Source organism: Motacilla alba, chromosome 9 (genome assembly GCF_015832195.1).
Source record: "Motacilla alba alba isolate MOTALB_02 chromosome 9, Motacilla_alba_V1.0_pri, whole genome shotgun sequence".
Lineage (NCBI taxonomy): Eukaryota > Metazoa > Chordata > Aves > Passeriformes > Motacillidae > Motacilla > Motacilla alba.
The window spans coordinates 24051811-24193452 of record NC_052024.1 but is presented as its reverse complement, the minus strand read 5'-3'; the positions used below and the strand labels follow the sequence as shown (position 1 = coordinate 24193452).

The 141642-nt window shown below is 47.3% G+C and overlaps 2 protein-coding genes across 5 annotated transcripts; one reads left to right on the top strand and one right to left on the bottom strand.

The window, feature by feature from the left end:
* Positions 1-29191: 29191 nt before the first annotated feature.
* Positions 29192-35051, bottom strand: SHOX2 (short stature homeobox 2). Of its 2 annotated transcripts, none has more exons than XM_038145827.1 (5): positions 34409-35051; positions 33282-33490; positions 30889-30946; positions 30721-30813; positions 29192-30643 (listed from the first exon to the last, which is right to left on the bottom strand). In XM_038145827.1, exons 1-5 carry the CDS (start codon positions 34671-34673, stop codon positions 30315-30317), a joined length of 954 nt encoding a protein of 317 aa, XP_038001755.1. In that variant the 5' UTR covers positions 34674-35051; the 3' UTR covers positions 29192-30314. The 2 variants fall into 2 exon arrangements, with proteins under 2 accessions (XP_038001755.1, XP_038001757.1); XM_038145829.1 differs by having other exon boundaries at positions 30725-30813.
* A 1389-nt stretch (positions 35052-36440) lies between these two features.
* RSRC1 (arginine and serine rich coiled-coil 1) lies at positions 36441-134951 on the top strand. 3 transcript variants are annotated; one of them, XM_038145687.1, is made up of 11 exons: positions 36441-36512; positions 36930-37119; positions 37729-37923; positions 40445-40564; positions 62785-62955; positions 85298-85334; positions 97662-97713; positions 120703-120771; positions 132725-132831; positions 133683-133829; positions 134594-134951. In XM_038145687.1, exons 3-11 carry the CDS (start codon positions 37736-37738, stop codon positions 134684-134686), a joined length of 984 nt encoding a protein of 327 aa, XP_038001615.1. In that variant the 5' UTR covers positions 36441-36512; positions 36930-37119; positions 37729-37735; the 3' UTR covers positions 134687-134951. The 3 variants fall into 3 exon arrangements, with proteins under 3 accessions (XP_038001615.1, XP_038001614.1, XP_038001616.1); XM_038145686.1 differs by having other exon boundaries at positions 36930-37178; XM_038145688.1 differs by having other exon boundaries at positions 36930-37178; positions 37651-37923.
* The last annotated feature ends 6691 nt before the right edge of the window (positions 134952-141642 follow it).

The window sequence follows — 141642 nt, the reverse complement described above, 5'->3', positions numbered from 1 at the left end:
GTTACACCGTGGAACAGAATGGAAGTGTCTGAATTTAATTGATGTAAAAATTTTTAATAAAGATGTTAATCACAGCCATTGGCTGGAAATCTGTTAAGGACTTTATACTAATTTAGATGACCAAACCTCTGCAGTCTAATAAAGCTTTAAAAGCCCAGTTCAAATTAATGTTCTTGTTAGAATTGATTGCAATGAGTAGGCCCCAGTTTTGGGCCGCCTCTCTAAGCCTGCTCTAGTGTTAAAACCAGGCTTGAAATCACAGAATGGTTTGGTTTGGGAGGGACTTCAAGCTCTTTTTATTCCACCCCCCGTGCCATGAGCAGGGACACCTTCCACTATCCCAGGTTTTTCCAAGCCCTGTCCAACCTGGCCTGGAACACTCCAATGTGCCATAAAAATTGTGTTTAATTCCAGCATTTCTGGAGGTGGAAGCTGAACACCAAAATCCCAATCCAAACGTTTGGCCAGCATCACAGGGGTTATTGTTAAATGGAGAAATTCAGGTTGCAAATGGGGCAAAAGCTCATGCAGGTTTTTATCCCAGTGCTACAAAAGGAGGTTTTGGGGAAGCTTTTCCCCTGCTATTCCCAGTTCTTGTCATTCCAGGTGTCAGGGGAGGCTGTGAGCACCTGTTGATGGAAGGATCAGGCAGAAAGCACCAAAATGCCTTTGCACAGGTGCAACCTGTACCTTTCCCAGGCAGCAATCTCAACTTTTATGCAAAAAACCCTCTTTCTGCATAAGAAACAAATCCTGTAAAGCTCCAAACAGCGTGCTGAGCTCCTGGGATCTCTCAGCTTCCCCTCATCAAGGAGCAGAGCTCTTCAGCCAGGCTCCAGGTCACTCCCTGCTCAGGGCACCTGACCCTCGGCCACCTCTCTAGAACAGCAACTCCATTAATTTGATTAAATTCCCAGTGTCCAGACCTTGTGGTGTTGTAATAACAATGGCATGGGAGGTGGCAGCACATCCCAAAAATCTCAGCCTTGTGAATTGCTGGGGTTTTGGGGCTTCTGATGCGTTGAGGACATAATTAATGGGATAACTTTGCGCTTTCCATCGCAGGGCTCTGTCCTGAAAGGAGGGCTTCTCACTAAATGATCTGTCAGGACCACTGCTGGGTGGGTATGAGCAGAATTTTTATGTCCCGCTCATTAAATTACCACGGGCTATGACTTCCTGGGCACTGAAAGTCAAGGGAAATCGTTGCTGACTGACAATCCAGGATTGCAGGTTACCAACAGCTGCCTCAAGTCGAGGAAAACTGACAAATGACTGCTCCTTTCACAGGCCTGTCATAAAATCACCCCGCGACGTGGGGCTGGCTGTGCAGGAGGGCGGTGACACCCACAGAAGGAAAAAAGAGTCGTTTATTCACAGGGGGGGAAAGGAGGAAGTTTCTGAAGTGTTCAGATTCAGCAGCAGCGCGTTGCTCTGTGGAGTTACAGGCAGGCAGTGAGACAGCTAAAATCCATTTGTCTCCAAAAATCCCTTTGATTTGTTTCAATTTATGAATGAGCTGCAGAGAGCAAGGCAAGTGCCCAAGGAATGTAAATGAAGTGGCTGTGCCATGCTCTGTGAAAAAGGCCCCCAGACATCTGATGAAGGAAATTTTCTGTGAGGAAAACCCGGTTTGTTGGCATTTTGTGAATCCTAAAAATACCCCAAGACAAATAGTCTAACTCACTACTGCTGAAATTTCATTTACTTACCAACCACACTAATGAGGCACTGCAGAGGGACTTCTAATTAGATCCACTTTATTCCTGTCACTGAAATTAATTTATTTGCCTCAGCTCCTAGAACTAGTTTGATATTATCCTGATTTTTAAGCTGGGCTGTACAAAGCTGGGGCTGGCTCTGATGTTCACACCCTCCTGACCCAAGGCTGGCAGTGCAGGTTTTGCTGCTGGGTTGGTCCCAAGCAGAAGCTCTTTCTCAGCAGGTTTGGAGCATCCCTGTGCTGAGCAGGAGCCAGGGGAGCTGCAGCCCTGGGCTGGCTGTCCCCAGAGCCCCGGGCAGGGCTCTAAGTAAGCACTAAAGCAGCAATATTGTGCCACTTGGCGATTTCCTGCCTCATGCATATTCAAAGAGGGAAGAGGCTGCATGCATAATTCATCAGCCATTACAATTGCATTATACTATTTATACTATTACTTCGGGAGCTGTTTAAATTAAGGGTTACAAATGGCTCGTTTGTTTTCCCCTGCTCCGGCAAGAGGGTTCAGCCCCTCCAAGCTGCTGGGAGGGCTCTGGCCAGGGCCGGGGGCACAGAGGGGTCCCCAGCCAGGGCACCCAGGAACTCTGCAAACTTTTGTCCCGCTGGGATTTGATTTTCCAATGAATAGAGCCCCCTGGGTGAAAGCCCAGCCCCAGGGTCCAGGAGAAGCTTGCTTGGGACTCTGGGGATGCTGAATAAATCACAGCTGTGACAGTGACATGGTTTGAAATCCTCTTCACACCCCAGTAAAACTCAGAGAAAACATGGGAAACCCTCAGCTGGTAACTAATTGTCAACTAACTGCTAAACCCCGGGTCTGGCTGCACAGATTATGACTCTTGGTGCCTTTCCAAACATTATTTTATTAATATGAATAATATATTAACTATTGAACAGTCTGGACTGCATCCAAACCACTCTGTTGTAAGTGCTTTGCTAAGACTTACCAAGGATATTTACTTCTCTAAACAGCAGGCAACATTTGTATCGGTTTTGGTTTTATTATTGTTTTACTAAATAGTTATGAGAGCACCAAGAGGGGGATCTGAAGATTTTTAAAACGATTTGAAAGATAGTCCATAAAGTGCTTTACATCTTGGTGAGTTTAAAAGGTGAATTACTGTTCTTTAATAATTTAAAGAAAACCCTCCAGAATGCATTTTTAAATGTATTTCCAGCTAAACACAGGATCCTGTCCTGGGCTCTCATCACCAGGGGATCACGTCAGGATGAATCACAGCAGTCGGGGCCGTGTAATTGAGAGCAAAGCTGCCAAGGGAAGAGCTGCTCCCCGGGGACACCCAGCAGATACCTCTGTTCATTACCCTGTGCCCAGGTCACAGGCCAGGGACAGATCTGATTTAGATATGACTTAAAATTCAATTTCTCAAAGTTTACTTAAAATTACTGAGTTCTGCAAACGCTTTTCGAGAGGGATGGGGCATTAAACGGAGAGGTTTAGATCAGATGTTGGGTTCGATACCCTTTGTGGTGGGAGCTCCCAGCTGGAGCTCAGGCAGCAGGAGTGGACTCGATGATCTTGGTGGCATCTTCAAACTCAGGTTTCTCTGTGATTCTCTGATTCTGTGAAGAGGAAGGAATTGCTGGCTGGGAGGGTGGGCAGGCCCTGGCACAGGGTGCCCAGAGAAGCTGTGGCTGCCCCTGGATCCCTGGCAGTGCCCAAGGCCAGGTTGGAGCAGCCTGGGATAGTGGGAGGTGTCCCTGCCCGAGTCAGGGGGTTGGAATGGGATGGTTTTCAAGCCCCTTCCAACCCAAACCATTCTGGGATTAACAGATCACCCCCACTCCTTGCAGAGCTGCAGGACTCGGGGATTGCACAGCAACAGGAGAATATTCCATGAAAACAGAACTGGCTGTGACAGGAGGCCCTCTCTGACTCTGCAGGGTCAGGAGAGACCCGGCCCTTCCCCCTTTCCCAGCCAACCTTGGCAATGGATGCCAGGAGCCCACAGAGCTCCTCAGACACCCCAGAGCTGTTCCCCACCCCGGCAGCATCCTCACCTCCCCCTGCTCCACTGAGGGGGTGGCTCCCACACCCGTCTGGGGCTGGTTCCCACATCACCTCGGGGGTGGCTCCCACGTCACTTTGGGGCTGGTTCCCACATCACCTCGGGGGTGGCTCCCACATCACTTTGGGGCTGGTTCCCACATCACCTCGGGGGTGGCTCCCACATCACTTTGGAGGTGGCTCCCACATCACTTTGGGGCTGGTTCCCACGTCACTTTGGGGCTGGTTCCCACGTCACTTTGGGGCTGGTTCCCACATCTCTTTGGAGGTGGCTCCCACATCACTTTGGGGATGGTTCTCACATCATTTTGGGGTTGATTCCCACATCACTTTGGGGGTGGCTCACACACCACCTCCCCTTCACAGCTGAAGCAGTTTTGCTGTCCAGCTCCTTCCCATTTCACTGCCCACCCCCAGACTGGCTGTGACACGGGTGTGCACAGCTCTGAGCGTCCCTCGGGGTGACCCCGGGTGTGCACAGCTCTGAGCATCCCTCGGGGTGACCCCGGGTGTGCTCCCTCAGGGTGAGAGGGTGTGCTCTGAGCTCCCTCGGGGTGACCCCGGGTGTGCACAGCTCTGAGCTCCCTCGGGGTGACCCCGGGTGTGCACAGCTCTGAGCTCCCTCGGGGTGACCCCGGGTGTGCACAGCTCTGAGCTCCCTGACCCCGGGGTGACAGCCTGAGCTCCCTCGGGTGTGCACAGCTCTGAGCTCCCTCGGGGTGACCCCGGGTGTGCACAGCTCTGAGCTCCCTCGGGGTGACCCCCAGCCCAGAGAGTTTAACCCTCGCTGAGCTGCGCAGACGTAAAAGACACCTCTCAGCCATAAACCCTCAAACTCTCTCAGACTTGCATTAACATATCCCTAAGTGTATTTTCTGCCCAGCAGACCCTTCAGGAAGGTGCGTGTTGCCTTCCAGCTGGAGTTCCTGCGTTTTTCTGCCTGGCTGGGAGATGCTGTTTCACCTTTCCCACACGCTGGGGGCTGGGCTGGGAGGGGACAGTCCCTGCACGGCGGGGTTAAGGCAGTGAGCTGCCTGCCCAGCAATGAGGATCCTCTTCCAGACAGCCCATCATCCACTAATGGGACTTAAGACAGTTGCTGCTTCATCGGCAGGAGCGTAATGATCGCTGGGCAGGGAGAGACCCATTATCCATCATCCATCCTTCTCCTCTGGCTGATGATAATGATTTCTTAGTTCAACAGTGGTGCACTGGGACCTCGGTGCTTTGTGCACGACTGGGGTTTAATATCCTGATCAAGACAAATACAGATCGTGGCCGGGCCATGGGGCCACTGCAGAGGACAAAGCCAAAAGGCTCCCTGGAAAACTCAGAGGAGACACAAGAGCCTAAGAAAACCTGAGAAGTGCCCGTGTTTCGTGCTGTGAGGAGAAAGTCACTCCCTTCCCCCCACAGTGCACAACTTTGAGATGAGGATTTGTGTGTAAAGAATCCAATCATCAGGCCAAAACCTAAAAGCTTTTGAAAATGTATTTTTACTTCCCATTTCATTCTCTCCAGCTGTTATTCTCCAACTCAAATCAATCTATTATTCCATCGATTGAATATCGTCATTTCAATAATTGCAACTCATGGATTTAAACTGAAAGAGTGTAGATTTAAATTGGATATTGGGAAGGAATTCCTGGCTGGCAGGGTGGGCAGGCCCTGGCACAGGGTGCCCAGAGCAGCTGGGGCTGCCCCTGGATCCCTGGCAGTGCCCAAGGCCAGGCTGGACAGGGCTTGGAGCACCTGGGACAGTGGGAGGTGTCTCTGCCCATGGCAGGGGTGGAATGAGATGATTTTAAGGTCCCTTCCCACCCAAACTGTGGCCACTGCACCACGGTGCTGCTGAGCGGTGTCACAGTGATGCTGAGCCACCAGGGCCGTTGTCCCCTGTCCCACCCCCAGCCACAGCAGCTGCACTCACGGCAGGGAGAGGGTGAAGCCATCTCACCACACCCTCCCTGCCACTCTCAGCAGCTTCAAGTCCAATAAAGGATGCTCAGAAGAAACACAATAGCGAGAGCGGAGCCGCCGCTGGAAATTAAATCTGAAAGACGAGTATTTATTCTTGTCGGGGCTCCTCGAGGAGCACGGGCACACAGGCAGCATGTTAAACACTGCTCAGGTTCAGCCAGACAAATGTCCAGGCAGCTCTGCTGCAATATCCATTTGAAAGGAGCTTAGTGCCACGAGCCTTTCATCTCAATATTCCTGAGGCCGGATTTGAAAGTGCTTAAGGTTAAATATTGCTCACTCTTGGAAAGAACAGCTCCATCTGTCTCGTAAAAAAAAAAAAAAGCTTTCAGTCTTGGAGGTGCTCAGGGAAACTCACCCATAAATACGGTCAGGAGAGGCTGCACAGGCAAAAAGACTCCTGTGGGCCCTGTCCCAGGAGTAATTAGCCCCTCAAATTGAGCAAGGATTAATCCAAAAAGCCTCATATACAAAATATAATCCATATTTTCTGTGAGGCGAGTGAGCACGACCCTGCCTGAGTCAGTGCTGCACAGCTGGATCCTCACATCTGGGCATCCTGAAGCGTGAGGCAAGGAGAAAAGTCCCATCTGACCCTGCAGGATCCCAGAAAGGCGCTCCTGACGTGGTCCCTGGCCTCAGGACAGAGCCTCTGGGTGCTCCTGGCTGTCTGGAAGCTGCCACAGCATCTCAGAGGCGCCAAGAGACTCTCGGGCTGCTAAATGCCCAATTCACTTTTGAAAACCGGATTTAAGCAGCTGGTTTTGAACATTTGTGGTAAAAGAGAGACCCGAAATAGCATTGTGTGATTTGGGGTGAAGTGCCCCGAGGCCTGGTGATAATAATTGTAGTGCTCTTTAAAAAGAAAAATGACATTTTTTTCAAGGCGGTGAAAGCCGCTGACGACATCCCCGGGGAGCTGGGGAAGCTTTGGAGAGGAGGAATTCTGTCTTTTCAGAGGCTGACAAATGACAGGCTCAGCAGCCTGGAACGTGTCTCCTGGAGTCCTGGATCAGACACAGGGTGATGCTGGCAGTGCCCTGGGCCCGTGGTGACACCGGCCAGAGGGACCACGAGAACCCTGTCCAGCAGCTGGAAAAGCCATCGGGTTTTCCAGGGGAGCTGGTGGGAAGCTCTGCTTTAGGAATCACTCCCTGCTCGTCCTCAGGGAGGGAGCTGAGGTGGGTCCTGCTGGCAGGCTGGGAAGTGTGGCTGCTTCTCCTCTCAGGTGTGAATCATCCTCAGGGTGTCCCAAGGCCAGGAGGGGAGGTCTGAAGGGTCCCAGTCCCTGCTGCTGAGCAGGTTTGTTGGAATAAAACTGATCCCAAGATTAAGCTGTGTTTAAACGGCTCCTCATTCTGTGAAAAACACTTTATTGTGCAGATTCTCCTTCAGTTTGAAACCTCTTGCCACCACCATCCTCACTCCTGCTGCATTTCCCCACTCTGCTCAGCCCTGTAAGGTCCCAACACGACCTGGGGTCTCTTTAACCCCCCCAAACTCCAGTTCAGTGATTGACTGGCAAGATGGTGCCGCACTGGTCACTCCACGTTGCCGGGAGGGGCTTCCAAGGAAAACTGACTTTTAATGTATTGATCGCTGCTATTTGATTACACTGGGAAAAAGGTCGGAGAGAAAATGCCAATAACGGTGCAAAACTTGAAAGCAAATGAATGCTTTGCCATCGTCACCCTCGTGCCTCCCGCCAGCGCCGCAGAGCAGCGGGAAGCAGAGCCTCGCACAAAGATTTTATGGTGAGGTCTTCTCCTTCCCGCTGCAGGGGAAGCAGAGATGTGTGGTCTTGTCCTGATTAAATGGCCCCAGTCTGGGCCCAAAGTCACACCACGGAGGTGTGGGTGCTGGAACAGCTCCTCAGTCCCATGGACACAGGAGAAAGGGTGCCAGGAACCCAAAACAGAGACACATTTTAAAAACCTGTTTTCAAAATAGGTTTGAAAGAAGGGCTCTGATATTTTAGGTGACTCAGTAAGAACAGAGAATTGCATAAAATCCAGAGGCACCTACACCATGGATATCCTTCAGCAGAAAGATTATCCTGGACATTGGGATGTTCATCTGGAGCCACTGCCAACCCACGCTCACCCAAAGGGGCTCTGTGGCCTCTGTGGGGGAAAAACAAACCCAGCCAGGAGGACCAATGAGACATCTCACAGAAACACACAAAAGGGACCCAATCAATACCAATAAACTCCTTCAGATGGTGATTAATTAATAGCAATTAATTTTGAAAAGAAGAGGATATTGACTTAAATTGACAGAGGGGCTAACCTTTGAGCAATTCAGAGAAAACATCTTTAAAGCACAGTGATTAAGTTGTAGAAAGTAATAAAAGGGCTACACTGCCTCCAGGACGAGCTGAACCCAGCTTGGGAGTGGTGTCAGGAGAGCTCTAATTAGACGTTGCAGCTTGATAAGGTAAATTGATTAGCTTGGCTCTGCCAGGTGGGATTTAACCAGGCATCTCGGTTTGGAATGTGCCCTTTGTACCAAGAGAGCCAGATTCTGGCAGATCATTAGAAAAATGCCAAAAGCTTTGCAGGCTGGATGTGCTGCAGCAAGGGAGGCTCCGTGGTGTCCCTGCCCGTGGCAGGGGTTGGAGTGAGATGGTCCCTTCCAGCCCAAACCATTCCATGGCTTTATGATTCCCTGACACCTCACCTCCCAAAACCTCCTTAGTCACGGGAGAACAAGTGTCCAAATGTCCCCATGTAATCCAGGCCCTGCTGCTGGGATGGGGTAGATGCTTCCCTGGAAGGCACTCCTGCAGCTTCCCTCACTCCTCAGAAGGTTTTGGCAGCCTTTCCTTCTGATCCAGGCACAGGGATTGATGTCTTTGAGTGAGCGAAGCTCCAGAGTCAAACCTGGGTTAGGCTGGGGGTGAATTAAATTAATTCTGAACTGGTCTTAGGGACATGAGACCTGAACTCTGCTCTGATTTGCTGATAATTAATTATGAGAATTGGTTGCTGCGGGGCTGCACGTGGTGATGGCCAAATAGGCAAAGCCCGTGGCCACAGCAAACGTGAGTCAGCCTTGGGTTTTGGGCTTTTAGTTTTCCTGGGAATGTAAATTACTGAAACCCCCCTGGAAAGGAGACAGGGACATCTGGTAGCTCTTTGTGGCGGGAGCAGGAGACACAACAGCTCAGCAGGTCAGAATTGTCTTCTAAAGGCCTTAATTTCTTCTCCCTTTTCTTCCTCGACATCCTGAAGTCCTGGCAGATCATTTGAAGGGAGTCCTAACCATAATCAAGCAAAACCAATTTCCCAACCTTCATAAAATGCATCCCCCAGAATGACCCTCCATCACAACAGGATGCTCAGAAATTCCTGAAATCTGCTCCTGCTGGGAGCTCCCCCCAGGCAGGAGAGCCCAGCTGCGGGTTTTCCAAGGAAGAGGCTGTTTCTTTTTTAAATAGCTTTGCTCTACCTTTATTCTTGAGTGGAACAACGATTCAGGAGCTGAAGGAAACGGTTAATCGCAGCCACGTTGTCTGGGATGCAGCACGTGGGCTTGAGCATTATCTGATCACTCTGTGGGCTTGGAAAAATCGTCTCCTTTCCCAAAATGTGCCATTTTTAGCTGGTTTTTACAGGTCTGGTGAGCTCCCTCGGAGCAGGCACGGAGCTGTTTACTAACAATTATTTCCAAACAGATAATTAAAAGCTGATTTCGATAAAACCTTAAAAATAGAGGCATTCTAGAAACCTTCTCAGCTTGTTTTGAAATAGCTCTTTTAAATGTCAGCGGATGAAAACATCATCCAGCAACAGGGAGCTGGGCCCTGTTTTGAAAAACAAATAGCAGTGATTGGATTCAGCTGTGCAACAATGGGAATGCTGGAAAAGCCCAGCCAGGGCTTCACCCCCACGGAGGAGCCCCGTCCTTCCCCCCAGCTCCGGGGCCACGGGCAGGAGGCAGAGCCCAAGAGGTGCCAGAGCCTCGTGGAGAACCCCTTGTCATCCTTGTTCTGGGCAGAATAGAGCCATTTCTGTTGGCAGAGATTTGGGAAGGATCCCGAGGAGTGATCGGGTTTCTCCCTCCGAGCTGAGAGGCTGAAGACAGCCCTGTCTACAACAGCTCATGGAGCAAATAATTATTGAGGCTGAGGACCTAAAATGACCTTGCAGAAAGAAAAAATTGTTATGGCAAGGGAGAAAAACCCACCCCAAGAGGGTCTATTGTTAATGGCTGGCACCATTATAAAGTTCACAATTGGTAACTCATTTAAAGATTATTTTTGCCCAGATTTTTTGTGCTTTGTGCAAATCTGACTTGAAAGGAATGCCATTCTCTCAGCCCTCTCCCAACGCTGGTGTTTGCAGCCATGAGCAGCCCCTAAACTTGTATTTCAGCACTAAAGACAATTGCAGAAGCAGATCCAGATTCTGATACGACTTTTTAAAAACAAATAAACATCCCCCAGTGGGATTTGCAGCCCGTGGCTGCAGGGCCACGCTGATGAGTGGGAGCTGGAAAAGCTCATTTCTGGGGCTCACTGAGGCACAGGAGGAACCAAACCAGTTCCTGGCTGTTCCGGCAGAGAGTGAGAGAAGAAAACCAAATGCAGGCTCCGAAAATGAGACGAGGTTTTCAGATTTCTCTCGATATTATTAATTACAATGCTGCCTTTTAGCACTGTTGACCAACATTTTCATACAATTTAAGCTGGCGCTGCTCCCGACGGCTCGGGAACGATCACGAGCTGATTTTGGTGTTGCATTTTGACACATTAACGGGTGAGGACAACACTGCATCCCACTGGAGCCAGCCAGGAGGTTTCTTCTTGCTTGTAGGGCTGGAGGAACGAGCGTGGGACCTCAGCCCCGGGGTCCCTGCAGGTCATGATCCAGCAGCAGACCCCCAGTGAGACACTTCCAATGTGGCGGAGCCTTGAGCCATGAAAAATGAAGAAAGAAAGAAAGGAAAAAAAAAAAAAGAAGCAAATTGAAACAACAGAATATTGGACTGTTCTAAATGTCAGTTTATCTCTGTTTTGAATATCAGTCTAATTCAATTTTAAATGTCAAGGCCTGATTCTCCTCCAGGTCACACAGGACTGGTGCGGGCTCTCCCTCCCTGCTGGGCTGCAGAGCCCAGGGATGGCTTTCCAAGGGGGCTGGGGGCTCAGAGCCTCCCAAAATCACCCAGCAGCAGCCTGGCTTCCCCAAAAAACTGGGAGGAAAAGGAGATGTGAGGGTCTCTGAGCAGAGTAAAGGATCTCGTGGATGGGACACCCCCTGAATTTGTGACCACGAAGGACAAAGCTGCTCCTGCCGTGGCCTTCCCGACCACGAGAGCTCTGCTGGCTCCCAGGAACCCTCAGGAATACTTTTGATAGAAAGCTGTGGATTTTTTGGTCAAGACTTGCAGCAAAAGGACTTTTATAATAATATTTTACTGGCTGTAGCATGCCTGGTATTACAGGGGAAAGAACAAGATAGGAAACACATGTGCAGATATTATTTGCTGCAGAAGTTAAATTCCATCAAAGACCACAGAAATATTTACGTTTCTAGTTTGTAATGAAAAACTGAGTTGTAATTATGGATTTGCAGAGGTGGGAGCACAATGTCAGCACGGCATTTATATAAAAAAAAAAAATTCATTCCCAATCCTGAAGCCCCCAGTCAGAGTGAATCTCGGAAATACAGGGACACCTCCCTTCATAAAGCTGCTACAGCATGTCCATAATCCCTTTTCTTTTATGATCCAACTCATGCACAGAATTTAATAAAATGGTATTTGCTTTACCAAAGGCACTGGGCGCACACATGTGGAAGGATAAAGAGAGAATGTCTCAGGAAGGGGGAAGATGTTCAGCTCCGTCGTGGAAAGGAGTGAGGTGGGAATGTGGCTGCCCAGCAAAGGCTGCAGCAGTAAATCCTTGTACCAGAGACACCATCCGAGGTTGAGGGAATCTTTGGAGCCCTTGACAGATGAAATCTTGTCTTGCTGAGGAGTCAGGGAAGGGTTTGTTGGGAGGGAGGCTGAGGACACAGCGAGAGCTCTGCCCAAGCTGCTCTGGAGGGGACCAAGGTGCATCCAAGGGATGTGTCCCAGCACAGTGACCATGATCCCGCTGTGTCCCCTTCCCGGGGGCATGCCAGGGGACACTGTGCTCCAGGCCACCAAAACACCTCCTAGAGGTCACCACCCCTGAGCCAGAGTGTCACCGAGGAGCAACTGTGTGCGGCTGTTTTGCCCAAATTCACCTCATTTTCAGTTGCTGACCAAATGTGATCCCTGCTGGACATCCTGTGGATTACCCTCACTCAGAACTGGATGTAGGACCAGGAATTTTTCACATTTTGCCTCCAAAAGCTCCAACAGAGCCAGATATTGCTTCTGCAAAGGCTCCTCCAAAGCCAGCAAGTACAGGGCCCAGGAAGGGGCTCCTGTGGCTGCCAGGCAGGAAGCTCCTGTTTGAAGGGATAACATTCATCCTTCAAACAGCATTTTGCACACGCTTAGGGATGGAGATATTTAGTGCAGGTGCTCTGGTGACCAAGGGAGCTCAGGAGCTTGCTTCTCCAGCACTTTGGTCCTTTCACCTGCAAGGTGCAAACGCCCTCCTGGGATCACCCAGGTGGGCTTGAGGTGTTCACACACCTTTCCCATCACCCATTTGGGAAAAATCCTTCTGCCTAGTGTGGGTTCTCCTGGGAGAACCTGGGGGCTGCACCTCCCAGCATTGCTGACCCTGTGGTGATGCCCAAACCCTGCATTTGAGACATTGTTAGAAACACTTCCAAAACCGGTTCAAATGAAGAGAGCTGATTTTTCAGTGCTCAGTCTGAGGCAGCAAAAATAAGAATAACTAAAATAAACTCTCCTAATGAGCAAAAAAATCCCTGGCTATGGATGTGTCCAGTGGTGGCGATGACGACTCCTTATTGATTAGGTTGAACAGGATTGCTCTCTAATTATGTGACCCACTGATGTCCTAAAAATGTTGGCGAAAACTCAAAGTTGGAGCTGGTTATTAAACAAGGTTTTAGCGCTGGGTTTCCCTTTAATCAATCATAACAATGTGGTTGAAAGGATTCATTGAGCACATTTGGTTTTCCCCCCATTTTGCAGGAGTTGGGTGGCAGAGGAGCTGGCACAGCCTGCAGACCACCACGGCTGCTCCATGAATTATAAGGAGCTAAATTTCCAACGCTCCAGCCACCTCCCTGAGCGGTGTCACCCTACAGGCGTTAGGGGAGAGCATTTTAATAATGAAAAGCTTAAAAATTATAGATCTGTAAGGGTCGAATAAGCTGTCACACCTTCAATGAAGATAACAGATCTGTACAAGCACCTAAAATATTCCTGCAGACTTTGGAATTTAGGCTTATGGCATAATAGCATTTGCACAATAATTCAATCTAATTGTGTAGGGGAGCTGTAAAACTGCTCCTGCTCTGATGCTTTACTGTGCAGGGGGGAAAAAAAAAGGATGCTGTTCCACCTTTTTCGCTGACATCTAATGTTTCAGGTTTTTAAAAATATTGTATAAAGACTGAGATTTATTTCCTAAGATGTTTCATTAATGGTTGTGGCAGGCAGCTGGCCTGAGGTTTGACACACAATAAAATCCATGTCAAGAATATTAAAGATAGTGCAAAAGATAACTATGAATTTACATTCAAACAGGCTTTTGACAAAGCCATTGCAACAGGCTCCTAATCAGGTCTTGAGACCCAGCCTGCCCTCTCTTTAAACCCGTGATCTTGAAAAGGAGCTTTAAATTGGAAATTATTACACATTAAAACCTCAACATGGAGCGGATCGAAGCGGATCGATATCTTGCCGAGCACAATAAATCAGCTGCTGCTCTGCGGTTACTGTTTGCTGAACATATTTAAATTTTCTTGTAACAAATTAATTCCAACATTTTCTCTTGATTGAATTAGGGCAAGTGTTGGAGCTGTCACAAGTATTTCACTGCTTCAGGGAGACAAATTGCTCGTCTGGACATGGGTAACAAGCCAAAGTGTTGAGTCCCTGATAATCTTTCCACTAATTCTCCATTACAGCAAAATGAAGCCATAAATCACCGTGACAGCTGATCGATGCAAACATTGTTTCCGCCATGATTGCCAGCGCTCCCCGCGGACCCACTGTCCGCTCACAATTCCCGGGAATTACTCCCCGGCCAGGCTCCCCGGCCTCGCTCCGCAGCCGCTCCCGTGCCACAAGTAACCATCTCATTTCGGGGCTCCCAGCCCTCCCCCAAAACTGCGGATATCCGTGGCGGTGCCCCGTTTGGGGCAATCTGGTAAAGCTCAGCACCCTCCCTCCCGCCAGCGCTCTTCCGGCCAAAAAAAATGGGATTTTAAACCTCCCGTTGGATAAAATGATTCTGCGGGGTTGTAACAACGTCAGGCTCCAGCCCTGTCGCTTCCCCTTAACTAACTGGTGGCAAGTTGGATGAAATTACTTGACCCTTTATCGAGTTCTGCTAATGCCTTCTAAAAAAGAAATTAAAGCCGCCCGCGGCGCGGCCCCCGGCAGCTCTCCGTGCACATTTAATTCCAGGGAAGATGGATTAAGTAGTTCCCAGGACTAATTCACACAGAGTTGGCTCCGTGGTGCTCCTGGCTCCGGACGAGGAACCCGGGAAGGAACCACAGAGCCTGGAAAGCTCTGCGTGGGTTCTCAGCCCCAATCCAGACTGGGAATTCCGGGTGGAGATGGGGCTGGAGCGGCGCTACGAGGGAGGAGGGCTTCAGCACCGAGTGGGGATGTGGCAAGGAGGACAGATGGGGTAAGTGCTCCTAGGAAAGCCCCAATGCCATGAAGGAGCTGTTTGCATGGCTGAGATAATGTCATAAAAGGCATGAAAACAATGGAGAAGTGGTTCCAGGAGAGCCTTGGATTGCTGAAGTGGTTCCAGGAGAGCCTTGGATTGCTGATGGAATGTTGTCCCCACGTGTGACTGAGAGCAGCATGAGGAGCTCACTCTGGGACAATTCGGTGGGGTAGGACCTCTGACCAGGCAGGGCGGGATGTCACAGCCCTAAACTGTCCCAGCCACCAGGGCACCTCAGCATCCTTGAGAATAATTAAGGCTGGAAAAGCCCTCTCAGACCACGGAGTCCAACCATCCCCAGCACTGCCAAGGCTGACCCACGTCCCCAAGTGCCACCTCCCCAGGGCTGTCAAACCCTTCCAGGAATGGGGCTCCGCCACTGCCCTGGCACAGGACAGCCCCTTTGGTGAAGAAATTTCCCAAATATCCAACCTGAAGCTCCCCTGGCGCAGCTTGAGGCCGGTTCCTTGGTCCTGAGCACAGCAAGCGTGTCGCACGTCACTGGGGAGGTGCCAGTGGAGAGGGGGAGCAACAAATGTGCACAGTGCAAATGCATCCTGCAGATCCCTGCCAGGGAATAACAAGACACTTCCTAATATTAGGTTTCCAGAGCTGGATCGTTTTAGATACCAAGGATGCAGTGATATCAGCTCTGGAACTCCCCTGTCAGGAGCAGAAGAGGCACCACCTTCCCTGGCTGGTGGTGGATGAGTGAAAACTGGGAAAGCAGCAGGAGGTGCCAACCTCCATTTCCTCCATCCTGCACGAGGTGCTCCATCCTGTCACAGCCTCTCCACTCTGCGGCAAATCCCAGCCCGTGCTCCGAGGAATTCCGTGGAGGAATTCCCTCTGTGACCTCTCCCGAGGAGCCAAAATCCACCCCCCTGTGCCTGCCTCGGCCTCAGCCCCCGATTTTTGCCGCACAGGACAGGTCCAGGGAGCTCCCCCCGGGATTGTGTGGGAAGGGTGAGGGGCTCCGGGGCATCCATCCCCATCCCCATCCCCATCCCCTGGAGCCGCTCCCAGCGATCCCAGCTGGATCGATGGGGATCGTTAGGGAGGAGGGACAGCGCTGGAGGTGACCAGAGACACAGGCAAGGGTAACAAACCCCGGGCTGGCGTGGGTCTGATGGATCAGGGAATTCAAGGAGAGCTTGAAAAAAATAAAAACAAAGTCCCCTCTGCATCACTTCTGCGCCCTTCCTTTCTTTTCCGTGCCGCAATTCCACTTTGGAAACTCTTATTATTATTGAAATACACTTAATTGAGGCACGTTCAACTGAGATTAATTGAAATTCCACTGCCACAGCAGTAAATCAAAAAAGAGGGGGAAAGATCAGAAAGGATCTTTTCTTGACTAAACTCCAGCTTGTTTTGCTGATCCAAACTGGAGCACTGCTAATAAAAAGCCTTGTTCTTTTGCAGTAATTGTGCATTTTCAAATATTGTTTCTAAGAAAAAGAATCTATTAAAACCAGAGAAACAATCCCAAAGAAATGCCAGTCAAAGCCATTAAGATGTTTTCACTGATGCACTGCATGTAAATCTGATTTATGTTGGTTTAAACAGTTAAGAAATCCCCGAAATAACTTCATTTATTATTTTATTGCCTGATTAATGGTTCAGAGGAACTGATTTGTAGCTGAAGTTTTACAGAACGCAAAATTAAAATAAGAGCCTTTTGTAGAAACGTCCCGTATTTGTTCAATTATGTGTTCAAAACCGAAACAAATATAAAAACTTCAATAAATATATTTTCTTCCAAGGAATGACATGCTGTGGGTTTGCTGTTATTGTTGGGTTTGATGTTTTTGCCTCTAAGGAGGTCAGCAATATGGAAACATAAAGGCCAATTTAATTTGTGCATCTGTGGCTGCCAAGTATTTTAATTCCGACAGCTGTGACTGAAGAGTTAATATTTTACTTGTCAAAATCCAAAAGGAGGCCAGTGAATCACTCTAATTCTCATTAAGAGGCTTCCCCCCAGTAGCACCCTAATTCAAAATAATGAAAGTAGAGACTGAGTGCGATTCTAATGCCAGTTGAGACCTATCTTTTAATATTTCTCTGGTGATGGATTAGGGATCGGGGAAATTCATCTCAGATCATAGAGCCTAATTTAATAAGGGATCATTCCAAGAGTATTGCATTTTATAATAATGTCATTTAATGTGTCGTCTTCCATTTTTACTGTCCCACATGGATGCTTACACGATGGTGCCACAGGGATAAACTTTTAAAGGACCAGGCTCGTTTTTTGTCCTGGGCTCCCCTTAACGAGGAAGTTTATCAAGGAGATGGTCTATTAGCCAGCTCTGGTAATTGCGGGGTGGGTAAAGGAACCTCTGGAAGGCACGGGAATGGTGGCAAAAGCCACGCTTTCAAACCCTGGAGTGGAGGGGAAGGGAGAGCATTTAAAAGCACGTTACAGTCTGATTTTAGTGCTAACGCAGTTGAGCCGTTGCGTGGAAAATGTGGGCACCTGCTTGTTTAAAACACGTGATAATAAAATCATTTTCCCTCTGTAACCACATCTCCGTACAACGTTCCCGCTTGCTTCCTCAGTGTATTCCTGGGATTATTTAGCTAATTGCTTCTTTGGGGGGTTTCCTGCCCGTTTCCCAACGTTCTTTTCCCCAAAAAAGACAAAGATTTGCCATGCTGTGAGGGCAGCGATTTTCAACAACCGTTACGGGATTAGATGGGATTATTCTGTCTAAATATTTGGGCTCTAATATTTAATTGAATTTGTGTTTCTTGGCATGGCACTGAAGGGGAGATCCTGGGTGATCGCCACCCCAAACCTGAGCTGCTCAAGGTCAAGGAACAAGCCAAGCCCCCAACCATCAATAGCTGGAGATTGCCAGAAGCTGTAAAGCTGCAGCCTGAGCTTTGGGTAATCACACAAAGCCTTTAGGAAAAATGGAGCCATAATGAGGATTTTTGTTCCAAATCCATTGGCGTGATTAAGTCTTTATTTTCAGGTAGCAACTCAAGGGCTGCACTGCAAGGTTTGACAGAATGAGATCAAACACAGGCAGGCTGAACAGGAAGCAGCTGAGGAATAAATAACCTGCTGTAAACAATAATCTCATTACAGCAGTTTTTTCCAGCCTTGGAATGTGGTGTCTGAAAGGGAACACAATTAATGCAAAATGAGGTTTTTCATATTTTCTCTTTCCTCCTGAGTGTTTTCACAGTTTTGTTGTCTTTAGAGCATTGTAACTCCTGGTATTTCTTGCACTTTTCCTCATCCAGCTCAATTTTTTATCCCTGCCTTGTTGAAATCCTTCTTCCTTGGCATTTCTTTTGATTTTCTGCTTTTCTCCTTTGACATTTTGCACTTCTTTTTCAAGACCCATTTGTTTAGTGTTTATTCTCTTCCTTTGCCTCTTCCTTCCATTTTTCTCCACTTCTCCCCAGTCCAGTTCTTTCCCTCTTTTTCAGGTTTCATTTTTGAGCCATGCCTTTGCCTAAACCAACGTTTGTAAAACTCTTTGTACGAATTGGAGAAGTTTCATTGAAATTTTATAGGCTGAACTTTTTTCTTCTCACCATGTTATCTCTTCGTGTGTCAGTGCCTTTTTGTTAAACTTGTTGCTTTGGATTCAATACCCAACGTTCTCCCCCCAGTAGGAATGTTACAAATGTCCATGTCTGGCATCTGGAACTGCTTTAGGGACTCTTTGGGTTTTCAGTGAGAAAATTATATTTATAACTGGTTTAAATCAGAAAAAAAAAGGGGCTCTGGTTGCATCTAAAATAATTAAAACTGACTAGTTTATATTAAAGAATTAAAAACAAGCAAACAAAAAGTTAAATAAACGGGTTGAGGGCTGGTTTTTAAATGAATGCTGCCTGTGTGAGTGACCATTTTCCACTTCCACTGCTTGTTTTTCCCGTGTCACCTGCATTCCCATCCTGGAGGTGCCCCAGGCCAGCTCGGACAGGGCTTGGAGCAAGCTGGGATGGTGGAAGGAGCCCATGGAATCAGGGTGAGGGGAGGAGGGGGACACCACAATCAACCCCTGGGCATTTTCAGAGCTCCCCTCTGGAAAGGAGGTTCCCAAAGGAGGAGGCCCCTCCTCGGGCAGCTGATTCCAGGGAAGTTAAGCTTGTCCCAGCTGAGCTGAGTCTCAGGGGTTGAGCTGGCCCAGCCCAGGCTGCAGGGGCAGCTCACCCATCCCAAAGGGCCATAAATAGAAACATCCCAGTGGGACAAACGGGACCAGCCAGGGGTCCTGGTCAGGGGAGAGGAGAGAGCAGCAGCAGAAAGTCCCCCCTGCCAAAGATCATAAACACAGCGTGTTTCCAAACTGACTCATGCCTGCCTTTTCACCCACAACTTCAGCTCCCTCTCCCCTCTCCCAGCCCCGTGTCCATCCAGGAGTGCCCGTCCCTCCCCCCACCTCCTCCTGGAGGTGTTAAATTTGGCATTTCTGCCCCCATCACAGAGCTGAGCTGCTGAACCCCCAGCTCCAGACGTGTGGACCCTCTGACAGCAGAAATGCCTTCAGGAGGACACTCCAGGAAGGAGCTCTCCACGATGCTCTCACTGCAAGTTTCCCTTCCTGCCCTGTCAGGCCCTGCCAGGGGATCCAGCTCAGCTCCACCACGGACCAGAGCTGCTTCCACCCCATCCCTGGAAGTGTCCAAGGCCAGGCTGGAAGGGGGTTGGAGCAGCCTGGGATGGTGGAAAGCATCCCGTGGCAGATGAGCTTTAAGATCCCTCCAACCCCCTCTGGGATTCCAGGATCTGTTCTCACATTTTCAGCCCTCCATCCACCCCAGACCATTCCCACCCGTGATGGCAGGTAGCAGCTCATGGCTTTCCTTTTGTTTCTTTCTGATCCTTAAATTAATTAGAATTCATTTTTAATCAGAAATTCACAGTCAGTTCACTACAGGAATCTGAGAGTCGATACTTAGGATAATAGAATTGTGCAGTTAAGTCTTAAGGCATTTTTCTTGAGCTGTCTGGACAGGTATAAATCAGTCTCCAGAAAAAAAAACCCAGGCTGCCACAGCAAATATTCTTTATTACAATACAAAACTGATTTTCAACAAATAAAATATGCTGCTGTGGTCAGGACTGCCCCAGATCTCTGCCTGCTAAAGGATTTGCAGACAGCAGGCACGGGGAAAGACAAACACTCCATGAATTGATGCTTTAAAGATCAACCCCCTCGCACACAGCAACTGCCAATAGTTTCACTGAGCAGAAACCAACATCAGCTAAAAGCCACCACGTCCTTGAGAAGGTTGGGCTCTTCCTGGAGCCCAGTTTAGGTTTTTTTTGGTTTTTTTTAGTATCCAAATAATCAAGCCTGAAATGTTGATAAAGGGGTGGTGGTAGAAATGGAACCAGACTGGCCGTGGCAATGTAGCCAGAGCACTCATCCTGTTCTCTCTGACACTGGACTGGTATTTTCCCTTTGCAGATACTTCATGAAATGCCATTAACTTTACATCTGCTCCTCCAAGCATCTGCCAGTGGGGAGTGTGTGAACACGAGCTAACTCTGATTCTGTTCAGAGGCTCTTGCAGTCCTTGATCCCCTGAATTCCAGCGCTGCCGGGATTTAGATGCACGATCATCGTTAACTTTTACTTCCCCGTGGATCTCGGGGCTGGTTCCCAAGGGATGGGCTGGGAAAAACGCTGTGGAAGGTCCCTTTGGACAGCTGGAGCTCCGCTCCCCTCCAGGAGAAGAAGGGGGAGATGCTGGGATTCATCTCCAGCAGCAAGGAGCCGCTCCAGCGTGAGGCTTAAGATCCCAACACGTCCTCCCAGCTGGAAACCTTTTCACATCACTTTGGCAGAGCTGTTTGCTGCCCTGTGCTTTGAGGGGGAGAGAAAGACGCTGGGAAGTGACTGATCCGGGGATGTTTTCCCCTCTGAAATCCCAAACGGAGCCTACAAAGGGCTCGTGGGTGCCCCCGGAGCCCAGGGCTCTGTGTGATTTTTTGGCTGCAGGGCTGTGTTTAAACGCACACTGCTCAAACACCCGGGGAGGGTTTCCACAGCTCTGCCACGGCCACAGCCTCGTCTGGAAACTGGAAACCCACTTTGATGTCTGCAAACAAATGTGTGTGGGTTTGTACACAAATAAATGTTAAACCAACAGTTTATTTTGGGGACCCGATGGCTCTGCTGAGAGCTTGGAGCATAAGTTGTTGCTTAAATTTGAATTTCCCTTAAAATGGATGTCGAAAATAAAAATTATCCTTTGTGAAGTTGCACTTCCACAGACACTCACAGCTCAGTGAGTGCTGCTCACGAGACTTCCCATGGAGTCCCACCCCACTGGAATATTATCCATGTGCTGCAAAGGAGGGAATTCAGTCAGAATGAAATGATATTTTGCATTAATTGCGTTTAAATGCTCGCAGTTTGCTGGTAGCCAGGGTGAGGCTGGCAGTCCCTGTGCCTCTCTGAACAAATCCCTGGGGAGGTGTTCTTGGGCTGTTTATTTCCAAGGAACACAGAATCCCAGAGCATTTGGGGTGGGAGAGACTTTAAAAACCATCTCCTTCCCCCCCTGCCGTGGCAGGGACACCTCCCACTGCCCCAGGTGCTCCAAGGCCCAGGGTCCAGCCGGCCTGGGACACGGCCAGGGATGCTCCAGGATGCTTCTCTGCAGGAGCTGCAGCTGCTTTTGACAATTTTACACCTTTTTCATGTGAGACTGATCCAAACACTGCCCACATTTTCTGCCTTCCTGGGTGTCCCCTGGGAATCTCAGAGTAGGAGAGCTGGGATGGACACTTGGCCTTAAACGAGTCCCCAGGACTTCAGCGATAAGAGCCACGCTCAGCCACCATCCAAGAGCCTTGGGCTGTCATTTTCTTAGATCTTTGAAGCTCAACAAGGTTGTGCCAATTGGAGAGCTGTACAGGAATCAGGGAAAATGCAATTTGTGGGCAATGCATTTCGTCTGTGCCCAAATCTGATTTTTTTGTTTGTTTGCTTGTTTGTTTTCATTTGAATTCTGCAGCTCCTTCTCTGGAAAGGCTGGCTGGAGGCCATCCTTCCATCCTCCTCCCCAGACCACAGGGCCAGGGGGGTGCTGCCCACAGAGGGACCCAGTGCAGCCTCAAGAACAACTTGCAGAATTCTCATGGTTTTCTTTAGATTTTTGCAATTCCAATTCCATGTTGAAGTTGTGACTATCCCCATTTTATAGGTGTTGAAATACAAAAGTCTGAGCATTCTTCAGGGCCAGGTTGGACTGGGCTTGGAGCACCCCGGGGTGGTGGAAGGTGTCCCTGTGCCCAGCAGGGAGTGGAGTGGGATGGGCTTTAAGGTCCTTCCAACCCAAAGCATTCTGTGATTCTCTGAATTTTAATTGCGAGTGGCAGAACCAAAGTTCTTCTTTCTGCTCCAGCTATTCTCTCGGCTACTTGAGCCTCCAGCATTAATCCACACCCCTGCTCCAAGTTCTCTGAACTTAGACAAGACCAAACTCCCCTCTCCCTCCTGGACAACATCTGAGTGCACGGAACCCCCAGAGATTTCCCCTCGTGAGTGACCCATGGTTGTACAAGCACACAGCAAACAGTTAAAAACAAACCCAAATCCTGCTCAGTGCTTGTTTTTATTTTCCTGGAAGCTAAGCAGGACACTTGAAGAACTTATGCACAACTTGAAACAAAATTTAAATAAATTCTTACATTTGAGAGATAAATTACTCACAGGAGTGCTTCACCCCGAGCTCAGCCCGGCCCAGGCCAGATCTTGGCTAATAACTATCAAAGTATATATGTTCCATTTCTGAGGGAAGGCTTAATTCATCTAAATTCATCTTCCTGCAGGCCCAGAGCAGAGCTGGCACCCTGTAAATCTGCCTCTCCATTGTTCCACAGACACAGCTCGGGGCACATGTTCTGCCAGAGAGCTCAGGGAGAAAATCCACAGGCACTTCCCCAGCCCAGGAAAAGTTCTTGATTTCCAGCAAAACGAGTTCATTAGAAATTAATCCGAATTAATTACAACTGAATGTAAAATAATGCATGAATTGCAAATGTTCCTGTTTCCTGTAGCAGTGTTAATGGGGCCAAATTAGTTTTGAAATTCATACAGAATCCTTTACCTGGGTAGGAAAGTATTGTAAACAGCTTGTGTAATTAAACTGATTACACATGTAAAAATTGTCATCTGCTTAACATTGCAAAGCTCTTTGCCAGCTGCATGGAACAGGGACAAAACCCACCCAGGGTCTGTCACCTCTTGTGCTGCTGCAGGGGGTGGAGGACAGAGCTGCCCCTGCTTCCACCAGGTCAGGAACTGGCCTGAAGCCATCAGATCCATCAGGAAATGCTGCCCTGCAGTTCCAGCCTGTGGGAATAACCCAAATCCCACTGCAAGGATTGCTCAAGGAGGAAAACCAGCTAAAAACGAGCAGGAGCCCTGTGGATGAGCTCACATCCCCGTGCAGAGGGAGGATGGATTGCAGCCGTGGTATCTCTGTAAATGAATGGCTCTTCAAGCAATTGGGATAATCTGAACCAGGTATGGGATGACAAAGGGAAAGATAGGGAAAGATGGGATATTGGGAAGGAATTCCTGTCTGGGAGGGTGGGCAGGCCCTGGCACAGGTGCCCAGAGCAGCTGGGGCTGCCCCTGCATCCCTGGCAGTGCCCAAGGCCAGGCTGGAGCAGCCTGGGACAGTGGAAGGTGTCCCTGCCTGGCAGGGGTGGGGTGGGATGAGCACTAAAATCCTTTCCAAACCAGTCTGGGATTCTGTGGTTCCAAATCCATCATGCCCAGTTAATTCCTTACCCCATTGTTTCCCTTTTCTTACAGGGTCAGGACTTTGCCCCAGCAGAGTTCCTGCTGCAGTCACCAAAGTCACTGGGAGCATCCCTGGGTTCCCTGCCAGGGGCAGCAGGAACATTTCCATGTGGTTCCCATTGTCCTGCATTTAACCTCTCTGAGATATTTTGGGGCAATTCTTTATTTACATTTTCTTTAACAAAGAATATGTTTACCTTCTTCCTTAAGGATTACCACATGGCCAAACACTTCCAAATCCAAACATTTCCTAAAGGAGAATCTGCATAATAATTAAAGTGTGTACATAAAGCAGAGGAGTGGTGAAAAAGATGTTCTGAGTGTTCACAGGGATTTTGCAAGGGGATCCAGGCGGGATCTCAGTTTCCAGCAGATTGCCAGTCTGGGGAAGTGCAAGCCAAGTTTCCACTGCTTAAATATTTACTCAAAGGACAATGAGAGGGTGGGAAGTGTGTTGCTGTTAATAGTGACAGTTTGCACACTGCTGTCTGTGCTGGGGTGCCAAACCCCCTCCCGCATCCTCTGGCACACCAGGAGGGGAGCCCACCTGGGCCAGCCCCAGCAGAATTCAGACACTGAACTAAAACCACCTTCAGGAAAAGCCTTGTGGCTGCTCCCAAAATTCAGATGTTTTTCTTAAGAGCGCATCGAGACAGGGCAAGGGGGGGATGGCTTCAGAGTGATGGAGGGCAGGGAGGGAAGGGATTTGGGCAGGAATTGTTCCTAGTGAGGGTGGGCAGGCCCTGGCACAGGTGCCCAGAGCAGCTGGGGCTGCCCCTGGATCCCTGGCAGTGCCCAAGGCCAGGCTGGACACTGGGGCTGGGAGCACCTGGGACAGTGGGAGGTGTCCCTGCCATGGCAGGGGTGGCACTGAAAAGAGATGACTTTTAAAGTCCCTTCCAACCCGATCCATCGCATGACTCCACGATTCTGTAGCACACAGACAATCCTTATTTCCCAAACACTCTCCCCAGCCTGAGCTGCTCCAGCAGGGGCAGCTCCAGCCCGTGTGGAGCTCTGCTCCAGCTGGAGCCCTCAGCAGTGGCTGCTGGGTCGTGCTCTCCTCCTGGAAGGAACAGAGCTCAGGGGTTTGGATTGCTGTGGAAGCAGGAATGGTGGCAGTGCCTAACGTGGGAGTGACGAGATGTTTCCCCTGGTACAGAGAGTGTGCAGCTTGTCAGCCTCTCCTGCAGGGGCTGGGGGAGGGAGGGTGACTGGAGGTTTAAAACAGCCGGGTGTCACAGAGAACAGGAACTGTGGGGTCAGTTCCCCACAGCCACCAAGTTCTGAGCACAATTCCCATTTCACAGTGACAGGAGAGCACTTCATGCACACCCAGGAAGGCAGCAGGCTCGAGTGACAGTTCTGGTGCAGGGGACACGTTGAGCTGGGCACCCCCAGCGGGATGTGAGCGGCTGCTGAGCAGTTCGGCAGCTGTGGGTGCTGCCTGCCTCGCCCAGGAGGTGCAGAAGCCAAGGCGGGAGCTGCAAAGAGCTGCCAGAGCGGGGGGACGTGCAGCAGCTGCTGCGGGGGCTGCACACACCTGGGGGTGCCCTGCAGGACCACAGGTGACCCCGGGTGACCCCACACAGCCAGGGCTGCAGCACCAGGGCCGTGTCACCCTCCACACGCGGGACCTCAGCCTGAAGGGAGCTGCAGCTGCGCTCCTGGAAGCATCACTCAGACTGTTCTCTGCTCCCCGAATGAGCTGGAGGAAGATGCCCATAAAGCTCTGGCACTGTTTTACCAACCCCAGCTCTGGATCCTCGGTGCTTTCAGGCTGCCTGGAGCTGCTGAGAAAGCCAAAATGCCCCTGGATCCTTTTGTGCATTTTTAACTGCCCATTTTGGAGCCCTCTCCCAGAATGTTTCCCTGGGTGATTTTTCCCTGGGTGTTTTTTCCCTGGGTGATTTTTCCCAGGGTGTTTTTTCCCTGGGTGTTTTTTTCCTGGGTGATTTTTCCCTGGGTGTTTTTTCCCTGAGTGATTTTTCCCTGGGTGATTTTTCCCTGGGTGTTTTTTCCCTGGGTGTTTTTTCCCTGGGTGATTTTTCCCTGCAGAAAAGGAGGCTGCTGGAAGCACGGGGGTGTTTGGTGAGCAGCGTGCCCGACCTGCAAAGGCCATAAACCCTTTGTTATGGAGGAAAACATCCCCAAACCTCTTTCCCTGATCAGAGAAAAGCTTCCCTTCCCTCTCTAGGGAAAGTTGAGGCTCTGGTGAGCACAGGGCAGCATCGCTGGAGGAGAGGCTGCCCCTGCAGCAGGCACAGCCTCGGGATGCACTCCCCGATGATTCGGCACATTCCGCGATCCTGCAGCCGGCACTCAGCGCCAAAATCAGCCTCGCAGGGGAAGGGAGGGCTTGGGGGGCTCTTCGGCACTCACAGCCCCAAAATCAGCCTCGCAGGGGAAGGGAGGGGTTGGGGGGCTCTTCGGCACTCACAGCCCCAAAATCAGCCTCGCAGGGGAAGGGAGGGGGTGTGTGGCTCTTCCCCGTGTCAAAGCAGCCCCGGCGTTAGCTCTGGGCTGAGGGAGGTGATGGGCATTGGTGGCTCTGCTGGTTCCACCCTTGGGAATTGGGGCAGGAGGAGCTGGCAAAGCAGCACAAACACATCCCAACCCCCCGAGCCTGCCGGCAGAGCCGGGAGACTCGGGGTGTCGAAAATGCTGAGGATTTCCTTCACTCACACCAACTTAATTGCCTAAAGAACACCTGGAGAGAAGGCTGAGTGCTGGTGTACAGTGTGAGTAGTGACAGCTCCCGTGGCTGGGAACACTCACTGGATCCTCCAGGAAAACCAGAGGCAGTCGCTGCTTGAATGCAGGGAAGTGAAATTTAAAAATGAGCGCAACTTTTCCAGGTCCCTGCAGAACTTTGCTGCCCACCTCAGAACCACCAAAGGGATCCAGATCTCCCGCTTTTATTCCCCAAACCAACGCAGGGGGTTCCCTTCAAGGTGCCCTTTCACCTGCTGGCACCTCACAGACAGGGAAATCAGGCTCAGAAATAGCCGGGAACCGAGGAGTCAAGGGCAAACAAAAATGGGAACAGCCACAAAATTGAACAAGTGTCAATATTTCCCGGGCAGGAAAGAGCACAGGCTGTACTGCTGGCACAACACATCATTTATTCCGCGGCTGGCCAGCCACAGCTCCCTCCACGGGCTGCATCCCTCAGAGGCTCGGGTGCTTTTCCCAGGCTGCTCCTCCGAAAGGCAGCTCTGGGAGCTTTGGCTGGAAGGAAACTGAGCTGTGACAGAGTTTGTGCCCAGCACTCAGCACGTTTTCGTGCACGCTGTTTCTTTCCCTGCTCCTTCCCAGCCTTGTGTGGAGAGCTGAGATCCAGGCAGGATCTGCGGGGCTGGAGCTCCCTGTCAGAGCTCTGGCTGCTCCCTGCCCCGCTCTCCTCGCTCCTGCTGCTGCAGAGAGACAACAAAATGTGGGAACTGCTCCTTCATCCCCGCATCGGGGCCTGCTGGGAGCACCCGCGGCTCTGCCAGGACAGGAACAGGTGTTTGCTCCTTCCTGCAGGATTTCTGGATCCCTGCTCCACCCCCCTGCTCGGGCCAGCACGTTCCCCTGTCAATCCCACACGGAAGTTTAATCTGCAGGAAGCTCAGATTGTGAGAGCTGGCCGGTTCGTGAAATACCCATCATTAAATCTGGGGAAATCTACGGGGTTTTATAGAGGTTCAGACACTCTAAGAAATAAAATAGAAACAGAAGAGTCCTGGCCAACTTCTGTTGGCCTGTAGACTTATTAGGAATTCCAGTCCAAGGAAACCAGGAATGTGAGTATTCCTGTCCAAAACCATCCCGTTAAGGCTATTTTATTTTAATCACAGCTGTGCTAAAACCCACACAGCTCTCTCACACCATCCAATCACCTTCCCTGATAGCATGAAAGCCCATTTTTCCTGACTTTTTATTACAACCATCTTGAAGACAGACGGGCCAAGAGCTGGGGGAAGGTTTGAGGTTCCCACCACGTTTGTGTTACACCCCCAAAAACCTGCACAAGGCTGTTGGGCAGCTCCACCTCCACCAGGTGTGCTTTAAGCAGAGCAGGTAGGACCTGGCAGGTTTATTTGGAGGAGGGAGAGGGTGGCTGAGGCCGGGGCTGAGCCTGCCATGCTCTCATGCACATATTAATGAACTGCTCTATTCGGGATCAATCGACAGCACCGGTACTTTTATTGACTTTATAATTAGCAGTATCTTACTTTTGCTGGAATAAAGCCGTTTTACCTAATGTAAAATCTATCATTCCCAGCCCGTTGTTAGCACAGGAAAGCCGAGCTGCTCTGGCTCTCGCTGCTGGGGGCCTCTCCGGGAGGGCTCCGACTGTCCCTGTCCTCATCCCTGTCCTTGTCCCTGTCCTCATCCGAGTCCTTATCCCTGCCCATCCCTGCCCCGGGCTGTCCCGTCGCTGCCCGCGGTGCCACAGCGGGCGCTGGGGACCCTTCCCAACCTTTCCCGACCCTTCCCAGCCCTTCCCCGGCGGGGGCTCGGGGGCTGCGCATTCGCCGCCAGCCCCGGAGCGGCTCCTCCCGCCGGGATTTCCCGGAGCTTCCCCGCGCCCCGGGAGGAGCGGGAGAGGAATCCCGGCGTGGGGGGAGCGGCCCGGGAGCGGCCGGCCGGGAGCGCTCGGCGGCAGCGGGAGGCTGCGGGCTGTGCCCGGGTGGCTGCGGGCTGTGCCCGGGTGGCTGCGGGCTGTGCCCGGGCTCGGTGCGGGCTCTGCCCGGGTGGCTGCGGGCTGTGCCCGGGCTCGGTGCGGGCTCTGCCCGGGCTCGGTGCGGATTCTGCCCGGGCTCGGTGGCAGCGGGCGGCTGCGGGCTCTACCCGGGCTCGGTGCGGGCTGTGCCCGGTTGGGTGCAGGTTCTGCCCGGGCTCGGTGCGGATTCCACCCGGGCTCGGTGCGGGCTGTGCCCGGGTGGGTGCAGGTTCTGCCCCAGTGGCTGCGAGCTCTGCCCGGGTGGCTGCGGGTTCTGCCCGAGTGGGTGCAGGCTCTGCCCGGGCTCGGTGCGGGTTCTGCCCCGGTGGCTGCGAGCTCTGCCCGGGTGGGTGCAGGTTCTGCCCCGGTGGCTGCGAGCTCTGCCCGGGTGGGTGCAGGTTCTGCCCGGGTGGGTGCAGGTTCTGCCCGGGCTCGGTGCGGGCTCTGCCCGGGTGGGTGCAGGTTCTGCCCGGGCTCGGTGCGGGCTCGTCCCAGGCTCGGGGGGTCCCGGTGCCCTCCGCTCCCGCCCTGGAAAAGATTCCGAGCCGTTCCGCTTTGCTCGCTTTTATTACCTGAGGGAACCTGACAGAACTCGTAAAGACACAATTGCTATAGAGCGTCCGCCGGCCGGCTCGGCTGCCACAGAAAAGCCCAACGCGAACGTCCCGGTTTGTGCAGCCGAAACTCGGGGAAAACTCACAGAAAGTGGAGGAAAAAAAATGTTTAAAGAAAGCCGCGGGAAGGCGAGCGGCGCTCCCTCGTCGTGCTGAGCGCTATCGGCGTGTCGCGACATCTACGGAGCGGAAAGAGACGTGCGAGATCTACAGGAGGTGAGAACACGGAAAGAAAGAACATCACCGCTGGCTGGACACCGGCAGTCCCGGCAGGCAGCGGGCACCGGCCCCCGAACCGTCCCCCCGTCAGTCGATAGGCAAAGTGTCTTAAATTCATTACTTGGCACTTATTGAAATTCGTGACGTCGAGAATGGATTAAAAAAGGTGAAGCAAACCTGAGTGAAACAAAATATATTGTACTGACAACAAATGCAATGAGATAACAGCATCTTGCTTTCTTTTTTTTTTCTTTTTTTTTTCCTCTTTTTTCTTTTTTAAATAACTTAAAATACACTAGAAAAAATATGGTCAATATAAATAATTTTGTTTTCATGGAGAACAAATAGATACAAAGCCCGTCCATACCAAAGTTCGCGTAGAAGAGCTTTCCCTCTGTCTTGGCAATAAGCATGAGGGTCAGATGGCAAAATCTGGGATAACAATCACTGACTGCAGGGTACCCCAGGTTAAATAGCTATACGTCTCTCAAATAATAATAATAACAACCAAAAAAATCACAAGGTTACGTGAATAGATACACCTTTATGAGATAAAATGTAAATGTTTGACAGTCAACTATCAATTCACAAGTTATAGCCAAAATAAACTTTGTTCGTGTGTATCAACATATTTTACATGTACCCAGTACCTCTTATTGGAATTTGCCGTGGTGTCAAGTGGTGGTTGGGAATTAAATATTATCTTTTTTTTTTTCCTTTTGTTTTTGTGTTTTTTTTTTTTCCATTTACTTTTGCCCTCAGGACAGGAGAGACCCGGCAAAGGGAGGCAAACTCCGCTCTCCTGGCGCTTTCCGCTCCCTTTCATTTCAGAGGTGGGACAGCAAACGACCAACAGAGATTCGAGAGTGGAAAAGGTAGCGCTTGATCTGCCTCTCTCTGCCTGCTTCCCTCCAAGATTAAAGGAGGAAGAACCCAGCCACGTTTGTTTGTTTGCTTTTGTGGTTGTCTCGGGTTTTTTTTTTCTACTAAAGATGAGGGTGAAGTGCAAGTGAATCAAAGGACTCCATCAATGAAATACAAATACATGCAACCCGGAATGCTGCTGGAGGAAGTATCCCGGACAGTTTCCCATTAGAAATTCGCAGAGAAATCATTGTCTTTTTTTTTTTCTTTTTTTTTTTTTTTTTTCTGTTCGTCGTAGTCTTTCTTTCTTCTCTTATTTTTCTTTTTATCTCTTTTTTTTTTGTCGCTATTCCAGACGTGGTTGTTAAACTCAAGTACCTGATGCAACGTGAAAGGAGGCCCGCCTCTCTTATCAAATTTCTTGTATTAAAGTGAACTTCGCAGAAAAAGGTCAGTTTCAAAACCTGTGAACTTCCCAGCTGCGCGTCCTCTAATTCCTTAAATAAGTATATATCTCCCGTCCGTTTCTCCTCTCCCTCGTTTCTTTCCTTTTTCCTTTTTTTTTTAACTCTTTTTTTTTTCCCTTTTTTTTTTTTTTTTTGGAGAAAAAAAATAATAAAGCAGCAGCGGCAGCAGCGCGGTCACAGCCCCAGGGCGGCGGCGTGCTTCTTGGCCTTCAGGCGGAGGTCGGCGATGCTGGAGTTCTTGCTGGTGGTCTTGGCGGCGGCGGCGGCGGCCACCACGGAGGCGGCGGAGGCGGACTCGGCCAGGGTGGCCAGCGGCAGCCCGAAGGGGGGCGCGGGGAACATCATGTAGGGGGCGTGGGCCAGGTGCGGGTGCAGGTGATGGTGAGCGTGGGCCACGGCGCTGTCCAGCTGCAGCTGCGCCTGCACCTGCGGGGACAAGCGGAGCGGCGGCCCGTGTCACCCCCCGGGGCCGCGCGGCCGCCTCGCCACCCGCCCGAGCGCACTTGCCTGCTGGAAGGGCATCCTCAGCGCGCCCACGTTCACGTAGGGAGCCACGCGGCAGGCCTCGAACTGCGTGGCGGCTCCGATCAGCACCCCTGGGTGGGGGGAAAGGAGCGGTCAGCTCGGCCCCGGCGCGCTCTCCCCCCGCTCTCCCCCGGCCCGGCCGCTACCTTTGTGCAGCTGGTTCTCCTGCTTGCGGCACTTGGCGCGGCGGTTCTGGAACCAAACCTGCGGGGAGCGGAGCGGGACACGCCGTCACGGCCGCGCCTGGCGCCGGCGGCCCGAGCGAGCCGCCCGGAGCGGCACGGGCAGGAACACAGATAACGGGAACGGCGATGGGAATGGCCCGAAGCCCGCGGACAAAGAGGCCGGGGTCCCCCCGCCCGGGCTGCCCCCGCTGCCCAGCCCCAGAGGCGGAAGGGAAGGAGCCCAAAGCACCCGAAAATGGCCGAGCACGGCCCGGGGAAACGAGCTGCCGAGCCCGGCATCCTCTTTCCGCACCGCACTCCCACAAGGCTGGAATCGCCCCCGACACCCGCGGCTGACGGGCGGTAATGGCCTGAGAAACTCGTGCTCATTAATAAATAAATTAATTAGCTCTATCTCACAGAAAAACTCAACAACAGCAGGGTTTTATGACTTTTTAGCCTCTTTTTTTTTTGGTGGTGGGTGGACGAGAATTACGGTTCTAAAAGCTTCGCTACAAAGAAGTTTCGAATTTCTCTGTTCACTGGAGTGTAGCACAGAAGCGGAATAATTATCTCATTATCATAATAATCTAATTTGCTTGCACCGAAGAGGCCGCCCCGTTAGACAAGAACGTACTTTTAATATTGGGAACGGAATCGTTAAAATAAATTCCCAGCCTGAAGTCTGCTGGCTTTGGGAAAGGAGGGAGGGAAAGGGGGAGAGCCGCTCTCTAAACATGCCCGTTTTAACCCAGGGCTCCGCAGCGCATCCCAGCAGCCACATCGGCCAAGGAATCCTTTCCCCGCGGCCAGAAAAAAAGAAAAAAAAAAAAAGATAAAAATTGCATTTTTTGAGGTCCTACTTTAAGAGACGAATATAAACGGGAATTCCTCCCGCCCTGTCATTTTCTCCAGCCGGGGAAAATCTGCCCAAGAGCCACGTTCGCCCTCAGCCTCCCGCGGAAACAAACGCGCCTTCCGTCATTTACAAATCAGAGCAGATACGAGGCAAAATATTATTGAAAAGCGGTTTTTTTTTTTTCCGGGAGGATTTCTAGGGAATGGGTTTAATCTATGTAAATCTCCAAAAGTTATTATGCACCCTGCGATTTGGCATCATGGGAGCGCGGATTATGCGCCGCCGCCGCCTCCTTTGTCGAGCACCTCCCTGCTCCATTTTCCACAGCCAGCAACTTTTTGCCTTGGTTTTGTTAGGGTTTGGTGAACAGAAATAAAAAATAAATTTTAAAACCGCGAAAAAAACCACAATTAAAAACCAACCAACCAAAAACCAACCGAGCAGCCAGAAAAAAAAAAAAAAAAAAAAAAAAAAAAAGAAAAAAAGAAAAAAAAAAAAGAGGGGGAGAAGAGAGGGAAAATGAAGACTTTTATTTTTTTATTCAATGGTTTTTTTTTTTTGGTGGTTCAGGCTCTGACAAAAGCTGCTCGTTTTGAGTTTTTCGGTTCCCCGTGCCGGCTCTGCCTCTGTCCTCACAAGCTTACACGCTGCAGGGAAACCCCCCAAGGACTGAGCGCATACTTGGGTGCAGATGGTGCCTGCGAGCACAAAGATTGAGGGGGAGTATCTGTTACAGCGATACTTTCCACCAGCTGCAGATGTTCGGGGCCTAAAACTTCTCCATGTGTTCCAGCAAATAATGACCATCATTTTCTCTTCTTTTATTTTCAGAACGGAAATACACCGGAGCAGCTACATTTGTTCTCATTTGAGGGATGCCCTTCCTCCCCGCTCCTCAGCTCATCCCGACAAAACTCGCGGAAAGCAGCCCAGGGACCCGTTTGGAAAAAACTTTGGGAGGGTGCGAAGCGCAGGTTAAACCCAGAGAAGCCGCGGCTTCCCGGGAGGACACAAAGCTCAAAATGTCTCGGGTTAACCCCAGACTTTCTGCATTTCGTAAACCCGAACAAAGCACCTCGCTCAATTTTCGTGCCGTTTCGACATTTAAGAGCTACGAGGCGAAACGGGCTGAAAATGCGCCTATCGTTGTTTCCCTTGGCGGTGTCTAATTCAGTTTACGGTCGCCACATCCGTGACGGGAATCGGTGTGTCCATGGATGAGCCGGGCAGCGGCACCGGGAGCGCAGCCCCGGGAGCGGCCGCCGAGGCGGGGACGGAACAACGGCGGAGCTGGGATAAACCACGGCAGAACGAAGGGACGGGAACACGAATCCCGGGCAGGCAAAACCCTGCGAGGCCGCCGGCAGATTTGCCGGAGGAAGTTGGGAGCCGGGGAGCTGCGGAGCCGCCTGCTCTCCCTGACAGAAGGATGGGGCTCGTCCCCATCCATCATCGCCCCGGCTCTTCCCGAGCTGCCCCTTCCCCCGAGCACACGCACCCGCGCGGCCCCGGCTACCTGCACCCTGGCCTCGGAGAGCCCCAGCCGCTGGCTCAGCTCCTCCCGCATGAACGCGTCCGGGTAGTGGGTCTCGTCGAAAAGCCTTTCCAGCTCGTTCAGCTGCTCCAGGGTGAAATTCGTCCGGCTCCTCCTCTGCTTGATTTTCGTCTGCCCTTCGTCTTCCATCGCTTTCGCATCCTCCTTGCGCTCCTTCAGCTCTGGGGACACTGGGCACGACACAGCAGTCAGAGCGGCGGGGCCGGGGGCGCCGGGGCTCGCCCCGCTCCCGCCGCTCCCGGCGGCCGGGGGGATGCGGGCGGGAGCCCCCCGGGGCCGGGGCAGCCGGGAGCGGGGCCTGCGCGCCCGGGCCGCGCTAGGCCGCCTCGGCCGCTGCCGTTCCGGGCTCCGCCGCCGCCTCCGGTAACCGCTGCCGGGGGAAACGGGGTCCGCACCGAGCCCTCCCCTCCGGCCCCGCCGCGCCCCCGGGGGATGCGCAGCAACAGGTCCCCGGAGCCTCCGCCGGCCGCCGCGGCCCCTCCGCGCCCCGCGCCCCCCGGGATGGGTTTCTCCTCGGTCAGTTCTCGGCCGGTAACGCGCCCCGGGCCGGAGCGCGGGGCCCGGGCACCGACCCCCCCCCGGGGCCGCCCGGCCCGGTCCCGCCGCACCGATCGCCTCACTGCGGGCATCCGAGCGGGGATGCTCCGGCCGCTCCGCCCGTCCGAACAAAAGGGCGGCAGCGACCCGCGGGTCCCCGCAGCCGCGGGCACGGGCCCGGCCGCTTCCCGCAGCGCCCGAGAGCGGCGGGCGGCCCCGGTGCCGGCCCCACGCGAGTCCGCGGAGCCGCGGGGGAACGAAAGGGCCCGCGGGGCCGGGCTTTCGTTGGCGGCGCGGCTTCCCGTGGGACGCCGAACGGGAACGAGATCGCGTTCCGAGCAAGTTAAAGCCGGGTTTAAATATTTTTATCTAAAAACTTCGAGGCCGGCCGCCGATCTCCCGCGGCTGCGAGAGCCCGGGCAGCCGCCCACCGCCGCCAGCCCCCGGCCAGCCGCGACCGCGGGCCGCTCCGCGCGTACCGACCCCGACGGGGGAAGGGGAGGAAGGGCAAAGGGAACGGGAGAAGGGGGAGCCCGCGGTGCCGCCGTTACCGTCGCTGAGCTTGGGGGTGGCCGCCTCGGCCGCTCTCTCGGCGGCGGCGTCGGGCTCCCGCGGCGGGGAGCGCCCGGCCGGCCGCGCCGCGGGGCTGCCCGCGTCCTCCCGGCCCGGCTCCGCCGCCGCCCCGCCGGGCTCCCGCGGGCCGCCGCCGCCGCGCAGGGGCCCGCTCTCCAGCACCTCGCGGTAGGTGATGAGCTCCTTCTTCTCCTTGGCTTTGGGATCAAACGACTTGGAGACAAACGCCGTCAGCTCCTCCATGGCTCAGGGGCGCGCTGCCCCGGCTCCCCGGGCGGGCATCCACGGGGCGGCGAGGCGGCGGCGGCGCCCCGGGCCGTGCCGAGCCGGGCCGGGCCGTGCCGCCCGACGTGCAGGGCTCCCGGGGTCTGATAGCGACGCCGCGATTGAAGTGGCACTATTTATACTTTGCAAAGCCGGCCCCTTGTTCCCGGCGAATTACCTCCCCTCGGAGCTCTGAATGGACCCCTTCCTTCCTCCCTTCCTTCCTCCCGTCCTCGCCGGTCGCCCGCCCGCCGCGGGGCACTGCGGCCACGGCACCGCCCGCCCGCCGCGCGCTGCGCCCTAATTAATTTAATTAGGCGCGGGACCGTGCGCGAGGTCCCGGGCGAGCGCGGCGCGGAGCGGGGCCGGGGCGGCGGGGGAGTGGCCACCGGGACGCGCGGGGGGGCGGCGGGGACGCGCAGGCTCCGCGCACCGCCCCGCGCCGCCCGGGTCAGCCCCGGGCCCCGGGCACGGCGGAACCGGAGCGGCCCCGGCCCCGCGGGAGCCGCAAAAGTTCCTCCGTGGGCGCCCGAGCGCCCCGAAACACCGAGGGGATAAATGACAGCGGGGGACGCGGGCGCGCAGCGAGGCACCGGCTCGGAGCCGAACGCGCCGGTATCGCCGATAGCGGCTTCCCTTTGTTTTTTTAAATCCCGCCGCGGAGCGCTTCTGTCGGCGGAACTCGCCTCCTTCCCACCTTGGCTAAATTCTAATAAATTATTCAGAATTGCTCAACTCTCGCCTGCGTATCGATTTTTCATTGACCTTTGGGGCGATGACCGCACACAACGGAGCGTTCATTTACCGGGGCGGGCTCGGTACCGGCGGTGGCAGCGGGGTTTATTCCGAGCCGGTCGCACGCGACCCTGTCGCGACAGGCGGCGCGTCCCGGTGCCCCCGCGCCGCCCGGGAGCCGCTCCCGCGGGGCGCTTTCGATCCCCGGGGCACCGGGCACCGCGGCGTTCGGTGTGAGGGACCCCGCCGCGGCTGCCGGCCGGCCGGGTGACCCTAACCGGCCGCTCCGCCCGGACATTTCGTTTATCCCCACGCGCGTTCCGCCGGTCCCGTGGCGGAGGGAGCGCGCACTCGGGAGCTGGCGTTGAACGAACCAAATTCGGTAGGAAAATGGAATTAAGCGAAGCGATTCCATCGTTCCCTTGCATTTCTGGTCCGTGCCCGGCGGCGGCTCCGCCCGGCCCGGTGGGTCCCGGCTCGATCCGTGCCCGCCCGCGCCCGGGCACGGCCGCGGTGCCCACGGCGCGCGTGGAGCGCTGCCCTCCGCCCGCGGGGGCGGCTCTCGGTGCCATAACCCCCCGACCCTCCTTTAACTCCCCGGGGCGGAACGAAAACCGCTCCGTGCCGCTGTGCCCGCGCCGTCCCGTCACCCGCGGCGGGACACGGGGCGGCCGGGACACGCCGTGCTGCCGCACGGTCGCCGTGCGGGGCACGGTGCGGACAGCGCTCCGTGGGCTCCGCACCCCCCGTGGGCAGCGCGACCGCGACCCCGGGACCACCCACGCTCCCTTCCTGCGCGTTACCCGCGGCGTGCCACGCCGTGCGCCCGTGGGTCACCGTGCGGGGCACGGTGCGGACAGCGCTCCGTGGGCTCTGCACCCCCGTGGGCAGCGGGACCCGGGCCCGACCCCGGCCCGACCCCGGCCCGGTCCCGCCCGTCCCGCGTGGGCGCTCGCCGGCGCGCCGCATCGATGGCTCGGCGCTCGCTGTGGCCGCCTGGCCGCGCTCGGCGGTGGATTGGCGCTGCCTGCCCGCCGCCCCGGAAGGCGCTGGGCTCGAACCGGGGCCCGGCGGCTCCGCCAGGTGCGGGGGACACGGGGGACTGTGGGGGACAGGAGGGGGCACGGGGGGCACAGAGACACGGGATACAGCCGCATTGGCCCCCGAGGGCACGGCAGGGCGATCGGCGGCCGCTGCGGGGCCGGGTGCGAGCAGCGGCCTCCGGTGCGGGGGCACGGCCCCGGCGGGGCCCACACGGGGATCCGCGGGCTGTGCCGGGCTTGGTCCCTGGGAAGGAGTCCCTGGAGCTGCTGGTGGCAGGGGGCAGCTCCGGGAACCCCCGGGGTTGTCCCGGTGCTGCCGGGGCCGCTCGGGAGCTGCCCTGGGGCCGATGCCGGGCCCAGCACGGGCCGCTCTCCGGGAGCGTGTTCCCTGCAGCCCTGCGGCTCCCGGCACTGCTCGGGAGGAGTCTCCGTGTCCTTAACGGTGGATTCCCTTCAGGTGCTCCCCGGTGCATCAGGAGCTGCTGCCCCGGTGAATTTCCCTGCGCTCCAGGCGCTCTCCGGTGCATCAGGAGGCGCTGCCCCGGTGAATTTCCCTTCAGGTGCTCTCCGGTGTATCAGGAGGGGCTGCCCCGGTGAATTTCCCTGTGCTCCAGGCGCTCTCCGGTGGGTCAGCAGGGGCTGCCCCGGTGAGTTTCCCGTTGCTGTGCTCCAGGCGCTCTCCGGTGGGTCAGCAGGAGCTGCCCCGGTGAGTTTCCCTGTGCTCCAGGCGCTCTCCGGTGGGTCAGCAGGAGCTGCCCCGGTGAATTTCCCTGTGCTCCAGGCGCTCTCCGGTGGGTCAGCAGGAGCTGCCCCGGTGAGTTTCCCCTTTCTCCAGGCGCTCCCCGGTGCACCAGGAGGAGCTGCTGGCCCGGTGGCCGGAGGTGTGAGGATGGGCGAAAGTTTGGACGGAGGAATTGAGCGAGTGTGACCCGTCTGTGCTGGGAAGAGGAGGAGCAGAGAAGGGATGGGAGCTGGGAAGGCTCTGGAGCCCCAGGAGGGGCTGAGGGAGCTGGGAAGGGGCTCAGCCTGGAGAAAAGGGGGATCGGGGGGCCCTTGTGGCTCTGCACAGCTCCTGCCAGGAGGGGACAGCCGGGGGGGTCGGGCTCTGCTCCCAGAGCACAGGAGAGGGAACTGCGTATTTTGACTTTTGTTTTTTTAATATTGGAAATACAAACCAGCGCAGGGCAGCCAGCAGCCCGTGTCACAGCCCGTGTCGCAGCCCGTGTCACAGCTGGGCGTGTCTGCGTTCCGTGCAGGTCGGAGATGGGCCGGCGCTCCTCGGACACGGAGGAGGAGGGCAGGAGCAGGAGGAAGAAGAAGCACCGCCGACGCTCCTCCTCCAGCAGCTCCTCGGACAGCCGCGCCTACAGCCGCAAGAAGTCGGGCCGGAAATCCAGGTCCCGGTCGCGCTCTCGGGATCTCCCGTCCTGGTCCCATTCCTATGAGAAAAGGTGCATTTGTAGGAAGTTTCTAGAAGCTCTTTCGTGTTACGGCAGGAAGCTGGAAGGGTTTGGATCCCACGGGTGGGGATTTTATGGCACAGATTGTTCTGAGCCTTAAGAGATGTGAAACTGTTTTCACTTTGGCAAAATAAAACCCCAAACCCACCACCATGACCAGAAGTACCCACACCTCCTTCCCCGCAGGAGACTAGAGCAGGGAGTGTGCAGATCCAAAGGGAAATTCTGCTTTACCCCAGGGAAACCCCAGGAGGTGAAATAACTCTTCCTTTTTTCTCCCAGCAGGGACTGCCCTGGGGTGTTCCAAGTTCTGTCCAACCTGGCCTGGGGCACTGCCAGGGATCCAGGGGCAGCCCCAGCTGCTCTGGGAATCCCATCCCAGCCAGGAATTCCCAATTCCCAATCTCCCATCCATGCCTGCCCTCTGGCAGTGGGAGCCATTCCCTGTGTCCTGTCCCTCCATCCTTGTCCCCAGTCCCTCTCAGCTCTCCTGGAGCCCCTTCAGGCCCTGGCAGGGCTCTGAGCTCTCCCTGGAGCTGCTCCTCCCCAGGTGAGCCCCCCCAGCTCTCCCAGCCTGGCTGCAGAGGGGCTCTGGAGCATTCCAGCTCCATCCTGGCTGTCCCAGTCTGGCTTGTGCTGGTGAATTTTCTGGGAGGAGGAGCTGGAGAGCTCTCCTGGTGTCCGGCTGGAAATGCTCCTGCCAGACCTTTCTGGAGTGGCTGCAGGGTGTGCTGAGGAGGCACCTCAGGGGTTCATCCCCAGCCCTTTCTCCTGCTCCTCTGGCATCTCCATCCTCCCCAGCCCTGAGCACCTTGGATATCCCATTGCTCCAGGGACCCCAGAGGGGCTGGGGCTGCGGGGACCCCAGGGCATCCAGGAATGATCCCGGGCTCTGCTTTGGGATCCTGCCTTTGCCCCGGGGGCAGGGCAGATGCTCCTGGCAGGTCAGGCCCTGCTCCGTGTGGGTTTATCCCTGACCCTCAGCAATCAAAGGCAGCAGTTTCTGGAATTCCTGTCCCTCATCCAGCAGGATCATCACCTTCCCTTTCCAGCAGCAGCCCTGTTCTTCAGCATTAACCTTTCCCTGTCCAGCATTCCAGCTCCTGCTGCCCCTTTGCCCATGCTGGACAATCACTGAGCACATCCTGAATTCCATTATTATTTGCATTTTATATATACAATTGCTATAATGTAATATATGATATGATATAATGTGATATAATATGATATAACAGAACATAATAGTATAATATAATATAGTATAATATAGTATAATATAATATAATATAATATAATATAATATAATATAATATAATATAATATAATATAATATAATATAATATAATATAATATAATATAATATAAATTCTGATGTTAATCACACATAAAGGCCAAAAACAGGGAGGACTGTAATTGCTAATCAGTTCACTATTACAGAGATGGGGTGGAAGTGTTAAGATTGGGATTTTGGGTATAATATCTTTTCTTTCACCTTTCTCCTCGATGTAGAAGAATTTATTCTTTGAAAAGGGGAAAAGGAAGAGACCCTTTTGATTCCTGATTGGGCTCAGGAGGGAACTGCCCTTAGATGAACTCAAATGAAATAAATTAACACAATTAACTGATTACTGCTAACAGTAGTTCAGGACCCCACCAAACCTCCTTTTTTGCTTGGGATGTGGATTTTGGAGGATCAGCTCTTTAGGGCAGCAGTGTCCCTGTGTGTGTGAGTTACTTGTTATGGGGGAATAGTGGGATTTGAGCCTTCTGGAGCACCCTATAAACCTCCTGGCTGTGTTTTCTGAGGACTCCTTGGGGTTTGTCCCTGTTTTGGGGGTTTTGGGCAGGGCCAGGCTCACCCCTGGCTGTGTTTTCTCAGTGATTGTTGGGGGTTTCCCTGTTTTTGGGGTTTTTGAGGCCAGGCTCACCCCTGACTCTGTTTTCTCAGTGATTGTTGGGGGTTTCCCTGTTTTTGGGGTTTTTGGGGCCAGGCTCACCCCTGGCTGTGTTTTCTCAGTGGTTGCTGGGGGTTTGTCCCTGTTTTTGGGGTGTTTGGGGCCAGGCTCACCCCTGGCTGTGTTTTCTCAGTGATTGTTGGGGGTTTCCCTGTTTTTGGGGTTTTTGGGGCCAGGCTCATCCCTGGCTGTGTTTTCTCAGTGGTTGCTGGGGTTTTGTCCCTGTTTTTTGGGGTTTTTGGCAGTGCCTTGCTCCCCCTGGCTGTGTTTTCTCAGTGGTTGCTGGTGTTTTGTCCCTGTTTTGGGGGTTTTTGGGGCCAGGCTCACCCCTGGCTGTGTTTTCTCAGTGATTGTTGGGGGTTTCCCTGTTTTTGGGGTTTTTGGGGCCAGGCTCACCCCTGGCTGTGTTTTCTCAGTGATTGTTGGGGGTTTCCCTGTTTTTGGGGTTTTTGGGGCCAGGCTCACCCCTGGCTGTGTTTTCTCAGTGATTGTTGGGGGTTTGTCCCTGTTTTTGGGGTGTTTTTGGCAGGGCCAGGCTCACCCCTGCTCTCTTGCAGGCGCAGACACAGATCCAGCAGCAGCTCTTCCTACGGCTCCAGGAGGAAGCGCAGCCGCTCCCGGGGCAGAGGCAAATCCTACAGGTCCCAAAGGTCCAGGTCAAAGAGCAGGACCAGGAGGTAAGAGTCTCCCCTAGGAGCAAACAAACAGTGGTATTTTACTGGAAAAACATTCCTGGAAAATCCTGCCAGAGTTACCGGGCTTGGGATAAATGGGAATAATGGCTGCGGGTGATGGTTTAAACCACACATCCCTGGAAATTCCTGATTTGGGGTCTCTGGAGTGCTTGCCACACACTAAATCTTTTGGTTACCCTGATGGAACAGTTTTGAAGAGAAGATATTTATTTGCATTTGATTCAAGTAAAAAACCCATAAATAGGGTCTGTCGGTGTCGTACAATTATTTGGAAATGTCTCACGTTGTTTTTTTTTTCCTTTGGTTCCTCCTTTCCATAATTCCCACACATAACACGGGCTCCCTGAAGTTCAGAATAAACTGTTTTTCTCACCTGTGTTTCTTTTGGAGCAGGATGAGTCTTTAGTTATGCTGGCTTTTATTAATGTTTAAGGATGTCTGCAGTGAACATTTGCATGCATTGGTTTGTGACAAACAAATATTTCACAATTTAAATATTTAAATCTTAACCAGAAGTTGCACAAGGTATTATAAAATCTGCTTTTCTTCTTTAATTAGAAGATGCTCAGGTTGTGTTTGTATGTGTTTTTCAATTAAGAGGTTTAGCTGAAGTTTATCCTGGGTACCAGGTTTCCCATTAGCATTTGCTATTGATTTTAAATTAATTATTGAGTGGATCAGGCAGATCAAAGCTGTTTGGGTCCATATGTAAAATCTTCAGCCAGGTGATTTTGTGTGCCTGCACTAAGAATTTGTTAAACCTTTGGTTTCCATGTCCAAACCAGGAGAGCTGTTGCCTCTAAATGTTGAAAAATTATTGTTGAAAAGTGTGACTATTCCCCTTTCTCTTTGTGCTGTGCCATGACTTATTCCCAGCTGTTCCCTGGAAGAGTTGCTTGGACCCTTTATTGCTGCACTGCCTTTGTAGCAGGAATTTGATTATTTTGAGTTAGAAATAGATTTAGAAATTAAACTGCCTGACCTCTCTTGGAGTATCCTCCCCATCAGAGCCGTGCAGGTATTCCTGTGAATATCCACCTTTTTTTTTTGCTAAGAAAATCAGTTTGAACCCACAGAAATGTCAGAAGAATGAGGTGAAAGGGAAGGCTTTTCACATGCTCAGTGTTAGGAAGTGTGATATAATAAAGACCATTTTAAATCAGTTTAATAAAACAATATATAATAAATTACAGACCCCATTAGCTATGGTTAAATGGTCATACAATAATATATAATAAATATCAATTGCAGATCTCACTAGCTGTGGGTTAGTGGTCATCTTTTCCACGGGGTTTGATTTTAATCATGGTTACAATATATGGAAATTAGGCACCTAAAAACTTGCAAAACCTGGCTACTGCTAGGAAACACTGTGTATGAAATAGTTGATGATCAGATCTTTAATGTATCAAACATTTGATGTATCAGGTGTTTTATATATTAAATATTTGATGTATCAAACACTTCACATACAGAGCGTGCAGCACTAGAGGGGCAGGGCTGCACATTCCTTTAAATGCTGGTCCTGTTCACACCCACAGAGGGAAAACATTGTTGAATAACATCCCAAATGATCCCACAAGAGTCCAAAAGCTTGAAGTTAAACCCAACAGGACACATCTCATCCTTTTTTGGAATTTTTTCCTGAGTCTGCTGTAGTGTGGCGCTGAGCAGCTGTGGATTAATCTGATTTTGGAGAGTTAAGTCTTGGTTTAGCACAAAGCTGCTACTCCAGGCCTGTGCTTGCCCTGCTTGTCAGTGATGCAAAAAATCCCTTTTCTGCCTCAAAATCACTCCTCCCAGGGGCTCACCAGCTTCCCAAGGAGTTCAGGATTCCTCAGGCTGGAAAAGAGATTGTGGGGGAGAGAGGGAATGTGATGGAGGGGTAGGAAAAATAAACCTAAAAATAAAAATGGTGGGAAAAGGTGGTTCAGGATTGAGGGCTCCCCATCTCTGCCCGTGCACCACCTGGGGCAGGTGGGACAATGTCCTGGAAAACGTGTGTGTTTGTAGTGCTGGCATGGAATTCTCGTGAATTCCAGCTGTCATTCCGAGTTTTTATTTGTTCAGGGTGGCACAACTTATTTTCCTATGGCTTTTCGAGGGAAATCCTGAAGAAACCACTTGTAAATAATTAATAAAAGGCCCCAGAGGAGCTCAGGCAGCCCCTCACGTTCCTGTGGTGAGGAATGGGTTAGCCAGGGGAATATTCCTGGGGATCTCCAGCTTCTGCATTGCCAGGGAGGCAGGAGAAGCTGCTCCCCACCTGGAAAGGGGAGATCAGCCTGGGTTTGTACCCTCCTGCTGCACCCTCAGAGGATTATCCCCTTTAGGAGCCCAGAAAATGCACATTTTACAATTTTATATGTAAATTTTATTTTATTTATTAGGAGTCTGCCTCTAGAAAATTACCCTCCTGTTGGAAGGTAAGCTCTGGTAGGTGGTCTCTTTAAATGCCTGGGATTGTTTTTGGTGTAAATCGTGCAGGTGGCACAGGTTCTGTATCCTGTAACATCTTTTCTCCCCACAATCCTCTTTTAATTTGTTTTTCAGGGTAGTGAAGGTGGTGTTAAAAGTAATGTAATTTTTAATAACTTCCTTAATACAGGTGTTTTATTGGAGCAGGTGATTTACAGATCTCCAGCAGTGCTAAACACTGAGAGAGATCAAGTTTTACTTTGAGAAGTTGGATTTTTGTAATGATACGTGTAAGATATTTTAAATAGGTGTTGTTTGCAACCTAAACTGATTTCTTGTACTTTGTTGGAGAAGAAAACTTGTGCATATTGTGGCTATTTTATTTTAGATGTATTTTTTGGGTGAAAAGAGTGGGACTTCCCAGTATTGCTTGTACTTTTTATGAGAAAATAAGAAAAATTGTGCATATTATAATTATTCTATTTTAGATACATTTTTAGAGTTAAAAAAGTGGAGCTTCCTAATAATACTTGTGTTTTGTTTGAGAAGATAGGAAAACTTGTGTGTGTGTTGGCTGTTTTATTTTAGATGCAGTTTTTAGGGTGAAAAAACTGGAGCTTCCTAATAAGAGTTGTGTTTTATTTGAGAAGATAAGAAAACTTGTGCATATTATAATTATCCTGTTTTAGATGCGTTTTTAGAGTCAAAAAAGTGGAGCTTCCCAGTAATGCTATAAATTCCAAGCTGTCCTACAGTGAGGGAGTACAATGCAAATACGACTTAATAAGATCACAAACTGAATTTCAGCAGAAACAACCAAGATTTACATTAAATTAGGAATTTTAAAACCGATTTAGTTTGTTTTACTGAGCATTTGCTTAATAACATTTCGCCTCCTCACAATCTTTTTAAAGCCAATAATTCGTCTGCGAAGCGCAGGCACATCCTCCCGTGGAAAAATTGGAAGCAACAGCTCCCTCTCTGCAGCCAGGCATCCAGAGCTGGGGAGGAATATTTCAGCTCCACGGAATTTAATAAATCATCCCATTTCCTAATTTGATCATATTAGATGCTGATGTGGAAGGAGCATTTCAAATAGCAGCTCCTCATTAATATACATCAGGCTGGGGAATAGCAGGGAATACTTATGGAGGGATGTCACAGTTCCTGTTCCTTAGTTTACTAAGTGGAACAGGTTGATGTGATCCTGGGTGTTATTTGTCACTGTCTTGCTAAAATGGTTTGGGTCGAGTTATGGAGTCCAGGAAGACGGCGGCTGATAAATCAAAAGTGGATTGAGTGGACAGCAGGCAGTGATTGATACCGTGACAGGATATGAAGAAAGGAATCTTGATAGGAGCATGCCTGATATTGAATATGAGAAGGAAAATGGCCCTGGAGTATGGATATTATTCAAGGAAATGAGAATAATAATATCATCTTGAAATTATTGCTGGGTGAAGATTAGGAGAGTTCTTATTAGAATATTCTGCTGCGGTGGCGTGCAGGAGCTGGGCTCCTGCAGGAGTCTGGGCTGGAGGGAGCCCTGGGAATACTGGCAGAGTTTTGTTCTGCCAGTTAATCACACAGAAAATACTCTGCAGCAGAACTCGCAGCACAAATCTTCTAATTCACGGAGCTTTAAATAGAATTAACCAAAAAATGATGACCTTTATTCCCTGATTTCAGCCAATCCTGGAACTGCCTGTGAACATGCAAGTTTGCTTTATTGTCTGCCAGATGTCTTTGGCTTCTCCCGTTATGTTAAACTGCAAACTGCTGCCTTAAAGTATCTTTAATGCACTTCAACTTAAAATCGACACAAAACCAGCAAGTGCACCTGTACGTGTTGAAGAAGAAAAAAAGATTATGTGGGAAGTAATCCTGCCTGGAGAGCTGATCCTTGGCAGTGGGGCTGAAGGAGGTGTTGCTTCAGGTTTTACATCTTTTTCTTTACCGTTGCTCCACTCTAATGATTCCATGTTGCAGAGTGTGCAGGTTATTGCATCCCGGGCAGGGGAGCTGCTGCTTGGGGCTGGCTCTGGCACAGCTTTGGGTTTGGGGATGCAAAAGCAGCTGCCTTTGTGGCAGCAGTGTGAGCTGGCCTTAGCCTGGGTCCAGCCCGGCAGAGTTCTGTGTGTTTAGCAGTTAATTTGTGCTGTTTAGCACCAGAGTGCTCAAGTGCAGTGTGAAAAGAGTCATTAAATAGCTGACAGTAAAACCCCACTGGTTATGGTTTTTTTGGGTCTTTGAGAGTTTCCCTTTTTAATCCCTTCTTTAAAAAATTGCTGTTACATATTTTATTGAAGGGTTGGTGCTGCACAGTTTGTAGGACTTTTTAAAGAGGGTTCACTGAATGCTTTTGTATTTGTGTTCCTGGTACCTGGCTCAGTTCATCTCCTTTTTCCCTGCAATTATTTTAGTGTGGGATTGAAGTGCTGCAGTCTTTCCACATTAAAACCTGGCCTATCAGACCTCAGAGCTGATAAGAACTAGTGGATCAAGACACAATTTGTAGTAATTTTGTGTCTGTCTGTCCTGCTCAGCACATGCTGGTGGAGAGCTTTTCATGGATTACAGAGCAGGGGCTTCATTATGAAAACTTCAGGAGGGATTTCCTCAAACAGCATTGGCCTGAAAGGAAAATAAAGCTTTTTAGGAGAGAGGGAATTAAAAGGGATGGATGTTTTGAGTGGGCAGCAGATAAATAAAGAGTCAAATTGTGATGGAGAGTTTATCGAGGAACAGGAGGATGTAGAGGAGAGATTGGTTAAAAAAAAAGGAAAAAGAATGGAATTTCTCCAGTGGTGGGCAAAGATCCACTGCAGTTGTGTGGAGTTAGAAGACTTTTAGGGGTGTTGAGGTGTGAATTTAAGGGTGTTGCAGCTGGGGGACTAAAGCTGGTGATGTTCCAGGTGAGAGCAGAGGTCTGGCCGTGGCACTGAGCGCTGGCACAGCTGATGGTGGCTCTTGGGGACAGAGGGAAGGTTTCTGGGCTGGCCATGCAGCATCTGTGTCTGCTGGGACTGGGGTGGGAGCCGCAGGAGTGGCTTGGAGTGATGGGGTTGGGATGGGACAGGGACAGCCAGGGCCCTTCTCCTGCTGCAGGACACCAGGAGTGAGCAGAGCTGTGCCCAGGAGGGCTGGGCACACCCAGGGCCAGAGCTGTGCCCTCTGCAGCTGGGCACACCCAGGGACAGTCAGAGCTGTGCCCTCTGCAGCTGGGCACCCCCAGGGCCAGAGCTGTGCCCTCTGCAGCTGGGCACCCGGGGACAGAGCTGTGCCCTCTGCAGCTGGGCACACCCAGGGCCAGAGCTGTGCCCTCTGCAGCTGGGCACACCCAGGGCCAGAGCTGTGCCCTCTGCAGCTGGGCACACCCAGGGCCAGAGCTGTGCCCTCTGCAGCTGGGCACACCCAGGGACAGAGCTGTGCCCTCTGCAGCTGGGCACCCCGGGGCAGAGAGAGCTGTGCCCTCTGCAGCTGGGCACCCCGGGGCAGAGAGAGCTGTGCCCTCTGCAGCTGGGCACACCCGGGGACAGAGCTGTGCCCTCTGCAGCTGGGCAAACCCTTTGGAAATGCCAAAGGAGGAATTTTCCAAAGGGAAGCAGACAGGAGTCCTGGCAGAAATCAAGCAGTGCTGCTTAATTAGAACATTGCTTTTGAAATTCCAGGCCATTCCATGCTTCTGTAATTTTATTCTTGTGATTAATTCTCAGGATTGCTTAATTTTTTGCCTGGTTGTAGCCACTGGAGTTACTAGTCCTTTCAAGTATTGATGTGCAGCTTAGGATATTTTTTTCCCTGTCCTTGCTGCTCAAGTTAACCCACTCAGGTGCAATTATGTGAGGAATCAGTGTAAATATTACATGTTCCTCTCTTTTTACTGCTGGGAAAGTTTTAAGCCTTTGGACCATTAGCAAATAGGCTGCAATATCTTAATTAAATCTTTCTTTCATGGAACTTCAAATAAAAGCTTGGGGCAGGAGGGTGGAATTGACATTACTGAGTGTGATCCTGCTGATGGTAATGTCAGCTCATGTTTATTTTCCCCCAATAAATCCAACCCTGCCGTTTTTATTTAGGATCTTGTTGCATTCCAGGTTGTATCAGTACCAGCCTCTAAAATATATATTTTTTTGGTTGCAATAAGTGACTTTTTCAAGAGGAATGATCGGTTTGTGTCTGTGGCTGTCCAGGAAAGGCCCAGAGGTGGAGCAGGAGCAGTGAGGATATCCTGGAGCAGCAGGCAGTGCTGAGCTCATTGCCCACCCTTAATTGACCACTTTGGGAAATTAAACTTCACAAGGCAACGCCGAGGGCCCTCCACTTATCAATAAAGCCACAGAGCTGCGAGTGACAGCTGCTTTGATGCTTTTCATTGGTACAAAACCAAAAAAAGGAGCCTTAAAAAAGCTCTGAATGCAAAAGTGCTGTTCATTTGGAGCTCAGGCTCGAGTCTGATTCCAGGGAAAGCTGGTTTTTGTGCAGCCCAGGTGTTGGGTGCACACAGTGTTTTATTGCTCCAGAACCTCTCATTCCTCCCTTTGGGAAAAGGTGTCTTTGCAGGTTGTTGGGGTTTTTTTAGTGCTTCAGTTTTCTGTTTGGAAAAGGAGCTCCACTTAGTGAGGAATTGCCTTTTTGATTTCAGTGTGTCTACATTCAAAACCACTCTGTATTTTAACTTTTTTTTTTTAATTCTCTTTTTTCTCTGCTACCAAAGCTCTGGCCATGAAATAGAATCTGGTTGTTTGTTTTTTTTTTTGCTGCAGAGCTCGTGTTTCTTGAGGCAGCCCTGCAAAAGCAGATGTCTTGAGGATGCCCTGGTAATCCAAGACCCTCGTTGCTCTGTACATTGTTGCTCTTTCCAGGGTTCTTTTCTAGGAGTGATTTTCCCCACTGTGAACTACAAAATAGTAGAATTTAGTAGTAAAAATTTATTCTTTATTTCCATCTTTGACTCTTTCTAATTCTGATAATGGATGGCAGGAACAGAATCTGGTTAAAAGGCAAAGAAAGGTGAAGGCAAAAAATGGGGATTTCTGCCAAAAAAGTGCAATGGAGAGGTTATGTTGGGTGTGGAGTGATAGAGCAAGGGGGAATGCGTTCCCACTGTCAGAGGGCAGGGCTGGATGGGATTTTGAGAAGGAATTGTTCCTTGTGGGGGTGGGCAGGGGCTGGGATGGGATTCCCAGAGCAGCTGGGGCTGCCCCTGCATCCCTGGCAGTGCCCAAGGCCAGGCTGGACCCTGGGGCTGGGAGCACCTGGGACAGTGGGAGGTGTCCCTGCCATGGATGTGGATGAGCTTTAGGGTCCCTCCCAACCCAGAGCATCCCATGCTTGTCTGTAAGCCAGCATCCATGCCCTGGAATCCTTTGCTGTCAGGTTTTTCTGGGATTGCAGGCATTGCTCCTTAGCAGTGTGTGGGCAGGGCAGTCACAGCTGCAGGCAGGGTTTGGGGACCTTTGTAACAAACCTTATCCCATAAAAATCCACTTTCCTGTGGGATCCAGGCTGTGCCATTCCCAAAGTGTGCTCCGGGAGTGAGTCCATGATTAGTCTGATTGAAACCCTGCTATCCTGCCACTCCCTGGCTGTCCTTCCATCCTTTGTGCTGCTGCTTCTCCTCCCACATCTGAACTCCCCAGCTTTACATTTTCCCAGTCTCCAACACCCAAAAATTCCAGAGCAAGCTGCAGAGCTGATAATTCATCTGCTCCTAGTGCAGCTTTATTGGCATCACACCTCAGCCCTGGCAGAGCCACGGCAAAGCTGCACCTGTCTTCAGTGAGTCCAGATTTTCCCAAGCTGGGACGTTCTAGGAAGAAAAGGTTCCCAAAAGAAATGGGATAATTGCAGGCATGTGCAGAGCTTTTGTCCTTTTGCTGTTGAAATAGAGTATGAACAATTCTCTGAAGAAAGTATTTAATGTTAAATGTGTGGTGAGAGCGATAAAAAGATGGGAAAACTTGGATTTGTTTTTGCATAGTGTAACTGAAGACAGGTGTATTGGATATATAATGTATATTGAAAAACTGAAATCCAGAAAGATATGGGAATTTAGTATCTATACCATAATTATAACTAAAATATTTTGATTGTGCTCTTGTAGAATTTTATTTTGAGTCAAAGCTTTCTGCAAAATTCCTACACGCAAAGGCCCAAAATCCTGGGAAAGGTGTTTCAATGAGGGATTTCCTTATCCATAGGTGTTATTGTAAGATATTCTCCAGTTGTGTTTTTTACTGGATCATATCCATCTCTCTTAGGAAGGCAACCTCTCAATGAATTTCAAGGGTCAGGTCATGCTCAGCTCAAACAACTGATGTAAATTCTGGTTGTAATTCTGTGCCATGGATTTATATCCTAGAAATGAAGGCAAGGCCAGCAGTATGGGTTTATTATTTGGAATTCTGTGTAAACTCTTAGGTATTTATTTTTTTCCGTGGTTTTTGGTTCTCCTCTATGGAAGCATGCAGAGATAAACTGAATTGTGATAGAATTTAAATGAATCTGTGGCACAGCACTGAAAATCTGTTCCCAGTCTATATCAAAAAGAGATGCTAAAAGTTTTCCTGTTAAAGCTCTGAGCTTCTTGATTGGAGAACGGGTGGGAAAAAAAAGCAAAGCCTTTTCCTATTTTTCTCCTATATAGTCTTCTTGAAGTTCTTCCAAATTAGATTTTAAATGCCAATTAGGAGGTTGAATATACTAAAATAAAAGCAAATACAACCAAAATGGCCTCACCTTATGGCTAGTTAGGCTTTTTCTCTCAAAAGCAGAACCTTTGCTCTGAGCATGGCTTTGAGAAAGATATTCAGCTTAATGAACACATTAATTAGAACCATAACTATTTATAAGATAATTAGAAACGAAGCACGGTAAACTGGGCTTTTCCTGCAATTAATGGAGGATTAATTACTGGAGGTAATGAAGTGGATTTTTAAATGCATTAAGGTGAAGTACAGAGATGTGCAAGGCTTTGTGATAGTTGCATAATTATTCCAGGCTGTTTGAGCAGAGCTCGTATGAGCTCGCTAATAAGCATCATTGCATCATTATGTATGCACTTAAAAAGACTTACCACCAAAATGACTGCCTAATTATTTCTAATTGGCAGGACTCTGTGTAGTCATTGAGCTGTTTGTAGCCATTTTAAGGTTCATTTAACTATCCTCGGGGCCATGTGATAGATGGAAAAAAGCTCCTGCTCCGCGCTGGCCTTGGCTGGCGCCGTTAATCAGTTTTGGTGGGCTCCGGTTTGAAATGCATTTGCTCCTGCAGAGGTCAAAACCTGAAGTAGTCCAAGCAAAGTTTGGCTTTTTGAAGCCACTTGACTGTATTCATTAGCAATTAGTAAAATAATTGTGTCTGTGGCTGTGTTTGGATTTCTGTCGGGCCGGGTGTGCTTTCATCGCCGGCCCTTCTCACGGCACATTAGCTTCCCAGGAATCCAAACCTTCTTCCCAGAGCCCCTTTCAGCAGCTTCAGTGCAGTGCCATATGTTCAGCTGCAGCGCCTTTCTTCAGTCACTTGTTCCCTGAAGCAGCTCCCAGCCTTTCACCACCAGCAGCTCCCGATTCCCAGGTGGAAGCTTGTACCCTGGGACACCGCAGGGAACCTCCGAGGAGCCGGGGCTGAGCGCTGGGAGAGGAAGCCAGGAGCAGGAAAACCCTGCTGTTCCCAGGCTTTGGCAGTCTGGGGCATCCATTCCCAAGCTGCTGACAGCTCTGATATCCAAGCACATCTCCCAGCAGCAGGAATAATCCCAGATCTGCGTTGGGTCAGCGCAGCACGGGCAGCAGTAATTCCATTGGAAACGTGGCTTGGAAACCTCTCCTGTTTGGAGAGGGTGGAATCGGTCTGGAGGGGTTTTATCTCCCCAGCTCTGTGGGGCTGAGCGTGAGACCCTGTTAGGAGAGTGCCTGGGAAGGTCCTGGGTGTAATCACAACCATCTGCAGGGCACTGTGAGCTGCAGGAGCAGCTCAGGGAACACTGGCAGCAAACTGCAGCCCGAGAAAAGAAAGGTCAGCAGTGGCCATTTGGGCCACAAAAAAATGGGCTTTGGGGAATTTAATATCAATGCAGAACCCAAACAATTATTATGGTTAAAGTGTAAGGTTGATTAAGAAGAGTTATGAATTAGAAAACAACCAAAATGTCATTTATTCATGAGATATTGGTTCAAATACCAGATATTGGTTCAAATACCAGATAAAGGATTAAAGCAAGTGAATTGTGGCAGTGTAAATGAAAATAAAAACAAATCATTGAGGAAAACTGCAGAATTGTTTAATTTTTAAAAAAACTGGTTTAATTGTGAGACTTCTCTAAGGGTAATATTTTGGTTACTCTGTAAGCAAATACTCAGTACAGAAAAAGGATGTAAAATAGAAATAGCCTTTCTTATTTATTAGGAATTTATTTTACGGAGTCCCATCAAATATGTGGTGTTGGAAATTGCTGTGTAGATGATCAGAACTAAGAAATGCATTTTGGAGTGAAACTACAGCTTTAGTTACATCCATATAATATGGGAACTGGGAAATTAAGTTCAATTAGACTTTCAGTGAAAATGGTACCCACTTCCTCAGAGGGCGATGGGGCTGTTCCTCACCCCTTGGCTGAAAGGAGCACTGGAAATGTGAATGTTGTGGGTCAGGCACAGGACAAAGCCAGAGCGGGAGCATTCTGGTGCCTCTAAAACACCTGAGTTCTGGGCTGTTCCCTCACTTCAGCCACGTGAGAAGATGGAATTCTCTGAATAATCCACTGAAGTCTTGGCCTTGCTCAGAGCCTCACTCCTGGAGGGTGGGAAGCAAAGCCATGGGCTTTGTGCTGGGTCCCAGCTCTGGGGTTGAGGGATTGTTGGGATGGTTTCAGCTCACCCAGGGAGTGGTTTCAGCTCACCCAGGGAATGGTGGCACCCCTGTGGTCACTCAGTGACCCTCAGGTGATGGGGACAGGGAAGGGCTGGCTGGGATGGAGCTCTTTGCCCTCTGCAGCATCCAGGAGTGTCCAGAACAGAAATGCCAGAGACTTGGTCAGCAGCAGGGACCAGTAGGTGAGGGAGAAAAAGCTGGAGAAAATGAAAAATACATCAGTGAAAAACCCCAAAATACACAGCAGTAACACCTGGGGGGACACCAGTGACTCCCAGAGGGGTGTCAGACACATTTCCCTTGGTCAGTACATAAACTCAATAAAAGTTACACATTTCAGTTCTAAAATCCCATTGTATTCCCCTTCCCTCCTCTGCAGCTCCCCAGGATGGTGTTAATGGTGTTATTACACCATGGTGGTGTGCCTCTTCCCAGAGTTGTGGGGACAAATTGTGGGGGGTTTTGAGTGACACAACAGGTCCTGGTTTGTTTTTGGAATTTGTTTTTGGAATTCCTCGGCTGCGTGGTTTGGGTAATATTCTCAGTGATGGAAATAATTCAGTTTTCATTTTAATTCTTGCCCTGAGGTCTGGAAATGCAGTGAGTGTGGTCCATAAGAGCTGCTGCTGCAGGAACCTGTGATTCTTTCCTGGGTTAGCTGTGGCTTTGTCAGCTTCTTTTGTGTTTTAAACAAAAAGCAGAGCTTAGGAGAAAGTTTCATGAGACCCTTTTTTAAACAAAGCCTGGCTATGTAGAAATCACATCATAATTCACCTTTATTCCCCATTTAAATTAGCACTGACACCAACCAGCTTGTGCTCAGCATCATCAGCTGATCAGAACAGTCAGAACTCATTTTGAAATATAATAATTGAGTACTTCTGTTGCTTTATGTATTTTTTAAAAACCATCCAGATTTTGTTGTTTCTCTCTTTCTGGTGTGATTTATTTGACAATATTTTATGTAAATGTTGCACATTCCATGAGGAAAACCTTAATTTTTAGAATAGTAAATGAAATATTTAGAGTTCCTTCCCTGGAGTTTATAATTAGCCATAAGAATTGGGCTTTGGCAGGGACAGGACAGGGTTAGAGGTGATAACTCCCAGCAAAAGAGATTTTTGGGGCTGATAAAGGTGGCAGCTCCGTGCTCTTCAGCAGTCTGCAGGAGTGGAGCTGTTCAGTTTTTATCCAGGCGAATATTGAAAACAGCCCCTGCCTTTCTCTGTCTGCTCTGTGTTTGTTACGTGCAAAATATTTAAAGGGAGATGCATCCAACGTGCTTGGAAATTAGAAAATTATCCCTGTGTTTATGGAGTGTGCACTGGAAAATTGACACAAATATCCAAACTCTTTGTGTTATGTTGTCCCTCCAGGAGATTTTGAGTGGATGGTGTGAAATATTTTTGTTTTTCCTTGTGTGTTTCTAAAGCCTTTTCATTTCTTAATTTTGGGAGTCCAGGTATAGCAATTTTCATTAAAAATGTTAAGTTTATTTTGGTTTTGTTTTGGGAAAACGAGAGATATTCTAAAAATCCATGTGTATTCTTCATAAACGTGTGGTAAAAAGTACAGGTGGAAAACCTTAGATTTTTTTACATCTCATAAAATTTAAACCTGAACCTGTCTGGTTATCACTGAGTTAAAGAAAAAAATTGCCTTTTTTAAAAGCTGTGAGCACAGAGAATGGGCTCATTTGTTTCACTCAGGAAAAGGTGGAGACACAGCTTTTCATCCAGGTGTTATTATTTGTGTTGTTTGTGGTCATTATGAATCCAGTCAGTCTCAATATTCCCAGTCTTCCAAAGTAGGTATTTATTTCTAGGAAATGCCTTAATCCTGTCTTTAGGCAGATTCTTTTCTTTGCCTTTTAAACGGCGTTGCAGTGTTGAAGAATGAGGAATATTCAGGTTTTTTCCCCTGTTGTTTCAATTTTGGCTCCGTGCTGGTGGCGCTTTGAGATCTCAGTTGCCAGTGCTGGTGCTGCATGACCTAAATTGGGATTTTTTGGGGTTTTCTGCCGTTTCCGAGAGCAGGTGGTGTCCTGGTGTGTAAGCTGATTTCAAATATCTGTTTAGGTAATTCCCTTCAACTGTCTAGTATCAATTTGGGGATGTAAGGACACACAAATATTACAGAGTCTTTAAGCTCAGCCCATCACTGGGGCCTCAGTCTTGGAGGTTTTATGATCCCAAACCCTGAACTATTGGGTTTGTCCCAGCCAGACAGAGGAGCAGTGTTTACCTGTAATTAATCTGAGCTGAGGCACAGGGGAAGTGGAAAATCTCAACCTGAAAATCTCTCCTGTCTGTCCCTTAACATTTTACCATAATATCAGAGGTGTTGTCAAATTTACAACAAATAATTGCCTGGGTCGTGATTCCATCTGGAGAATGAATTGGGGCCTTTCCACGGCTCTGGGATCCATCCAGGGCAGATGCAGAGGCACTAATGCCTGCACGAGGCAGGGAGGGATAATCTGGGCTGTTTGTCCAGGGTCCTGCAGGAAAGCTGCACCTTTGTTTGTTCAAATAGATTCCAGCTGCTTGGAGAAGGGAATAACGCCACGTGCTGTAAGAATTAATTACAGGGGCTGATGGATCTGCTTGCTAATAGAATATGGGGCTCGTTGGTTCCTGTAGAATTCGAGTTTTCCCTTCTTGTGAGAAAATGTGAAATGTCTTTCCTGCAGGATTGCAGCATTTAAACTTTCATTCAGCCCATTTTTCCCTGGTTGCTTTTCCTCAGCCTAAGCTGGGGCGGCTCTGGGGTTTGGTTGGGAGAGGAAGGAGTTTCCTTGCTGGTGTCTTTGTGTGGAAATGAGCAGCTGTTGTGCTTTTGCTCACCTGGTGCTTTAAACTTTTTGTATGACCAGAAGACAGGTTGGGTATTCTCAATTGAGCCTTCTTTTGTTTTGTTTTCAGATTATTGCAATAATATTTACTTCCCTTATCAGCATTAACTTTGGTTTTATAGGGAAGTTTTAATCTAATGTACCTGCAAGGGTATTGCACCCTTTTTTTTTAGGTGTATTTGGGGTTTTTGCCCTTGAATTCCAAGACTGCTTTGAATGAGAAAGGAGAAGGAATGTGAGGGACTTTCGGCTGTTTGTTTAATAGGACAATGTACCAGTTTTTGTATTAACTTTGGTTTCTTTATTATTTTATTCCCTAAAGATTATTAGAATTAGATTCCAGATTTTTCTGCTCAGTCATGACATGGCTAGAGGAATATAGGGTTAGAAAAATGTCCTGCTCATGGACACGCTCTGAGAAGAGGTGAGGGAATTCCTGTCAGGTAAAACCAGATGAGTTCTTATCTGGTGATTTGAGGCTGAATTTTGGGAAGGAGTCTTTAAGCAGATTGACAAGGGAAATAAATGGTTTATCTCCCTGCTTGGGCAGCAGCAGTTTAATCCGTGGTTTATCTCTCAGATAACACCCAGTAAAGTCTATTTTTGGTTTTAGTTTGGCATTGGAGGGTTCATTGAGGTGCTCCTGCAGCTGGCAGGGCCTGGTGGGCTTCTCTCCCATGGCCCATTCCTCAGGCAGGGAGCCGGGCCTGGATCCCAGGGGATGGATGGAGCCGGGCCTGGATCCCAGGGGATGGATGGAGCCGGGCCTGGATCCCAGGGGATGGATGGAGCCGGGCCTGGATCCCAGGGGATGGATGGAGCCGGGCCTGGATCCCATGGGATGGATGGAGCCGGGCCTGGATCCCAGGGGATGTGCATGGAGCTGGGCCTGGATCCCATGGGATGGATGGAGCCGGGCCTGGATCCCATGGGATGGATGGAGCCGGGCCTGGATCCCATGGGATGGATGGAGCCGGGCCTGGATCCCATGGGATGGATGGAGCCGGGCCTGGATCCCATGGGATGGATGGAGCCGGGCCTGGATCCCATGGGAAGGATGGAGCTGGGCCTGGATCCCATGGGAAGGATGGAGCCGGGCCTGGATCCCAGGGGATGGATGGAGCCGGGCCTGGATCCCAGGGGATGGATGGAGCCGGGCCTGAATCCCATGGGATGGATGGAGCCGGGCCTGGATCCCAGGGGATGTGCAGGGAGCCGGGCCTGGATCCCATGGGATGGATGGAGCCGGGCCTGGATCCCATGGGATGGATGGAGCCGGGCCTGGATCCCAGGGGATGTGCATGGAGCTGGGCCTGGATCCCAGGGGATGTGCAGGGAGCCGGGCCTGGATCCCAGGGGATGTGCAGGGAGCTGTGCCTGGATCCCAGGGGATGGATGGAGCTGGGCCTGGATCCCATGGGATGTGCAGGGAGTTGTTCCTGGGTCCCAGGGGATGCAGGTTCTGGGCACAGCACTGTGGCCCCAAGGCTCATTTAGGGAACTCGATGTGTTTGGGGTTCTCCTCCTCCCAGCTGATCTCCTGTGGGTTTTCCAGCACCTCACCCGTGACCAGACCATGCTGGATGTCCTTCCCAAGGACTCCTTAAGGATAACCAAGGCTTTGTGGCAGAAGAGGCACCTTCATCCCCCTTGGAATCCAGAGCAGGAGGTTCTCCAAGAGTCTGGAGAACTCAAGTTGTGCCAAACCAGCTGCTTTAGAATTCCAGGAGTGTCCCAGCCCTGGGTTCTTCTCTCCAGCTGCATTCCTGTCCTCTCCATGCTGCCTTTCCATCTTTTTCAAAATCACAGTTGTGGGAATTTTACCTCCTCAGATGTTTGATATTGTAGTTACCATGACTGAAAAGTGCAGAGTTGCTGGGCTGACTTGTTGCTGGTGTTTGGTGAATGCATCTCCTCAGCTCTGCTTTTGGCACAATTTGGCACACAAAGACACCAGCATGGAAATTCTTCCTCTCCCAGCCAAATCCCAGAGTTGTCACTGCATAGGCTGAGGAAAAAGCAACCAGGGAAAAATGGGCTGAAGGAAAGTTGAAATGTTGCAGTCCTGGATGAAGACATTTTACATCAGCGCCAAAAAAGTTCATGGTTGTCCCAGTTCTTGTTTTTATTTCATCCTGCTTTTCTCTGGCACTGTGGATGATAATTTTTAAAACCTTAAATATTCCCTTATTCTGAAATATGTTTTGTCACTTTCCAACTGCCCAAACTGCTGGTTTGAAACAACTTTTTCCTCTGAGCATTGGTCTCCTTTCAGGTTGAAAGTGACTCTGCTGCTGCCTGCTTTTGTTACCACTCGCCTTATATTGAGCAGTAAATTTTAAAAAATTACTATTATCATACATTTTATCTGTATTTAACTTCCTCAAAGACATGCATTTTAAAAGTGCAGGCTAATAACTACCTGCAGTGTTTCATAGAGGCAGCTCCACTTGCATTATATATACATCTTTAATAATTTCTGCAGTCTGAATGCCTGCAATTGATACCTGAAATTATTTTACCTTTCCAACAGCTCTTACCATGATTTTTTTTTTCCTGGTGGTGAAGTTGAGTTAAACAAGGGACTTTCTCTTAATATGCTTTGAAAGAGAACATGGCATTTTGCTGCAATTACTTGTGTGTTTGCACTCTGGCTTTATTAGCAGTCTGAGCACCCAGGCTTGATGCTGAGCAGTTGTTCCATTGTTCTGGCCTAGCCCTTGGATTTATGGCTGAAGTATTAAAGAGCCCTGAATTTGTTGCCTTTTGTTTGTGGCCATTGAGCTAAAAATAATCTAATAAGGCTTGTGTCAGGTGAGAGATGCTGAGAAGAATTCCAGGGGAGAAGTTGACATCTCAGCACTGTTCTTTGGAGTGGGGGCTGCTGTTTGCCAAGAAAACAGATAATTTTTGCAAAAATGGATCTTTCCTGGAAGAGCTCAAAGAGAAGAAAACAAACCCTGTCTTGGTTTTGGGCTCTAATTCCTCTTTCCATTTAAAAAAGTCTCTCTTTTGCAGTTGTAACCTTTTGAAGAGATTAGATTGGACCTCTAAGATAGAGTTCAGTGCTTTAGTGCAATATAATTGGGGAAATACTAAACGCCACTGACCTCATTTCCTTTAGAACAATGAGAATTAATAGTTGCACGTTTTATTAGGCTGATATTCCAGATGTAGTGTACATTTAATTAAGTGTAGTTTCCTTTTGGTTATGGTATGTGGCTCTGCTTTTTGTCGCAAATTCTTTCTAGTTTTACAGTTTTCCACATGTTTTCTTTCACCATTTATGATTTTTTCAAAGCGGGGCTATAAGGATTTAAATCACTTTAGCATGCAGCAAAACAGTTCCCATTCAAACAATAAACGCCATTTTAAAAAGCCTTTAGATCTTCTGTCACTTCATAAATATAAATGTATAAAAACATTATGCAGTTGTAGTGCCCACCTGCTAATTAAATGCAGATTTCCTCAAACTTGTTTTAAAATCCGCTTATTTGTTTCAACTCGGTCTCTGCTCGGAATACATATGGCCCTTGTGAAACTAATTATGCTTATGGAGCAGCTGTTAAATTTAGTGCAACTAATTTTATCCAATATTTTACATTTTAATTGATTACCTGTGAAGAAATTAGCAAATTAACACTTATTGTGCAGTAACTGAATGGGCTTTTATGGAGACTTTCAATTTTTACAAGCGGCCCGAGTGCTGATGGAATAAAGCCATTTCTTAGGGTTGGAGATAGGCAAGTTATTGGTGAGCCTTGATTATCTGGTGTGAGAATTTAGGGATCCCGAGTGATGCCAAGCATCTGTGTGTTCTGCAACTTAGACATGAAAAGCAGATTGGGAAGTAATGGCTTTTCACAGAATTTTGGGAACATATGGGCTTATCTGGATCTAAGAACCCTTTGAAGATCTTTGAACTTGACTAAATGACTTAACCTTTGGCATGGTGGGTGGGTGTTTTGGGTGTCGTTGGGGGGGAAGGGGATCCATGCTGGAAATCTCCTCTACGGCTTCATTTTTTTGATTGGTTTTTTTCTCCCCCCCCCTCTGGTAGTTCCATAATTTGAACATTTGGGGTCTTGCTTTAATAGGACTAATTGTGATTCTTGTTATTTTTCAACAGCAGATAAAATAGGAAATCTGTCTTCTCTGCCAGATCTGTGGACTTTTGTTGTGGTTTGGTGATGAGCTGGGGACACAGATGACTTCTGGGAGCTCCATTTCAGGAAGTTTTATCTTGATTTCCTGTCCTGTAGATCTTGCAAGATACTTTAATAGGAATTAAGGAACAGTAGAGAGACTCTTCCCAAGGCCATGGAGTGATGGGACAAATGGGAATGGCTGAAGCTGGTGGAGGGGAGGTTTAGATCATATTTGGGAGAAATTCATCCTTGTGAGGGTGGTGGGACACTGGGGGCACAGGGAAGCTGTGCCATGGCAGGGACACCCTCCACTGTCCCAGGAAGCTCCAATCCCTGCCGGGACACTGCCAGGGATGGGGAAAATTGATGCAATAACTCTTTTAATGTTTAAAAGCTGTTTCCTGTATATAAATGTCACCAGTTCTGCACAGCCATGGGAATGAGCAGAGATCCAGGAGCTGAGCACCCAGCCTGCCTGAGCTGAACTTCTTATTTGCACCTGCAGAAGGTAGAACTGAACTCCAGTTCAGATTTGAGCTGAGAGGCTGGGGCTCTTTAGCAATAAAGATTGTAGATTCCTGCTATTCCTGGTGGGAGGACTGTGCCATTAAGTGAGGAGAGGCCCTGCATCAATTAAGGGTGATTTGTGTCATTACAGGTCTTTGTTTTGGTTTTTTTTGTTGTTTGGGGTTTATTTTCTGTTTTGAACTTACAGTGTTCTGAGAAGCCAGGGTTACCTGGGACTAGTGGATTTGAGTGCTGCCTCATCATGATTTTGTAAAAACAGTGTCTCTGTGCCAAACAAAAATTAGATTTAATATCCAGAATTCTCTTTTGAGTCAAAACTTCCTCTGCCTGAGGAGAAAGGATGGATGGATGGACACTTTTACATTTGTGATGACACACTAAAGGTGCATTTTGAGCCAGCAAATGCTCTCCATTTAAGAAGACAGCAGTGCAGTGGTAATTTGATCTATTTATTAGTGCTAATAGAGTGACCAGGATGGGAGAGCTGCTGTTGGAAGGTACCAGCTGCTGAAACAGGAACCCAGCCCTGACCTCTGGAGCTGCTCCTGCCAGGAATAGGGACCTGAACTCCCATGTGCTGGACGAATTCCAGAAATGTAATTTATAGCCTCATCTGGATGGAGGATTTTCTTTTGCTTAGTCTATTGTTGAGTTTTATTAAGCAGTTGTTGTTTCATAAAAGGAGGGGTTTTGTCTGTGTGATTTGGCTTTTAAAGGCCTTGGGAGTTTCGCACTCCAAGAGGTGCTAAAGAAACTTTTTATACTGTTTTAAAAATCTCCCCATTTCCCTCAGTACTTAATGGAACTTTTCCATGAGGTGCCATCAGAACTTTCATGGGAATCATGGAATTGTAGAGTCGTGGGATGGGTTGGGAGGGACCTTAAAGCCCACCTCATTCATCCCCTGCCCTGGGAGGGGAAGAATTCCAAGGGTCAGGTGCTCAGGTGAGAGGAACCAAGGAAAACTTGACCTGATTTTTTCCTAAATATCCCTTGTCCACTCAGGTAGCGTTGATCCATTATAAATTATTAAGTAAAACTTAGGAAATCCTCTACAAGAAATCCAGGAATAATGAAATCATTTTGGACACACAAAGAACCAGCCCTAATACTTCTGGATCTTTTTTTTTCCATTTTTTAATGGATGAAACATTGTTTCTTTCAAGTTATTTTGAATCTCTTTTCAGAGCAGGAGCAATGTTTTCTTTTTCACTTCTTTTGCTAAATTGTCAGTTTAAAGGTATTAAGTAGTGAAATGTGCTACATTATTAGATGTATCTATTAAATGTATTGAAATTAAATAATAAAATATAACTATAACAAGGCTGAGGAGCCGTGCTGGTGAGAAATGGCTGATGGGTTATTCTGATGATGAAATTTTGTAACTCTGAAAGTCAGGCAGTAAGATCTCTGTGATTTTCTCTCTAGACCTTTATAGCTTTTTAAAAAGTGTTTGTATTCAGGGCTGAGTAGCCAAAAGCTTCCAAAACCTGGAGATGAAACCCTTGGTAGCAAACTAGGCCTGCTCATGTCTGAGGTCTGACTTCACTCACTGTGGTTTTTGGAGAAAAATGTCACCTAGATGTCTCTGTAGAGGAGGGCAGAGGAATTGGTGGTACTTTGTTAGACTAATTTGGTGTTTTACACTTTGGGGATCCTTTTTGTCTGCCTAGAAGCAGCCTCTTCTTTCTCTAGTGAAGGAGAACCTTCCTTCACTATCTGGGTGCTTCTCACAAGAATTTTGGTGACTCCTCTGCTCGTTTAGATAATCCAATAGATCCTGTAAAAGACTGAACCTGTTTTAATCAGAATCTCTTCCCCAGTTGCTTGGGGTAATTTTTTCCTGTCTACCTGATGCCTTCAGTTTAGCTTTTATATTTCCCAGATTCTGCACTGCATTTTGACAGTTTGAACTCCACGTGAAGTGTCAGCAGCTCTCCTCACAGCTCAGCCCCACAGAACAATCCTTTTCCAGCCCCAGAACCAAGGACACCGCTGCAGCTTCAGCCCCAAAAGTGCAAACAGCAGGGAAGGGAGGAGAGCAGCCTGGGAGGGTGGGACTGCAGAACCTGAGCTGGAACTGGACAATGACCCCAACATGGAAAGGGACCAAAACTTATAAAGTGTGAAAACTCGTGGCTCAGGGTCCATCTTGGAGTCCATCATCTTGAGTGTAGCCTGGGTCAGGTTCTTGCGCTGCCCAAGGTGTGTCCTTTGAGGTATTTTAATAAATCCCTGCTTTATTCCTTTATCATTTCCAGCCTCTGTTCCAGGTGGCCTCTTTCGGCATCAGTCACCATCCCTGGATGTGTTTAAAGCAGACTGGATGTGGCACTCAGTGCCAGGTTTAGTTGGGGTGTTAGGGCTGGGCTGGACTCCATGATCGTGGCGTGTTGGAGTTCTGGATGCTGAGAATCTCAGCCTTTCTGTGCTGACAGACTCTGACCCCCAGGAGAGCACTGCAGTGACCTGAGGCCGTGGAGAAGCTTCCAAAATGGAATGATGGAACTGGGATTGTGGGTGTGGAGTTTGAATAGAGGTGTGTGGTGTCACAGGGTGGGAAACTCAGAGTTTGGGGTTTTGGAAAATAGTCATATATATATAAAGCAAGATGGAGGTTTTAGGGTAGAGGCTGGTCCTTCTCCTTCATGGGTTTGGGTGGTATTTTGTAATTGGACAGAAAAATCCGCATTGTGGACTTTTAACCCAATAACTGATCGTTCAGAGTTAAAATAATTTAGGTGTCATTTCTTAGTTGGATAGTTTAGCCTTGAAAGACCTTGTACAGTAAGATAGTTGGCCGTTTTGTAGCGTGTTACTAGGATGTTGTAGTGTGGAGGAGCTTGACAGCTGGCTTGCAAGCAAAGCTGAGTTAAGAAATAACAACTGATGATGGGAGTGTATCCATAGCAAGGAAGAGGAACAAGGCCGTCAGCATGGGGACAGATTAGAAAAGATCCATGAAAATACATGAAAATTTTTGTAAACTGGACTGCGTGCATAAGTAGATGTGTATGCATGCCTTATTAGATTTCTGTAACACTTTTGCTAATTATATTGAGGTTAATTGCTTTGCACCAATGAATATAATAAGTTATTGTGATGTAGTTGATGACTTCAGAGTTACAGTTGTTAGGAGTGTATAAGCTGGAGAAGACGCAGAATAAAAACCCTGACACGTGTGTGTGTTTATGTCACACCTGACCTAACGGTGACACTGTGGAACTCACAACTTTAATATAGATAATAATAAGTACCCGAGTCTGAGCATGAAATGCTGTCTGCAGCCCTTCAACCCCGACCTGGACGGAGGCAGGAGAGGGAAGGCGCGCGCGGGCGGCGAGCGCGTTCCAACGCGGTGTCTGTCTGGGCAGGTCGCGGTCGCGGGGCCGGCAGCGCTCCTACAGCCGCAGCAGCGAGAGGTCCGGCCACAGGAGAACCCCCGGCGGCTCCCGGGAGCGCCGCAAGGCCAAGGACAGGGACAAGGGCAAGGACAAGGACAAGGGCAAAGCGAAGGAGAAGGAGATCCACGGCGCCAAGGCTGGGTGAGTGACACGGCAAGCGATGCAGCTGGAGCGAAACCGGGCAGCAACGCGGTGCCTTTTACTCGTGGCATGATTTCCCTTTACCTTAAGTTGTATTTTATATAAAGTAAGTTCATGTAAATTCAGAATATTTGAAAGGTGGGGAATTATATATTAATATGATTAATATATATATATATCAATATATAATATATAGTATACATATTATAATATATAATATAATATATATTATGTATTATATAATATATAGTATATATTATAATATATAATATAATATATATTATGTATTATATAGTATATAGTATCTATTATAATATATAATATAATATGTATTATATAGTATAATATATAATATAATATATAGTATATAGTATATAATATATAATATAATATGTATTATATAGTATATAGTATATAGTATAATATATAATATATAGTACATATATTATATAATATAATATATAGTACATATACTATATATAATATAATATATATGATATACTATATAGTATAATATATACTATATATAATATTATATACTAATATAACATGTAATATAATATATAAGATATAATATATAATATAAATAATATAATATGTAATTTATATAATATATAATTATATAATACATAATTGATATTATATAGTATGTAATTTATGTAGTATATAATGTATATAATATGATATAATAGTGTATATAATGTTATATATGATAAATTTTATAATGTAATGTATATGATATATACTATATAACATATAGTATATTAAAGATTATATATGTTATATATAATATATGTTAAAATATATATTTATAATATATATAATTAGTGTTTGGAGGGTGGGGTTTGTAGGGTTTTCCAGTTCTGCAATGTGGCAGTGTTTCACACTAAGCGTGTTAAATTTTCTACCCTTTTCCTCCTCACTTGGTTCAGGTGGGTTAAAGAGCTTTCTGCAATTTGTTAATTTAAACATTCTTCCCATATGTAGTAGCCATAATTTAGTGCAGTTCCAGCACAAGCCTTGCCTGGGTGAGCGATGGGAGCCCTTGAGAACCTGCTGTCCGTCCAGTTTCTGCTTGGAATAACTTGGGTTGTTGATGACAGATTGCAGGAAAGGCAATATAGTTTTTTGCATTTTATGTAATTTGTGTAATTCCCTCTCCTTTATACATCATGCTCTTGTGCAGCCTTTCCTGGGCTGTTCATCTTTTCCCTCTTTGATCCCTTCCAAAAAAAATCTACTGAGTTGTCACCTCATGACCTTCCCTTGGGTGGATTCCCACTGAAAAATGCTCCTGGGGAATTTCTGGAGCAGCATCTTTCACCCACATGTGGGCTTCTGTTGGCTTCTGGAATTTTCCCTTTGTTCCCTGTGGCAGCAGGAAAATTCCTGGTTGAGTTGGATCCAGTTTGGACTCTCCAAGCAGATTGGTTTCTAGGCCCAGAGTCTGCAAAGTCTCATTATTCTACAGAGCCCTTCCAGAACCTCCAGCATCAGGGGGTCCGTAGTGGAAACAATCCTGTGGCCTCAGTATTTGAGCAGATCCTTCCTCAAAGGCACCTCAAGGACCAGGTCTGGTTCCCAGTTTAAATTCATGGCTGTTTGCAATGTATTTATTCAAAATAGCTGCTTTGGAGCTGTAATGAAGATCAGCCTGAAGCCAGACTGTGGGAAGAAGGGACATAAATTCTCAGGTGCTGCTTGACTTTATAGTTTAACTTTGCATAAAAGGAGGTATTTCAGCTTGGCAGCACTGCAGCTTTTCTGAGAGATGATGTATATTTGGGGCTTTACTGTTCCTCTAAAGCACAGAATCCAAATGCTTTTTTTCACTAATTAAGCAGCAAATTTGTTTGTGGCTCCTGTGAACCCTAATGATGATTTTCTGTCCTTGGCTTGGCTGTGTTTGTAGATGTGAGGGGGAAAGGTCTGGGGGCAGCTTTAGGTTCTTTCAAGGGAGATCTTGTCAAAGAAAACATCTCAAGAGAAATTTCAAAAGCAAAAAACTAAAATTATTTTTAAAAATAGTATTCTGGGCATTGTCCTTCAGCATTCCCCATTTCAGTGATGATTCTCTAACGTTGAGCACTGAATTCTGGAGTGCTGGAGAAGCACCAGCTGCTCATGAGATGGGCAGTGAAGCAGCTCAGCTCTTCTCCTCTGAAATGCTTTAAGGGATGTTCCACTTGTCCAGCCATTACGGAGGGAAATCCTGCAGCACCTGCTGGGAATGTGGCTTGGGAGCTCCAGGGAGTTCCCTCCACCCCCCAATCCCACATTTAGACCAACAGCATCTACATGCAGGGAGCCTTCAGCTGTCCAAGTCTGCACAAGTGAGGGGTTTTACAGTACTACAGTGTTTTCCCACTATTTGTTGTACTAATCAAAGCATTACATTCATCTTTTATTTATGCTTTTTGAAATTCCCTTGTTTTAAAACAACCTGCATGCATGTCTTCATTGACCTGGTTGGGTGTGCTGTTGAATTTTGATGTTTTGAGTCTTGATCAGCTTCAAAACATGCAAATTCTGTTGTTCTGAGATGTGTTTTTCATAAGGCTCCTTGCTCATTGTTAAACTGGGGGGGAAAGCTACTAAAAGCTTGTTAGTTTCAAATAACTTCTCCTAGATTTATGGGTCTCATTGTTGCTTGTGTACTGGTGCAATTTGGGATTGCTTCTCCAAGTGATTTTGACAATTTTTAATGGAATAAATTAGGAGCAGCTCCTCAGTTGTTAAGAGAAAAGAAGTGGTGAACCATTAATCAAACCTGACCACTGGTTTAATTGCTGATCCTCAGTAAGGTTACTGGTACATTTGGGCATTAATGGCTTCACAGCTTCCTAAATACTTTGACAGATCCCAGAATCCTGGAATGGTTCGGGCTGGACAGACCTTAAATCCCATCTCATTCCAGCTCCTGCCATGGGCAGGGCCACCTCCCAGGTGCTCCAGGTGGCCTTGGGCACTGCCAGGGATCCAGGGACAGCCCCAGCTGCTCTGGGCACCTGTGCCAGCCCCTTCCCACTCTCCCAGGGAACAATTCCTTCCCAGAATCCCATCCATCCCTTCCCCCTGGCAGTGGAAGCCATTCCCAGTGTCCTGTCAGTATTACAGAGCTGAGGAGCTCGTTGTTCAAACCCAATCTCCATTTTTCCTTCCAGTTCCACACTTCAGGGCTTTGAGGTTTTGCTGAGGTGCCCCTGTGCAGGGCCATTTTCCAGTGGCATTTCCCCAGATCCCTTGGAGCTGGATCCATGCCCAGTGCCCCATGGATGGCACGGGGGTGATTCGTTGATGAAATTTTTGCTGTTTGATGAAAGGTCAGGAGTAAAGTGGCAATATTGGACTTTCCCGAGTCAGACTCTCCTGGAGCTTGGCACACGATTATTTTTCCCTTCCTTCTTCCCAGCCAGTGCAGTAGGAAGTCATTTATGGTAATTGGCCCTGATTTGCATATAGGTGATGGAGTTGTGTGGGGCAGAGCCCCCCAGAACTGCTGGGAAGCTGTGCTGGGATCAAAGGGGGCCGAGCGGGAGCTGTTGTCTGACACCAGGCTGGGGGTGTTGTTTGCATTAAACATTCATCACCCTCCCAGCCTGCCAGCAGGAATTCTGGGCTGGGCTGACATGTTTTCATGCAAAATTTATTGGGCAAGACGAGGGTTGTAAAGAGAGATCTCGTTGCCTTTCACCAGCGGCGGAGGGGGAATGTTTGATTGGGAGGGAGGATTCCTCTGGCGCGTTTGGGCCCTGTGTTACACCAGGAGTTGAAGGGTTGGGAAGGCTGATTCTGTCTCTCCAAGACCTTTTCCTCAGAATCTTACCTGCCAAAATCCATTTCTCGAGGAGCAGAAATGTGCAAACACACATTGATGTTCAGGGTGCTGCAACGCTTGTTTAATTTGCACTGCTCAGGTCTCACATTCAGGAGTTCTTGTTGGTTATCTCAATTCTCTTTGCAGTTTATTTCAAAGAGGCTTAGGAGGAAAATATAAAGTACATTGTGTTTAGTTTGTGGCTCAGGAGTCCAAAAGGAAAATACATTCATTTTGGAAGTTTTGATCCCAAATATAATAAATAAGGATTGCTGCTGAGCTGGAGCCTTGCATGCCGTGATTCAGCCCTGATCCAATTCTTGTTGTTGAGTTGTAAACGTCCTAGAGGAGGTGCTTCCAGGAAAATGGAAATGGGCTGGTGGGAATTGTAGAATCTGGCCAAAAAAATCCATCTTAAACATGGACTTTCCTAGAAAAACTGGAGAACGTCTTTAAAATCTGTTTAAAATTAGCAACTGCATTTTGAATGCTGAAACCAAACTACTCCATCCTGTGGTGGAAAGTAGTTTGAATGCTTATAGGAGAAATACTTTCTGTCAGAGGGGAAAACCCTTTCCTTAATCCAGGCAGGTTTGTTTTCAGTGTCTGGGCTAAATTACGAGGACTTTGACAAGTGCTTGCAGTAAAGCTTTAAGATGCTTGGTAGGACCTCTTGGCTCCAGTGATTTCTTTTGGTAGCTTCTTGAAGAACAGCTTCTAAAATTGAATGTCAGCTTGAGCCCCTTTGTCCCTTTGGGATACTCCAGTGACTGCCAGGCACTTGCTTGGGCTCCAAGTGGGTTTTCCAGGATCTTTAGGATGTATTGCCATGGCAAGGGAGTCACCCACAGTAAAACCAAAATGCCTCTTCTATCGATTAATTAATTTATTCATTCTTCCTCCTTTTGCCTTCCTTTCCACCTCCAGCCTGCAGGCAGAACCCAAGCATGAGGTGACTGCAGCAGGTAACGAAGTCGTCAGAAGTGGGTCTCTGGGTGACCTCAGTGCAGACAGATTGAATCCCTTGCCCTGTCAGGATCCGTGTTTGCTGATGGCAAAGGAGCTGAGCAGCTTGGGTGGGTTCCCCTGCAGAGCTCAGGGGAAGGATCCCGGGAGCACCCAGGGAGCACCTGGGCGTGTTTGGGGTGATGGGTGAGGAGTCTGAGCTCTGCTGGCAGAGCTGCTGGTGCTGGGAGGCAGAAGGAAGCAGCTGAGAGGCCAAACCAGGACAGTTTCCTCCCAGTAAGTCAGCCAAAGGCTAATGGGAAGCAGAGGAAGGGTTTTTTCTGAAAAGGACTGAGACCTCCATATGCCCAGAGCAGCTCGAGGGTCACTTGCCTTTGACCGAGATTTGTTGCTATTGTTGTCTAAGCTGTGTTGGCCTTGTTTTTCTTTTTGTTTGCTAAAAATCCCCTTTTAGGACTCAAAAGACTGGCCATTTATTTAATGTGCAGCAGCATATGGGATGATTTCTTTTCCTTTCACTCCCAGACAGCTGGAAAAGCCAGCGTGGATGGGACACGTGTGTAAGCTGTGGAGCAAAACTGTGCAGGAGGTGCTGGGGAACCACTGGCTCTGGAAAATAAACAGCTTTTAGTTCAGAGTAACCATTTCATTTTCATTCATTAAGTACTTTTTGTGCTAAGTACAAAAATCCAAGTTTTGTGTTCAAATTCTGTAGTTCAGACTGTCAGTTAGTGATGGCTGTCAAATGAGCTTCCCTGCTAAATTCATGGACTATGGTGAGGGAATTATATTTCTCCCTATTTCCAGAAATAGGTTTTGGAATGCATTTGAAGGCAGTATCTTCAAAGACACACATTCTTTTAAGCTGTTTAAAATTTTCCAAACTATCCGCCCCTTAAAACTGCCAGCCACCATGATTGTCCTTTTATAACTATATAATTTGCATTATCCTGGGTTTTGGGTGGAATCATTCCTCGAACGTGGAGTGTTCCTGCTGAAGGAGGGTTTTGTTTGCCCACATGTCCAAACACACACACGCTCTGAATGTAAACATGGAGTTTTGGGGTTGTTTTTTTTTCCCTGGGACACCTTGTGCTGGGAGAGCAGCTGACTATTGTTTTAATGGCCTCCCTTAATCTGGGCAGGAGGAATCCAAACTGAATGATCCAGAGCTGTGCAAATCCAGTTAGTGTGAGCTGTAATCTCTTTACTGGGTTTAAGGAGTTGGAGTGGCACTGAGACACCCTGCAGATACTGAACAGCAGAGATACAGTAATCACCTCACCCTGCACCCTGCTCCTGCATCCTGCTACTAAAACCACCAGTCCCCAGCAAGGATTTAGGGAAAAGCCAGCCCCAAACCAGCAAACTGCTCCTCAGAGGAGGGGCAGGTCACAAACAGCCCATCTGAAAGATGATGCTGAGGTAAAGTGAAATTGAAATTCACATTAAAATATTAAACTCGCTGTTGCACCTCGTATTTTGGATTGGGAGTGCTTTTTCTGGAATGAGCTTACCTGCTATGGAGATTATGAACCCTCCATGGCTTTGGTTAGGAAGGGAAGGAGAATCTTTGTTTGGAGGAAGCATTTCTAATCCTGGTCTAATTTTGGACCTTTCTGTTGTTTGGAATTATAAAATAATGTGACAAAGTTAGATGAAATAATGTAAATTGTGGATCAGCGATAGGACACGAGGGAATAGTTTGAAATTAAGAGAAGAGGGATGTAGATTGGATATTGGGAAGGAATGCTGGCTGGGAGGGTGGGCAGGCCCTGGCACAGGTGCCCAGAGCAGCTGGGGCTGCCCCTGGATCCCTGGCAGTGCCCAAGGCCAGGCTGGACACTGGGGCTGGAGCAGCCTGGGACAGTGGGAGGTGTCCCTGCCATGGCACGGGGTGGCACTGGGTGGGATTTAAGGTCCCTTCCAGCTCAAATCTCTCTGTGATTCCATGATTCACTTCCAGGCTCTGGTTTCATCCTTGGCACCTCCTGGTTCTGTGCAGGGCAGGTTGTTCCTTCTCAGCAGGAATGAAACCCTACAGCTGACCTGTGCTTCCATTTTTCTGCTTCCACACCCTTTCATTGGAGTGATTTTCCATTGAAGAGGGAAAGCTCCTGGATCTGCCCATGGAGAAGGGACTGGCCAACCCACATTTTCCATTCTGGAATTTCTGGGTCTGGTTCCCATGGGAGATTTCCAGATGCAGAGGCTGCTCTTGGCCTCCATGTCCTTCTCTGTTCATGGAGAATCCCCTGATCCCTTCTTGGGATGGAGCTGCTTCAGTTCCCCAGCAGGATGGGATGATGTTCCCCATCAGCCCCTGGAGCACAGTGGTCCTTGTGACAATAATTCAGCATTGTGTTGGGTTTATTCCCTTTTTTAAGGGCTTTTCTTTAGGTTATGGCAGCCTGATGCGCTGCACTTTTTCTGGGGAAAAACCCTGGGAATGGCTTCCACTCCAGCCATGGATTTTTACATTATTTACTGTAAAAACCAACACCTTCAAATATCCATGAAAGACAGGGCTGGGAAATGCTTTGGGTGCCTTCCAGGGTAGGAATGAGGAGACCCAGAGGGAACATCTTGGATTCTCCTGGATCCTGCCTCGCTCCTCAGCTGCTCCCAGCAGCTGAAGTTCTTGTAATACAAGGCCCATGAAATGGTGAATTATGTTGGGAATGATTTTTCCTGGGCTGCAATCGAAGCAGCAGGATCAGTCCATTCTCTCCAAATGGATTAAGGAATTGATCAGGAAGGTCTGCCTTGGCTGCTCAGATCAGAATCTTTTGAGGCTGCTTAATGGGATCATGCTGTGTCCGAGAGGGAAAAGGGGGTTTTCCATTGATTGTTGTCAGGTGGCCATTGCTTGTGCTTTGGGAAATATCAGGGAAATCCAGACAATGGATTTGTGGAGAGTGTTCAGCACAGGAATGGGGAAGGCAGGGCCAGGGGTGAGAAGGCTTCATGTGCCTGCCTCTGCCACCTCCCTTTTTCCTTTTTATTTCCTCCTTTGCTCTGCCTTTATTTCCTAACCACATTAAACAGTGTTAAAAAAAAACCTGGGTGAAGTTTTGGATGATGCTGCAGTGGGAGTTTCTGCTGGGAGTTAATTTCCAGGTCCCCTGTGAGTCAGGAGCATGGAGAGGGAAGAGAAGGAAGGGGTTTATATGGAGTGAGAGCCTCTAAATCTGATTTAAAGGGTCACAATGCGCTTTTTATTGAGGAGGACAAAAGATTAAAGTCCATCAATTAATTTATTTTAAAAAACAAAGCAAGCTTTAGGCCCCAGAGCTTGTTGGAAACTCTTAGCATGAGCTTCAAAGATAATTTTAATAATTCTGCTGCTTTTTTCCTTTTTTAAACATTCAGGCTACAATAACTCAGTAAATTGATAGTAGATAATTAGGTCTTGATGTTACAGGCTCAAAATTTTATCTGCTGTAGGTTTTAGGTATACTTTTTGAGAATTCTGCTCTGCCCTGTAATATATTCTGACTCGTGCCTTATTTTTAGGTTGTGCTTCTCACATTGTTATGGGGGAGGAATTTTTTTCTGATAAGTTTCCTAGGGTTTGAAAATTTATTTTCTCCAAGCTCCAGTGTCCAGCCTGGCCTTGGGCACTGCCAGGGATCCAGGGGCAGCCCCAGCTGCTCTGGGAATCCCAGCCCAGGAATTCCCAGTTCCCAATCTCCCACCCATCCCTGCCCCTGGCAGTGGGAGCCATTCCCTGTGTCCTGTCCCTCCATCCTTGTCCCCAGCCCCTCTCAGCTCTCCTGGAGCCCCTTCAGGCCCTGGCAGGGCTCTGAGCTCTCCCTGGAGCTTCTCCTCTCCATGGGTGGTTGATTCTCTTCCTTCTCTGCAAGTTTTGGAGCCAATTTTGGGGCAGGGCCCAGTGGTGGCACCAGAGGAAGGGGCAGGGACCGATCCCAGGAGTTCCCCTGGAGCAGAGGGGCTGTGGAGCCTCCCAGGGAAAATTCCAGTGCCCTGCCCTGGGATGGCCCTGCTGGAGCAGGGGGTGGCACCAGGGGAGCCCTGTGTCCCTCCCTGGGCTGGGCATGGAGCGGGAGTCTGGGAAGAGCTGCAGGGATTCCCCCATGGAAACGCAGCCCCAGTGCAGGGCTTGCCCTGGAGCTGCTTTGAGCATTGCTGGTAAGGGGTTCATCACCACTTAAGCAATATTTTTAAAATATATTCCCCTTCAGTGCTTTTCAAAGCTCTGTCCAAAGGGTTTTTGTAGGAATTCTGAAAATTTTACTGGTCTTGGATAGATGATCCTTCCAGTAAGAGCCAGGACTTGTCTTCTGCTCCAAAACACCTTCCCATATGGAGAATGTGTGGTGAAATCCCTTTTTTATGGAGAATATGTGGCGAAATCCCTTTTTCAGCCAGTCTGGGAAGGGCCATTTTGGGAGCCCAGGATCCAATTTCAGCGTGGCACTTTTCACACACGGTCCCAGTGCTGTTCCTGTCTGCCAGCAGGAACCCAGGGCTCGGTTTTCCAGGCACTGCCTTCCCCCTGCTCTGCCTTTAATCTCGTGCTGTGTTTATGTAATGCAATAGAAATGTTGCTAACGTGATTATACTTTTCTATCTTATTAGCTTCAATACTGAGCACAATAAAATGGAAAACTGTTTAAATGTTATGTTTAAGTGCTTGAGATAAGAGTTCTTGTAAATGAAATGTGATTACATTTCTGTAATAGATCTTCTCTGTCTGCTCGGACTTTGTTGAGCAATGTAATTCTTTTGGGATTGCTGTTTCGAAGTTTGATTTCTTTTTTTTTTTTTTCTTTAATTTTGATAGAAACAGCCATGTAAAATGTTACACACCACCAGACAATGCCCAGAAATCTCTTGAAAAGGCAGGGTTTCCTGCGTGGGGCACAAAACCACGGCTCCGTAGTTCTCTTTGTGATAACCAATTTGAATTAAACATAATTCCCCAACATCACCTTGAATTTCCATCTGTGTCACCCCGATGTTCTTAGGGGTTTTGCATTTACCTAATGCTCTGGGCTATTTTCCCTCAGCACGGATGGCAAACTGTGACTATCTCCAAACTGGAGATGATATGAATAACAATTGTTTGCTGATCTTCCCCTGTATCTCCCTGCATAACCTGCAGCCTGCAAAGGCTGAGGAAGTGGCAGATAGCTTTTGTCATCCCTTATCCGGGCTGTACACTTGTAAGGAAGAGCAGGGATAATCGCCTAAATCTAATTAGGGGTTAAAAGAGGCCATGACTGTGATGTGGCAGTGAGACACCTTACTGTAGCAATCCTGTTTGCATTAGAAAAATAAGGTTGTCATATTGATTATTCAAATGAGCTTCTATTGGCCATGGCTCAATGGCTGTGTTGCAGCTGAAGCTCTGGAAGGTCCCAGCTTTGGAGCATACATTATGTGATGTCTTGTTTGCTAATTTCAGGGCTTTAAACCTGAGGCTGGGGGAGTTTTGTCGTGAGAATTAAGGGTTTAAGTGACCACTGGAAAATGAAGTTGAGCTTGCCTGGGTGATGGTTGTGATTGCTCAAAGCCATTCAGTGGAGGCCAATGAATTTGCTTCACGTCTTTTATGGAAAAATCAGTATTGGAGTTAACAGATCTTGTTTGTGCATTAATTGATGTTTAGTTCAAAGTCAAGCAGAGCTGAAAAGAATAAAGTAATTGCATTCAGATCAATTCCACGTCCAAGAGATAGTGAATTCCCCCGGCTCTGACTCTGGGGGCTGCCTTTTAATTTTTAAAAAAATGTTTATCTGGTGCTGGGCTATTACAGCTTCTCAAATATTTCTCAGCACTTGGCTTTTTGTCACTCCCCAGTCAGGTCCGTGACATCCTGCAAGTGCAGGAGATGCTCCAGGATGTGCTGATTGCAGCCTTCCTTGTTACCTGGTGACATAAATGCAGATGCAGAACGGGGAAAAGTGTTTAAAAAGACCAATTTATTAATTTTTAAAATTACTTTTGGTCCTTCTGTAGTACACAAAGTACCACGTGCTAGGCTGTGCTGTATGTACAAAGAGTGGACATTTTTCTGCTGTTCCTGCCATTGGTTTGTGCAGCTTCTGTCATCACAGAGTCAAAGGAAGAGCCCACCTTGAATCCCAGACATGAAGAAGAGTTTGCAAATTTTACCCCATAGCTGAAGTTATTCCTTTGTTTCTCCTGCAGTTGGAACATTGTTCACTCCAGCTGTTGGCTGGGCTGGATTTCTGCTGCTGGGCAAAAAAAATACATCTAGAGACAGCTAAACTGTTTTATCCTCTTGTATGTAGGTACAAAGTTTTCAAAACTATTATTTATTATTACTATTTAGGAATGCTAATTTATTGTTATTGATTATTATTATTATTTTAAACTGAAGTTTTTCAATTTCTTCACTTGATTCTTCCAGTTTCTTCCATTCTCTGCTTTTGGTACTGGGTGAGTAAAATTTTACTCACTTAGTAAAAAGTAAAATAAAATTTTACTCACTCTGTAAAAAACAAATGGTAACATTTACTTATACAGTAAAAAAATTAACTGTAAAAGTTATTCACCCAATGGCTGACCTGGTTGACTGAAGCCATGATGACCAGAGGAAGGGGATTTTAAAAATATCTATATTTTTATACAGATATTGCATATTTATATTTACAAATATGTTATATATTTATATTATATCTTTATGTTGCTGGAACATCCTGACCTGTTTGAAAGGCCTGACAATGATCAAGAGCTGTTGATGTAGCTTTGCAGCATCTCGCTTGGACGGGAAGTTAAGCAGTGGCCTGTCCTGTGCTGCCTTTGTGTGAAAGTCCTGAGCTTTGTGCTGAACCCATGGATGTGTTTGACTGCTTGGAATGGTTCCAGTTCCACCTTCTGGGGACACCCCTTTGTGGCACTTCTTTGCAAGACACAGTAATTTTGTCCATTGAAATTGTGACTTGCAGCCCAAACTGAGAACGGGGGAAAGGGCAGTATATGAGGCTTCTTCTTTCCAGCACCATCAAGGTGCTGTTTGTGGAGATCAGTCCCTTGTTTTGCACATTCATTCTAAGTTATCAATTTATTTATTAAATTTTTATTTTCTCCTAATCCCTTTTGGCCACAGATACTGCAGTGTTCTCTACCCCATTCTTCTTCCACCAGCAGCTAGCAAAAAATGGAGTTTGTTCTGACTGGCATCAGTGGGACTGTCTGGATGCATTCCTGAGAGAGGGAAAGAAGACAAATGTGAGGAGTGTTGTAATTGGGAAAATCCTTCATCCTGGGAGCATCAGAGAGAGGCAGAATTTTCAGAGGTTTTTGGCTACTCCTCCTTTCAGAAATTATGAAAGCTCAATTCACCCACGAGCTCAGCTGACTCTGGGCTGGCTGAGTTCACCACCTTGAAATTTGGGGTAAAAATAAGCATTTTAATGTAAAGCAGCCCCACTTTGGGCTTGTCTTGCAGCATCAGTCTGCAGTGGCTCAGGAACGGTTGGCTCAGTGATTTTTGGAGATCTTTTCCAGCCTTAGTGAGGGCCAGGGGAGGTTCAGGTTGGACTTTGGTTGGAATTTCCTCCTGAAGGATTGGTTCAGCACTGGCAGGGCAGCCCCGGAGTGGTCAGAAAATTGGATCATACATTTCATAACCCGATTTAATTGCAGGATTCGGTCAAAGGCTGGACTTGGAGGTCTTTTCCAACCTCAGTGATTCCAGGAGGAGGACACAGGACACAAAAATTTGGCTGCAGTTCACTGGGTGGGTTTGCAGCTCGAGGTGTTTGGGGGTATTCCTCTGGTCATTGAACATTTGGGATTCTTCCCACCAGTGTCAGCTGGGTCATCCACATTTCCAGGTCTTTTGTATGAGTTGGGAATCCTCTGGGAAGTGCTGCCCTGGGAGGCTCTGGCCACTTACTTGGCCTTTTATTTAAAGCAGAATATTTCACTTCACCTCCAGGATTTGCAGGTACAACAGGAGGTGCTGGTTTTAACCATCAGCCTCCAAATTCCTTTAGATCCAAGTTTCCTTGGAGCCTGCCATGTTTATGGTGCTCAATTCCTTCAGGAATCTCTTCTCTCTATACTAAATAAACAAGCTTTGAAGGAAATCTTGGCTGTAGAACGAGACATGTCTTACATTTTTGTCTTTTTTTGGTCTCATTCTGGTGGTAAGTCAATAATGTGCAACACTAATTATTTTGATTTCATTGAAGAAATGCCAGAACACAGAATTCTTTTGGGAGATTCTGGGGAAGGTGTCTCTGCCTGTGGTGGGGAGCTGGAACGGGATGGGTTTAAGGTCCCTTCCAACCCAAACCATTCTGGGATTTTGGGATTCCTGGTCTAGACGTTGGCTGGCACTTTTTGGGGAGTTAGTTCCACCCTGCAAAGCCACTCCTGCTCTGTTTCCACTGGACACTCTCTGGGAAGTGCTGGGAATGAGAGATGCCAAAGCAAACAGATGGTGTTGGTTTTTCGTGGCAGCAGAAGGCTGAAAGCAAATTCCTGAGAGGAGAGAGTGAAGTGAGTAAGGCCAGTGTGGTGTGTGAGAAGTGCAGATTTAACAATTGGTGAAATGGGAAGCCTGAAGGAGGTTCTGGTGCAACTCAGGGAGAATTAAGAGCTCAGGCAGCTTTGCTTGGTGCTTTTGGGGATTTTTTAGGCTGTCAAATGTTCCACCAAAAATTCAAGTTGTGATTTAGGGGAGCTTGCAGATCTTTCCTTGTTCTCACCACGCTGTTGCACATCAGACTCCAGCCTGTGTTTCCAGCCCTGTCCCAAAGGTGCCCAGCCTTGTTTTGGGCTGAATCCTGTGAAAACCAAGGTGACAACTTTAGTGATCCCTGTCCCTCTCCCCTCCTTCATGAGCTCCAAGGAGCTGGTTTTAATTTGATTTGATTTTTCCCCCTCATGTTTTTATTAATTTCAAAGCATTTCCAGGTTATTTTTATCACTGTCTGTTGGGCTTGGGTTTGGTCAGATGTGCTTGAGACTTGCCATCAGTTTCTGGTTTTATTTCATTTTGATGAAATATTATTTCTTCCTCTTCATTTGTGGCCAGGGAACTTGAGGAATTCCCCCTCAAGCTCAAACAGCTTCAGCTCTCCCTTTTAAAATTCTATAAATTTGTCTTGCAACGCAGCCCAGCACGGGAGTTGTTGGAAAATACAACTTCCTTCCTTACTGCAAGTTAGACTGAGCTGCAATGAGCATCTTGGAGAGACCAAGAGACTTCCAAGGGTTTTCCTTAGAGCTACATCAAGTTGAGATTAAAAAAAAAAAATTATTGTGGAGGAAAGCCTGAAACTCAAATCTCTTCTGACCACAAAAGCTGAGGTAGGTGAGGAGATGAAATATTCTCAGAACAAGTGGATTTGCTCTGTTCAGGAGTGGGGAAATTCTTGTCTTGTGCAGGAGTGGAAAGCTGGGCCTGTGTGACAAATCTGAGACATTCTGAGGATATTCTGAGATCAGCCCAGGCTGGGTGGAAGGAGGGAGAGGAATTAAACCCAGGTCACCAGCTCAGCTCAGGGCAGCTCTGCGGCTGCATTTCCAGACTGGGTTTCTGTCCCTCCCAGCAGGGATGCCTAAAACCCCACGAGGGTTCAGGCTGCTGAAATGGGACCGAGTGCAGTCCCAGGAGCTGCAATTCCAGCCCAGTGGGAATTTGTGGGGCTCAGCTGGACTTGACCATGACTCCCAAAGGGCCACACTCCTCTCAGGGATGTTGGAAACCTCTTTTTAGTCTTTGGTTGTAAAACCTGTGCCTCCCAGGATTGCTGGCTGCTCCTGGTCCTTCCTGGAGCTGTGGACATGAGTTGGTTGTTGGTTCTTGGTTGCTTTTTCATCAGTTGTTTGTTTTCCAGCAGTGTTGCTGCCATCCTGCTGCTGGCTAGAGAGGAAGGGAGCACATCCCAAACTTCTCCTGGGTTTTTTTGGGCTTTATAGATCTCCCCTAAAGTCCTGGCCTGCTGTTTTAAATCCGTCACTTCCTCTTAATTCCTATTCTAAGTGCAACATCTTGTGCTCTTTCAAAGTTCTTTAAAATTGTGTGAATTTTAAATTAATTTTTATTTGAGTTTCTTTCTTTTTAGGACGGAGGTGCAGTAGGGCAACAAAACCAGCTGTGTCCTAGTACTTCATAGATAGAGGCATTTGGTCTTTGGGTTTGTTAAAGTATTTTTTTAATTATAAGAACAACTCTGTGTTAGAAGCTTTGAAGAACTTGTGAAGTGCCAAGAACAAAAATGAAGCTGTAACTTGTGGTGTTTAGATTTTCCATAAAAGAAAGCTTGAATAGAAAGGAACATTTGCATGAGAAGGGTGGGGAAGAAGTTGTGTGACTTCTAATGATGGGCTAGAAAAACAATCAAAAATCTGAGTTGTGCAGATAGAATAAGAAGTGATGGGTGAGGTGGGTCCCTGGGTTTCAGGAAAGGGATTTTTAGATTAATAAAATAAATACAGAATATGTACTCTGTGTTGGTTGCAGGTTGGATAAACTGATCTCAGTTCAGATATTAAATATAAATTTAGCTTTGTTCTCTGAACTGAGATCTGTGGGAATTAAAGAAAGAAGGGAAAAATTGGAAAAAAAATAGAATAATTTGTTTCTAAAGTCAGTATAGAAGCTTTAAATTGCCACTGTAGAATCCTTGAGGTCAGAAAAAACCTCTAAGATCATAAATCCCAGCCTTTAAATATGAATATGCAGTAATAGAATGAGATCTGTGCAAGGGAACCAAGGCTGTGGCTTGTAATGTGAATTTTAAGCAGTGAGCAAAAGCTTGAAGAGTTTTATTCACAGGTCTTAGTGGAAAGTTGTGTGCCAGCAAATAAGTTGAAAATACTTAATAAACTTCTACAAGATTTTCTCTTCTTGGGAAGAATTCATGGCACAGAGTCTTAGAAAAGAATTACAAATAATTAATTCAGATAAATTGGAGGTTGCCTGGTTTCCTAGGCAGACAGCCTTTAATTGGTAACTTTATTTTTACTGAATATTTAATGAGCAACTGGCAAATGTTTCCCTAAGCACAATTTTCATGAGCGTTTACTATTTTTTGAGCAGTTTATAATGAATTTAGACAAAGATGGAGCCGTTCAAACACGATGTCATTTCAGTGTGGTGTGAAGCATTTACCAAAGATTATTGCAGAACTTGTTTAATGTGCATAGAGAGTTTCAAAAAAAACCAACCCCAAACTAAACAGGCTTGAGGTTTCCTTGTGGGATTTTTTTTTTTTATCACCAGACTGAGGGCCTGAAGGAATAGAGGAAGTGAATGGACACCAATGTATCCAAATATCTCATTTTGCCTAAAAGCAAGTGCCGGCAGATAAATGCCCATAAAGGGATTTCTTTCTTAAGCCCCATGGATTTTTTTTTTTTCTGCAACTTTTTGTGTGAGTTCGAAATGAAAACCATTCATCCAGTGCCCCAAAGAAGGGCCTTATTGAATGGAATAACAGTGTAATGTACCATTGAAGGCAGGATTGAAAGTGATTATCTTGTTAACTCTTGACAGTTACCGCCAGCTTGAAATAGAACTGGCAGGCTTGATTTGCAAATGAATTAGAGCTTTTTCATTTGGTGCCAGGATCATCTTTTTATATTCTGATATGACAGATGCTATGTTCCATGCTTTTGTTTCTCTTCACTCTTCTACTTGCAAATAAAAAACAAAAGATTATGATAGTAATTTTATTTGCATCTTTTCTCTAGGAGTTTATTCTTTGTCTCGAAGTTTTTAATCTTACATTTTTTTCAAGAATTTGTTTAAGAATAGCATTGTTCCCGCAGAATAAAATTTCATTAGGTTAAGTACAGTAGTAATTGGGTGAATGAGGGGGATTTAGAAGCTTTCAGCAAATGGAAAATTGATTGTACTTAAATTGTTTTAGTGCTTAGAACATTTAAATTTCCTCCCTGACTTACAGTTGCATTTGCTATTCCTCAGTACCGGGAGCAGAGGAGAAGCTCACACAGTTTCCAGTGTTTGTGCTAATGGCAGCCCACGTGTAATTAGTGGCAGCCTCAGCGCTGCGTTTATATTCTGCAGCCATCCCAGCCCAGATGGGGAGGTGTTGGGTATGATAATTATTGTGCTCTCCCTCTATGTTCCTCATTAACCTGTAACACTCTCTACCAGTCCGGAGAGTTTTTTCTCATAGTTGTGCTTCCCAGGACTGGAACTTGCTGGGCTTTGTTTAATATTCAGCCCAGCCTTGTGGGCATTTCCAGTGCCGGGCTCGCTGCTCCTCCTGTAATCTGGTTTGTTCTTTGGGGCTAATTAGCAGCACTTCCGAGTGCCACTGATGTCCATTATGGAAATGTTTTCCTACACTTTCACCTACAGGATGTGTTTTAATTGAGTATCTACTAAATAATATTACAGAGAAGGTAAACCAGGCCAAAGTTGTCTAATTTATTTAAGGCTGGTTAACAGAGACGGTGACATTCCAGAGCCTGATGTTTAATTGCCTGTGTTTGCTGGGAATGCAGACAGGGAGGAGCAAGACTTCATTCCTGGTGAAGGAACAGGAGGACAAATCCCAGCCTGAACCAGGGGAAAAATCCAGCCTGAACCAGGGAAGAACCAACCAAACCAAAACCAAACCAAAACCAAACCAAAACCAGGGAAGAACGAGCCAAAACCAAACCAAAACCAGGGAAGAGCCTAGCAAACCAAAACCAGGGAAGAGCCTAGCAAACCAAAACCAAACCAAAACCAGGGAAGAACCAACCGAGCCAAAACCAAACCAAAACCAGGGGAGAATGAGCCAAAACCAAACCAAAACCAGGGGAGAATGAGCCAAAACCAAACCAAAACCAGGGAAGAACGAGCCAAAACCAAACCAAAACCAGGGAAGAACGAGCCAAAACCAAACCAAAACCAGGGAAGAGCCTAGCAAACCAAAACCAAACCAAAACCAGGGAAGAACCAACCGAGCCAAAACCAAACCAAAACCAGGGGAGAATGAGCCAAAACCAAACCAAAACCAGGGGAGAATGAGCCAAAACCAAACCAAAACCAGGGGAGAATGAGCCAAAACCAAACCAAAACCAGGGGAGAACCAAGCAAACGCCATTCCAAGGACTTGCACTTTGTGATGTCCTTGGAATCACCAGGTTGAGCTGAGGAGTGGCTTTAAGGCACATAGGACAGAGGAATCAGCTTTGGTCATTTAGGGGATTTCCATACCCAGCCTGAGGCTATCTCCTCCCTGATATCAAAACCAGGAGATTTTGGGTGGTTATTTTGTCTCTTGTGATTTATGGGATTTTTATACCTGACTTGAAGCCTCTGTAAAGCAAAACCAGGAGATTTTGGGTGGTTGTTTTGTCTCTTGTTTACCTGAGAAATGCATGCAAAGAAGTGCAATATTTTTGTAGGGTCTGTTTGAAAATACTGCTTTTATCAACACTCTATTTTGGAGTTTTCCCTCTCTGTTTAGTTTCAGTATTGATATTGCATAAAATCTTGGATTTTACTCTCTGAGCCAGGGTTATTATATATTTCTCCCTGTTGAATATTTGATAAGGTCTCTTGGGTACTGATTTTCCTTCTTTCTAGGATAACATGTTATGGAAATTGTTTCACCTTGCGTCCTGTTTAAAGTCCTGGTTTTAGCATGATTCAATTTGGTTTGCATTGTATTCCACAGAGTTCCTTGGCAGTTCCAAGTTATTCCAGAGTGTTTGTGTGGGGGCTGACTTTGGCTTTCCCTCCTGCTTTTGCTAAGTGACCTTCATAGGATCATCTTGGGGTCTTTGTTGCATTTAAATTTATTAGTAATTGGCCAAACTTCCTACTGGTTTTTCCTGAGATAAATTATTTGGATGATGGGAGGGATCCACTGGGGCCAAGACCACCAGGTTTGGAGTCTTCACACTCTAGGATCAGCTCCAGATCATTTGAACTTGGTGCTTGGTAAGAACAAAACAACATTGCACACTTAAGAAAATACATAACGGGTGCTTTTCCTTATCAGGATGTGAGATTCCCAAACCATTTGCTCTTCTTGATGAGTTTTTTGTGCAGGAAAGATTGGAAAGAGCAGCAAAAAATGACAAGTTCAGCAATGTCTCATCTTGGGATATCCTGAGGTAGAAATAAAGTTGTATGATCACATGGAAATCTAATTCTCAGGAGCTCTGCACCTTCCAAAAGCCCCTTTGACCTGAATTTTCCTGCAATGTCCGTGTGGGTATAAACAACCCATAGGATTATCCTGCAGCCTGTGGCTTCTCACCCAAAATCTGTGGCAAAGACTATTATTAGCTGTTAATTAACTGTGTATTAGTTCTCCAGTTCTTGGGTGGAGCTGCTGCAAATTCACTGTACGTGATATGTGAAATCTGAAGCTGTTTTATGGTACCTACACGGGGTATTTTGAGGATAATGCACATTTTTCAGCTCCCTTGATTCATGATTAGTTTGATACAGGGAGTATTTTCAGAACATGAATGTGTTCCAGGTTAAAGTCATGATTTCAGCACGTTCCTGGGAGTATTTTTAATTTAATTTACTGGCAAAGGAAGTTCACACCACCTCAGTTAGTTACTGTGGGTTTAATTAATCCCAAACCTGGCAAGACCTGGAGAATCCCATAATGGTTTGGGTTGGAAGGGACCTTAAAATTCCTCCAGTTCCATCCCCCCATGGGCAGGGATGGAACTTCCTTCATTGAATTCCCAGCTTCTTGTACAGGTCCCTGATGACCAGGATTCAGATGGAGCTGGAATTGTTTCCCGTGGCATTGCTGAAACGTTTGGATGAGCCTGAGTGTGATATTTCCTGGGTTTAATGCATGACTTCAAATATATATGCATGTCGAGTGGTGTTTCACTGCAAATCCTTGGCTACAGTGGGGAAAAATTCCAGAGCTTCTCTGTGGAGAAAAGGAGATCTCAGGAATAAAATCAAACTTGCCTAATGAACCAAAGCAATGAAGGTGCTGCCCTGGAGATGGTATGAAAAGCAAATATGTTGGGAAATGTGGGGTATAAAATGGAGTAAAACAGAATTACCTGGTAATGATACCAATTAATGCAACCTGAGGGGTTCTTTTATGTTGTGGGCATTGGAATGTTGGATGTGCATAAAGCTGCTCTGGGCTTTTATTGGTGGTGTTCAAGGGTTTAAAATTCTGCAGGCACTCAAGGCTGTGTGGGAGGCTGAGCTGTGGCCACAGGTCTGATTTTGCCTAAAACAACATGTGAAATAAAGTATTAATGGGAGCCTTATTTGTATAATTTACGGTACAAATAACATAATTTAAATATGTGATTATTTCCCATAATTACACAAACACAACAGATGTTATATTATAATTTATAGTATGTATTTTAAATATATAATTATTAGATATAATTATATAAATATAAGGGTAATCATGTAATAGAATTTAGAGTATATATGATGCAATATAGAATAGGATGCAGGATATAACTGTATAGGATCTCTACTATAATCTATTGGCTAACTAAAAGGTAAAGCCCTGCCACAGCCTGGCTGATTGATGCCCAGCAGCCTCAGGCTGGGAAGAGGTTTTCATTGGAAGTGACAGGTGCCCCAAGGTTTATTTAGGACAAGCTCAGCCTTGTCCTGGTTAGTTTGATAATGTTTTCCTTATGGATGTTCCAGCAGTGCATTTCCTGCGTTAGGGCCTTGTGTTACACCAATATTCCTGTCTGGGCTGCCTCAACTACAAATTGGCTGAACAGCCCGTGACACTTTTTCAATATTATTACATTAAACCAAGTGGATTTTGATTGATAACCTAATATTCAACTAATGCAAAACATCAATCATGGCAAGTATATTAATTATTTAATATTGCAGCCTAATTCAGGAATCGATGTGCTGCAGGAGGGGAAGGGAAACTCGCTGTTCCCAGAAGGTTTGAGACAGGGCATGATTAAAAAACAGCCCCACCAAGCCCTGCTCTGCTCCCGTGTGTTGGTTCGATACAAATCTTTATTCATTTGCCAATAATCTCCTCACATTTTCCACTTCAGGACCTTTTTTATCAGTTTTGAGGCCTGGAATTGAATTAGGGCTGCTTTCAGCACAGGCTGAGGGAGGTGCACAGATATTGATGGGGCTGGCCTGGGAGCTCCTCCAGCCCTGCCTGCATCCTCCCCCAAAGCAACTCCACCTGCAAGGGCCAGGTGGAACCTCCAGGAGGGATCACGGAACCATGGAATGCTTGGGGTGGGAAGGGAGATTCAATCCCATTCATCCCACCCTGCCATGGCAGGGACACCTCCCACTGCCCCAGGGGCTCCAAGCCCAGTGTCCAGCCTGGCCTTGGGCACTGCCAGGGATCCAGGGGCAGCCCCAGCTGCTCTGGGAATCCCATCCCATCCCAGCCAGGAATTCCCAATTCCTAGTCTCCCATCCATGCCTGCCCTCTGGCAGTGGGAGCCATTCCCTGTGTCCTGTCCCTCCATCCTTGTCCCCAGTCCCTCTCAGCTCTCCTGGAGCCCCTTCAGGCCCTGGCAGGCTCTGAGCTCTCCCTGGAGCTGCTCCTCTCCATGGTTGGTTGGTTGCTCCTCTTCCTTCTCTGTACTGCAACTTTTGTAGGGCTGAGAAAATCAAATTCTTCTTTCAAAGTCAAACTTTTTTTTTTTTTTCTTTTCTCACTTCGTTAATGACATTTAAATAGAAATAAAAGCTGCATGGCAGATTTCTGGAGAAGGTGTAGGAAATGATGGATAATTACCAGTTTTAGTACTAGTGATCAGTGATACTGTAGTGTTGAGTGGTTCCCTGCAGACCTCACGGGCTGGTTTCTCCTTGTTTGCTGTGGGAATGACCCACCTTCCAGGAGGGGATTTTGGAATTAGGTGGAACCTGGAGCTGGTGGGAGCAGGAGCCATCTCCATGTCTGGTGGGTTGGGAATTGGGGAATTTTTAATTTTTCTATTGGATTTCATCCTTTTTTTCCATAGCAGGGTATGTTAAAGATAAATTTTCCCTCTGAATTTTTGATTTTTAGAGGATACTTTGGTCCATTTTTTGGATACTTTTTTGGATACTTTGGTCCATTTTTTTGCAGCTGCCTTTATGTAAAACTCTTCCATTTTCTCTCTGTACATTTTTGCAGCTCTCAGGGACTGGATGCCCAGCTCCAGCATGGCTGCCATGGAATTAATCACAATTCCTTCTCTCCGTCCCCTTGGCAAGGGGCAGGAATTTCATTGTGGGAGTGGTGGCAGGGCAGAACCAGGAGGCACCAAACGTGGTTTGATAAACAGCCCCGTGCCCTGGCCTGGCTGATTCTTTCCAGTGTGAATAGTGGGATAATTAGATTAAAAATGTTGATTTAAATGTGTATCCTGAGGCATTGCTACAGCTTGTAGCAGTTTCAGGGCAGGTGTTCTCTGAGGGTTGAATTCTGTCATTGAGCATTAGGATAATCAATATTTTTTAGGTGTTACAGGTAAATATATGTATTAAAATTAAAAATGTGACACACTGGAGAAATTACCCAGCTTTGCCATCTCAGAGTTAAACAGAAATCGTTGCAGACAAGGGTTTAGCAACTATTTAGAACTTTTGTTCTTCTCTTACAGGGACTCTGCAAACATCAAAGCTGGATTAGAACATCTGGTAAGTTTTAATTTTCTCTTGAACATTTGCATCATCTTTGATATCTGCATTCCAAATGAACACTTTTGAATGAGCTTTGAATACCTTGAATTGAGAAAGTCAACCATTTCCCAGAGGGTCAGGCTACTGTTATTATGTGAAGGCACTCACATTTTCATTTATCTCCCCATTTCAAGGGAATTTTAATTTTTTTAAATTACTTTTTTTTGATGTCGAGATGAAATAAACTGGACTACAATCCTTGGATTGATGATTGCCTTAATTATAAACAAAAATTGTTTGGTGTTGGATTTTTGGCATATCCTGATCTGAAAACAACTAACTTGTGATTAAAAAAAAAAAAAAAAAAGTTAAAAAAAAAAAAAAAGAGCCAGGGACACAATCAAATATTGCATGCATAAATATGGTGTGTTTGAGTCATTTGGAGGCTTTGAAAGAAGTGCACAGCTTTGTGTTTTCTCTTGTCTTTGCTTTATGAATAATGGATTGACTTAAATTCCATTCAGGGCTGCACTAGCAAATGATAATTGAGGTGCAAAATATTTCTGCTTTAAGTAAACATATTAAACCCACAAGTGATGGCAAGCCAGGTTTAGCATTAAAAACTCGTCAGTTGATCAAAACTGGGAAGAATAAAATCTTGTCACAAGTCAGAAGCTGGTTGAGCCTCGCATGTTGGTACCAGCAGTCAGTGAACATTAAATAGTTGATGTAAAGGGATTATTAAATCCCATTAAATGAAAATACTCACTATTAATGGCACATCCATCCTGAGAAGGGTTTACTTTTTTCATGGAATGTCTAAATAATCCGTGCTGTGAAAAACATCGTGTGTCTCATTGGACAGAACTGCTTTCCTCCTGTTGCTTCCCGTTCTGGGAGTCACTTGGGAAGGATTTGGAGGAGCTTGGGCACCAGTATCTCCTTGGAGAGCGTGGTGGGGTGGAGAGCGTGGTGGGAAGGAGAGGATGGAGATTGTGATGGGAAGGAGATCCTGGTGGGGTGGAGAGGATGGAGATCCTGGTGGGATAGAGATCCTGGTGGGGTGAAGATCCTGATGGGATGGAAAGGATGGAGATTGTGGTGGGAGGGAGGTTGTGGTGGGATGGAAAGGAGATCCTAGTGGGAAGGAGATCCTGATGGGATGGAGAGCATGGTGGGGTGGAAAGGATGGAGATTGTGATGTGAAGGAAATCCTGGTGGGATGGAAAGGGTGGAGATTGTGGTGGGATGGAGATCCTGGTGGGATGGAAAGGCTGGAGAGTGTGGTGGGATGGAAAGGCTGGAGAGTGTGGTGGGGTGGAAAGGATGAAGATTGTGATGGGAAGGAGATCCTGGTGGGATGGAAAGGATGGCAGTCCTGGTGGGATGGAGATCATGGTAGGGATGGAGATCATGGTGGGATGGAGAGGATGGAGAGCGTAGTGGGATGGGAAGGATGGCAGTCCTGCTGGGATGGAGATCCTGGCACAGTTCTCAGGAGCTCCTCCTTTCTAAAGATGCCCTGTGAAATGTGTTGGGAATCGTCAGATGCAGTGAAGAGCAGAGTTCTCAGAGCAGTTGGAAAATCCATCTTGTTTGCTGCTTGCAGGGGTGTCTCACTTGTGAGTTAAATCCCTTAAATAAATTTTAGGAAGGTGTTGTTGCCCTGCTGGTGGCAGGGAGTTGTAATCCAGCAGATTCCTGGGATTTTTCTCATGTGTTGTAGAGCTGCTCCCCTCCTGACAGAGTGACCATGGCTGGGGCTTGTTCTAAATCAGGGTTTCTGCCACAGCAGGAGCTGCAGGGCTGATGTATAACAACAAAGATTCCCAAAAAGTGGGAAGGAAGAGGCTCTGTGGGCTTGGAGGGGTCTGGGGAGGTGGGAAGCAGGAAATGAGTTCAGTGGTGCTCAGGGTTTCTCTGGGATTGCGGCAAAAGGTGCTGGGAATATTCCCTGTGGAAGGATGATACCTGAGGTGCTTTATGGGTTAACTCACAATAATTTAGAATGAAATTGTCTTTGTTAAATTAATTGGCTGCTTTGTATTCAGAATCTCAGACCTGGGCAGGAAGGGACCTTAAAGATCTTTTGCAAGAGATCTTAAAGATCTCATTCCACCACCTACAGTGGGCAGGGAGCATTTCCCTGAAAGATCTGTCAAAAACCTCTGGATTTGAGACTTCTTTTCTGTTTTCCCTTTGATCTTACAAAATCTGTCCTGGGAATGGCTGCTCAAGGAAACAAACTGTTTCCCGAGGCACCCACAGGTAGGAATATTTGTGCTGGAAACTGTTCCATACCTCAACATTTTGTTCATAAAGACTTTCTAGACTCAAATAAATTGTAGGGGTAATCCTCCAAAGATTTAAGCCACGTGATTCCAGCTCTACTGCTTTAATTTCTGCATCTCCAAATGCTTGTAAGGAGGTTTTCCCCACCTTAAGAGTCTTTATCTTGATTTGATAATCTGTTATTGGATAAAAAAGGGGTGGTTTGCAATTTGGGATTTACAAGGGTCTGAACTGACAGACACAGGGAGTGGCTTCAAACTGGAAGGAGTAGGGTCAGATGGAATACTGGGAAGGAATTCCTGGCTGGGAGGGTGGGCAGCCCTGGCACAGGGCAGCTGGGGCTGCCCCTGCATCCCTGGCAGTGCCCAAGGCCAGGCTGGCAGCCCCTGGGATAGTGGGAGGTGTCCCTGCCAAGGCAGGGGTGGCACTGGGTGGGCTTTAAGGTCCACATCCTTCTTTGATCTGATCAGCCAAAAAAAACCCAAACCCCAGCCAAGAGCCCTTCTTCTCCTTTATTGGGTGTTAACATTTGATCAAGCATTGATTTTAATTAAATGTCAGTATTTATTTCCTGGCTGGCACTGGGTTTTCCAGGGGGTTTGGTTGCAGTGCTGGCCCCTCACTGCTCGTGGCTCTCTGAGTTTCTCACCCGTGGTGTCACAGCTCCGTGGCCCTCGGGTGGCCACCAGACAGCGACGTCTGGCTGAGTCCTTGACTTCCTAACGAGCTGTAAACCAAGCAGCCAATTATTTGTGTTCACAAACAATTAATTAGCACTCTTAATAGGAGTAATTACGTTTATCTTGCTGTCCTGGCAAAATTCCATGCTGGTCAATTATGCTCTGCAGGCTTGAATTGTCTCTTGTCTCTCTTGAATTGTGTCTGTTCCATTCTGAGAGGAAGGGAGTGAAGGTGGGAGTGGAGAGGTTTTCCTCCTATGGCCAGAGTGACATTTGTGTCCAGGGACATTCCAAATTTCCCTTTGGACAGGCTGGAGAGTCACTGAGTGTCCAGCTGGATGCACCAGTTTGGAAGGTGCTCTTTGAGGAGCAGTGCTGGCTCTGGCTGTGTCCCCCACTGAGAAGGGATCCCTGGTGTCCCCAGCCCATCAGGTGTCAGTGGCTGATGGACCCTTTGGCTGTGCCAGGGTCAGCATCCCAAACATTCCCCTGGCTCAGCAGCAGCCTGGCCCTTGGAACTCTTTCCAGCTCCTTCAGGAGCTCTGGACCAGGTTCACGCCAGGTAATCGCACTGCAGGAGATCAGTGGCTGATGAATATCCATGGGGAGAGCAGCTTGCTTGGCTCTGTCTGCCTACGGGGATGAAACCCAGGCTGTTCCTGCAGAGGGGCTCCGTGGACCCGGGGATTTGAGGAGAGCTCGCCGCAGTGAGTGCGTGTTAAATTCGCGTGCTCGCGCCGCTTTATTTGTGCCAAGGTTTTGCTGCTGTTGGTTGCAGATGTGAATCGAGCGGCAGCGCGATCAAACCGTCAGAGGCAGAGCGTTCTCGTGGCAGAATATTCAAAGGCTTGCAGCAGTTTGTTCTTCCAACAGCGACAAATTTTGTGGAAACTTTGTAAGAGAAGCAGGTTTTACCCTGTCACTTCCCATTACCGGCGGGCTCTGAAACCAGAGCCGCTCCACATAAAACAACACTTTAATGTCTGTGTCTTTATTAAAAAGTAAACTTTGATCACTCTCGTTTACCACCGAGGCTGAGGCGCCTCCCCCACCCCTGGCTGCGGTGGGGACCCCGTGACCCTCCATCCCCGTGACCTCTGTGCCTTTATTTTGCTTTCCCTTTGTCACCCCGCTCATATTTACCCCATAAATTCGTTTGACTGCCGTTGCGCGCCGTAAATTCGGGAAGGCCGACGGGAGCGTCCCCGGTTCCCGCTCCGCAGGCGGAGGAGAGCAGCGATCAGCTGAAGTAAATAAGGCTGTAAAATATAAAGAGTGTGATTTTCCCTGGCATCTGCATAAAACCCCCGGCACGTGCGGGTGTTGTTTCCAATCGCGCCGGCGGTTTGTTCGCAATTCCCGTAATTTGATCGTGGCTGATGAAAAGCTGACAAGATTTCCACAGCGCCCCATTAGATGAAAGCAGCATGAAACCAGAGGTTAATCTGCAAACAGATTTTCCTGCTTATTACTCTAATGATTCCATCAGATTTGATGTAGCAGGCTGCGAGGCGTCTCTCGGCAGCAACAGTGTGCTGGGGTTTGATCTCGGTGCTCATTAAATGATGGAGTAATTTGGGTGACCTCTGCCCAGGTGCACATCTCCTCATAATTGCACGGCATTCTGATGGGGAAATTACTGGCGAGAACCCCGAGTATTCATCCCGCTTTCCGAGTGGAAAAACTAACAAAAGAAATATTGCATTAATTTTCAAATGATGATATTACATTTAGTGCCTGGGCCCCATATATCAAAATCTGAGAACTGCTCAGTTACTCGCTGCTCTTAATCTTAATGGTATCTGTGGATGTCAAGGGCATGGAGGAAATTAAATCGGAAAGTGCAGATAGACCTAAGAAGACATTATCTCTTGATGATTGCAGTTTTGATAGGTATTTCAGTGAATTTCATTTTCGCAGAATGGTGGAAGATGAGTTAGCCACCAGATTTTCTCATTTTTCTTCCCCGTGATTTATGTGAGTTGAGTATAAAACTTTTTATGGGAGTGCAGTTACGGCGGATGAGAGGTAAATTAATGCACTGGGTTTCCATCTCGGCCCCGCGCGCGATTGTCAGAGCTGTACATACGTAATGGGGCCCATCATTATTCAGGGTTGTTTACATTCAAAATATGTAATGAAATCTGTTCAGAATAATGAGGGAAATAAAAGTTTAGAAAATTGTAAAGGTCATGAAGTTTGAGAAATGATGCAATGCTCCCAAAATAACATTTAGGCAATATAAATTACATTATTATGCACCAACTCTGCCTTATAGAGACATGAAGATAAAGTGCTTTCGACGAGTAAAATGCTGTTAGTGCTCTCTGAAGTATGAGAATGTGTAAAATGTTTCTGATTTCATATTCTGGTTTTGTGCATATTGTGGAAAAATATATAAAGGAACTTTATGGAGGGCAGTGGCTGCTTCTCTCTCCCCAAGTTTAAGTGCATTTCCTGGGAGGGTTTTCTCCAGCAAACAAACACTTTGGCAGAAGTGTAATTGATTTTTAATCTAATTATTGAGGCCACCAGCGAATTCATCTTTTTAGGGAGCTCTCGCTCCTCTTCTTTTGGGGATTTTGTGTGGAGATCTTTGCTCTGAATGTATTTTATTGCAGATACTGAAGGGGGATCTTGGCACAATATTGAGATGAAGCATAAATTTGCCCAGCTATCTGTGGTCTGCACCTAAAATACAAATCCCTGCACCCTGGTTTTATGCAGGTGTGCCTCAGAATAATTATGTTTTGCCCTGCACATTTTATATTGTACTTATTTGTCAGAAGAAGCAGCCAAAGGCGTGAAACACAACTCGTTTTTGGAAAAGTTAAACCTGCAGATCTGTGCCAGCCCAAAAAACGGTGCAGTGGGGGTGAGTTGATCACTGAATCCGAGAGCAAAGAGAAAATGCACTTTTATTCAAAATATATAATCTTGATTGAGTTCAGGTTAATTCCTGTGTAGTTAGGCATGATTTGGGGTCGATTATCAGCTTATTTTGAAACTGAGTGCTGATTTAGAACCCACTGGATCCTTGTGATGTTTGAAATGCTTTTCATTTTCTAAATGTTTTTTTTCCTATTATTTTTCAACTGCTGCATTTCAATGCAAAGGTTCCAAAGGGGATGGGATTCCCTTTTTCTGAAAAATTCTAATTTATTTAGAGGAAATTCCTCTCTTAGTGCAAAAAGTAAAGCAGTAATTCAAGTATTAACTGCTCCTTTTGTTAATTAATCCCAGTTACCTGTTGGTTGTGCTCCTGCTTTTCCAGCCAGTCCAGCCTTGGCTGGAGCTGTTTCCAGAGCAGTTTATGATGTGTTAATTAAAAATCTTCATTTCAGAACCTGCATTTATCTGCTGCTATTTTTATGTTCTCCCACGTTTTTGTTGCAACATAATGCAGCAGAAATTTGAAACAGTGATAAAAGATAAAAAGCCATATTTTAGAGTTAAATATTAATAATTTTATAAATTTTGTAAGCTGTGGGGATCATTCTACCTTTAATTTTTAAAGGTTCAGTTAGGAAATAGATTAATTTCTAGAATAATGACTGGATGATGTTGATGCAGAAATCTCTGTTCTGTCAGCTCTTTATCAGAATGTTGAATTTTTTGGTGATTGTGGCTGCATTTCCATGCAAATGTAAATCTGAGGGACGATATTCCAGGCTGCAAGGAAATAAATAGGGGGAGGTAAGTTTTTAGCCTTTAGTGCAATATTATCCATATTTCCTCTCTTTTTAAAGAACCCACACAGAGTTTTATGGCTGTGTAAGTTTAACACTTCCAGGAATTTTTTCCTTTTAAAAAGACCTGGATTTACAGATTAAATTTTTAAAATCTTATTTACAGCTCTCCCTCTTTCTGCCGAGTGTTTAATCCATTTTGCTGTACCCACTCCCAGCAGGAAGGCCTTTTTCCTTGCTTTTTCTCAGGAATATTCGCTGAAATGAGTGCGTTGTTGTTTTCTGGTCCTTTTAAAGGAGCCCTTGCTGCAAAAACTGCTTTGAATCCCAGAATTCCCGTCCGTGTGCCCGAGCCACCCGGGCCGTTTGCCACAGCCGTTCCCTCCTGCCTTTGATTTGCTTCCCGCAATCCATTGTTGCCTATTCCTGACATTTTGGGTTGGTTTTAGAGGAAACACGATGGGATTTTTCCCCCCAGCTGGTGTTGCAGGGTTCCTGGAGATCTGGGTTAAACCCGCCTGGCTCTGGGAAGTGGCTCCTGCTGGAGTGGAGTGAAATGGAAAATCCACAATTCAAGTCAAAAATCCAAATGTTTTAGTGGCCACGTGTGTGCTGGATGAGGGGAGGGAGAGGATTTGGGGAATCCTCAGCTCTCAGGTCACAGGGCTGCTGGTGTTTGGGGTGAGTTTCAGGTGTTCTCCCTCTGATCCCAAATTCGAGTGAGAACTCCCTGGGATGGAAAGCTCGGAGTCGGAATATCCTGTGGTGCTTTAGCAGGACATTTGGGCATTCCGTTCAGAGCTGGGATTTCATCGTTCTGCCTCGTTCAGTTCCTCGCTGGGCTCTGAATGTCAGGATTGGGCCTTGTCATTCTTGGCTCCGTCCTTCCCAGTTTTGGTGAATTGGCAGTCTTGGAGGAGCAGAGCTCTGGGAAGGTTTGCTGTCCTTTCTGTCAATATTCCCATGTTCTTTCCTGGCTCTGGCTGGAGGAGCCACATTCCATACCCAGGCTTTCCCTTCCCTGTGGTGTTGGTGTCTAATTAAGCTGGACTCTTCCCTTCATCACTGGTCATATTTTCTGTGGCCTTTACATAAATTAAAATTTCATGTTTTCTGCCCATTGTTTTGGTTAATGATTTCCCTTTTCTAATTAGTCCACCCTGATGCTGGATTCTTTATTTCTCTGGAAACACCAAGAGCACCTGTGAATTCCATGGACAGAAATTGCCATTATTCCATGTTTTACATGATTTTTCTCCACTTATAGTTCACTTTGATAAACTTTAGGTGATGCTTTTGGGAGCAGGTGGATCTGTATCCAGTCAGGACACTCCTACCATAGCCTGTTTCTGAGTAGTGTTGCTGATTAATTGTATCAGAGGAAAAACTCAGACATAAATATAATTTTACCATCCAATCTTTTCAACAGATTTACGTCTGAAAATGCAGGGGTTTAATTCAAATAGTGCCAGATGTGCTTATTATATTTCTGTGCTATTAATTCAGATTAGGGATTCTTCTGTGGGATTTTATTTTTATGTTTTTAATGTGAAAACTGTTCCTCTGTCAATCTGGAATTTGCCACCCTCAAAGACTTATTTAAGGAAAAGATGACAACTGCAAATTCTCAATCTCCTTTGGTTTTATTTTTATTTTAGTATTTATTCTCCTGTGAAGTGTCTTCTTATACAAATAAGTATTTTCAGTTTCTTTGGTAATTATTTTTTTTTAATTACCCAAAGAAAAGTAAATGGCAGGAAGGAAATCCAGCATTCCTATGATAAACCTGTCCCACAATCTTTTCCATAATTTGATCAAAATCTGTTTAGAAGCTGGCTGGGCTTAGGCTCCTTTGTTGCTCTCTCCTGTTGGGATTTGCTGGAAGTGGGATGGATAGTATTGCAGGTGGAGGCAGGCCCCTGACTTACAGAATAAACTCAAATATCATTTTAAGTGCATTCCCTCTGTTTGATTTCTTCCTTGGCTCTTCCCTCACTGCCACTTGAGGTCTCTTCCTGCTGCCCACAGCCCCGGGCTGGGGATTTCTCTGCCAGTCAAACATGGAATTACGGTTTCAGGTAGCAGGTTTTCCTGGGAATGGTGAGGGCTGGATTTGTCTTTATCAAATACAAAGAGAAAATATTTGTGTAAAAACCCCCCGGAACTGATCACCATCACCAGAAGTTTGTTGGGCTTTTATCCAGATGTTTTGAGACAGAAAAGTCCTGCAGTAAATTTTACCCCAGCAGTGTCAGGGGTGAGCAGGAGGAGTGGAACCTGTCCAGCTTGAGCAAATATCAGCCATTGTCCATCTGAAATTCCATGATGGTAAAAATTCAGAAAGGCAGCATTGCAACTGAAAATGCTGCAGCCTCATGAGCTGCTGGAATCCTGGGATAAAAGTTTTCCAGGGCTGCCAAGAGCCACGTGCTCTGCTCCACAATATTCCCAGCAGAAACTTGGACTCTCTTTATAACCTTCATGTTTATAATTTTTTTTTCCTCGGTGTTCTCAAGTTTTCACTTTAATATTGTTTCCTCTGTCAAGAACATTTACCATTCATCCCAAATAGCAGGAATAATTTTAAAAATACATTCTAAAGCTCAATTAAAGTGTTCTAATCTATTAATTAATTGAGAAGCTGCATCTCCCTTGAAATGGAATATTTGGGAAGCCAACCATGGCTCTCCTGCCCATCACACTCAGCACTAGTTTCCTGTGAGTGACGAGCAACTTTTGTGGGGATTTTTACACAAAACCCACCAAATTTCAAGTTGTGAGGCTGGTTTAGTGTGGTTTTACTAAAATAACTATTTATGAAAGGAGTAGTGATGGAGTGCAGTGGATGACCTGCCAAGAAAGACAAGTTGAGGGTTGTGCTGCGTCTTCATAAATCAGCTGCCATTAAAAATTGAATGCTCTAATCCAATTTTTGCTTGAAATAATAAAAGCTGTTATTAATCACGGGGGTGTTGGTGGTGTCCCATGGAATCCCATCCTTTTCTGAGCTGGGATTCCAGTGTCTCACCAGACACTTTTGGACACGTGTAAAATGCATTGCTGGGGATGACCTCGTGTCATTTTACAGTGTGCTTGGTGAGGAATTTTAGGGAATTCCTCTCCTGCTTTTACAGCTAGTGGGCTCCTCCACCAGCTGGCACTAGAAATACTTTTGTTTTTCTTTTAACTCTCTTTGAATTCTTTTCCTTCTGTGCTGTGCTTAAGACCATAAGGAAAGTACAAGGGTTTATTTTGCTCGACATCACTCTTGGTAATGTTTCCTCCACCAATCATTTCACCATTTTGAAGTTTCCTGAGGCTCTTGCTGAATTTTTTCACTTAATGGTCCCCTAAATCAATACTGACCTCGGGTAGCTGCTTGCTCTCACGCGTTGCTCCCGGCTTGTTTGAGGCTCTAATTGTGGTTTTCAGCTGAAATCCCCTCTGTCCTTTTTTCTCCGAGTGCTGGCCTCATCCACCAGTTGGAGAGATGTTTTCTGGGGCCAAGCCAGTCACCTTTATTCAGAATCCTCCTTTCACTTCTTGGTTAGGGCTTATTGATTGATGAAAAGGTGTCTGTGCCAAGTTCTCCCACGGAGTAATTAACACCTGGGGCCAGGGCAAAGGGGAAGATGCCTCCAGAGCAGCTGCCTGGGCTGCTCCCAGTGGGATACTGCTGAGTCAAATAAGAACTTGAGTCTTCCCTCCCTCACACCAAGACACATCCATAACTCCGTGGGAGGAGTGGGAAAAGGTGTTTGGAGCTCCTCAGAGCAGCAGGATCAGTTGTGGAACTCTGTGTTTAGTGCTGGGAGTGACATCTGTGCAGCTGCTGTTGCTTCCCTTCTCCTCCTCTGGAGCCTGCTGGGTGTTTGCTCTTCCATGGAACTCTTGTGAGCATGGTGGTGCTGGGCGTGGATATCCTAAAGCTGCCAGTGGAACATTTTTCTCCAGGCACTGGTGCTGTGTGCCCAGCAGGAAGGGATCCAGGGGTTTGGGAGATCCAGGGTTTTTTGGGTAAATACCTGAACGAGGTAACAGCTGTAGGAATAGGAAATGGTGTTTTGGGATGCCAGAGCCCACCTGATGCATGAGGTGCACGAAGACTTGGGCTGTTCACGTGCAGACGTGAGCACAGGTGGTGTTTGACACCAAATGCTTTTCCTTCCCTGCTTGTCCAGCAAAATTTTGCCAAACTCGACTAATCCTGGTGGGATTTTCTAAATTTACAGTTGTCATGGAATGGAGAAACCACAAACCCAAGTAAAGCTGCTCTGAAACTGAAGCTGGGCAAGTTGGTTCTGGATAAAAAGCAGATCTTTCCCTTGCTCTCCTGCCTTTCCTCCCGTGACATACTAAACATGCCAGAACAGATTGCAGTGATTACTTCATGGCAAGAATAAGAGATGGGAAGATAATTTATGATAAATTTCAAGATGTTTCTTGCTGCCACCAGGATTAGTGGTCAGGTCTGATGGTAGGATCCATATTGCAGCTCTAATAATAAATTCTGCCCAGTAATTCTGGAGTTATGCAAACAGCAAAAATCTGAACTAAAATAATTGATCTCTGTACAATCAAATCTGGATCTTCATTTAAATTTCATTTTAATGCAGCATCTTTCCCGTTGGAAGGAGCGGTCTGTAAATTCTTGGAGTAGAAATGGAATTGTTCTGTCACTGTCAGCCTCTCCTTGTGGGTGTAGATTGAGGGTGGTGAGGCCATGCAGAGCATCACCTGTTGGGACATTCATGGCAAAGAGCTCTGCCTAATTAAAATCATGGAATCATGGAATGGTTTGGGTTGGAAGAGATCTTAAATACCATTCCCACCCCTGCCGTGGCCGAGACACTTTCCACTGTTCCTGGGTGCTCCAAGCCCCAGTGTCCAATCTGGCCTTGGGCACTGCCAGGGATGCAGGGGCAGCCACAGCTTCTCTTGTCTTTATTTTCCTATTTAATTTTCCCTTTTGCAGCCATTTAGGCTCTTGAGAAGAGTTTCCTAAGCTGCAAAAAGGCACCAGAAATTCCCGTCAGGTTTTGTTTTTAGCGCGGAGCAGAAACCTCCCAAACTTCTCCGACGCTTCCAGAAATAATCATAGAAATAAACTTCTGAACTCCGTGACAAACAGGGTTTGTGTATCGATTTAACTGTGGCAACGTTTGAGTGGCTTCACGTTTCGAGGGATGGCAAACACATTGGACACAGTGCAGCATCACTGGGATGATTAGCATAGTGGGGCCACGGCCAGCAGTGCGCTCCTCAAGCCAACAGATGTGCAGCAATACCTTCAGGAGAGGGAGGAATCACCCCAGATAAGAGCAAAGTGTGAAAAACACGCCACATTAATCACGTTAAACCCAGTTTTGGAGCGTTTTGTGGAGCTGTGTGTTTGTGTGGAACGGGGTCACCCAGGAGCCAGGCAGCATTTGGGGTTGGAGGGCTGGGAGAGGGGCTGGGCGTGGGCTGCTCATGGTGCCACAGCCACCTCGTGGGGATGGTGCTTTGGGTCAGTTCTGAGGATTTCTGTGATAATTCCTCCCGCAATCATTCCAGTCTGGAAGTTCCTCTGGCTGGTGTGGATGTGGAGTGGCTGGAGGAGGCAGGAGCTCCCTGGGGGTGGGAATGTCCCGTGGAGTGTCCGGTGTCCAGCCAGGTGTGAGCTGATCCATCCTCTCTTGCAGACTCCTGCTGAACAGGCCAAAGCCAGGCTGCAGCTGGTGCTGGAGGCAGCTGGTGAGTAAATGACAATCTTCAAAACTTTGCTTCGTTTTCGTGCTGTCAGGTGGGATTTTATCCCTGTGTGTTTGGCAGATGCTGATTCCGTTCTCTGTAGCTCACTTGAATTTCAGGTTAAGATTAAATTGCTTTGCATCATCGTTGGTACTTAGTAAAGCCCTTTAAGGAAATAAAAATAAGAGTTTTCTTACACTAAAATCTCACGTTTATCCTCTGGCTCTTGCTCATAATAACTGGGACATTATTCTGTGCTCTCAAAATTTTGGTTTTGTTTATTTGTCTGCAATTTTCTTTATTTTTTAGCATTGTTCTAAATCAGTACAAGTATATATATATATATCTATATATATATATATTTCCTCCCCCACCCTTTTAGAAACCCTCTGTTCAGAGGAATCTCCTCACGTTGCTGATGTACTCTTTTTTCCAAAATCCATCCAGCCTTTTGCATTGTCTCTCTTCCAATACATTCCTTGTTCTCCAGAACTTTTAATAAATCTTTGAAGCATGTAATTATGAAATGGATGTGACAGCCCTGACCTCAGAAGCACAATTTGTGTATTCTGCTGCCATCGATCACATCTCATTTTTTAATTTCACACCTGGGAGATGTACAAAAGATAACTGGGGGTTGTATATCATCGTGACCTGGGCTCCAAAATTTTCCAAAGCTTATCAAAGGTCTGTGATATTATTAAATTTAAATATCCACCGTGGAGGGCTGGATCTTAGATTGAAGCTGCAGGTTGTTTATAAGGAACAGAAGAGATTTAATATCTTTGTGTCTCTTACAATCCCAAATACAGAATCAAGTTCCTTCATGGCTTTATTTAGGTCTTGGTCATCCCAGGCATTTATGGGATCATTCCCCACCTTCTTCCCCCAGTCCTGCATTCAATTAAATTTAATTTTTATTTAATTGCTGTGGGGAGAGGTCGGAAATGTTGATAAGTGTTGTTTCAATATATTTTTGTATGTTTAGTCCTTTCAAAATCAGCACCTTTTACTCTTCAAACTTAAAAATGGATTTCTGCTGGGCCATTACCCAGCAGCTTTTGAGGAGCTGAGGCTCAGCAGGTTCATTGCTGTTGCTGTTCTATTTAAATACGACTGAAATTAACTCTGTACCTCGGTGATGCTGAGGGGAGCTCTCGTTGGTGTGCACAGGGCTCCATCCCAAGCTTGGGAACGAGCTCGTGGAGTATCTGTACCCCTCACAGGGATTGCTCCAACCCCACTGAGTGGGAGTAGGAAGCTGTGCTGTGTTCCCGGTGCCTTGTCCATGGATGTGGTGTTCAAAACAAGCTGCTCCTCCCTGGTTGGGACACACAAAGCGGGGGCTCCAAATCACCTGCAAGGGCTGTAGGGACACTGGGGACGGTCCCTACCTGGTTCATCCCTGCTGACACCCTGGAATTCTGGCATGGTTTGGGCTGGAAGGACCTTAAATCCCATCCAGTGCCCCCCTGCCATGGCAGGGACACCTCCCACTGTCCCAGCCCCAATGTCCAACCTGGCCATGGGCACTGCCAGGGATCCAGGGGCAGCTCTCCAATTCCCTGCTTGTATTTCCCTGTCTGAATTTCCCTTGTGGAGATATTTAGGATCTTGAGAAAACCTGCTTTTAGAATTTAGCCTAGATATTATTTTAGGAAATAGCAGCTGCTGTCTCTGCAAGGCAGAAATCAGCAAGTAGTAAAACAGGCTCTTATTATTGAGGGTTTTTTTTTTCCCTGGTGTGTTTGGAGATGGGAATTGTGACTCTGGTCTCTCATTAGGAGAGCAGGTAAAATAAAAAATATTCACCTGTGTCTGTGAGGGAAGAGGGTAAGATGGCCATTTTTATATTTAGGTTATACAGTGCTGGGGAGGTTTTTCTCCAAGTCCTGCATTCATGCTGACTTCATTAAATTTATTTTTTTTTTTAAAGTGCAGATTAATGTCAGTTTTTTGTTGTCAGTAAGCAGGGCAATATTGGGAGGTACTCAAACACTTTAATTCTCGAGACAACTGAGTTTTGATTTATAAAACCTTTCGTTTCTCAGAAGTTGTTGGTCCCAGCTATAAATTCATATTTTCACCATTTATTGAATTAGATTTCTTGATATTGAGGTGCCAGGGAGCCTTTTGAGGCTCCTGTGTCAAGCTCCCACAAGTCGCCGTGCCCGAGCAGATGTTAAGCAGGCAGTAGTTGAATGTTAATTTGGAGAGGGTGGGATGTTTAAGCCCATCTGAAGTATGTTCCATGTGGGCCTTCCAGACTGAGTGACAATGCTTTGTCTCTTGGGAGAATTTCCAAGCTAAACCTCTTTCTTTTCCTCGCTCTATATGGACTCTCTCAAGTCAGTATAAAGCAGATCATCCCTGGGCTAAAGCTCTCCAGCTTTTGTTAGCGGGCTCTGTAGGGCTGTAATTAGGCCTCCTGGCAGGCCCTGCCGGCCAGTTAATGGTCATATGGAGTTTTTCTGAGGCAGACTGGCTTTGTGTAAATCCTTGCTCGCCATCTCCTTCTGGGTCACTTCCTACCAGGCCGGGGCTTTGTGCCCTGCCCCACGGGCGGACGGGGAGCAGCGTCCCCTGACCAGCGCCGGCTCCGGGAGCGCCGCACAATCCACCCGGATAATCCCCAGTGTAAACAGAGGATTTAGCTCGGCTTCTGTCACTTACAGTTGCCAAACCACTTGGGTGTCTGTGATTTCTTTCCCAGACTTCATTACCGAGGGACGGAGAGGATCCGAGCCGGGGGTTTGTGCCGAGCGTGGCTCCCGGCGCTGGGTTTTAGGGAGAAGTTTCAAATCTGAAATCCCGAGCTTAGGGCAAGCCTCAGAACCTGAAAGCTGCTTAGTGCGTGCTGTAAATTGTATGGCACCTGTGCTTTCTCATGAAGAGTAAAATATGGGTGAATATTCCCAACATGTCGATAAATTCCCGTGGAACAGCGCACGGGTGTTTCAAACTATCGATGCTGCCGCCTCTTCCAAAGGGCTCCGGGAGCTTTTCCATGGTGCTAAGCAGAAATTTCTTACTCTCCCTATAAAGACGATGACAAAAGGCAATTGATCTGGATTTTCAAAGGTCCAGAGTTGAAATAAGTGACTGATGTATTTTTGGGATCTGCATTTCAATCTCTGGCTGAAAGAGCAGTCAAGAATAGGGAGTTTTGTGCAAAGAATTCGCCGGGGTTTATTTAAAGGAAACTTCGGGACCGAGGCACTAAATGTGAGGTGATGAAAATGGGGGAATAGAAACCCCAAACATTTACCGTTTATCAGATCCGCTTCTGGATATTGGATATTTAACTCCTCATCTTTGAATTGTGCTGTCGATTGCTGCCTTTAATTTTGTACCGTGCATTTTTATTGCATTTTACACATTCCTCAAAGAGAAAATCATGGAATATGCTGAGTACTTCGGCCTTAACTGTGGTAAATACAAATGTTTTATAATTCTGACTGCTTTTTTTTTTTAATCTACGTATTCTAACAGGAGTTATTGAGGAGAAAAAGCCTGATTTGCACTCAGTGCCTGATAAATATAGGCAAATATTCTCTGCTTTTGGGTATCAAAATGGCTCATAACAGATGTGGCTGAAAGGACCACATACGTAGACTGTATGATTTTAGTCTGGTGGAACTAATAGGATCACTTGCTACTTTATAGATTCTTGCTTTTCTTTTACTTTAATAAAAACTGTTTAGTTAAATAGGTTGGCCTCTGTTTTGCTCTTTTCTAGCTATGCAAAGCAGTCGGGTGGGCAGGTGGCAACAAGTATGAAAAATTTCCTTTTATTGGGGCTTCTTTTCAACTGCCAAATTTATCAAATGTTTATGGATTTCTCGTTTTGATGATGGGTTTCTTTCAGTTTTCTTATTTGTGTTCTTTCCACTGAGAACTGGCTGGCTTTAATTTAAGTTTCTAATTATGCAATGAATTTTCGGAGGGTGGATAACATGCTGTTATAGACACACAAAGGATGAAATAATACATAAAATATTTTATTTGTTCTGTGGAAATTTAAAACAGGCTTTTAAAATAATTCTTGCCCCAGAAATTGCAAGAATTTGAACTTTTAACAAGCTTAAAAGTTCTGAATATTGAAAAAAAAAGATTATTCAGTTGCTGTGTAGGTTGGATTTCATACAAAATTTTAGTTTTTTTCAATTTCAAATAGTGGTTTTGAATAGTGGCAGTTGACACTTTAGATAATTGAATTTTACTTCTATTTACATAAACATCTCTATTTGGAGAGCAAAGGTCTTCCTTGAATCATGTTTTCTCTTTGTGACAAATGTGGATGGAGGAGCTACAAAGGGTTTTGAGGGTGTTTTGTGGAGCATTTCCTGAACCCCCAAGAAGGAGAGGAATTTTCATCCTTCGTGAGTCTTCACCAGTCTGGGAAGTTCGTTCTGTTCCCTGTGTGAAAGGAAGATAAACTGGAATTACCTTGGGAAGAGCCTCAGCAGTGACGGCTCAAACACCTTCTCCTCATGTCCTGCTCCAGGGCCACCTGGGATTCCAGAATTAGGGAATGGTTTGGGTTGGAAGGGACCTTAAAGCCCAGCCAGTGCCACCCTGCCATGGCAGGGACACCTCCCACTGTCCCAGGGGCTCCCAGCCCCAGTGTCCAGCCTGGCCTTGGGCACTGCCAGGGATCCAGGGGCAGCCCCAGCTGCTCTGGGAATCCCATCCCAGCCAGGAATTCCCAGTTCCCAGTCTCCCACCCAGCCCTGCCTCTGGCAGTGGGAGCCATTCCCTGTGCCCTGTCCCTCCCTTGTCCCCAGTCCCTCTCAGCTCTCCTGGAGCCCCTTTGGGCTCTGAGCTCTCCCTGGATTTTTCTCCTCTCCTGGCTGCATAGGAGAAGTTTATCCTGCTCTGGAACACCAGCTAATTTAGGAAATCTATCTAATTATGGAGTTAATGAACCCAGTGTTTAGGTCAACTGCTGATTCCTACTCAGCAGATTTTGGTGTCAAAACCCATTTCAGTGGCAGCATCAGGAGAAAGAAGGCTTGGAAAAGCTCTGAGCAATAGAAGAATTAAACAATTATTTAAAAATCAAGAAGGTGTGCATTAGAAGAAGTAGCTACTTTTTTATATTATGTTTGATGGGAATTTCAGGTGTTTTAAGACAGAATTTCAGAAAATTCAGCAAGTTTTTGAGCTCACTTGGCTGCCCCACCCCAATGAGCTTCACAGCCAAGCTGGACAGAGACACATTTCTTCAGCCATTCCTTGCCCCTGAGCTCTTGGCAAAGCTTCATAATCTCATTAGAATTCTAAAAATAGTGAGAATTTCTGCACACAAAGTGACAACTGTAGAAAAAAGTCTTTCTCCAATTAATTGCTTTTTTAACATATTAACAGTGTTGTGTTTACAAAATATGTGATTTCTAAAGTGCAGATGGTTTGTGGTGAGCAAAGTAAACTCTTGGATAATAGTAATTAATTAAATAATTGAAATTAATTTGCAGGATTGCTGAAAAAATACAGGATTTTAATTGAGTGTAGGTAGAGAATAAATGTGTTTGAAATGAAACAATTCACTTTTGCAATGTGTAATATCATTCTGTTGGTGTCTAAAGGCTGTTCACTTCAGGGACCTCTTTGAGGTTCTTACAAGAGACTAAAAAATTTCTTTGAATCATTTTTGTAGAATATCAATTTTTAGAGTAAGAAGCCAGTGAGGAGTTGTAGGGATGCCATAATATAAACCAGAGCCTCTAAGGAGAATTTAGAGGAACTTTATTAGTTAATGAACATTTATTGCCTTCAGAAACCATTCTAAAGCTTTTAGGATTTCTAATTTTTTTGTTAGATTTTTATCCAAGGTTTTTTTTTGTGGCACCAAAAGTATCTCAGGCTTACATGGTGCCTAATGGGTTTCTGTAATATTGCAGCATATGGGATCCAGGATTTTGATGCAAATCTCTGTGCTAATTACGTGCAGATGAATCTTGCAGGCCCGCTATTGATCTGCAGTCAAAGGCAATTTTTCAGTTAGCTGAAGTTTTATATCAATTCATATTTAGCAACTCTGCTGTAATTTAATTATCCACTGGTTTGGCTGTGCAAACCATATGTGGTCGTGGGGCTCGTTTGTTTTTAGCAAGTCTTTTGGGAAATGTTATTTCTTAATATTGATGGGGAAATATTTAGTTCTGGTGTTTTACAAGGTCTGTCACAGCCTCCTCTCTGTCCAGCTGCCCTCTGTGGGCTCGGGTCATCCAGGCATTCCCAGGAATGGCTGTCCAGGAGCTCTGTGCTGACAGTTTCCCTGTAACACCTTTGGGTGTTTAGATTTTCTGTGAGTGAAAGTGGAAAGTGTTTTTATATTTATATTAAGTGTTATAAATTCCAGTGGTGGATTTTTATAGCCTGAATGCCCAGGAAAAGGTTTTAAATTGCCCCATCTGCTCTGGCTGGTGCTGCTCTGGTGTTGGAGGCCTCCCTAATTTCCACGTGGGAAGTGTGCTGGAATCATCTTGCTGAAAGGAACCTATGGATTAGATTAAATTAAATTAATTACAAATCCCAGCGAGGGTGGGGAGGCCCAGGCTGCCCAGAGAAGCTGTGGCTGCCCCTGGATTCCTGGAAGTGTCCAGGGCCAAGTAGGACATTGGGGCTTGGAGCCACCTGGGACAGTGGGAGGTGTCCCTGCCATGGCAGGGGTGGCACTGGCTGAGCTTTAGGGTCCCTTCCAACCCAAATAATTTCACCATTTTCCTAAAGTATTTCACAGGAAGTAGAAATAAATCCCTGCTGTTTTTGTGCTTTTCCCATCCATCCTTCCAGGAAAACCTGGAATGCCAGCACAGGAGTTCAGCACTCATCCAGCACCTTGTTGTGTGCCCGCACCATCTCCTTGTAACTCCTAGATATTAATTTTCTCAGGGACGCTGTTTAATACGGGTAATAACCCCCTTGTTTTAGTTATTGAAAGCCCATTTATCACAACTTTATTAAACACGGAGGACTAAGTGTGCCATTTTGGCCAATGCTTTCGCTCGCTCGTGTTCCCTTTGTTGCCCCAAATGAATGAAATTAGAACAAACAATCTCCGAGTCATTTGTAATCAAGCGCTGATTAATGGACTTTGGTTTCACAGCCATTATTCATTCAAGAACACCTGATATCTTTCCCATAAACAAATCGTGTTTGTCCAAATTAAGAAATTAAATGAAGCGTTTGATGAGTTTATGATTGACCCTTCCAGCTCGGAGCCCATTAGTCAACGTCGTTATCATGCAGAAGCGCCTGACTAATGTGCTGCCTCAATGTGCCGTGTGGATTTATTATGATTTCTGATTAATGCCTGCTGCAAGCCAGACCACGGGATTGTAATAATTCCTTGATTTCCATTTGAGATTTTCATCTGTGATGAAATGCATTTGTGTCCCATTAGATTTAGGGATGATTATGAGGTGTCGGCCGAATAAATCTTAGCGTGGAGCAGAGGGTGCTTAGCAAGGACTCTTCAGTTGTGGTGGGCTTTTTGCAGGGCTGCTGCCTGTCATTAGCAGGGATTTTTGGGTGGTTTAAGGGCAGTTCTCATACTTAGGCTTCTGCAAATGTGGGGGGTCATGGAGGTTGATAGAAACAAGATCCCAAACATGTTTTTATATGTGAAACATTTCTCCTCGTACCTAAGAGGCTGATAAGAAAATTTTCTTTTATTTTCTTTTTGTTGTTTATGCACCTTTATTCTATGAATACCCAGCACCTGTATTTTCTTGGGGGTATTTGGTAACTTCAGTGACTTGGACAGGATTTTATACAACATTTTCTGCTGAAATAATGGCTCTTGAAAAGCAGATGTCAAACTCCTGTATAGTAGGTTTTACCACTCCTCCAAATGTGAAGCTAGGCAAGTTCACACTGAGTTAAATCTGCATCAGATGATTTGAGCCCTGTCACCACAAGTCCATGAAAGAATCCATTGGAAAGGGCAGAACAGAAAAGACAACAGTAATGGAAACTCGTGTCCTTTGCCAGTCTGTCATATTGATCACCCCAGCAAGGAAAAAAGAAGTGTTTCAAAACACAGCTTATGTGAAAAATCAAATTAGGTGCCTTTATTGCAGATCCTCCCTTTAATTCTGGTTCTGTTTCTCTTCTCTGTGCCTGCACTGTGATTTATTATTGAAGATATTTGAGCTGCTTTGTTTAAGCCATCGTTCTTAAAATACCCACTAAAACTATTTTTATCAGTAGTTTCTTAAAGGTTTTGAGGATTTTGTGCTGCTGATCTGAAGCCCTTGGAGAGTTTGCTCTGAGAAATGTGAACGATTTTATAGTGATGAGTCTCTGAGGAAACTGTGGTTCCATTGGGCAGGGCTTGGAGCAGCCTGGGACAGTGGCAGGTGTCCCTGCCCATGGAAGGGGATGGCACTGGATGGGCTTTGAGGTCCCTTCCAACCCAGCCATCCTGGGGTTCTCACTCTCTGCAGCTCTGCCTTTGCCTCCTGTGCATTCCTAACTGGCAGCAGCGCTGGGTTTGCGTCTGCATTTTCTGATCTGAAGCGTGGGCAAAGCTAAGGGGGAAAGGAAATAAGTTGTGGAAGAGGCCATGGAATCCCAGGCTGGTTTGGGTTGGAAGGGGCCTTAAAGCCCATCTCATTCCAGCCCTGCCAGGTCCCCCTCCATGGGCCAGGCTGCTCCTCGGCCTCCTCCCTAGGTATGTTAGAAATACATTATTTTAAATCAATCTCAATATTACCTTCTGGCCTGTTGTCCCAGGTTTCCCTACAGTAGGGACTGAGTTCTCAAAGTTTGTTTTCCAGCCTTATTCCCAATGTTTTGGTGCCCTTTCTCAGCGTGGCTGTCCCCCGTTGGCGCCGGCCCTGCCTGGCCGTGCCTCTCTGGCCCTTTCAGCTGGCCATTATTGACATTTTATTCCCAGGCTCGGCAGATAAACGTCCACGTTCAGCTGGTGGAGGTGATTATGAGGGGCTGCCACCAAAGAAACCCTAAAGCATCCTATTAGCAGGGCCTGAGCCTGGGAATAACTGGGAATAAAGGCCCCAATTACGGAGCGCTCGCGAGCGCTGCCGAGGCCCTCCCGTGACATTAATGGTGTCTTTATAACCTTTTTCACTTCTGCTGCCTCTGACAGAGCGCCACAGTCGCAGCCGTGGCTTTGCCCTCGGCAAGCAAAACCTCATTTGGAGAGGATAATAAGTATTTACTATTTAGATGGCTGGCAATAAAATTTCTCTGAATGAGATTTTACAGAGAAAACGCAAACTGATTCAATTACTTCCTTTAATGGACTGGGGAGACCTGAAATAACAGTTTGTGGAAGCTCCAAGTCTCATGTTTAGCTTTTTTCTTTCCTTTTATTTATTTATTTATTTCATTTTTGTGTGTGTGAAAACACAAACTGATTCTTTTTCCAAGTAGAAATTATATCGTGGAATCATGAAGCTTGGAAAACAGCCAGCATTGCCACATTCACCATTTTCACTGGAAAACTTCACCCAACTTTTCCCTGCACGTCCCACGATATTTTTCCCATCTTAAAAGTGGATAAAAATCTCAAATACTGACAGTGTTGTAGCAGCAAAGAGTGTTGGGAATCCCTAAATATTCTCACAGAGAATTCCTGTCATCTGGCCGTAGGGTGGAATGGGGATGTCAGTTGTGTCTTAAAAACAGGTATTTCTTGTAAAGCCATGGAGCATCCACTCCCTCTCAAAGCAGAACACAACTGCTTTAACAGCTGGGTGTGTGCCAGCAGAAGGGATTTCCCAGGTGATGTGGAATATTTATGGGATTTAGGAAAAAGCCCTTTTAAGGACGGGTATGAGGAACAGTTACTGAATGTTTTTGGGGTTCTGGTATTTCTAAGCAAAAAAGCAGCTTGTGAAACTGATCTGCAGACATTTCTTTATTCTCTACTACATCCTAAAACCAGCTGTGTATTAAATAAGTAAAATCACCCTGATCCATGTTTTAAAGAGTGCTTTATTTTATGTCTGGATCCAGGATGGATCTTGGAGAGCCCAACACAAACTTTGGAAATCCCTGGATGTGTGTCCATACCAGCCCACCAATTCCATTCTTTTCATTCATTTGGAGAATTTCATGTTATTGCTGGGATAAAATTAATTGAGATGGAATTAATCAATGTTATTTTCTGTTAAGATATTTCTGTACGTGCATATCTCACAATTTACCAATTTCACTGATTTACCCCTTTTATCCCCTGGCATCAATGTGGATTTTTCTCTCTTTTTTTAGGGAATTTTTAATAATTTCAGGAAATCTGTGTTTGTGGCATTAGGGAGCACCAGGGACAGCACCAAACTTGGTTAGTGCAGCTCTGGAAGAAGACACAGGATAATATTTCCTTCCCTTTTTTAACCATCAGTCACTGTACGGAGCCGCCGCGCCAACAAATTCATAACCTCCTCTGTATTTGATTTTAAAAAAATAAACCCGACCAACTTTTGCTTTCCCCAGTTCAATAACTCCCTAGAAATGTGCTTTTATACAGTGTAACTCACACAATCCTGCACGGGCTTATAAATTGAAATCCCACTTTTTTCGGACGTTGCTGCCTGGATGACTGATGGCTGTGTGTATTTGCCATAAAATTTTAATTATGACAGAGTTATGAATCACTGCTCTCGCTGGTTAAAGTGTTAAAAAATGATGGGTTTGTTGTTTATTAAACTTGGGAGCGTGGAGGGAGAAAATGGAAAAGGCTTGGAGTTGTGTGGGCTGGATCCTGAGCTCGGGTGTTTCCTCAGGGGCAGCCCCGGAGCTGATTTTGGATGTGCCCTCCCCTCCCTGGGCTCTGCTGCTGCCCAGGGTGACAAGTGCCATTAATTTTATTGCTTTAAGCATCCCCAGGGTGTCCTGGGTGGGGTTTGTATCCTCCCATCCCTCGGGATCAGGGCTTTGGCTGCAGGAATAGCAGAGCAGCCCCGCTCCTTCCCCGCGTGAGCAGGGGGATAAAACCAAGGTGTTCACTCAGAAACACCAAATATTGAACAAATATCGAGGGGCTGGAACCAGAGCTGTGCAGAGCTTTCAGTGTAAGGTGGTTTTTATTGAAAGTGTCAGGTTTTGTTAGCAATATCAGCGTGTTTCAACACAAATTCCCTTAGAACATCACAACGCTCTGCATTTCCCAATTTTTTTCCCCAATTTTAGGCAGCAAAGATGTGCAGCAGCACCTGATGCATTTGGCACCTGAGGAGTTGCTTTAAAGGGACCTGACTTTGACTTTTTCTGCCTTAAAATCAGCTTTGTTTGGTTTCCTCTTTGGCCTGGCTGGCAGGGCAGGGCCTCTCCACACAGACAGGGGAACAGCTTGGAGGGGCTCGGGGCTTTGGTCCCTGGGGCTGATCCAGGCTGGGCTTTTCAGGGATGTGCTGCACAACAGGTCGGTGCCATGTGGGCATGAGCAGGGAGAGCACCTGGGGAATAGGGGATGAATGGGGGGAGCTGGGGTCCTTTAGAGCTGCCCGCTCCTGCCACAGGCTGGGATAGGGCTAAATGAGTCTAATCCCCCAGCTTTGTCGTTTAAAAAAGTCCTTTATGGTTTGATCCATGTGGAATTGGGCCCGGTAATAAGGAACAGCCCTGTTGCACTGTAAACGAAGGGAAAAAATTCCAAAATTTAAAATATTTGTCATTTGTATTGTAATTTCAGGAGCAGCATCTCATTTTTCTTTCTCAGGGACACGAAATGTTGTTTGACAGTACATTTTATTTGCAATTATTCATATTTGAATGATTTAGTCACCCGGTATGGAAAGAAACTTTGAACAACAACATAAATAATTCTTGCAAGTTGGACTGGATGGCTTTGGAGGTCTTTCCCAACCTTCATGATTCTATTAGTTTATTTTTAGTGAATTAAGTTTAAAATCAAAGCTCAGCTTCATTATTCATTTCAACTTAATGTTTTTTGTTCGTCTCAGTGAAAGTAATGGATGTGTGTGTTGATGATTTTTTTTTTAATTGATTCAGCTGGTAACAAAGTAGAGAATGTTACTGTAACCAAGGAAAATACCAAAATATAAAATACTAAATATTAAATACGAAAAAAAAATCCAGTTTGCTGGTGTAAGGAATCAATGGCACTTTTGGGAAACCCATCATAAAGCTGGGCTGGGATTAAACCATTAACCTCCTCTCCTCGACTCCCTCCCTCCGAGCTCGGAATTTTCCTTGAGAAGGGAGGGTTGGGGATCAATATGAAGATCTTGATAATGTCATATTAATTAGAGTAATCAAACCCACACTAGCAGCATGCCAGCTGCCAGGCAGAGGTAGCAGAGCGGAGTTCCCTGTGCTGGCCGTGGCTCTGCCCTGGACGGTTCCCAGCCGGAGCCGCCGCTCCCATGGCCCTTGGCTTGGGGGCAGCCGAGTCTCCCCAGAGCTGGGGGCACCATTCCCTGCCAGCAGAGCTGCCATGGAAGGTTCCAGCCCTGCTGGGGCTGCCTGGGCAGTGATCAGCCCAGGGATGGGAGGGATCCACGGGGGGATGCAGGACGGGAGAGCGGGAGGAGCGCTCGGAGCGGGGCTGGAGCTGGCCTAACCCTAATGATAACCCTAATCTAACCCTAATGCTGACCCTAATCTAACCCTAATCTAACCCTAACCCTGCCCTGTGCCCAGCACAGCCCCTCGGCCAGCACTGCCTCATGCCTGCTCTCAGCACAGGGCTCTAACAGCCTGGCCTGGGCAGCATTGGCTGGGGGCTCTTCAGGGGGGTGGAAATCCAGTATTGGCAGAAAATAGGGATTGAAGAAGTTCAGTGGGGTTTTGGAGATAGTTTTTACCCTGCTTGCAATATTTGTACAAATTGTAAAAAGAATCTTTTAATGTTATTTAAAAAAAAAATGTTCTGATGGAAGTTATCTGAAAAAAGGGATGATTTTTTATTAAGAGAATTTTTTTATAGAATCCCTGAATGGTTTGGGTTGGATGGAACCTTAGAGACCATCCAGTTCAACCCACTGCCACCTTGTGATGGACACCTCTGGAAGTGTCCAAGGCCAGGTTGGACGGGGCTTGGAGCAGCCTGGGACAGTGGCAGGTGTCCCTGCCCATGGCAGGGGGTGGCACTGGATGGGATTTAAGGTCCCTCCCAACCCAAACCATTCCATGGTTCTATGCTTAGGCGACTGAGCAGTGCAGTTAAAAGTGTGATTAACACAATCATCTTCATTAAAAAGCACAAATTCCACATAAAGGGTGCCCAGACATCCTGTGGGTGCATGTGCAAGTTCCCTCTGAGGGATGAAGGATGGTGGGTCTCAGTGGTGCTCAGCTGCCTGTCCCACACAGTTACTGCATTCCCTTTCCTCATGGTTAAAACCCTTAAACACCCATGGTATTTTAATATTTCAAATTATTTCTGTTCTCTAAGAATGAGAGAAATGCCCTCCTGAAGTACCTGGCAGAGCTCTCCCATCCCAAGTTAAAGCTGGCTGGAAATGAAACCTAATTGGAGAAAGTTTATGGAAGTTCTGGTCTTGAATAAGGCTGCTTATTTATTACTTTGCTCCAGCTTTATACAAATATATGGATGCACATGTGTCTGAGGGAAAATTATGCTGTCCAGACTTATGAGAGCCAGTTGGAATCTCTCAAGGCTGCAGATGAGCAGTGGGAATGCATGTGTATATTATCAGCTCCGTGCCCTTGGCGGTGACTTCCCCCCGATGACAAATCTCTCTTCACTCCTCTCCTGGAAATCAGTGCTTTGGTGGTTTTCTGCCTTGGATTTGTCTGTTTTCCCACTTGCTCTAATGGGCTCTACTCGAACTTTTAAAAACAAGCATTCCTTTGAAATACACAGAAAAAATGTTTGTTACCCCAAATTCCTTCCTGAATTATTTAAGCGCCGCTGCAGCAAGCTGTTTACTCAGGGATGTTCAGCCTGGTGTGTAGTAGGGGTGTAGCTTTCTTTTAATGCAGTTATTGAATTCCAGCCCACAGAGCCTCTGGCGTGGTTCCAGGAGCTCTCTGCTGCGCCGAGTGAAGATAAATTGTTTGTTTTCAGCAGCATTTCTTCATCTTCATCACTTAATCTGCAATGAAATTTTACAGCCAGCCACTGAATATTTAAGCAATATATTTACCTCTTTTATCCTGGGGGAGTATTTAATGAGGCTGAGTACAGTAAACGATTGCAGGAGTTCAGGGTGCGGGCTGGGCTCGTGGAGTTTCCCGTGCTGTTCTCCTGGGATGAGCCCGGCGTTCCCAAGGCTGCCGGGCTCCGATCATCGCCTCCAAGTCCTCCCCACAAATCTTCCCTTGACACACGCTCCCCCTTTTGGTGCCAGATGTCAGGTTCTTCTGGCTGCGTGTCTCGTGATTCTGCAGTTCCAGCTCGGTCACTCCTGGCGCCTCGCTGCGCCTCCACCCCGAAGTTTTGCACCTCCAAGTTTTCCACCTCGTCCTTTCCTGATTTTCCAGTGTTCAGCATCCTTGTGAGTCAACGCTCCTTGGTGCTAATATTCTTTTTCTTTAACCGTGTCTTGGTGTTAATGCACTTACAGGGTTTAAAAAAAAAAAACTTTAAAAAGTGCTTTTTGATATTTTTTTGTTTTGTTGCTTCACAAAGGTTTTTTATTAACATCGCGGTCAAAGCGGGAAAGGATCATACACAGGGTGAACAAATTTCCTTCTTTCTTCAAAAAATCCTCAAAAATGCTTCCTTGCAGCACAATTGGAATATTAATTGTGCTCCATTCTTGATTAAGTATGCTCCACTTACACAGTTTTATTCCTTATGTTTCCACTCCTGGTGGTTTTATCCGCTTGGAAAACAGGAGCTGGAAATTCCCGGAGCCCTCCCGAGGTGCTGGGGCCGCCTTGGCTCCTCTCGGAGCTGCTCTGCACTCAGCTGTGCGTGCTCCCTGCTTTATTGCTTCCTTTCCACGGCCACAGGACTTGTCATCTACTTGATTTTCACTTAACGTGGCGATTCCTGACGTGGGGAAATTGGCAGATGAAAGAAGGGCTCGTTTGGAATCGAAGTTTTGGGAGTGAATTTTTCAAGTTTGCTGACAAGCTGTCAGGCTGAATTCTGCCCTCGCCCCAGAAAGAAAAGCTGACTGTCATTGCCAATCTACAGCCTGTAATGACAATTGTATTTGAGGCACTGTGCCATTTTTTCCCCCCAGAAATCATTTAAGTAATTTGTCTTTGTGGTTATATTTTAAACAAGGAAGTGTTTTTCTGAATTAAAATGATTTATTTGTGGAATTCAATGGAGGAGCTGGTACGTTTTCATGTGAAGGTAGGTGGGTAGAACAAGGTGAAGGTGATTTCTCATGCAGGTGCAGTGGCTGGTGGAGCTGGTGGCTGGCAGATCCCATGAGGATTGTTTCCTGGGATGTGGAGTGTGGGGTGGGACACAGTCTGGGCAGCTGCAGGGCTTGGTTGAGCTCTGCTTACCACAGGGTGCAGGACCTGGTGGTGGTTTGGGCTGAGATCCTCGCAGGAAAGGGAGCTCTGAAGTCACTGAGGAGCAAAAAGCAGCCTGAATTTGTCCTTCAGAATTTGTGTGATGGCTTTGAAAGCATTTCCATCGGGACTGCAAGCCCTGGGCAGGGACACCTCCCACTAGCCCAGGTGGCTCCAAGCCCCATCCAGCCTGGCCTCCTCCTCTCACCAGATCTGTGACAGCCCTGTCCATTGCCCTCTCCTTTCTCCACCCGTGTGTGCCAGGGGAAAGAAACAGCTCTGGAGCAAATACTGGCTGAAGAGCAATTTGAACAAATTGGAGTTTTTCATAGGGATCGCTCCTTGGTTTTCTGGATGAGCTGGGAATTATTCCTGAAGGAAATGGCAATAACAGCATTCTTTACTCCATCAACTTTTATATATGGCATTGATTTTTTTTGTTCCTAAATGTTGCTGCTGCTTTTGTCTCAGTAGTTTAGGGGCAGGTTTAACTCCAGGCCATCCTTTTACTGTCCCTAGCTCTTTGTTCCTTGGGGAAGAGGAAGCTCTTCCTTTCTCATCAGCTGGAGGAAATGGCCTCAAGTTGCACTGGGGGAAGTCTGGATTAGATTTGAGGAACAATTTCTTCCTGGGAGAGGTGTTCTGGCTTTGGAATGAGCTGCCCAGGGCAGTGGTGGAGTCTCCATCCCTGGAAGTGTTCAGAAAACGCGTGGATGTGGCGCCTGGGGACAGGGTTAGTGGTGAACCTGGCAGTGCTGGATCAACAGTTGGACTTGATGATCTTGGAGGGCTTTTCCAACCTTAATGATCTCCTGATTCCATGATTCCCACCCCTCTCCCCTTAACGAAACTCGCCTGGAAGGTGCCATTTGAACAGTTCCCTTGGAATCACTGAGTTGTTCTGAGAAGTGATCTCCTCCCCACGGCTGAACATCCGAGGTGACAGGAGTCACATCCCATTTCCTGAGCTGGGGGAGCAGAGCTGAGGTGAAGCATTGCTTGGTGAGGAGATGTCCAGGTGGATAATGTACAGCCTTTTCTGGGATGGGAACAAATCCTTGGGATGTTTAACAGCAGCTCCTGCAGTGAGTCAGAAGCCAATTAGTGTTAAACCCTATTTAGGTTGGATTTTTCCTCCAACGTGTGTTTGGGGGGAAACTCTGGGAGAAGGAAAGAAATTAGGGATGCACTAAATAATAGATGAATGTACCTAGCCAAGATCTGCTGATTAAGTCTTCTTTAGGATTATTATTATAAATAGGGCGTGCCAGATCCTCAGCTGGAGTAAATGGGATTGGCTCAGCTCAAGTCAGTGGAATTGTGCCAGCTTGAACTCACTGAGGATCCAGCCCTTAATTCTGGAACAGGAGAATATCTGGGGAGGAGAATGATGGGGGCTGTGAGAAACTTGGTGATGAGAACACTGTTTTCCTGGTAATATCAGGGAAAAAGATGTAAATGACTATTCTTTTGAATTTTGTAATGAGATTCAAGGAACTACTCAATGTGATTTCATTAGATGGAAATGACTTTTTCCCCAAGTAGCTGCATCTTAACCCCCTGCATGTAGGAAGGGAATACGCATGGAAAATGTGGTGGTTTATTTAATTTTGTGGGTGATTGTCTCTTGCACCAGCATTTCTGCCATTCCTACCTAAAAAAATGCCTGGATGGCCATCACATGTTCCTTGGAAGGAAATAGGAATAAACAGAGTTGATTGTGGAAATCTGTTTCCCACTCTGCTTTTCCACCTGGAGTGAAGTGGGCTGGAATTTCAGATGGCAGCAATTTCAAATCCAACGTGGGGTCTCATTTGGCTGCATTTTAGAAAGGTTTCAACAAATCAGATTGCAAAGCTGCTGATTTGGTAATTGCTTGTAAAGAAACCCAACCAACAATCTATTTCCATAGCAAAGGAAATGCACATTGTTCAACAATGCCTTAAAATACAGTGTTTGACCCTCTAGAGTGGACTCAGAAAAAATCCAGTTCTGAAATAACACTTTTAAAAGTGGAATATCTTGGAAGGACTAAAGATAACAACGTGAAACAAGTCTTTTGTATTCCTAATTGCTCTGACTACAGAATTAATTTCTCAGTCAGAGGGGGGCACAGCTTTTTTATCATTCTCCAGTACCATAAAAATCCAGTGTTTGACCATTTGGAGCGGCCACATTTATGCTTAAAAACCAAAAAGCCCACCTTTTTGAGGGGGGTATCTCGGAAAGCCTAAAAATAACATCACGGAGCAAGTTTGTTATATTCCTAATTGTTCTGACCACAGAATTAATTTCCCAGCCGAAGGGGGGGCATGGCTTTTTCATCCCTGGCAGCCTGGAATATTCAGCGTGTCACAGATGTTCATGAATAATGTCCATTTAGAAGCGTTGGCAGCGAGCGGGCGAGATGAATGAAATGTTGGGGGGATCTGACAGGCAGCACGCTGCTTTGTGATCATTCCAAAGTTCTAATAATCTCCCTCACCTTCCCTGCCTGCCTCTAATGAAAGAGAATAGGTGATTGCACCTCGGGCTATGTTCTGCGCCTAATGACTCCTCCAAAGGCGGATTTATGGAGAAAAAATTAACTTTGAATGAGGATTGAATTGGCCCTGACAGGCTGATAGACTGTGACACAGATTCTGTGGCAAAACAGACGTAGCCCTAATTGATTATCAATATTTTAAGCAAAGTGATGAAAATAAGCATTAAGTGATGAGAAAGGCAGTCTTAATACAGTAGGCAGTCACCGGGATCCGGGAAGCCTTGGGGGAGCTCGGTCCTGCTCTCCAGAGCGGGATTTTAGCTGTCAGTTCTTCCTTTCCCTGCCCAGCACCCCGTGGCCCTTCCAGCCTCTTCCCCCGCCGGGTTGGTGCCCAGCAGGTTGGTGTTCACCAGGGATGAGCGTGCCTGCCTCTCTCCAGAGAAGGTGGTTCCGTGTTTCACCCCTTTGGGCTTTGGGGCTGTTCAGCGGGGTTTGGGATATTCTCTCTTTCCTGCTGGGCTCTCTCCCAGCCCTGTGCCATTTCTAGCCAGCAGGTGAGCCACAACCTGCTTCCTGAAAATGGTAACGATGACAGAAACCCGGGGGGAAATTGCCTGGTTGGCGGGAAAGGGTTTATCTGGATTATTATCTTGGTTGTACCCAATATAAACAAGTATCTTGGTTACGCCAGATAACCACAAATATCTCAGTTGTCCTTTGGAATAAGACAACGTTTGGGTTTTGCCTGTGTTTTTTCAGTTGATTTGCACATGACTGGATTTATCTACTACCAAAAATCCATTTAGTATTTGGGAAAACCCTTGTGGCTGCGAGCCAGATGCTCGTTAGCTGTGCCATAACGGGACATTTATCCCAAAATAAGGAATATTTTCTGAAATGACTGAGGGAACTGGTGCTGAAGAGGTGAGCAGTAGCATTCCTACAGCAGGAGGAATCAGTGGGATAACATCTCCCTTCCAAACACTGGGCGTGTTCCCCCAGGGACTCAGAGAAGTTTAAAATAACCAGATTTGGGCTTCTGGGGAGTTTTTAAGTGTGACTGGCAGAGCAGGGGAGGGGGCAGTGAGCTCCTCCCTCACCCTCGTGCTCAGGGCTCTCCAATATCCGTAATTAGAGTCTGCTGTAATTAAATTACAGGGCAGCAAGGGCAGAACTTGCCATGTTGGGGAATTGGGCGTTTCAGGTATAATTAGGGAGGGCAGGGAGAGCTCCGTGGCCGTGGGCACGATGCACTGGGCAAGTGACCACCCAAAACATGGATTTAGGGAATCGCAGAACCCCGTGGGTTTATGGGGTCATGGATTAATAGAATCATGCACTCATTTAGGCTGGAAAAGCCCTCTAAGGCGTCCAGGAATGTTGGTGGTGTTTAAATGTTGGGGGAAATGTTACTCAAGGCAAAAATACAGAAAAGCAGCTTAAACCTGGGGTGATAAGAGTGCGTGTGGTGGTGTCACTGCTCCTCTGGAGCTCAGAATTCCTGGGTGCTGCTCCTGGTGTTCCTGTCAGAGGAATTCTCGGAGCAAGTGGTTGTTTGGAGCTTGTGCTGGAATTTGTCGGATGGGTAACAGATAATTTTACACGTCGGCCTATGAATATTCAGCAGAGAGGATTTCCACAAGCCTTGATAAATTTAATATACCAGAGAAAAATAGCATGTAAATTAAACAGGGCCTTGTAAATTAATAATGGGTTCCACTTGTATTTTTATATGTGAGCTGACTGAATATTTTATAAGTGCAAAAATGTTTGTGTTTAAAAAAAAGGTGAAGCCTTTCTGATGAGCACTGTGGATGGTTGGCTGCATTTTAAATGAGATGTCCATGTGTTTTTACAGTTTCTTGGCTTTCTTTTCCTCAGACACATCTTGCATTTTCAACTTTGAGCAGTTGGCAAGTCCACAATTATGTCGAATTAATTTATTTTTCCAGACCTCTGGTGGTTTGCAGTTGTGGGTGTTCTGACACTCCTCTCCTTTTAATTTTGACAGGAAAATGAAATCTCCTTAGTGAAGGGCTGAGCCTCTTCCATGCACTGGGAGAGGGCTCTGCTGCAGGGGCTCCTCCATGGCCACACTTTCCAAAATGCCCTTTCCAGCCCCAAAACATCCCCTGCCCTGTTTCTACCTTGGAATAATTCACAGCTTTCCTGGTTTCTCTTAATTAGCAGCTTTGCTTGGAAAAATTTCACCTTGGCACAGTGTGAGGCTGGTCAGGATTAAAGCTTCACCCATCCATCAGGGAGTGACTCAAACCTCAAACACTTCCAGGGGTTCCATGGAATTGTTTAGGTTGAAAAAGCCCTCCCAGACCATCCAATCCACCCCTCAAGTTCTGAAGATCTTTTAATGTTGTTTCATTGCAGCTTGGTTTGAGAAAAGGAGATCTCTTTCAGTGCTTTTGATGGCACTTGGGCAGTGAACAACAATATGTTCACTAAATAATAATAATAATAATAATAATAATAATAGCATTGAGGAGGAGGAGAAGAAGAAAAGAAGAGGAAGGAGAAGAGGAGGAGGAGAAGAAAAGAAGAGGAAGGAGAAGAGGAGGAGGAGAAGAAAAGAAGAGGAAGGAGAAGAGGAGGAGGAGAAGAAAAGAAGAGGAAGGAGAAGAGGAGGAGGAGAAGAAAAGAAGAGAAGGAGGAGAAGAAGAAGAAGGAGAAGAAAAGGAGGAGAGGAAGAAGAAGAGTGGACACAATCCTGTGCCATGTTCTCCAGGATGACCCACTGTGGTTCCTCCCAGCCTGGCCCATTCTGGGATTCTGTACAAAAATGACAGAAAACTGGAAATGTGTGAAGAGAACTTCGATGTTAAATCCTGAAAGTAACTCAGAGTTTCAGTGCCTGTTGGTGGCGGTGGGCAGAGCCCTGTGAGCTCAGGACTGCTCTGGAGATTTATGGGCTAAGTTAAATTGTTGTTAATGAGCAATTTTGTGTGGAGAATTGTCCTCGTGGTACTTCCCAAATTGCCCCATTGTCCCTCTAATTAACCAGGACTTGAAAGGCCAGCTCTGCCTGGGCAGCAGTTTTAACTTGACTTACAAGGGCTGGAAATCAGCGATTTTAAGTTAACAAAGACAAGCTAAAAATGTATTCATTGACCAGCAGCGTTCTTTCCTGTGTGTTTTAATATCTTTTTGCCACTGAGATACCCAATGAATTGTTCCTGTGCAGCAACAAATCGGGCAGCAAGAACAAAGTAGCTCAGTGGAATAGATAAATCAAATTTAGGCCTGGTAGTTTATTGAATCTAAATTGTGCCCAGTTGGCCCACGAGCTATATGAGCAATCCATCTTGTGCTGATAATGGAGGGTCTTGAAATCCACCTGATGTTTGCATTATTAAATTCCAGCCTAATGAGCTCTGCTAATACATATTGAAGACAGTTGTAAGGAGCAGAATGGGAATGGGAGCGGGATAATTTGAAAGAAACATAAGCTGAGCATTTTACATGACTCAAGGGGTATATCTACAATTACACATATCACCAAAATTGAATTTAAATGGAATTTCTATTATCCCCGTCCTTTTACCAAGGAGAATAAAGTGTAAATGAAGTAAAAGTCTTTAGAGTTACTGGTGGTTTGGTTTTATTATGGGATTTAATAGATTCTTGTAATGATCTTCAGTGGCAGAAAAAGTTTTAATATTTCATGGCTTTAAATGTTGTCTAAATATGCATAAAATGGTGGAGATGGAAGCAGCTGTCAGTGCAGTGATTGGATCACTTCGTGACACCCTGGTCAGGTTGTGCATTTTAAGGTGGAGCTGGTGGCTCCAAAAAGGAACGAGCTAAATTTGGTTTTCATGAATTATTCCTTAATTCAGGAGGTGCTGGGATTGAATATTTGCAAATCTGACTCAGCTCTTACCATTCAGACCACAGTTTGTGGTGATTTCCCTCCCTGAGAGGGCCTGGTGTGAATGCTGGATTCCTGCTCCTTGTTGGTTCTTCTCTTTCTGGCCTGGTGATACTTTTGAAAACTTAATATTTCATCGAGTATAATGTTATTAGAGACTTCTTCTCACTTAGTTCACTCATCAGGCAGTGAGATGGCAATAAAAGAGAATGGCTCCTTTGAGACATTAATGCTTTGGAATAAATGATGTGCTAGAACAGAAATTTAATTAATTTACAGAGTATATTGATAGTCCCTTGTTACTGTGCTGTATATTTTTAATCTTCTTTAACATCTGTAGGAAAGTGTTTGAAAACCCCTGCAGTTGAGCAACTGGTAGATAATTAAGTAATAAGGGAAGAGGTTTCTAGAGGGAAAAAGATTCTTTTTAAAGAAGATTGTTGTAACATGGATTAAGTACTGCTGCTGTGATTTGGAGTGAAGGGAGAATTGTGTACTGCCTGATGAAGTCCTGAGGAAGAGCTGTGTGACTCCCACTCTGAGCAGAGTCTGCAGCCCTGGAAATCTTGTTTTGCTTCTGTTTTATCCTCAAAACAGGGCTGCTGGATTACTCACTATGGCAGCAAATCTGCCACTCTGTGGGTGCACCACGTTTGGTGCAGTTCAGTCTGGGGGCAGCTGGGCTGGGCAGACTGGGGTTTAAAGGAGGAAAACCTCTTAAAAGTCTCTTAAGGGCTTTACTTACCCCAGAATGAACGTGGGGATTTGTACTGAATTAATATTGCCTCTAATATTGACCTGACATTACCCTCCACAACCCCATTTATGCCATTCCTTAACTGTGGGAATGACTTTAAATAAAATTCATGAAGAACCAACTTCTGGTCTGTCAGGCACGTGGATTTCATTGTGGGGCCTGCAGGAAGGAACACGAAATTGGGTTTAAAGCCCAGGAAATATTGCTTGGCAAAAAGCTGTTGGCAGCCCATCCCTGGCAGTGTCCCAGGCCAGGCTGGACATTGGGGTTGGAGCACCTGGGACAGTGGGAGGTGTCCCTGCCAGGGCAGGGGTGGCACTGGGTGTGCTGTAAGGTCCTTCCAACCCAAAGCATTCCATGATTTGATAGGATAAGTTTAACTAATTCCAGGATAAATGTAACTAATTCCAGCTCTTGTTTTCTTCTTTTTAGCCAAAGCAGACGAAGCGTTGAAGGCCAAGGAGAGAAGTGAAGAAGAAGCCAAGAGAAGAAAGGAAGAAGGTGAGGAATTCTCTTTTATTTCATAGCAAATTAAAGCCCAGGAAGTCAGAAATGATTATTTGTAAGTGTCCAGGCTCCAGTGGGGCTGTGGGATTTTCCTGCCTGGGCTGATGGTGGAATCTGGTGCCCTGAGCTGTTCTGTGCAGTCCAGCAGGTGGGATGATGAAACCACAGGGATTGAAATGTCAGGGAGTGGTGGGAAGAGACATTTCCAACAATCCAGGAGCCTCAAATCCTCACTGGAGCTCTGTGGAACTGGGGGGGCTTTAAGGTGCCTTCCAACCCAAACCGTTCTGGGATTCCATGATTTACTTCCAAGAGGAAACTCAGGAAAATTCCCCATTTTTGAAGCCATGGCTGCTGAGAATTTCACTCAAAATCAGATTGTTCTAATCTTTAGTTTGTTTTGCCTGGGGACTGTGGGATGCTGAGAGGAATTAATTGGTGCTCCCAGTTAATCCTGCTTGGAGAAGGTTCTTGTGATACCAAAGGAGGAAACTCAAGTGGAAAAGTGGGATGGCCCAGACATGGCAGGAAGGGGAAAACCCAAATCTGCCTGGAAAAGGGACCAAACCAAGGAGCTGTGCCCCCTCCCCGTTGTGATTCCTGGATTTTGGAACCCTCCCCAAGGCCCAGGGGGAGCCTTTCCACCTGGAGGAGTCACCCAGCCAGGCTCCCACGGGCACAGGGATTTTGGGATGAGCTGCTTGGGTCCCACCAGCACCAATTTGCAGGGAATGTTTGGGAAAATGCATGATTTATTCTTATTTTTTGTGCTTCCATCCCACTGTGAGTGGCAGCTGTGCTGGCAGTGGCTGTGCCAGCAGGGATTGGGAAGGGTGAGTGTGGAAAGGCAGAGGGAAGAGAAAAGGGGCAGTTCATGACTTGGGAACAATGGAATTTCCAGGGAAATGGGGAGGGAAACTTCTCTACAATTTATTCATAAGCCATGAAAACTGTCCTGGGGTGGCTTTGAAGGGTTCTGAGGATGTCACAGTGTTGGAAAATGAAGAGAAGATTTTTTTTTCTGAATAACTCAAATTCATCCATTTGCTGAGGAGTTGGCTCCCAGTTAGGAAGGGAAGATTCATTCTCCCTGGAAAGTACAAAGTCTTATTAAATTGTGTATGAGGCATTGAAGCATTCCAAAACATGCAGGGGGATTGCACACTGGGAAATTCAGGTTTTTGTTAAGTTTGTGTCCCATATGGATTCAAAATTCCAGTTTTAGGTAGGTTTATGTCCCATATGGATTCAAAATTCCAGTTTTAGGTAGGTTTATGTCCCATAAGGATTCAAAATTCCAGTTTTAGGTAGGTTTATGTCCCATATGGATTCAAAATTCCAGTTTTAGGTAGGTTTATGTCCCGTATGGATTCAAAATTCCAGTTTTAGGTAGGTTTATGTCCCATAAGGATTTGCAAACAGGGTATTTATCCAGTGCTTGGAGTGTGTTCCCTCCCTGTCCCAGGCTCCAGTGGCACCTTTTGCTTGGAAAAAGAGCATTTTATATTTTTTCTTAGTTCTTCCTTCCTCACACAACATCTCTGGGTGGTTTTTAACCCTCTTTGATCCCTCATGGGATCCCTGAGGTTGGGAAAAACTTTCCAGACCATTGATTCCAAACTGTGATCCCCACCAGAGCACTGAGTGCTACATCCAGTCATCGAAATCAAATAAGATAAAGCAAAATTATATTGAATTAAGTCTTAAAAAATTTTCTAAATTACCATTTTAAAAGAATTTTTATTTCTCTAGTATTCCATGTTATATTTCCTTAACTAGAACCCTCCAAAAGGAAATTCCAGCCTGTGTAGACAGCCTGTGACTCCTTTACTCAGGAGCTGCAATAAAAATAATTCTACAAACAAACCAATCCTTTCCCAACTCATAAAAACTGGTTATTGCCCACCCCATAGCGAGGGTGTCCTAACATTCCTTTTATTGTCATTTTATTGCCAAATCAGGTGTGAGATTAGGCCTTGGATGTTCCGTGTAATCTGCTCAGAAATCAAATTATTTGACCCCCAAGCCCAGGCTGCCCCTTCCCGCTGGTTTCCTGTTCAATATGCAGCATTTCCCCACATGAATAAAAAATTGAGGACAAATTAGAATCTACAGACAGCTGACCCCAGCTCCAGATTAGAGACTGGGGGCTTGTGCTGGTTTAAATGTTTTAATTACCACAGTCCCTCCAGCCCGCTGAAGGACACACAGCAAAATGCTGATTTTTTTTTTTTTTAAAGTGACTAAAAAGCAAAGAAAGAAAGAAAAAGGCTCCCCCCTCCTCATTTGAATTTTTCAGTTTGATTACATTTGCACTTCCTTTGGAGCTATGCTAATTTGCTGCATGAAATTAGGTCTATTAGCAAAAGCCACTTCTTCTCCAGGAGCGTTTTCAGTGGTTGTGTTTTCCTGGTTTGGTTTTTGTTTACTTGCTTTGGGGCTGCCTGAAAAGGGACACAATCCAGAGGGGATTTTGCCACCCAGCTGGGTTTTACTCCAGCCAAATTCCAAATAGGTGAAGCGGACAAGAGGAAAACTGAAAAAAAAAAAAAATGCAAAGGAAAAATTGGAACACGTTGGATGATGTCAGGGAGAGGTTTGGGGCTCGTTTCTCTTAATCTGCTACAAATAATAATAATTTTAAATATTAAGTTTAAAATACACCACAGCAGAGCCACGTGGGGGGAGGAGGAGCAGAAAACCAGGAAAAGAAGATGTTCTGGAACACAGCAGAATAGAAAACATCCATTTTTGGCAGTCAGTCGTTCCGTAGGTGGGTGGCTGGGAGGGTGGTGCTGGATGGGGCAGGCATTATCCCGGTGCCTTTATCCTGGAATTTGGATTTGCATTTCCTGGTGCCTTTATCCTGTGATTTGCATTTCCTGGTGCCTTTATCCTGTGATTTGCATTTCCCAGGGCCTTTATCCCAGTGCCTTTATCGTGGAATTTGCATTTCCTGGTGCCTTTATCCTGTGATTTGCCTTTCCTGGTGCCTTTAACTCAGGATTTGCATTTCCTGGTGCCTTTAACTTGAGATTTGCATTCCCTGGTGCCTTCATCCTGTGATTTGCATTTCCTGGTGCCTTTATCCCAGTGCCTTTATCCTGGAATTTGCATTTCCTGGTGCCTTTAACTCAGGATTTGCATTTCCCAGTGCCTTTATCCCAGAATTTGGATTTCCCCATGCCTTTATCCCAGAATTTGGATTTGCATTTCCCAGTGTGTTTATCCCAGAGTTTGCATTTCCCACTGTCTTTATCCCGGGATTTGCATTTCCTGGTCCCTTTATCCCCGGATTTGCATTTCCAGCTCCCTTTATCCCAGAGTTTCCATTTCCTGCTCCCTTTACCCCAGAGTTTCCATTTCCAGGTCCCTTTACCCCAGAGTTTCCATTCCCAGGTCCCTTTATCCCAGAGTTTCCATTCCCAGGTCCCTTTATCCCAGAGTTTCCATTTCCAGCTCCCTTTATCCCAGAGTTTCCATTTCCAGGTCCCTTTACCCCAGAGTTTCCATTCCCAGGTCCCTTTATCCCAGAGTTTCCATTTCCAGCTCCCTTTATCCCAGAGTTTCCATTCCCAGGTCCCTTTATCCCAGAGTTTCCATTCCCAGGTCCCTTTATCCCAGAGTTTCCATTCCCAGGTCCCTTTATCCCAGAGTTTCCATTTCCTGCTCCCTTTATCCCGGGCGTTGCATTCCGTGCCCGGCGCGTGCCAGCCCAGTGCTGAACTGATTTGTTCTGCCCCCCCAGCCCCGGTAAGCTCTGCAACGTTTTGATAAACTCCGGGGAAATAAATTTGGCAGAAAATCAGCAGGAGTAGATGTAATTATCGCTGCGAGACCTTTCCCTTTTCTGGCTTAGTGATCCTGAAACTCCGCGCCTTTCGCCGGGATCCGCGCCCGGCTCCGCTTCCCAATTTGTCCCTCCGCGCCGTGATAAGCCAAGCAATTACTGCTTTATTGATTTTTCATCAGGGCAAATTTGCAGTTGATTTTTTTCCCTGCAAAGGCAGGGGTGATTAAGTGTTTCCCGTCGGTTCGGTCCCGGGGAGCTCCGTGGCAGAATCCAATATCCTGAGGTCAACCTCTGCAGGGAGATAATTCGGTGTCTTGGCCACGTGTGAGGGAGAGGAATCAGGGCTACAAATGTGAGGGGATATCTGTGGAGACAGTTTAATTTGTTCCATTTATATGAACAAGTCGTGTGGCACATGCTTGGAAAATATCATTTTGAATAGGCTTGGAAATGAGGCCCACGTGGGCAGGGGGGGAGGGAGGGATGCAAACGAGAGCGGGAATGTGGCTGGGAGACAGCTGGCCCTTCAGCAGGGAATAAACCCCGTCCCTGAGGTCATTCCTGGCTTTTGCTGAGCTCTCTGTGCTGCTGGCTTGACTTCGCTTCAGCAAAAGTGAAATTCTTCGGGTCCCTCCAAGCCAAACCACTCCGTGGTTCTGTGATTCTGTGATTTTGAGTGATGGGGGGGTCTGGAAGCAAAGTTAGAATGTACAGAAAACCTGGAGGACTCAACTTCTAGAAAATCCCTGAATTATAGACTCTAGAAACCCAAATTAAAAGTTTTAATTTTTTTTTAATATTCATCTTCAACCTGCTGGCCAGGAGTTCTCACATGAACAATCTCATCCATGGCCACCACAGAACACCCTGAGCTGGAAGAGACCCACAGGGGTCGTGTGTCCAGCCCCAGCCCTGCCCAGGACACCCCAAGCCACTGATTTCCCTTCCCACTTCCTTTAGAGAGAGTTAAAAGCCTTTCCCTGGGTGTAATGGATATGAAACCACAGGTTGGACGTGCCAGGAGAAGATTTGCTGGGGTGAGGTCAGGCTGTAATAAGTTAAAGTGCTTTACTCAACCCGAGATTGGGATGCCCTGAAGTTCATCAGTTACTGCCTGAGCTCCTCATTTATCTTCAGTAAATTTTCCTGAAGTCCATTGTGGTGGCAAAGACCAAACTCAATCCGTTTAACCCCCAAATTATTCCATACAGATAAGACATTGAGATGAAGACATGGATTATATTTCCCTGCCTCCTCAGAGCTGGAATTTCCAATATTCCTGGTTTTTGCCTCACTAATGGCAGGTTTGGAGCCCCGGCCTGGGTGTCCCTGGTGTGCCAGTGTCACTTCATTAGGCTGACACCAACACCTGGTGTTGTGCTGCTGCTCCCAGGAGGCTGCTCCAGCATCTGGCACACACTGTGATCTTCTTTTATCTCTGTTTAATCTTCTCACTGCTGGGTTGGAACTGAAAGGGAGCAGGAACAAATCAAGGGGAAAACGAAAAATGCCAAGTTTGGGTGCAGTGGCAGAGTGGGGCTTGTTAGGAAGAGCAGCCACGTGAGGAAATGAGAGATGGGAAGGGGAAGGGGAGTTTGGGGTCTGGGCCAGTCTGTGTGTCCACAGCTGAGGGAGAGGGAATTGGAAAGGGGATCAATGGCCCCCCAAGGAGAATGGCTGCTGGAGGAATCAATTCCTGGCTTCTTATTAAAGCTGCTGTAATTAATAATCACTTGTAAATGGGTTCCTTAAATTTTGCCCTGCTTTGCGCCTGCCCATCCTCTCCTGGCCCTTTGTATTCCACACTTCCCTCTTTTGCTTCCCTGCTTTCCCCGAAGAGGATCCCAATGAGATCCCAATGTCCTGGAGATGCTCCAGGGCTGCAGCCAGGCTGGGAGAGCTGGGAATGTTCCCCTGGAGAGGAGCAGCTCCAGGGAGAGCTCAGAGCCCTGCCAGGGCCTGAAGGGGCTCCAGGAGAGCTGAGAGGGACTGGGGACAAGGATGGAGGGACAGGACACAGGGAATGGCTCCCACTGCCAGAGGGCAGGGATGGGTGGGAGATTGGGAACTGGGAATTTCTGGCTGGGATGGAATTCCCAGAGCAGCTGGGGCTGCCCCTGGATCCCTGGCAGTGCCCAAGGCCAGGCTGGACACTGGGGCTGGGAGCACCTGGCACAGTGGAAGGTGTCCCTGCCCATGGATGGGATGGGAATTAAATGATCTTTAAGTTCCTTCCCACCCAAAATCTTTAAGAATATCAAAGCGTATTTGAAGCTGGTATTTGAGTGATTTTATTTTAGCAATCACAGCTGGTGTCATTAAAGTTTTACTGTTCTACAAGTGAAACAGAAATTTATCATCTCCCTAACAGGGAAATTTATGATTTCTTTTTACAAATTAAAAGTCTTGAAATCGTCTTCAAATTTCAAGATGAGAAACAAATCTGATTTCTGTAGCTCATTAATGTTGTGTGTTTCCCTGTCATCTCCATGGCAGTTATTTGTGCTAAAGGAGAAGTCACTTAAGGGAATGGGGCTGTAAAAACCATCATGGAATTGCTTATTGGACTTCAGTCAGTTGGAACACAAATTTATGGCTGCGTATTGAAAAGCTGTTTCTAAAGGGCAAATAAACAGGGGTGCATGGGAAATAAACAGGGAGTTATGGGGGAAATAGACAGGGATGTATGGGAAATAAATAGGGGTGGTTGGGAAATAAATTGGGGTGTGTGGAACAAAATTCCAGACCACAGTCCTTGGTGTGGGGAATTTTATTCTGATAAAAATTAGGGTTTTGTGGGTCTGGGTCCATCACACAGGTACTTGCAGAGGGGTGTTTTTCTGGGAATCTATGGGATAAGCCTGAGACTTCACTGGCAGTTGTCCTGTTCAGGCTGGCTAAGGCCCAGATAAGTTGGGAATTTAGAGGTGGATGATATTTTATTGGTGCTGGGTAGACCTTGAGCTGGAGTGAGTGACTTTATTCCATGTCCCAGCTAAAGGCTGGGCAAGAAACAGAAAGATAATTCGAACCAAGCAGCATTTCCTAATGTGCATTTCCTAATGTGCATTTCCTTTTCCCTGCAACCAGCCCAGGATGTCTGGGGGCAGCCAGGGGTGGCTGAGCTGCTGAGCCTTTCCCCTGCTGGCGTTCTCAGGATCAGAGAGGGGATAAAGGGCTGGGAGCTCCTGACTCGGGGCCCCGTGTGCCAGCAGGGATCCCACGGGACACAGGGTCCCTTGGGAGGGCTCTGTGGGGTTACCCCACACTGGCACAGGCCAGGGGGAAAGACAGGAGCCCTGGGCACATGCCAGCAGCACTTTTTGAAGTGACAACACAAAGTGATCCCTGGAAAAGCTGGAGAGCCTCCAAGCTGCAGCCCTGCCGTCCTGCACGCCCTCCCGCAGCTCATCTCCACTACACTGCACCAATCTCTTCCCTGCATCCATTGCAGGATCCCATTTTCCTGCCGTTTCTCTGCTGCTGGATCCTGGGCTCCAGCAGCAGGAGCAGGAACCCTCCTCTGCCTGTGCCAGCGTGTGGTTTGAAGGTGGACGGATCTCTCTGTAGGAAACATCCGTGTGGGATCCCCACTGGCGAGCCTGTACCTCCAGCACAGAGGTTATTTGGGATGGAGGTATGGGAAAGATAGAAGCAGGCAGTAATTGCCTTTAAGATCAGAGCACAAAGCATTACCTTGGATTTTACAAGGCCAGCGAGCAACAAAAGAGCAGTAATTTATGAGCTCAGCGTAAAAGAAGAGCATAATTGCATTAAAAATTAATGCTAATGAACACTAAAATGGGGAAGGTGGTTATGATGAAAGTTTGGATTCATCTTCCCCGGGTTGAATGATGGCTGGTGCCTTGATTAATGGCTTAATTTCTATCAATTAGCGGGGAGAAATCTCCACTGAGACAAGGGTAAATTGAGCATTGAATTACAGGCCTGGCTTTGTGTGCCCAGGAAGGAGCGCGGCGGGCTCGGTGACAAACAGGGGGTGGCCACAAATCCAGCAGGATTCCCTGTGCCAGGCCTGTGCCCACCCCTCTGCTGCCTCTGCGGGGCTCTCGCCCAGGATGGTCTCAAAAATGCCCCAAAAAGCCCCAAAATGGGGGTGCAGGGGGGGTGAGGAGGGCAGTGGGGAAAGCACACAGGACATGCAGAAATTTCACCTTCTTAAATTCAAAGTTCTTAAATTCATAGATATTTTCTTAAATTTAAGGTTGTTAAATCCAGAGCTCACCTGCTGAACTTTCCCCTCCTGTTTTCTGCTTTGTTTTATACCTAATGCTCCCAGGGTTTTAAAAGAAAAGCTGTTAGTGTCCAGACTTGGTTTAAAATCCTGTGAAAACGAGGTTATTATCACTGTCATGTATCCAAATAGCAAACGTAGTCTGGTGCTCTCTGTAGTATTATCTGTAGTGAGTACCACAGTGCTCACAAAATGCTATTTTTAATATATTTTAATGATAACCTCCTTTTCACAGGATGTTAAAACAAGCCTGGACAAAGTTTTTCTCATTAATTTGCATTTTTCCAACCTAATTTGTAAATCCTGTGTGCTCCCTGTGGTAAGTAGATGCTGGATACTCCCAGTTTGCTACTTTAATCAATTTAATTGTATTTTCCAAGTGCTTGCAGTGAAGTTGGGAGCAGAGGAAAGAACAGGCAAAGCTTTCTCTGCCCAGTTTCTATTTTTGGGGTCTGTTTCTTGTTCCTGTGACTGTGGCTGGCAAATCCTTCCCTGGCAATCCCAACAGCTGGGAAAGAGTGTCGGAGGGAGGATCGGGAATGGGAATTATCCAGGATGAGTTGTGGGAGGGATGAGGGGGATGGAAACTGATCCCAAAGTCTGGGATGGGTAGGGGAGGGATGGATGGGTCCTTGCAGGGATGGATGGGTCCTTGCAGGGATGGATCCCTTAGGGATGGATCCCTTAGGGATGGATCCCGCAGGGCTGGATGGGTCCTGCAGGGCTGGATGGGTCCCGCAGGGATGGATGGATCCTTTCAGGGCTGGATGGGTCCCGCAGGGCTGGATGGGTCCCGCAGGGCTGGATGGGTCCTGCAGGGCTGGATGGGTCCCGCGGGGATGGATGGGTCCTTTCAGGGATGGACGGGTCCCGCAGGGATGGATGGATCTTGGGGATCCCGCAGGGCTGGATGGATCCTGTGGATCCTGCAGGGATGGATGGATCCTGCAGGGCTGGATGGATCCTGTGGATCCTGCAGGGATGCTCCGCTCGGAGCATCCTCGGGCTCGGCGTCCGCGGCTCCAGCGCTGTTGAGTGAGGCGGTGCCTCCCTCTAACGGCAGCGGAGCCCGGCCGGGAAACGGGATCAGCTGCAGGAGATCCCGGGAATATCCCGGGGAATATCCCGGGGAATATCCCGAGGAATATGCCGGGATAGCCCCGCTCCGGCCTGGGCAGCAGCGGGAGGAACTCGGCGTGCCGGGAGTGCTGCGGTCAGGGCTTGTGGCAGTGGGACAGGTCTGGGCTCGTCCCCTCTGGAATCTGCTCCAGCTCTCGGGAGGTCTCGGCTCTGGGGAGGGTCCCTAGGGGGGCATTCCAGGGAGGGTCCCCAGGCAGCTCCCACTGCCGGGAGCTCCAGCACTCGGGCTGGGCAGGGTGTCCGGACTCTGGGATGTCACAGGGTCAGGGTCAGGGTCAGGACAGCTGCTCCTCTCCCGATCCGAGCAGGAAGGATTTGGGGCAGGAGAATCCCTGAGAACCAGAGCCCCGGGGCTGGTGTAGTGCAGAGGTGACAGCCCCAGTGAGTCCCACCTGGATTTTCCTCCTTTTCCCGGTGCTTGGGGCAGAATGCAGGATCTCCCGCAGCCAGGCAGGATTTTGTGTCATCCGCTGCAAATTGCCCCGGCAAAACTTCATTTTTCTTTAATTTGTCAGTTCGTGCAGCTTGAGTAAAACTGGGATCAATTAAAAACCATGCGATGTGTGAAAGCCCAGTTCTGGTGGAAAACACACAGCTCTGTAAGGCAGCTGGATAAAAATATCACTTCCAATAACCCCAAATAATTTGGGATCAAAGGGGAAATATTTTCTGCTGTAGTTGTTTGTTTACTCTGGGATCTGGGGGTGTTTCCTTCTTTTAATCCTCAGCTCAAAAGAGCAAGAAAAAAATAGCAGCTTTTTTCTGTATTTCAAAGCTTTTTATGTAAAATGTGTTATATTTTTAAATTAAATTAACCCCTTAAATCTAATTAGTAAAATGGAAAGAAACAGATTCTGAGGAATATTTGAGGTTTTTTGTCATTGCTTTGATTCTGGAGTTAGACCTGCTTGAAAAAATCTCTTTAAGTTCATGTTCATGGTCAGGATTATGGATAAGCAATGAATCCATAAAAATTTACACTCAGAGATTATCCAAAAAATATTTGAAACATGTTTTTGTTTAATGGATCTTTCACAAGATATTGTTGGTCATTTAATGCTTCTATTCCAGTGATTTTAAAACTCTTAGTGGAATAAATTTATTCTTTAAGGAAAAAATGGGAATATTTTAGGCAGAGCTCACAGGGAAGTTTTCCTTTCACCCGATTTGTAGAATCACAGAATTCCCTGTTTCTTTTATCTGATTCTCTGCTGTTTCTGATTTGTGTGTGTGTAGTATTTTGGGATGGCATTGAGAGAATTCCAGCACATTTGAGTTCTCAAGGGGCATTCCAGCCCAATTCCACAGGCATTGACAGCTGTGAAGCTGGGTGTGTGTATTTGTACATGGGAGGAGAGCAATAGGTGTAAATAGAGAATTGTAAACTCCTGAATTATCCCTGAAGGATGATGATGATGATGTGCCCAGGTAAACTGGGAAAGCTCCCCCTGCCAAGGTGACAGGGCTGGAAATTGTGCCTGCTGCTGGAACCACCTTTTTATTAAAAACCAGCCCTAATCCAAGATTTAGTTCCTGCCTTTCCACCCTGACAGGGTGAAAAGACTCACGGTGCACTGAGTTAGTATTGATTTTTTTTTTTTGTCTGAAGCCTGGGAGCTTTCTGACTCCATTATTTTTGATTTTCCTATGAAATACATATCCTCGCCCCTGACAGCTGACAAACAACAGCTGGAAGTCGTTTTATCTCCCCATAATGTGTTTGTCAAAACTCCCCTGCGCTAATGGGCTCTGCTTCCTCCAGTCCATTTTCCCCTCTTAATGTCACTGATGTCATTGGCAGCTTTTAGTGATTTTTGCCCCTTCCCTAATTTGTCATTCCCATCACTTTGTGCAGGATCCGGGTGGGATCCTGGAGCTGCCTGGCATTTGGTGAAACTGGGGCTGAGCTGTGGATTTGAAAGCTCCTTTTCCTGCCTTTCTGTGCCTGGCTTTAATCAGAATCCTTTATTTACCCTCAGACCAGGTGTATCCAAAACCTCAATGAATTCTGGTTCCCTCTCCTTTGATTTATCCCCAAAATCCTTGGGAATCTGTTCTAAAGGAGGAGGTTTCAGCACCGGGCAGCAGGACTTGCAAACACAGGTTTAAATGTAGGAAATTCTTTTTTTCCTTCCAAATCCACAAAAAAATCAGGCTTGAAGTTGTATTTATGGATTTTGCTGTAGTGCAGCTCCTGTCAACTTAGAATTATGGGATGGTTTGTGTGGGAAGGACCTTAAATCCCATCCAGGGACAGAGCAGGGACACCTCCCACTGTCCCAGGTGCTCCCAGCCCCAGTGTCCAGCCTGGCCTTGGGCACTGCAGGGATCCAGGGGCAGCCCCAGCTGCTCTGGGAATCCCATCCCATCCCAGCCAGGAATTCCCAGTTCCCAATCTCCCATCCATGCCTGCCCTCTGGCAGTGGGAGCCATTCCCTATGTCCTGTCCCTCCATCCTTGTCCCCAGTCCCTCTCAGCTCTCCTGGAGCCCCTTCAGGCCCTGGCAGGGCTCTGAGCTCTCCCTGGAGCTGCTCCTCCCCAGTTATCCCACAAACCCTTGGAATGTTCCCAGCCTCACTGCTGTTACTGCACTCAGAGCTTTCCCTCGTAACAGAAGATTTTGGGCTGCACTGCACCAGCAGGTTCTCCTGGTGTGTCCCAAAATCTCCTCCAGGCATGGCTGGGACAGGGCCTGGCTCCCAGGATCTCACTGATCCCATAAATGCCACAAATGCCACAAATGCCACCTTCCTGTGCAGACCAAGCCACCCTCCTGGACCAGGTGAAGCGAGTGAAGGAGATCGAAGCCATCGAGAGCGACGCCTTCGTCCCACAGACCTTCAGGTCCAGCAAAGAAGTCAAAAAGGTACATTTTCCTTCCAAAATGGACATTTTCCCTCCAAAAAGGGCTTTTTCCTGTCCCAAAAGGGGTATTTTCCTTCCAAAAGGGGCATTTTCAGTCCCTTTCTTGCTGCGTTATCCTCTCGGAGCCAGGGGGAAGCTGCACCATTAAGGATTTTCCATCAATCAAAGAGCATCGGTGTTGACAACCCTAAATCCACCTGAAATCCCACCAAGGACTCCCTGATGGTCTCAGGGTGGGTTCAGGGAATTTAAATGTGGCAGAATTTAAGGAAATCACCTGGTCTGAGGACTTTTTTTAAGGAAAAGCAGAGGAACTAAAATCCCAAAGTAATCACATTGACTTTGTAATTAAAGTGGAGGTGATTTAATGCTGCTTAACTAAAGCCAGACTTCAGGTCTGTGTTTATTCCTGAAAAGAAGCAGCTTGGATTTCAGTCAGCTTTCCAGAAACCCAACAGGAGACATCCAGATCCCAGAATTTACCTGAGTTTTGGCCAGCAGGTGTTGTAGGGAGCTGCTGTGGGATGTGTTCATTTTCCCACCCGGCAGCGAGTGTTTGGAATTACCCCCGGCTGTTTCCCCAGGAATGTGCAATTTGCCTTTCTAGAAATCTCCAAGAATCTGGTGCAGCTTCTTCAGGAAGTGATCCAAAACCCCAGTGGTGCAGTTTTTCCAGCCCTCTCCCTACACCTTTTTTTGTCACTTCGTGTCCTTTGTCTGTGCCCAGTGTGTCCTGCTGAGGATCCACCAGGATCCTTTCAGGGAAGGCAGCCAAGTGCTGGGTTAAAATACAGCCACAGCTGGGAATTTTGGATAAAACACTCAGATTTTGTGTGTTTGTTTCTTTTTCAGTCAGCAGAACCTCCTGAAGCCCAACAGGAGCCTGTGAATGTGGGAGCAGGAGCCACTGAGGCAGCTGCTGCTGAGAAGGAGCCTCCAGCTGCCAGCATCCCCACTGCCATCAAGTACCAGGATGACAACTCCTTAGCACATCCAAACGTGAGTGTTTATCCCATCTTTTGAGCCAGAATTGATCCCACCTTTATCTTCAGAGCAGCCCCTGGGATGAGAGCAGGGTTGTGTGACCCCACGGCTCCTCACAAAATCCCTGCTCTGGGATAAAGAGATCCCACTCCTCCCACCACCCAGCAGAGCAATCCCACAGGAGGTTCAGGAGGAGGTTTGGAGCTATAAATGAATTTTATAATTAAATATAATTCGTGTACTAACACTGGGGAAATTGAGATAAATAAAAATTTAGGATAAATTGGTTTCTGTAGTTGGAAACCTGGTGGAAAACTCAGAACTTGCCCATTTTGCCAACTTGCAAAGTTTTAAACACGGGACAGGCTTCAGCTAATTTTAAATCATTGTGGCTAAATGTGAGCAAATCCCTCTGGAAGAGCTTTAGAGGGAAACAAAAGGTTTTTTCAAGAATTAACAGGTTAAAAATGACTTGCAGTGAGGAAATCAGGGTGAGTTGTGTAGAATGGACCCAGAGAACAGAGATCAGGACACGTCAGTGATGAATTGCACTGGAGCCTTGTCTTTCCAATGATTGTGATCTTTAAGACCCCCCCCCTGTTTTAGGATTAAACTGTTTTAGGATTCCCTGAAAAGTCTCTGCTTTTATGGATGTTTTTGGCTCACCTTTGTCTTGGACCCCCTGAGCTTTTGCTGTGGGCAGCGAGGCGGCCGTGGCTGCTGCAGGGGATGATCACAACCTGAGGTTCTGACTGTGCCAACTTTTCTCCCCGTGCCAGCTGTTCATGGAGAAGGCAGAGGCTGAGGAGAAGTGGTTCCAGAGGCTGGTGGCTCTGCGCCAGGAGAGGCTGATGGGGAGCCCCGTGGCCTGACAGCTCCAGCACCATCCCAGGCCCTTCCACACCTTGGAACTCCCACACTCAGCTCTTCTTTTTCTCTCTATGAGGAGATTTGAGTGAGCTGGGCAGGCAGGGAGGGTTTCACCTGGATAACCAGGAATCCTCTGTCCTGCTCCACCTGGAGAATCAAGAATGTCCTGCCCTGCTTCACCTGGATAACTGGGAATGTCCTGCCCTGCTCCACCTGGATAACCGGGAATGTTCTCTCCTGGTTCCCCTGAATAACCAGGAATGTTCTCTCCTGGATCCCCTGAATAACCAGGAATGTTCTCTCCTGGTTCCCCTGGATAACTGGGAATGTTCTCTCCTGGTTCCCCTGAATAACTGGGAATGTTCTCTCCTGGTTCCCCTGAATAACTGGGAATGTTCTCTCCTGGTTCCCCTGAATAACCAGGAGTGTCCTGCCCTGCTCCCCCTGGGTAACTGGGAATGTTCTGCCCTGGTTCACCTGGATAACCAGGAGTGTCGTGCCCTGCTCCCCGTGGCTACCCAGGGATGTCCTGCCCTGGTTCTGTCCAAGCTCAGTGCTGGAGATGGGCAGGGCAGCACAGCCGGGGGAATTTCCTTTTTTTGGAGGGAATTCCTCAGGTGAAGAACACCTTGCACTCATAAAACATCATTTTATCCCTCCCAATCCAGAAAATTTCGTAGTGCCAGGTAGGAGCTGGGAGGTAAGTGGAGCTGAGGCTGAGGGCTGGGGCAGTGAGGGATGGGTGCAGCCATCCCAGGCCATTCCATGGAGAGCTGGAGAGGATCCAGGATCCATCCCTGCCATCCCTTCCTCCTGGGCAATCCCGAGCCTCTGGGCAGGCTCCTGGCTGGGGGAATCCTCTCCCTGGGTGTGCTCATCCCTCTGCTCCCACTTCCTCGCTCTGGGGGAAAGTGCTCCAGGTTTCCTTGAGCATCTGCCACTACTGCAGCTCCAGATGGGGGATTTCATCCTCCTCATCATTGCTGTAATTACCAAATGATGGGATTATCACACACCTGCTTCTGGGCACTGGCTGTTCCCAGCCCAGGGAGTTCCCTTGGGCCAGGTGGGACTTGCACATAATCCAAGTTTAGTCTGAACATCTGAATTTAGCCTGGATAAACTCCCACAAAGATCTGCCCGTCCTCCATCTGAGTGCAGGAAATCAATCAAATCAATAAAATAAAATACAAAAGTGTTTCTCCAGCAAAGCTGGGAGGAAGGTGTCACATCAGGAGAGGAGAAAGCTGAGCCCACTCTGGATGTGCTCCCTGGAGCTGCCCTGCATCAGCATTCCCTTGGGAAGCTGCTTTTTGGGATTATTCCTCCTGGTTCTCAGATCTGTGGTGATAAAAAATGGAGGCTGACTCTGCAAATGGACTTTGGTTGTTTTATTTTTTATTTTTTTTATTTTAGATCCTGGATGTAAAAGGAAAATGTATTGAATTTGCATTCTGACATTTTTACTTCCTTTATGAAGTGTTGGTTTGACTTTATCCTGCATCAAAATATTCCAAGATCTTGTCTGCAGGAAAAAGTGGGGAAAAATTTGTTTCTCTTGTTGCATTTCAGCATTTTTAAATGGTAACATTTGTCATTGCTGCATTTTCTCATCACCTTTTATGTTTCTTCCATAGAAAATAAAACCTGTTTGATGTCCGTGGAAGGTCCAGGTGTCAATTCCTCTTTTCACTCATTGTGTTGGATAATTTTGGTGCTTTTATTGGATGTAAGATGATTCCTTTTCTTTGCAGCCCTGTAGAATAGTAGAAAACTTTACAATGGGCTGTAAATAGATTTAAAGTAGAGTTTGTTTATTTATTTACTGTTTATTAATCAGGGTCCAAATTTGCTGTAGAGAGTTGGGAGCAAGAGCTGGAAAGAAAATGGAAATAACATTTAGTGAATTTAGATAAATTAAAATCAATAAATTGAATTCATAAATTAAATTAATTTAAATAAATAAATTATTTTAAATGTTTATATAACATTTAGGTAATTTAAATAGCATTTGGAAAACTTAGCTGAATGGAAAATGTCCTGAAATATTCCAGACACCACTGGAAACCTGGAGCAAATCAGGATAAAGTTGATTTTTATCGTTCCAGTAGCAGCTCAGTGATCAGAATATCCATGAGTTCCTCAGGACTGTGCACTTTTCATGGAATAAGAGCCTGGCTGTTGCCTCGGGGGGTTCACTGAAGGGGGATTTTCCTGGTTTTCCCTGGCACATCCCTGAGGGTGGCAGCCTGGCAGGCGTTGGTGCAGGAGAGGAGGAGTGGGCAGCCTGGATGCCAGCAGTGCCAGCAGTGCCAGCCCTGCAGGGACAGGGACACTTGCAGAGGGTCCCGTGGCCCTGGACAGAGCCCTCGGCGCTTCAGCTGGGTTTGCCAGGTGGGTTTGAGTGTCCCGTGGCTCCTGCTGTGCCCCTGCTCCTGTGGGGGACACGGAGCTCCTGGAAGGGCTGCCTGGGGGGATTTGGGCTGCACAGATCCCAGCGGGACTGTGGGGTCTCACCCCCGGATTGGGGTGACCCCCAAAGATGGAAAAGTCTCTCCTCCAACCCGTGCCTTCGAAGAAAGACTCAGCAGTCCTCTGTTGTCTGATCTCAAGGTTGTTTATTGTTGGTTATCTAAAAGATTCTTCTCCTGAGCTGCTGTGGCCCGTTCAGCAGCTCAGACAAAGGCACACTGCCCTCCCAGGGGCTGATGCCATCTTTGATATCATATATTACGTGTTACATGTTTATACCTTTCCCCCAATACCCACTATCTATATTGAATGGTGACTTTCTACTCTAGACCAATCTGTGAGTGCCAACATCACCAAAGACATGGAGGCTGGGAAGGAGAAAGAAAGAGGACAGGGCACACCCAAATCCCTCCATCTTAGAACCCCTGACCCCCATGGACAAAACTCAGACCCCTTGGCTTAAAACCCCCCTGTACAGCACTCAGAAATCCTTCCTTTCACTTTGTGACTGCTTCTACTACAATATCTAAACTTTTGTGCCTTCTTGTTCTTCCTGCAAAGTTGGTAAACTGTTCCATGGGTCAGATTCAAAGCCACAGGGGTCTCTGGCTGCATGCCAGGGTCTCAGATGCTTTTGACCCGGGTCTGGAACGTCCGGGAATGTCTGAGGGACATTCTGAGTTCCGACATGGGACAAACGTTGCTTGTCCTTGAGCAGCACCCTGGGATCAGCTCTTCTGTTCCTGCCACAGTGGGGTGGGGAGGCAGCAGCAGCAGGAATCACCTCTGCTGGCTGTGCCCACGTGGCTCTGGAAGTTTCTGCTGGAATTCTTTCACCCTTGGGCACATTAGAAGGGAAATGTCCAAGGAAATGTGCTCTCCACCATTGCATGGCTGGGGCCTTTTCCCTGCGGAAGAGGGAGGGTGTGTGACCTCATCCCAATTGATTCATGTCACACCTGGCCATGAACCCCTTCAACAGGGCAAACAGCAGCAGCCTGGGGAAATGCACTGCTGGCTCCAGCTCCTGCTCCAAGAATGCCACTTGTCTTAATCTCCTAAATCTTCACCTGTGACAAAAATCCTGCTTTTTAGTCCCTGTGATTGTCAGTTCTGGTGTTCTCACATTTCAGACTCTTTCCTACAGAAAGTTCATTTTTTTCCTGGTGTTTCCCAGTTTGCTGCTGGTGAAAGGGAGCAGGTTCCTGCACAGGAGGGACAGAAGCAGCTGTGTCAGCTTTCCCTGGAGAGCTCAGGGTTTTGGCTGTGCTTGGCAGCCTGCAGGGACGGGGCTTTGTCACTCAGGGCTCTCTGAAGCACAGAGTTCCTGCTAACGCCAGACTGCCTGAGCTGTGACAGATAAAGCTGGAACTGGAGCTCCTCTGGCTCCTGGGAGTCAGCAGAGCCCTGTCCCCCAGGAATTCCAGCAGCAAACTCATTCCCAGAGCCTGCAGAGCAGCACCCTCCATTCCCAGCAGGAATGGTCCCTGCTCCTCATCTGTGGCTGTGGGATAACTGCCTGGAAAGGAGCTGGGCTGGTTTTTAACTGGTTATCATTGGCTTTGGTGCAGTATTTTAGGAGGATTTTGCTGCTCAAATGATGCTGTCAAAGAAAACCCTCCTGGCCAGGAGATCAAATGTTGCTCCTCCTGCTCCAGTCACTCCAGGAGGCAGCACTGGGTGATCCCAAGGCCTCTGTCCCAGCTGTAACCCAAAACCAGCCCTCTGGATGATGACAGTTTTCCATTTGTCAGGTTACAAGGAGGGAGTTATTTTTAGTGGGGATCCTTGAACTCCAGAAACCTTTGAGTGAGGAGGGATCAGCTGGGACCTGGGGCTGAACCCGGGGCTGCTCAGCTTGGAAGTGATACAAACCCTAAACCCACAATGAGCCAGGGTTGAAAACACTCCCCTCCTGCAGTTTGGACTCAGGGCAGCACTGGCTGGGCTGGGAATGGCTCCGTGGCCCTGAGTCCCTCTGGAATTGCCACACAGGGGACTCCAGGTGCCTCCTCCTGAGGAGCCAGAGCAGCTGGGGCTGCCCCTGGATCCCTGGCACTGCCCAGGCCAGGCTGGACCCTGGGGCTGGAGCAGCTGGGACAGTGGGAGGTGTCCCTGCCATGGCAGGGGTGGGAATTAAATGATCTTTCAGTTCCTTCCCACCCAAAGCATTCCATGATTCCCTGATTCCGTACCAGTGAATTTAACAGTATTTTGTTACAAGTTCTTGTTGTCTTATTTCAGGCCTTGTACAAATTCCTGAACTGGGCAACTGGGAGCTGAAGAGATATTTAAATCAAATATTAACTTCCATGTTCTTACACATCTCCCTCCAGTCCTTGCTTTTATCTGACATTTACCAGCCATTTATCACCAGCTGCCTTGGCAGAAGCTGATGTCACCTGTGGACTGAAAACAACTCTGGAACAGCACAATCCAAAGGCCTCTCCCACTAAAAATGCATTTAAACCTCTGGAAAGTGCAGAGCAGCTCTGAGCCCACCTGGAAAGGAGCAGCTGGAGGAGTTGAGGACACCTCATTTCTGCCGTGGGAAATGGAAATGGGAGCTGCTGATCCCTGCAGAGCTGCTGGGGATGGAGCCCTGCTGGCCTGAGCCCTCTCAGCTTTCCTTCACCCTTGCTGCTGACACTGCTGGGCAGAGAATGGAGCAGGGTCCCCAGGTGCTCCCATTTCTCCCAGAGCAGTTGGAACACTCCTGTTTTTACTAATTCCTCTCTTTCTCACTGGCTGGGTAAGCAGAGCTAAATGTGTGCAAGTGTGGGGCTGCAAGAAATGTAATTAAGAATAATTGTGTAATAAAAGCTGGGCTTTTTCTCAAGTGAGCAGTGAAACCTCTCCTGGCTGATTAGAAGTGACAATTTATCCTTGGCCTCCCTGTGAAATCAGCCAGAACCTGAGCTGGGGACTCGATGTTGTGATAACTTGTACCCTCAGTTTGTCCAGGGCTAATTGGAACATGGGATTAATGGGATCTGCTGAAGTAGCAGGAGGCATTTTTAGCTGCAGCCACAACCAGCCTGAGGCAGGAGAGCCCTTTGGAGCAAACCCAGCGTGGCCTGACCTGGGCACGGGCCTTAAACAGGGGCTGAAGGTGCCTTCACCTGGTGCCAGTCCCAGGAAAACTTGGATTTGGATCCTTCTGGAAAAGGGCTCCTGGAAGCCCCAAATCAATCAAGCAGCTCCTGCTGCCCAGCTGAGATTGTTTGATTGTTAATCTGTTCTGCATTTTTGTCTGATTTTCCAGCTTGAGGCCGTGGCCAAACCTGGGCTCGGCTTTGATGACCTCCACCATTAACCCGAGACAGATTTTCCCTGGGAAAACCTCCAAAATGCCAGCCCAGATCCCAGATCTGTGCTCCCGGTGCCTCTCCAGCTCTGCAGAGGAGTCGGTGGCTCCCCACAGGTGTGGCTGTCCCTGATGTGCTGCTGAAGGAAGCCCCAAAATCCAGGTGGTTTTCCCTCTCCTGCCCCGCTGCTGGGGCTGGGGCTGGAGCAGGAATTTGTCCCTCCCTTGCAGTGGCTCCGAGAAGTTGCCAGGATTGAAGGAATAACTCCAGCATCCCACACAAGGTGCTCAAGCACCCTCAGTGGGGATTTTTTGGTGCCTTGGGAGTGGCAAACTGCGAGAGAATTCCCTGTGCTTCCAAAGGCTTTATCCACCCCCAGTGACTGCCCACGATGGCAACAGAGCCACAACTCTGAGCTTGGATCAAATCCTGGAATCAGGGCTGGAGCTCCCACTGCAGCCAGCTCCTGCCCGTGGTGTTTGGGAAGAATATTTCTGTGCCTCAGTTTGTACTCTGCCAAACAAAACCAAGAGGAGAAGATGAAGGTCCCAAAAGCAGGGCTGATGAAAAGAAATGCTGGCTCACAGGATGGAAAATGAAAATTCTTAAATGAAATTAAAGCCCAAAGCTCAGGGACTCTCCACTGATCATTGCTGTAGAGATGATTTGAAGAGCAACATCCCAGAACTTCTCAAAAAACCCAAAAGCTTCTCCCGGCTCTCTTGGGAATGAGTTGGGAATCCAGTGAAGGGCCAGGCCCTGGCTGGCTGTGTCACATCCAGCTCTTGGGACACTCTGGCAGCTCCTTACCCAACCTCCAGCCTGGGGAAATCCCAAAGAGGACACCAAGGAGCCATCCCAGCTGATCCAGCCTGGCAATCCCTGCAGGAATTGGGGTTTTGTGCTCACCAGCCTGGCAATCCCTGCAGGAATTGGGATTTTGTGCTCAGATAACCCAGCCTGGCAATCCCTGCAGGAATTGGGGTTTTGTGCTCACACTGGTGTCCTACATTGGTTTTTGTGCCAATCCTCATCTTCCTCAGAGAAACACCCCAAAATTCCCATTTCCCCACGTTGCTGGGACTTTCTGGGCAGGGAGGTGTCGGAATGCCCACGGCACAGCCCGGGGTCCCTCCTGCTCTCAGGGGACAGTGCTGCCCTGCCAGCATTGCTCATTA

Excerpts from the sequence above, each read along its gene's own strand:
- SHOX2 (XM_038145827.1), bottom strand. The coding sequence starts at position 34,673 with ATGGAGGAGCTGACGGCGTTTGTCTCCAAGTCGTTTGATCCCAAAGCC. Across the intron at positions 30,947-33,281 it reads TCTCCGAGGCCAGGGTGCAG|GTTTGGTTCCAGAACCGCCG; the intron begins GTAGCCGGGGCC and ends CGCTCCCCGCAG. Across the intron at positions 30,814-30,888 it reads GGAGAACCAGCTGCACAAAG|GGGTGCTGATCGGAGCCGCC; the intron begins GTAGCGGCCGGG and ends CCCCCCACCCAG.
- RSRC1 (XM_038145687.1), top strand. The coding sequence starts at position 37,736 with ATGGGCCGGCGCTCCTCGGACACGGAGGAGGAGGGCAGGAGCAGGAGG. Across the intron at positions 40,565-62,784 it reads TCAAAGAGCAGGACCAGGAG|GTCGCGGTCGCGGGGCCGGC; the intron begins GTAAGAGTCTCC and ends CTGTCTGGGCAG. Across the intron at positions 62,956-85,297 it reads ATCCACGGCGCCAAGGCTGG|GGACTCTGCAAACATCAAAG; the intron begins GTGAGTGACACG and ends CTTCTCTTACAG.